Source organism: Saccopteryx bilineata, chromosome 3, assembly GCF_036850765.1.
Source record: "Saccopteryx bilineata isolate mSacBil1 chromosome 3, mSacBil1_pri_phased_curated, whole genome shotgun sequence".
Lineage (NCBI taxonomy): Eukaryota > Metazoa > Chordata > Mammalia > Chiroptera > Emballonuridae > Saccopteryx > Saccopteryx bilineata.
Genome location: NC_089492.1, coordinates 243,576,058 through 243,720,236, shown reverse-complemented (window position 1 = coordinate 243,720,236; position 144,179 = coordinate 243,576,058). Strand labels below are relative to the sequence as shown.

The 144,179-nt window shown below is 40.8% G+C and overlaps 2 protein-coding genes and 1 non-coding gene across 6 annotated transcripts in view; 1 reads left to right on the top strand and 2 right to left on the bottom strand.

The window, feature by feature from the left end:
- Positions 1 to 37,394: 37,394 nt before the first annotated feature.
- OMA1 (OMA1 zinc metallopeptidase) lies at positions 37,395 to 118,884 on the bottom strand. Of its 4 annotated transcripts, none has more exons than XM_066264990.1 (10): positions 118,828 to 118,884; positions 118,415 to 118,538; positions 115,572 to 116,090; positions 112,448 to 112,676; positions 109,738 to 109,911; positions 109,528 to 109,635; positions 105,523 to 105,651; positions 99,349 to 99,423; positions 62,456 to 62,605; positions 37,395 to 37,839 (listed from the first exon to the last, which is right to left on the bottom strand). In XM_066264990.1, exons 3-10 carry the CDS (start codon positions 116,069 to 116,071, stop codon positions 37,627 to 37,629), a joined length of 1,578 nt encoding a protein of 525 aa, XP_066121087.1. In that variant the 5' UTR covers positions 116,072 to 116,090; positions 118,415 to 118,538; positions 118,828 to 118,884; the 3' UTR covers positions 37,395 to 37,626. The 4 variants fall into 4 exon arrangements, with proteins under 4 accessions (XP_066121087.1, XP_066121089.1, XP_066121088.1 ...); XM_066264992.1 differs by having other exon boundaries at positions 118,818 to 118,835; XM_066264991.1 differs by lacking the exon at positions 118,415 to 118,538.
- On the top strand, positions 108,251 to 108,326 carry TRNAG-GCC (transfer RNA glycine (anticodon GCC)). Its single transcript has one exon. It is a non-coding gene; the product is annotated as a tRNA-Gly (tRNA).
- A 23,377-nt stretch (positions 118,885 to 142,261) lies between the features above and the next one.
- Positions 142,262 to 144,179, bottom strand: part of TACSTD2 (tumor associated calcium signal transducer 2) — a 1,951-nt gene continuing 33 nt past the window's right edge. The window contains exon 1 of the mRNA XM_066269075.1: positions 142,262 to 144,179. This exon is cut by the window's right edge and continues 33 nt beyond it. Coding sequence (XP_066125172.1) covers positions 142,939 to 143,916 — 978 coding nt within the window. The 5' untranslated portion in view covers positions 143,917 to 144,179 and the 3' untranslated portion in view covers positions 142,262 to 142,938.

The window sequence follows — 144,179 nt, the reverse complement described above, 5'->3', positions numbered from 1 at the left end:
TGGTAGCTGGCGAATCTGAAAAGGAAATGCGATTTCCAGCAACACCAAACTGGTGGTGAATTTCCTGTGCTTTCCTTTTCCTCCCAGCATTCCTTTCCCTGGAATCAAAGGCAGCCTAGACTCTAGAACCATGCACTGGACGAGCAGTGAAGAAGGCCCTTCTAATTCTGGTTTAGGGAGTGGTTTCCCACTCCAGGGTGTGTAGCTTAATTCCTCTCCCCCAGAGGGTAGGCTGGACCTAGTGACTCATTTCCAAAGAACAGAGTATGTAGGGGAAAAAAAGTAGTAACTTGATCAAGGAGAAATCTGGCAGACAATACTGTAACCAAGTCATCACTAGTGATATCATGTGGAGGTCACACAGTCTGTACAATGAGAAGGACACTTCACCTGTGCCACCCAGTCTATAACAGGAACACATCAGGCAAACCCAAATGCAGAGTTAGTTTACAAAATACGTGTCCAGGACTCATCAAAATTGTCAAGGTCGCAAGACCAGGTGGTGGTGCAGTGGATAGAGCATTGGACTGGGATGTGGAAGGACCCAGGTTCGAGACCCCGAGGTCGCCAGATTGAGCGTGGGCTCATCTGGCTTGAGCAAAAGCTCACCAGCTTGGACCCAGGGTCGCTGGCCCCAGCAAGGGGTTACTCGGTCTGCTGAAGGCCCGTGGTCAAGGCACATATGAGAAAGCAATCAATGGACAACTAAGAAGTCGCAATGCACAACGAAAAACTAATGATTGATGCTTCTCATCTGTCTCCATTTCCTGTTTGTCTGTCCCCGTCTATAACTCTAACTCTCTCTGTCTCTGTAAAAATAAATAAATAAATAAATAAATAAAAAATTTTAAAAAATTCTTTTAAAAATATATATATATATTAAAAAAAATTGTCAAGGTCATGAAGAGCAAGGAAAGCCTAAGAAACTATTACAAATTAAGGGGGACCGAAGAGACATGATGACTAAATATAAGGTGGAATTGGACCCAAAAACAGAAAACAAGGCATTAGTGGAGAAACTGCTGAATCCAAATAAAGTCTGTAATTTACCTACAGTGGTTTAACAATGTTAATCTCCTAGTCTGACAAATATACCGCGGTAATGTAAGATGTTAACATTAGGGAAAACTGAGTGAAGGGGATATATGAGAAACCTCTGAATATCTCAAAGTATTCCAAATAAAAAGTATTTTTTAGAAAGTAAAAAGATGGAAAGAGACATACTATACAAATACTAATCATAAGGAAGCTGAAGGGACTAAAATAATATCAAAGTAGATATAGATGGCTAAGAAAAATCCCCAGAGATAGAGACAGTTAATGAGAAAAGGGGCAGGAAGAAACCAAAGACAAACTAAAGGCTGGAAGAAACTAATTGCAATTCACATCTCCAGAAAAGACTTGTACTTAGAATATATAAAGTAGTTTCAAATCTCAACAGTAAGAAAACAAACTTCCAGTTTTCAAATGAACAAAAGACTGGATCAGAGATGCAGCTTTCAACACCAAGAACAAATCCAAAACACTAGCTTGCTGGGCATCCCGGAGACCTCCCAGAACCTTCGCTGGAGAATGAGGCAGAGGCAGCCTCCGGGGACTGCGAGCTCACCTCCATCTCCTGGGGCCTGCGGGCCTCCCCTCTCTCAGTGGGCCTGCCCCCTTCTGCACAGCTTCCCTGCCTTCCTCAGCTGCACATCGGGGTGTCCGCCACCCCCCAATTCCTCCACTCCCAGTCCACATGACCCTCCTGTTTCAGAGTCTACCACATACTGGCAGTGGTCTCTTTAAGTTTCCAATTCCAAACTTTGGGGAAAGAAACTGATTGGCTCAGCCCAACTTTTTAAGTTGCCATACAACTCTGGCCTCTGGTTAAGTGTACACCCCTGGGCTAGTGAGCAAGGGGCTGTGGCCAGGGCAGGCACTTGAAAGTGCCACTTGAACTGACTCATGGATATGTCGAGCTCTCCTACCCAGTACCCCCTAAAGACCATGCACCCAGCTACAGGGGCAGCTGCAGTGTGAGGGCAGCCAGGGAAGCCTCGGTATTAAGACACCTGTCCAGCCACCTGACTGGTGAGCAGATATTCCATCCAGATAGAAGAGGACTCAGAGAAGGTGAGGCCAGGGGGCCTGCTAGTGCCACAGGAGGCCTGGAGGAGTGGCTGACCCAAACTCAGGTTCTTGAGCAGAAGCGGCTGCAGTCCCCGCAGAGCAGCTTCGCTAACAGATGGAGGGGCTGGCTGGGGGTGGGGGAGAGGCGGGTCTGTGAAGGGCCAGCTGCCAGGCACTCAGGGAGGAGAGGAAAGAAAACCAGCATCTGAGTGACACTTCTTTGCTCTCAAAGGGTCTGCCTCCTCCTCCCCATCACACTGGGACCTGTCCTCCTCGACCGAGTCTTTGTCACCTGTGTTACTGACAGACCTTTCTGAGCCTCCTCAGTTCTGCCTGCTCCCAGACACAGCAACTCGCCTGTCCCAGTCTGTCTGAGACACTAAAGTGCTGTCCTCCTTTTTAAGGACAGGAACTATTCTGTCACACACTCTTCCTGTCTAGAAATACTTAATTATTTTGGAGACTCAAATCCCTGTCCTTCCCTGTCACCTCAAATGCAGAGCAGACCCGCCTGCCTTCGTGCCGCGGGGCACACTCAGCCGTGACTGTGCCACCCCAGCTGCGTTGTGTGCTCCCTTCTCCCTTACTAATCTCAGCTCCTCAGAGAAAGACATCTTCTCCATGTTTCCCCACCCACCCACCCCCAGCCCCCCAGCACGATTCTGAGCAGGGTCTGCATTGGGGTTCCTGCAGAAGCAACTCTGAGATACAAATTTGAGGGCAAGTAGTTTATTTGAAGGGGATGCCCGAAAACACATGTAGGGAACTGTGAGAGAGGAAAGGGAGGACAGCCAATAAAAGGGTACATTAAAACCCAGCTACCACTGATGACGACCACCTCAATTCTCTTGGGAGTATAGACTACACATCTCAGTTACCCCTCCAGAGGGGTAAGGGACCTGGGATCATTATACACCTGTCAGTCATGGGTCCAGGGCTTCAGGGGGCTTGATTCCCTGTGTTGGTCAAATAAGTTTGTAAATATGATATATAGCTTTGCTCATTTATAGTTTGCATTGGGTGTGAGGGACAGGCTGTAAGCAGGCAGGGTCATTATAGCCTAAGGCTTAGTTTTAAGACTAAACCTTTCCCACCCTTTTAATACTAAGATATTTTCAATAGTAAGCTTGTCCCCACACCCTTATAGGGAGTGGTGCACTCTCATGAGGAATCCCATTATGCCTCAGATAAGTGACTTTGTGGTCTTTTTTGTTGATTTTTTGTATCATAGACTTCCTTGTTTGTATATTGAATTAAAGGTTTTAATTTCTACACTATAAAATGGGGCAGACTGGGGCTTGCTCTCTCTTTGGTTCTTGAAATTAGCATTTCAGGGAGAGCAGAGAAAGGCCACGTGGAGGAGAGAAGCAGCCAAGATGGCAGAGTGCTGAAGGAGAAGCCAGTTTGTGCAGAGAGAGGGAGATGGGGAACAGAGGTGAATAAGGCTGGTGAGGTAGAAACCTTTGATTCTAGGAAACTCAGATAAGTCAGTGGCTTTGGGAGCCCTGAATGGAAAGAGAAGTGTTTTCCCACTGTGTGTATTTCTTGCCCGCCAGGTGAAAGCTAGGATTAGAGCTAATAGCCCACCAATTCTTGGCTCCGTTGTTTCATTACCGTCTGTCCAAATCAAATGTGAACCTGCATTGGCGAGGTGGCTGTGATGGTGGCTGTGGCTACTGGCTTTACACCCTGAATTACAGCCCAGGTAGAGCAGGCTGTGCATCAGAGAAAGCCCCAAGCAGAGGCATGCAGGCACTGGCTGGGGGGACTTGGTACAAGAGAAAATGAAGTAGAGAGGAAATGGGGGTGTTGGGTAAACAAGTGTGTTTAGGTTTGTTCGCTTGTATTTTGCATTGGCCCAGGGCAGCCTGGGGGGGGGGGGAGGTAAGTGAAAGGCTGCAGGCGCTCACCCTCAGGGTAGCAAACTGCAAATTGCCGATTGCCTTCCTGCTTGGGAGGAGCAACTGTTTGCTGGAGAAAGGCTTTTCCCCCCTGGCCTGTTTGGGTGGGAGTGCTGAGGCTGGTGGGGGTTTATGGGTCTTGAAATGAGAAAAAGGGAAGTGGTCTGTTGGGCAGATAAAATGTATTATGCTCACTTTGTTAAAGAGGCCGTTGCCCAGGTGATATTAATGTGTGTTGAGAATTGTAGCCTGGGGCTTGGTTTTGGGATTAAACCTTTCCCACCCTTTTTTGATGTAGGGTGGTACAATCCAATCATGCCTCAGAGGTGACTTTGTATTAGAGACTTCCCTACTTTGTATATTGGATTAGAGGTTGTGAAGCTACAGTATAAAGTGGGGGCAAAACCGGAGTTTGCGCTCTTGGTTCCTGAGGTTAGCATGAGAGAGCAGAAAGAATAGAGCCAGCAGCGGGAGGAGGCCACGTGGAAAAGGCCAGGAAAAGCAGCCAAGATGGCGGAGTGCTGAGTGAGATGCCAGTTTGTACAGAGTTTGTATCTGGGATAAGGAAGGAGATGGGGAACTGAGGAGAATAAGGTGGTGAGCTAGAAACCTTTGATTCTAGGAAACTCGGATAAATCGGTAGCTTTGTGAGCACTGAATGTGACTGGGTTTTGGAGCCCAGTGTGTATTTTTACTTGCCCGCCAGGTGCAAGCTAGATTAAAGACTATGGCCCACCAGTTTTTGGCTCCACTGTTTCTTTACCGACTGTCCTAATCCAATGCGAACCTGCATGGGCCAGGAGGCTGCTGTGATAGTGGCCCTGGCCGTGGCTTCTGGCTTTACATGGTCTTTCCTGCCTGTTTGCTCATCTGCCTTTACAAGACTTTAATAAATGGAATGGCCCACCATTCTCCAGCTCCACAGTTTCTTACCATCTGCCTGAGTCCAGTGTGAATCTGCATGGCCATGGTGATGGCCCCTGGCCCTACAGGGGGTATGGGTGAGGCAGCACAGCTTAGTATCTGCTGATTTATCTCACTCAAGTTCACTCCAAGCTCTTTGGGGAATGGCTGTTTATCTCTTGCATTACTATAAAAGAAGGAACAAATGCTATTATATTTAATTCTTCATAGTTTGCTGGGAAATCTCTGGCTGCTAACTCAAGTGTTCTATTCCCTCTGTCATTCCTGAAAGAAAGAAAGAAAGAAAGAAAGAAAGAAAGAAAGAAAGAAAGAAAGAAAGAAAGAAAGAAAGAGTATAGCCAGTGGCCAAGGCCACTATCACAGCCGCCTGGCCCATGCAGGTTCGCATTGGATTCGGACAGTTGGTAAAGAAACAACGGAGCCAAAAACTGATGGGCCATCATCTTTAATCCTAGCTTGCACCCGGTGGGCAAGTAAAAACACACACTGGGCTCCAAAACCCACTCACATTCAGTGCTCACAAAGCTACTGATTTATCCGAGTTTCCTAGAATCAAAGGTTTCTAGCTCACCAGACTTACTCACCTCTGTTCCCCATCTCCTTTCTTCTCCCTGCACAAACTCTGCACAAACTGGCTTCTCCCTCAACACTCCGCCATCTTGGCTGCTTCTCCTGGCCTCCTCCAAGTGGCCTTTCTGCTCTCCTCTCTACTCTCTCCTCTAATGTTAATCTCAAGAACTGAGAGCAAGCTCCCATTCTGCCCCCATTTTATACTGTAGAAATCAAAACCTTTAATCCAGTATACAAAATAGGGAAGTCTCTAATACAAAGTCACTTAACTGGGATATGATGGGATTGTACCACCCCACATCAAAAAGGGTGGGAAAGGCTTAGTTCTAAAACCAAGCCCCAGGCTACAAGGATCCTGTCTTCCCACAGCCCACCCCCAACATACATTAATATCACCTGGGCGACAGGGTTTTATGTGGGCAGCGCCATCTTTAACAAAGTGAGCATAATATATTTTATCTGCCCAACAGAAAAAAAGAAAGAAAGAAAGAAAGAAAGAAAGAAAGAAAGAAAGAAAGAAAGCCACAAATCTACCCCCTAATTTGATATCTGTCACCCAATGGACAATTGATTCAGAAGCTGTGATTGAGCAAGTAGGCGGGTGCCTCCTTCCTCCCTGCCCTTTATGCCACCACCATCCCTCCCAGAGCCGTGAGGGCAATCAAAGCAGAGAAATGTCCCCAAAGTGATGGCTCTTTTTCCATCAGAGGCACACTGCATGGATCTGGAGTCAAACAGGCTTGGACAGGACCCTGGCCTGCCTCCACTTGCTTGCATGACTTTGGGCAGGTTACATAACTTTTCTGTGTCTCACTTTTGTCATCTACAAAATGGGCATATCTACCTCACTTTCATGGGGATGAAATGATATAAGTTATGTGTAAGTCCAAGGGCCGTCGCCATCATGGCCATTCACATGCGGGTTCACATTGGATTCAGGCAGACAGTAAAGAAACAGTGGAGCTAAAAAATGGTGGGCCATTCCTTTATTAAAGTCTCGCACCAGCCGATGAGCAAACACTCAGGGCTCCCAAAGCCACTGATGTATTCTCTGGTTCCACAATCAGGAGAATCTTCTCCAGTTCCTCCTAGAATCAAAGGCCTCACCAGTCCCAGCAGAGCTCACTAAAGCCTCTCACCTCTGGTTCCCCATCTGCATACCTTCTCTCTCTTTAACTGCCAACTTGGCTTCTCTCTCTCCTCTCCTTCTCCTTCTATTTTTAAAACTTTCTGGTGCAAGGGGTTCAAAGATGGCCATGGAGTAGGCAGACACACCAACTCCCACTTCCCAGAACCAAGGTGGATTACAACTTAAATCTGAGAACACTCATCGTAAAAAACAAATTTTGGACTGAACTAGGAGGATTCTACAACCAAGGACCACCGAAGAACCCACACAGAGTCTGGTAGGAGGGGAGGAAATGTGGAGAAGGCTACCCCACTCCCGGTACTGGGGAGCAAGGAGTGGCGCTGGGGAGGAATTTTCACGAAGCGGAGGGCCGTCCAGTGAGTTGCAGGTCCTTATCCGGAATCCCAGCCTAGAGCCCTAAAGCCGGGAAGGGGCTGACTGACTATATTTGGCTGAGAAAAAAGCCCGGACATGGTTTGAGAGAAGGAGGCAGGACTCTCAGACCCAGGCTCTGTATTAAAGGAACTGCACGAAGAACCTTGCTCACAGCCACTTTCCCGGGGCTCCAGGAGGACACCCTAAGCCCTGGGCTGAGTCACTCCCCAGATTTAAAGTGAAACAGCATCACCAGCAAAGGAAAGAAAGTGCCCCATCCACCGCAGGCTCCCCTACCCTAGCTAAAACAAAGGCGCTTAGTGCCAGGCGTCATGTTAGGGACACAAATAGGGTGTGCAGAGGTCTAAACTACACCACCCTCTGCACTGCTGGGTGCTTGTCTGGGGCAGACAGGCCGGAGGCAGCAAGGCACAGCTGAGGAGGTTCGAGTGAGCTGGCCCACGGATCCCAGGACCACCATTGCAGCTGGGGAAGCCTGGACTAACATATAGCCCTGCTCCCTGAGTGGCCCACCCTAGGCGAATGTGGAGGCCCTAGAGTCAACAGAGGGGTAACACGCCGGCAGGCACGAGCCCACCAGCGAAGGTAGAAGTCGCCTGGCATCTGCAGGGAGCTGAGCACTGTGCAAGCCAGCCAGGGCTGGGTGCACCCTTGGCAGTGATCCAAGTGGAGGCGGAACCCCATTAGGGAAGCACAGGTGCGGGAGCGAGTCCGCCATTGATGGCGGAAGTCGCGCCGGCTACTACAGGAACCCGGGTGGCGCTCAAAGCTGCTCAAGGTGCGGACACGCCCTCAGCAGTAATGTGAGCACAGGGTGAGCTCGGCAGAGATCCGAGAGGGTGCCCATGACCCCGGAGGCAGCTGCTGAGATCTGAGTCGACCGAGGCAGTCCTGGAAGCAGTCCAAATGGGTGCAGGGACATGTGCAAGCCCAACCAGGGCAGCTGCGGTCATGGAGGTGAGCTGGAGCAAGCAGCGCCTGAACCCAAAAGCCCCGGGCAGCAACAGTGGCAGTGGCCTGGTAGAGAGACCACAAAACGGGAGCTAAAATGTCTAGATAGAAAAAACACCTGAAGCAAAGGAGGAGGCCACATCTAATACCGTATCTAATCACTGAATTACAGTACTGAGCCCAACAAGTAGCCAGCAATAAAAGACAACAGAAAGTAAATTTTAGGGGAGCTGGAACTTTTAAAGTAATTTCTCCCAGGCCAAAAGTAGATAAAAGCAAGCTAGGAGTGCAGCTGATATTTACAATGGCACCTGGACCCAGCAGAGGCAGCCACAAGATCTGGATAACCTGTAGCTCCCAAAAAGTGGATAAGAACCAGTCACAGGCAGTGACTCCCACTGACCTGCCCCAGGCCCCAACCAGGGAAGTCCAGGGCAACACAAATAAAACGGGAAGACAGAGAAGTGCAATCCAAACGACTCAACAAGAGGAACCCTCAGAAAAAGAGCTGAGTGAGACGGACATAAGCAAACTACCGGAGGCAGAGTTTAGAATAATGGTTATTAGAATGCTGAAAGATATTAGAACAACAATGGAAGGTCACAGTGAGCACATAAATAAAGACATAACAAGTATTAAAAAGGACATTGAAATAATAAAGAAGAACCAGTCATAAATGACAAATACAATATCTGAAATGAAGACTACACTAGAAGCAATTAATAGCAGGCTGGATGAAGCAGAGGATTGAATCAGTGATTCAGAAGACAAAACACAGAAGCAGAGCAGCAAAAACAAAAGAAAATGAAAAAATCTGAGGAAACTTTCAAAAAGCTCTGTGACAATCTAAAGAGAAACAACATCCGCATCATAGGAGTTCCTGAAGAAGAAGAAGAGAAAGAACAGGGTTAGAAACCTTGTTCAATCAAATCATAGCCGAAAACTTAACTAAATTGATGCAGGACAAAGTCACACAAGTTCAAGAAGCACAGAAAACTCCATTAAAGAGAAACACAAAGAAATCCACACCAAGACACATCATAATTAAAATACCAAAGCTAAGAGATAAAGAGAAAATATTAAAAATTACTAGAAAAAAAAGGCTATCACCTACAAAGAAGCCCCCATAAGGATGACATCTGACTTCTCAACAGAAACACTTGAGGCTAGAAGGGAATGGCAAGAAATATTCAAAGTAATGCAAAACAAGAACCTACCACCAAGACTACTTTATCCAGCAAGGTTATCACTTAAAATCAAAGAAGAAATAAAAAGTTTCCCAAACAAAAAAAAACTCAAGAAATTCATTACAACCAAACCAAGGCTGCAAGAAATGCTAAGGGGCCTGTTGTAAACAGAACAAAAGAGGAAAAGAATACAGCAAAAGAGAAATATAGCTTTAAAGAACAAAATGGCAATAAATTCATCCAGCCTGCTATTAATTGCTACATATCAATAATAAACTTAAATGTAAATGGATTAAATGATCCAATCAAAAGACATAGAGTAGCTGCATGGATAAGAAAACAGGACCCATACATATGTAGTCTACAAGAGACACACCTCAAAACAAAAGATACACATAGACTAAAGGTAAAAGGATGGAAAAACATATTTCATGCAAATGGAAATGAAAAAAAAGCTGGGGTAGCAATACTTATATCAGACAAAATGGACTTTAAAACAAAGACTATAGTAAGAGATAAAGAAGGTCACTACATAATGATAAAGGGAGCAATCCTACAGGAAGATATAAGCATCATAAATATCTATACACTTAATGTAGGAGCACCTAAATATATAAAGCAGACTTTGATGGACATAAAGGGTGAGATCAACAGCAATACTATAATAGTAGGAGATTTCAATACCCCACTAATATTACTAGATAGATCCTCAAGAAATAAAATTAACAAAGAAACAGCAGTCTTAAAGGACACACTAGATCAACTCGATTTAATAGATATCTTTAGAACCTTTCATTCTAAAGCAGCAGAATATACATTCTTTTCAAGTGCTTATGCTACATTCTCTAGGATGGTCACATGTTAGGACACAAAACAAGTCTCAATAAATTAAAGAAGATTGAAATCATATCAAGCATCTTCTCTGATCACAATGGCATGAAACTAGAAATCAACCACAACAGAAAAACTGAAAAATACTCAAACACATGGAAACTAAATAGCATGTTAGTAATAACAAATGGGTTAACAATGAAATCAAAGAAGAAATAAAAAAATTCCTAGAAATGAATGATAATGAACACACAACAACTCAAAATTTATGGGACACAGCAAAAGCAATCCTGAGAGGGAAGTTCATAACACTACAGGCATTCCTTAAAAAGTTTGTAAAAGCTCAAGTAAACAACCTAACCCTTCATCTAAAAGAACTAGAAAAAGAACAGCAAGAAAAGTCCAGAGGTAGTAGAAGGAAGAAAATAATAAAGATCAGAGTGGAAATAAATGACATAGAGGCTAAAGAAACAGTACAAAGGATCAATGAAACAAGGAACTGGTTCTTTGAAAAGGTAAACAAGATGGATGAACCTTTAACCAGATTCACCAAGAAAAAAAGAGAGAGGACTCAAATAAATAAAATTAGAAGTGAGAGTAAAGAAATAACAACCAACACAACAGAAATACAAAATACTGTAAGAAAATACTATGAAGAACTGTATGCCAAAAAATTAAACAACCTAGGTGAAATGGACAAATTCCTTGAAACTTATAATCTTCCAAAAGTCAATCTGGAAGAATCAGAAAACCTAAACAGACCAATTATAACAAATGAGATCAAAACAGTTATCAAAAAGCTCCCAAAAAACAAAAGCCCTGGGCCTGATGGCTTCACTGGTGAATTCTACCAAATATTCAAAGAAGAACTAACTCCTATCCTTCTCAAGCTATTTCAAAAAATTCAAGAGGAAGGAATACTTTCAAGTTTCTTTTATGAGGTGAGCATAATTCTGATTCCAAAGCCAGGCAAAGACAACACAAAGAAAGAAAATTATAGGCCAATATCCCTGATGAATTTAGAAGCTAAAATCCTCAACAAAATATTAGCAAACCAGATCCAGCAATACATGAAAAAAATGATACATCATGATCAAGTGGGATTTATTCTGGGGAGGCAAGGATGGTACAACATTTGAAAATCAATCAATGTGATTCACCACATAAACAAAAGGAAGGAGAAAAACCACATGATAATTTTAATAGATGCAGAAAAAACATTTGATAAAATTCAGCACCCACTTATGATCAAAACTCTTAGCAAAGTGGGAATACAGGGAACATACCTCAACATGATAAAGGCCATCTATGACAAACCCACAGCCAACATCATAATTAATGGACAAAAACTAAAAGCAATCCCCCTAAAATCAGGAATAAGGCAGGGGTACCCCCTTTCACCACTCTTATCCAGTACTCTTAACATAGTACTGGAGGTCCTAGCTACAGCAATCAGACAAGAAGAAGAAATAAAAGGCATCCACATTGGAAAAGAAGAAGTAAAACTATCATTATTTGCAGATGATATGATATTGTACATAAAAAACCCTAAAGTCTCAGTCAAAAAACTACTAGATCTGATAAATGAATTTAGCAAGGTGGCAAGATATAAAATTAATACACAGAAATCAGAGACATTTTTATACACAAACAATGAAATTTCAGAAAGACTAATTAAAAAAACAATCCCCTTCACTATTGCAACAAAAATAATAAAGTACCTAGGAGTAAATTTAACCAAGAAGGTTAAAGACTTGTACTCAGAAAATTATAAAACATTGATAAAAGAAATCAAGGAAGACACAAACAAGTGGAAGCATATACCATGTTCATGGTTAGGAAGAATAAACATCATTAAAATGTCTATGTTACCCAAAGCAATTTATAAATTCAATGCAATATCAATTAAAATACCAATGACATACTTCAAAATATAGAACACATATTCCAAAAATTTATAGGAAACCAAAAAAGAACACGAATAGCCTCAGCAATCTTGAAAAAGAAGAATAAAGTGGGAGGTATCACACTCCTTGATATCAAATTATACTACAAAGCCACTGTACTTAAAACAAGTACTGGCATAAGAACAGGCATATAGATCAATGGAACAGAACAGAGAACTCAGAAATAAACCCATAACTTTATGGACAACTGATATTTGACAAAGGAAGTAAGAGCATACAATGGAGTGAAGATAGTCTTTTTAACAAATGGTGTTGGGAAAATTGGACAGCTACCTGCAAAAAAATGAAACTTGACCATCAACTTATACCATGCACAAAAATAAACTCAAAATGGATAAAAGACTGAAATGTAAGTCGTGAAACCATAAGCATCTTAGAAGAAAACTTAGGCAGTAAGCTCTCCGACATCTCTCGCAGTGATATATTTGCTGATTTATCTCGACAGGCAAGTGAAATAAAAGACAGGATAAACAAATGGGACTATATCAAACTAAAAAGCTTTTGCACAGCTAAAGATAATATGAACAGAATAAAAAGACAAACCACACAATGGGAGTACGTATTCGACAATACATCTGATAAGGGGTTAATAACCAAAATTTATAAAGAACTTGTAAACTCAACACCAGGAAGACAAATAATCCAATCAAAAAATGGGCACAAGAAATGAATAGACACTTCTCCAGAGAGGACATACAGATGGCCAGTAGACAAATGAAAAGATATTCAACATCACTAATCATTAGAGAAATGCAAATTAAAACCACAATGAGATACCACTTCACACCAGTCAGAATGGCGCTCATTAACAAAACAACACACGATAGGTGCTGGCGAGGATGTGGAGAAAGGGGAACCCTCCTGCACTGCTGGTGGCAATGCAGACTGGTGCAGCCACTGTGGAAAACAGTATGAAGAGTCCTCAAAAACTTAAAAATGGAACTGCCCTTTGACCCAGCCATCCCACTTATAGGAATATATCCCAAAGACACCATATCACCAACTGAAAAAAAAGAAATGCACCCCCATGTTTATGGCAGCATTGTTTACAATAGCAAAGACCTGGGAACAGCCCAAGTGTCCATCAGAGGACAAATGGATTAAAAGGCTGTAGTACATATATACAGTGGAATACTATGGGGCCATGGAAAAGAAGGAAATATTACATTTTGCAACAATATGGATGGACCTGGAAACTATTATGCTGAGTGAAACAAGCTAGGCAGAGAAAGAAAAATATCATATGGCCTGACTCATTTGAGGAATCCCAGGAACAATATGAACTGAGGAATGGAATTAAACCTGAAGGGAAGGGGGGAGGAAGCTGTTGGAAAGGGGGTAAGGGAGATGTTTTTTGTTGTTGTTGTTGTACTTTTCTGAAGTTGGAAATGAGGAGGCAGTCAGACAGACTCCCGCATGCGCCTGACCGGGATCCACCTGGCATGCCCACCAGGGGGCGATGCTCTGCCCATCTGGGGCGTCACTCTGTTGCAACCAGAGTCATTCTAGCACCTGAGGTAGAGGCCACAGAGCCACCCTCAGCGCCCGGAGGGGAAGAGAGAGACAGAGAGCAGGAGAGGGGGAGGGGTGGGGAAGCAGATGGGCGCTTCTCCTGTGTGCCCTGGCTGGGAATCGAACCCATGACTCCTGCGTGCCAGGCCGACACTCTACCATTGAGCCAACCGGCCAGGGCCGGGAGATGTTGAGGGGAATACCAGGGAGGGGGGATGCTTTTGGGGAGACACTAGAATCCATGTAAACACAATAAAAAAAAACTTTCTGGCGCAAAAACCTCTCCTCCAGCAAACATTAGCAAGACAATGGCCCTTCACAAGCAAGAAGGTAATTTGCCTTTTCACAGATCACAAATCTGGTGCTGCCCAGTGCCATTTTTTAACACTAAAAGTGAGCAAATTCAAAAACACAAATTCTACAAACTCATTTGTCCAACATATGGAACGCATTCAGCATTGTTCTTAATACTTTTATATTTCAATTTTCTTTTCTTCCCCCAATTCAGGGTAACACTGTAAGAGGGTCAAATAGGAGAGAACTGTTTTCAAACAAAAATTGGCATTTTTGTGTCCCAGTAAGCAGATGAGGGCACTGAGCACAGAGAGGTGAAGAAAATCACCCAAACTATACAGCTGGTAAATGGCTTAGCTGGAATTAGAACCCAGACACTGTGGCACCAGAGAGTATGCATATAATCATGATGTTTTACTGACTCACCTGAGAAGGAATACTGGAAGTGGGAAGGTAATCTAACAGGCGCCCTGGAGTGCAACGAGAAAGGTCCAGAGCCGAGCAGGCATAGGAGAATCACAGCAATGGAGGAGTCAGCACTGAGAAGGGCGAGGGGTGATGGAAGAGGGAGAAGGGAGAGATCAGTGGGGATTAGGATTTTAAAGGCTTGGGGCTGTTATTTGGTTTATGTAACTAGGGCCCCCATCCCCAGCCAAGTTTGGGGAAAGATAGTGACACAAATGATCTGAAAGATATCCATTGAATCAATAAATACTTAAGAAGTTCCTGCTATATATAAACCCTCACCCGCACCCACCCCCCAATTAGGCCTTAAGTATGATTCAGAAGCACTTAAGAAGCTTGTTTTTTTGTTTTTTTTAAATCACAGCACTTATACCTCAGCACAATTAAGTAAACATCTCTGGGAGTGAGGTGAAGGGCATGGTCATTTTTTAAAAGCACCCCTGGTGATTCTAATCTGCAGCCAGGGTTGAGGCCACCTGACTGCATTATCTCATTTAACCCTCACCTCCCCCTGTGAGGTTCTATTATTATTGTCTCAAAGAGGCTAAGTAACAGCTAAGAGGGAGCAGCGCCAGGATGCAGCCTGTGCAAAGTCCTCCTCTTAGCCACGATGCAAGCTTATCGCGGGTAAAGAGGTCTTAAGAAGTGCCAGGTCCAGACCCTCCCGTTCTGCAGAGTAGAAGTTGAGGTCAGGGATGAAAAGTGAATGGCCGGAGACTTCCCGCACCAGCGGTGTCAGAGCCTGCACTCCCACCTGCGCCTCCGGACACCCAGGCCGGACCTCACTGCTCCTGGCCAAGCCTCACTCTGTGTGTAGACAAGAATGTCGACCTAAGGAAGCGGCAGTGAGGAAAGCCACAGATGCCACATTGCAGGGAGGCAGCCAGGGAGGAAGCCCCGCCAGGCCACCCTCGCCCACCACCTCCTCCTGTCTGCACAACAGCTCCTGCTCGGTGACAGCCAGACCCCTTATTAAAGCGGCCTGTGCCATCTCGTCTCCTGCCCTCGCTGAACTTACACCACTCATGTTGTAGGGATTAGGGGGAAAAATCCCTCCGCCCTGAGGCAGAACAATAATAACATGGAAACTGCCTGGGAAGGCAGTTCGTCGTATTGGCTTGAAAAATAATGAAGGTGACATTTAGGGGGCTGCTCTGGCCTCCCTGTCACTGAGCCTCATCATTAATTTAACCATCTCTGTTACAGACAAACTTTCTAGTCAACCTGGGAAGGATGAAGAGGGGGCTTGCTGTCCTCTGTGGCCCATTAGAGATGTAAGGGGCTTCTCTCTGTGTGTCCCCTCAGTCACCTGAAATCTAGTCTCTGTCCAATTCTTGGCTCAAATGACATTTCTGCAGGAAAGCATAATTGGCTGCTGTTGACAAGGGGGAGAAGGCAAGAACCACATAGGCAGGAAGGATCTGCTAAACATCAATGCTCTGCCCCGCTGACAGGTCCTACTTATTGAATACCCACAATAAATCACTCATTCATTCATACATCATTCATTCTACAATTAATACAGGTGACTCTTGTGTCAGGCACTGTGTTAACTGCTGACTATTCCATGGGAAGCCAAACAGGCATGACTGCTACCGCCTTTCTGGACTTCACAGTCTGGTGCCATGCTGTCCAATATGGTGGCCACTGACATTTAAATTGATCTAAATTAAATACAGTAACAAATTCAGATCCTTATTTGTACTAGACACATTTCAAGTGCTCAGAAACCACATGTGGCTACCGTATTGGATAGACAGAAACACGTCCACCAGCACTGGTCTAGTGGGGCAGGCAAATACTTCGTACTTATTCTTGCATCTAATCCTCATTTAACCTTTTGAGTTGGGTGCTGTTTTCCTTATTTTAGACATGAGAGAACAGTGATCACTTGGCCAGTTGTGAAGCCAGGATTTTAACCCAGGTTTGCCTTACTTCAAAACCTATAAGTAACTGACAGGAACCAGAATCAAAACTACAGGTAGAATGGCAAAGTAGTTTAGGGCATGTGGCTTGCATATGACCTATCAGAGTATAAGCATGAATGTGGCCCACTTTTTTTTTAAACTTTGTGTTTACCATGTGGTGATAATCACATGGTCACTTCATATTCTTATAGAGATGCATGGCAAGATAATGTGTGTGTGCTCATCCCTGGATTGGGGTAAATGTTCAACATATGGTGCTGTATTGAACAAAGAAGCTGAGCTCTAAATAAAAGAAGTAACAATAGTGATTTGCCAGAAATAGGAAATAAATTCAGAAATTATTTGTTTTGGAAAGCTGAAAAAGAAAAAATTAGAATCAGTGAGGCAAATGGAGAGTAGGCCCACGATTTTGAAAATTATATAATTTATCTATTGCTATGTAACAAATTACTTAAGTGGAAAAGTTAGTGCCTTAAGAAAACAAACATTTCTTCCTGCATAGTTTCTGAGGATCGTGAATCTGGTAGAGGTTAGCTGGTGGCTCTGGCTCAGGGTTCTTACGAGGCTGCAGTCAAGCTGCTGGCTGGGGCTGCATGAGCTGAAGGCTCGACTGGAGCAGGAGAATCAATTTGCAGGAGGACTTAGACATCAGGTTGTTGGCAGAAGGCCTTGGTTTTTCTCTGGGTATTGGCTGGTCAGCTTGGATCCTTACCGCATGGGTCTCTGCACAAGGGTCCCTGAATGTCCATCTGACATGGAAGCTGGTTTTCCCAGGACAACTGGCCCAAGGGGGGGGAGGGAGCAAGTAAGAGAGAAAATCCAGTTTTCATATCATCTAAGCTTACAAATGACATACCATTACTTTTGCCATATTCTATGTGTTAAAAGTAAGTCACTAAATCCAGCCCACACTGGACTGAGAGAGAAATCGAGCTCCACATCTTGGAAGAAGGAGCACAAGAATCTGTGGACATACATTTAAACTACCACAGCCTGACCTGGGCGAAGTGCCCAGAGCTCCCTTAGAGCAAAGTGTATGGATGAATCAACCAGCATTAAAGACACAAAGTCTAGGCATGTAAATGCTACTTCACCATCCAGAAATTTGAGTCAGGTCATCTAAGAGGGTAGCAGAAGGCCTGACCTTCTCAGATGAAGAAATTGGCACTGGTGGGACATATCAGGAGTATATATTGCATATTTGTGGACAGTGAAGGAAGGGCACATCATCAAGTACTATAATAGGATGTGAGCTTACCGTGCATAAACATTTTCTTCTAATTGGGGCATGGTGTTTTGGGAGGAAGGCACGAGAAACACCTACTCAGAAACACTTCCAAATGTGCATTGTTTTATTTCTGGCCAGAATGTCTCCTCTAAATCCATCTCCTTTCCTTCATTTGGCTTCAGGTTGAACATCAGAGAAGGGGAATAAAGATGTATTTCTCATAATTATGCTATCAGATGGGTGTCAAAGGCAGATTATTAAAATATGGTGCCCTCCCACGTGTATAACTGTCCCTAGTCCTGAATCTAACTGTTCTCTAGCTGAGAGGGCTCCAAAAGGAGGTAGACTTACCCAGACAGCACACATCATGATTCATGCAAGCTGAGGGGGTAGAGGGGATATGGCAACCCTCTACTGATCTCCTTAAATTTTAAATAAGTAAAATATTAAGGTTGGGTAAGATGTAATATGCAGATGGACATTCGTGGTCCTGCTAGACCTATTTGTCATTTATCCCTGTGAGAAATCCTGAGGAAACTCTAAGTGTCCAACAATGCAGAAAGGCTAACCGTGGAGCCCTCATTCAGCTTTTGGGTTTCAACATTCACGGTTTATGGTAGTTGACATGTGCACAGTTAAGTGGATCACAGAGTATGTTATCTGAAATACTAGAATTGAGTGGAGGTGACGAAAACCTTCTGTACCAAATAGAGGTTCACTGGTTATCCCACAGCTGATACTTAAAAACAGTTGTCTAAAACAAGAATGGGATATGCAATTGTTTTTCAGAAAGACAAGGGTTTGCCATTTGCTGACATTTTCTCTGATAAAAGCAGCTGCTGGTAGTCCCTTACAGCGAAGACATGATTAAATTCCACTTCTAATATAAATTGAACTTCAGACTAGACCTTGAAATAACTATTTCAGAAAACATTAAACCAAGGTTTTTTTGTTTTTGTTTTTGTTTTTATTTCTGAAGCCGGAAACGGGGAGAGACAGTCAGACAGACTCCTGCATGCGCCCGACCGGGATCCACCCGGCACGCCCACCAGGGGCGATGCTCTGCCCACCAAGGGGCGATGCTCTGCCCCTCCGGGGCATCGCTCTGCCACGACCAGAGCCACTCTAGTGCCTGGGGCAGAGGCCAAGGAGCCATCCCCAGCGCCCGGGCCATCTTTGCTCCAATGGAGCCTTGGCTGCGGGAGGGGAAGAGAGAGACAGAGAGGAAGGGGGGGGGGTGGAGAAGCAAATGGGTGCTTCTCCTATGTGCCCTGGCCAGGAATCGAACCCAGGTCCCCCGCACGCCAGGCCGACGCTCTACCGCTGAGCCAACCGGCCAGGGCCTAAACCAAGGTTTTTTAAAAAAATCATACTTTAGTGTGAGCAAGAATTTTTGTCTCATTAATAAATTATTTTTAATTATTGTATATTTTTATCTCATGCTTTTTAAAACACATTAATAAGGAAGTAACTATATACTTTGCAAACAAAGAAATGGGCATAATTGGTACTAGATGTTCAAAATTCCCAATGCTAATAATCTTATGATTAAAAAGCATTGATTTAGAGACCAGTTGTTTCTCCTAACATGGCTGAGATCTGTGCTCTTTCTCTTGAAACAATTCCAAGCATGAAAAAGGCCAAATGGGTAAGAAAGGAGAGAGCAAAGGTGGAGACAGAAGAGATGGAGGCTTTGGAGAGCCAGAGCTACTCAGGGATCACCCAGGAGAAAGCAGGATTTGTTCTGAAGTCCTTTTTACGTAAGCACAGTAACCAAAGACAAAATCACAACCAACCCCCAGCTAAACCTCTACAGAAGAGTCAGAAGGTAGATGTCAAGGGCGACAGAGACAGGCAAACACTGAGATAAACTATGGTGATCCAGTGGGTATCCCACCAGAGCAGCGACAAAGAGAATGAGCTCTCTCTGCGAATGAGTTATTCCAAGGTGCTCCTGGTTTCTCTCTGTTTTTATTGTCTATCTTGATGAGAAATGTGCTGATTTCCCCTCTGTCTCAGGACAAATAGAACTTTGACATATATAGTTCACGATTTACGTAACCGATTTCATGTACTCCTCCTGCCAGCGGTGTCATGTTTCTGACAATTACAAATAAGCCTCTCTTCACCCAGAGGTGTTGTGGGATGTCCGTTATCACCCTGCTGCACCCTTGATGCTCCAGTTACGGGTGCAGGTGTCTCCATCTGACACTGAGGCTCAAACAGGTATGTTTCTTGCCCAAGGACACAGAAGAGCCTGGATTTAGACCAGGTCTAAATCTGAGGATGTACCTCAACCAAATTCTCTTCCATATATTCAGTGTTTCCTGCCTGATCCCTATGTGCCCTGGCCAGGAATCGAACCCAGGTCCCCCGCACTGAGATCCCAAGGCATCTCAGTCGGTAGCAACATTTTGGAGGCTCAGGTTATCCCTAAGCCAGTCTCAAAACTTCAAAAAGCTTTATAAAAATGTATTAGACAGGCTATTTCTTACAATGTTTGTATTGAATAAAATCTTTCAAGGGTAAAGTCTCTGATGTAAAAAAATCACATAAGTGGTCTTTGGTGATCAGAATATAGGGAGTCGTTGCTTTATATTTTTACCCCAAAGATGAATACCCTATATCAAGTCCCTTTGACTTTATATGGCATCCAATGAAGTAAGACAACTTACTAAGTATGTAAGCTCAGGCTGTTAGTATGATCTTATTGTGCTTCAGTTTCCTCACCTGTAAAATAGGATGAAGACAGACAATTGTAAGGATTTTTTTTAATTGAAACATACAAAGTACTTAGAACAGCGTCTGACATTTAATAGGAAGTCAGTGACAGCTACTATTGTTGATGCTTTAGCCTCAGTTACCTTATCTGTAAAATGGGCTAATTCATATACTACCTAACCCATCGACTTACTGTGAGACTAAAATAAAATGGCACCAAGTGCTTCATAAGCTATAGCATGCTCTGAAGATGAGAGAGTATGTTGTGCTCTTGTAACTCACACATGAAACACATCTGGATTCCCTTTCCAGCAGGGAAGTTAAAAGCTTCGTTCTTTTGAAGTCAGAGTGTGTCTCTTGTGCAGATCAGTGTTGCTGAAGTGAAAAGAGAGATTTAATTACCTTGAGCCTTAGCTCCTTCCCTGCTGAGAGCAGAGAGCTCCTGGTGAGAGGAAGGGCTGAGAGCGAAGGTGACAGGTCCTGGTGTGAGCACCTGGGGATTCCCAGACCACAAGCTCCAGCTCCGTTCCTGGGCTTGGACAACTTGACAAAGGCAGAGTGGGCCCCAAGGAGAAGGTGTGAACCTGTGTCTTTAAAAAGGCCATGAGCTGTAGTGGAACCCTCCCTGGGGAGGAAGAGGTCAAGGCTGCTGCCTTTCTTATCTTTGCATGCATGTGGGTGTCTCCACATGAGGGCATATGACGTGTTTGCATGCACTGATATCCACATACCAAGGGGTATGTGCCCTATGAACTCAGTCTGAAATGTGTAAGGTCACATGCACACTTAAGAATCTGTGTCCACGTACCTATGCACCTGACACACTTGGCATGAGCGGGTTCACACGTGGACACTGTGTCTGCCCCCATGGGCACAAATGCACGTCTGTGTCTCGGCTATTGGTCTAGTGAACATACATGGAGGTAGACCCTCTTATGTAAATCCACAAACATATATGAGTCTGTCCACACACACACACACACACACACTTGCCATGCCTTTTAGTAGTGGCCAGGGATCTGAGACAGGCAGACCAGGGGTCTGCCCACAGGACATCAGTGCAGTCTGGTCTGGGAGGTTCTGGGGAAGTGTCCCAAAGCTAGAAAGGGACAGGAAGGTTTCTTTGGGAGAAGCTGAGTTCACAGCCAGAGAGATCAAGGCAGAGTCAATACTAAAGGAGCGGGGGTACAGAGCCTGGGCTGTGGGCAGGAGAGAACAGGGAGGAACACAGTGGAAGCAGAGCAGCTAGATAACAAATCCACAGCTGCCAGGCAGGCATCGGCAAGAGAGGGTTTTTTTTAACCAGAGATGTCTCCTTCAAGGTGTCACACCAGCTGCATCGTGTGCATGCACAGAAGGTATCCGTTTTTGTGCTGTCGTGCATGCATGAGGCCTGTATTGCATTAGGTTTTTCTGGGGTTTGACATATGATATGATTGTGTCTCGAGCATGTTGGTTTTTACTCAGACAGCATTTAGACAGCACCTACTATACACATAAGGGACTAGAATGAAGTGGAATTATATCTCCTGGGCCTGAGGTTCTTAATTCTAAATGGAGCAATGAAACATGCATGCAGAGAAAAATGACAAGCAATGTAAAGAAAATAGGTAAGAGTTCTGCTTCCTAGATTTATGTTCACATCTGAACTCTGCCTTTTACTAGCTGTGTGGTCTTGGCCAAGTTATTTAACTTCTCTGAATTTCATTTTCCTCATCTATAAGATGAAATAATAATATCAATATCGCTAGATTGTTGTGAGAATTAAAGAGAATAATATATATGAAGGCGGAAGAGGAAGGAACTGACCAGGGTGATGGGCAGGGCTCACCCTAGCCCAGGAGACAGTGTGGGTGGTCCTGAACTCCACGTGGGGTCACTCTGGCCCTCACACCTTAGCACGATCCATCTCCCTTAAATCTTTAGGTTTCAGGGCAGCAGTGGACCTGAGAGGATCGTGAACCCAACCTCTCATGGTAAAGAAGCAGAAACAGATTTAGGAGGGTTCATCCAAGACTTTCCTTTCCAGAAGTTTCTGGAAGAATGAGCTAACACAATGTGAAGTGCTCTACTAGGCTTCTGCACACATTCTAAGCCCTGTTCATTGGCAGGGCTGCTATTAGCTGACCAGCACCTTTTTCAAATAAGAAAAGGGCCCTCCTCTGGGTAGCTGCAGCCAAATGGGGACCAGCTTGGTGAGCTGTCAAAGTGGCTGGCACAGTAGTAGGAACTCAAATACGTCAGACCCTCTGACCTGGCCCCCACCAGCACCCCACTGTGGCCCCATCACCCCTGTGCCCAGCTGCTCAGACAGGCAGCAGCTCTGCCTTCCTGGTTATGTTAAAAAGAGGGTTACTTATGCTCTGCAGTCTGCTCCGGCCACCTTCTCTCTTGCCAGCCCCCAGCTTTCTCATTGACTGATTATTAAGAACTTAAACATACATTGCTCTGCTATGGTCATAGCCACTGGGAGTGCGGGAACAAGGAGTCGAGAATTTTTTCTCTTAGAGCTTCTGGTCGAGTGAGGGTCAGTCAGAGAGAAAAAGTAGAAACAAGCATCAAAATCAGAAATTGCTCCTCAGCGCTGAAAAAGCCACAACAGACTAAGACTCTGCTATATGCATGTGACAAGACTGGTCCAAGATTTTCCACAACAAAGCTGCTTTCAAATCATTTTAATACTCTTTCAAAACCTGCAATTTGTTGGGCATGTAATGTTTTATTATTAAATAACTCAGGCATAAAAAAAATAGGTACAATAGATAAGCCGGTACCAAAACTTGACTGCATCCTCCTCCCTTCTCTCTAGTCCTAAACTTCAGTCCTGAACTTGGTTCTTATAACTCCCTAGTCTGTTTTCATACTGTTATTACATATGTACATACCTGCCAATGATGTGTTGCTTTGTTTTACATCTTCAAATTTTGTATTAATGTTATATCCTATATGTATCACTCCTCAACCTTTTTTGCTTTGTTTAATATTATATTTTTGAGATATCTCCATGTTGATGCCTAAATTTCTAGTTCACTCATTTTTGCTGCTCTCTAGTTATTATTCTGTTGCATGACAATATCACAGAACTGATCTGTTTTCTTGGTGGTAGACACTTGGGTTGAGGAAATTCTCCAGGGGTTGTTAGAATCCTCCAGGAAACAGGCACCAAATTGGAATTAGATGTGCCAAAAAGTCGTGTGAGTGATGGGAGAGGCACAGTGGAGGAATTCAAATAATTTAACAAGTTCTTTGCCCTAATGACCATTTTAAGTATTAAAAAAACAATATACCGAAAGGTAGTTTATTATTTCATGCATTTAATACTTAAGAACAATAAAAGAGGTATACAAGACTAGATTGTTATAAGAAGAGTTTTAAAATATTAGTGAAAAAATATTAAATAATACCTGACATTTATGACAGAGACAGAGAGAGACGGAGAGAGGGACAGACAGGGACAGACAGACAGGAAGGGAGAGAGATGAGAAGCATCAGTTTTTCGTTGTGGCGCCTTAGTTGTTCATTGATTGCTTTCTCCTATGCGCCTTGACTGGGGGGCTACAGCAGAGCGAGTGACCCCTTGCTCAATCCAGCATAATTGACTCCAAATGATGTGGAGATGTTTTCTCTAAATCAGGGGTCCCCAAACTTTTTACACAGGGGGCCAGTTCACTGTCCCTCAGACTGTTGGAGGGCCAGACTATAAAAAAAATATGAACAAATCCCTGTGCACATTGCACATATCTTATTTTAAAGTAAAAAAACAAAACGGGAACAAATACAATATTTAAAATAAAGAACGAGTAAATTTAAATCAACAAACTGACCAGTATTTTAATGGGAACTATGCTCCTCTCACTGACCACTAGTGAAAGAGGTGCCCCTTCTGGAAGTGCGGTGGGGGCCGGATAAATGGCCTCAGGGGGCTGCATGCGGCCCACGGGCCGTAGTTTGGGGACCCCTGCTCTAAATCTATGTACTCTGGTTGACCAATGTCACCTTGTTAAATTTAATTGTCTAAATAAAATAATAATAATACAAAAAATAAAAAACAATACAAATAATACAATAAAAATAATGACAAAAAACAATAAAACTGTTATTTAAAGTATTTCCATATTGCTTCTTGATTGGCATCCTCACTTGCAATTTTTTTCATCTATGGATGGAATGAACATTACTACGGGCACTTAGAATACGCTGTTGCACAGATGAATGTTAAAAAAGAGTAAGGAATGTAAATCTGTGATTTCCACATTGGGCGGCTGCCCAGGCGCCCACCTTAGAGAGAACCCTGATTATAAGTGCCATTTTAACAACCGGTTCACCAAACTCAAAATTAGGTATCGGTTCTACTGAACCAGTACGAACTGGCTAAATATCACCACTGGGGAGGCAGGGCAAGAGTAGGCAGGGAGAGCCTTCAAACCATAATTCAGGTCTGACATGTAGAAAAGGAGAGTGGGAAGGAAGCGAGACTAAGCTGACAGAGCTTCTGACTATAGTGCAATTCTAAGAAAGTCTCAGCTAGGCCAATAGAAGTCTCCAAGCAGAGGTTGTCCATAAGAGAGAGGTACCTCATGAGAGACAGGAAGGGCCCAGCGCAGCCCAGCTCAGACACCCTTTCTGTGCTCAGTCACTGGTTGGGAGCAGGGATCTGCAGGGATCACAGTGGATCTGCAGGGGTGGCAGGCGGAGAATTAGTGAACCATGCTCCCCACAGTGGGCTCTCTGGGGGAGGAGGCTCCTCCATGAATGGGTCCACACTTTCCATGGCTGTCACACTGTGCATGAGCAGAGTGTAGGCAGATTCTTACTCTGCCTGCGGGACTTTCATTTGCTCATTTAGCCTCTACTTCATTAAAAAAAAAAGGTGAGAGATTTGAGAAGATAATTGTAGAACATTGTCATTAAAGCTGGGTCCAAAAGGACTGTTTCAGACCTCATTGTAGTTTCAGTGAGCCCTACCATTTGCCCCTTGGTGACCACCTTGAGCTCTGCAGCCAGGGGTCTATGGTCCAGTTCCCAAGGGGCTCCTTGGCAAGGCTCTGGAGTCATGCAGACCTGCCTTTCATTCTCACCTCTACCACTTGGTCATCTTTCCAAGTCATTTTGCTGCTGAAGGTCTCGCTTTCCTCATTGTAAATGAGGACAATCAGACCTATCCCATGGAGCTGTGGTGGGGATTAAAAGCAATGACATGAGCACAGTGTCTAGCACACAGAGTTGTTGCTTTAAAAAACATTAGTCCCTTCCCCTATCCCTTGAGGCCACTGTCAGGGGCATAGAACCCATTCTTGGATGCAGTCATTTTTCTCAAACTGAGAAATGTTTAAAAACTTAGAGCCCCGGTTCTGCAAACTCCAGCTACCTACAGCAATCAGGATGACTCGAAATGATCTCCACTGAATCTTCTTATTCACGACCATCACTCTTTCTAAAGCAGCATTTGTGATTAATCTCACTCTAGGGCTAAATCGGTCCCAAGCGCTTCCACGGTACTTGATAAAGAAGCTCTCTGATTTATAGCAAACACCATTATTGAGCGGTGGCAGAAAGGGACCACTGGGGGATTTGTCTTGCTGGAAACTCTGTCCACTGGAGTCATTTCTTCTATTTTCCTGGATAAGGGCTCAATTTATTTCAAAATAGATGAATGAGGTCCTTTTCTCTTATTCCCTTGGTGGAGTAGAAAGGGAAAAGCAGTTGGACAATTTTTAAAAATAAAGAATAATACTTAACATTTTAAATTACGGAAGCTCTTTACAACTTACAGACATCAGGATTCGGCAGAAGGCTAGGCCTAGAGCAGGTCTTCAATAAATGTTTGTGGACATATATAATCATTTACTCTTCACAGTGGCCCTGTAAAGTACAACGAGTCCACTCTTGCCATTTGCGCTAGGGGAACACTGAGGGTGAGAAACAGCAGAGCCAGACGCTAACGCAGACTCGACCTGACCTTTCCCGGTCACGCCCCACCGCCCCCGGTGCTCCAGGAGACCCAGTGCTTGAGCACGACACAGACTCAGGGTGAAAACCTGGCTAGCCAAGGTTGTCAGCTTTTCCACTGAGCCTTTGAGTCTATTTGGGTCCAGCCCAGAACACATTTAAGAAACATCTACCTCTCCCTCGTAGCCCACCTTCCTCACTTCTGCCTACTCTGAGCCTGACTCTTTCTCCTTATAACAAACCCTACGGACGGGGCTTTGTCTGCTTGAACATTTTCAGTGACCCAGAGCCCCATACCCAGTGGAGATGTCCACTGTTGAGAGCTCTTCCTACCTGACTGTCAGCATACTGTCCCGTAATGCACTTCCCTGGACCTCAGACTTGGCCCCAGGCAGAGTAAGTAGCAGGCAGCCCTCGTTTGAAGCATGGCCCTTCTACTTACTAGCTGTGAGACCCTGGGGAAGTTATTTCATTCATTTGTAAAATGGAACCAACCACATTTTAACAGTAAAAGTTATTTGGGGTGCAAGTATGAAAACTTTCAGCTAATACAGCATAAACAATAAAGATATTTAATTATCTCATGTCACAAAAAAGTTTCACGGAAGGCCGTGCCAGTGTCGGCTCAGCAACAGGTGTTGGGAGGGCTGGCTCTGGGTTGGCATCCCCATCGTTCTTCTGGCTTTACCTCAAGTTCAGTAGAAGGCCACAGCAGCAACAAGCGTCATATTTTAACATAACACTTGCAAAGCAGGAAGAGAAGAGTTATAAAGAAAACTTTTAATCCTTTTCTGTGAGCTCTTATCAGGGAGGAAAATATTTGTCATCTTTGGAAAATATTAGATTTCCTTTTATTTTTTATTGTCCAGATCTGCTCACATGCCTACTCCTAGACCAATCACTGGTTTAAGGGGATAACGTTGCCATGAATGATGGAGATGATCATGATTTACCCCGTTGGGCAGGGCACACTTGCTGCATAGCTCTGTGGGGTGTTACTCACATGTATTCCGGGTGGGTGGTGCCCCCAGAGGTGTGCAGCATACCACTTTTGTGATCATTAGCCTCGGTCTTTCTGCGTTATCCATCTTCACCATACCATCTTCTCCCAAGAAGCAGTTCCCTCATGTCCTTGGCTATACTTGGCCCTCACATAACTTTATTTTTTCTTTCTTTGTTTTTATTTTATTTTTGTCATTATTACTTTTCTTAAGTATCACTTAGATACTTAGCCTGAATCAACATCTTATCAGCATCTATCTTGGGTCAGAAGGGGAAGAGGCAGTTCCCTCCACGGCGGATACAGTGACCAGTGGATCTCTGTCCGCCCTCCACGTGTCAGAGGGGCTGGGGGTGAACCAGTTCAGCGAGAGACTTCACCAGCAGAGGGCAGAGAAACCGGGGCAGGTAATGCCTGGTTATTTCTAAATGCCATTTTGAATAGAAAACAAAAGACGTTGTTGAAAAATCCACCTTATACTTGTCTGTTGGCATTTTCTGCTGTACAAAATAATCCCCTAAATAATTTGAGACCTGGCAAGAAGTGTATCTCCCTTCAGATTTAGGCCCACTTTGCGTTTGTAAATCATCTTTGGAAGTAAGTGGGGTATGAGCCACACGGCTGAGAGGGAAAGAGAAATAGCACATAGTGCTCAGTTGCCGGGTGCCAGGTACCACACATAAGCCCACCACCTTCACAGAGGTGTTCCGTGGGGCCAATATTACCGAATATTTGGTAGGAGTGAAATTAATCCTGGGAAAGCAGGGTTATTTATCTAAGGGCTATCGGACTTGAATGACATGTCTCCATGTCACGCTGTATTTTCGTGCATCATACACCAACCAGCCAACCAAAGAGCCAACCTACAAAGACCCACCAACCCCAGAGGGCTAATCAATCTGGGGTCTACAGGCTGAAAAGGGTGAAGTAGTCCAGACTGGGAGGTGTGGGTCAGTCACTCAGGCTCTCTGGGCTCCAATTTCTTCATTCATATCTAAAGTGGGACACTGTATCCGCTCACGGAGCTGTGGTGGGTGTCACATCAGCTCACGCACGGTCAGAGCTTTCAGGGCCTGGCTTGTGAGGTCTCAGGCACCAACAGCAGCCCGTATCACTGCTCTGGCTACTACCCATCTTGTCGTTAGTGATTGCATCCCGGAACGAGGTGACCTGAGGACCTCAGCAGGGTCCATCTGAATGCAGCTAACTAGGCACCCCCGCGCCTGGTTTGTCTTCCCAAGCCTGTGTTTCCTTCATGTTTTGACTCCTGACAGATTCCTGTGTCCGACAAGGCCATTAAGCATTCCTGGGTAATCTGCCTGTCTGTTAAATTCAGCCTTCCTGGATGAGCTGTCATGTGTGTGTAAATACGGCTTTATGCTTCAACTATGATTTCCATGTCAAATCTCCCACTGCACGCGTGGCTGTGAGGGTCACTCCGGACCCAGAGCCCATGAATCACAGATAATAGGTTCAAACTGTGAGGCTGCTCTAGGGACTGATTCTGTGGCCTGAGAAAGAATAATTAGCTATTGTACTTGGGCATGTTTATTGCTGCTCTGGGTATCAGAGGATCACTTTCCGGGTCACCATCATTAAAAGAGGTGGAATTACAAAGGCACAATAAGTAACACATGCCCAGTACTACCGTTTACAAAGCTCGTTTGTAGTTGAGAGTTGACTTATTACTTCCTCGAAATGACCCAGAAGGTTAAGGGTTATTAGAACTCTGCTGAAGAGCCACGAGACAGTTACTTCACCACTCTGAACTTCAGGCTCTTCATCTGTTAAGTGGGGCTGTTAGGGGATTCAATAATAACATTTGACAGCTAACTTCACAGTCTGGTTTCCCCAGAGCAGGCCCTGAGACAGGCACCAGGAAAGGCAGGTAGGCACACGGTGGCTGATTTGGCTGTGCTCTCAGAGGACACACAGGAAGAAGTGGACAGAGAGAGGACAGAAAAGCCAACACAGTAAGCCTCAGTACACTAAAACTGTGGGCAGTGGAGTGGACCCACAGGGACCTTCTGACAAACTGTGGGACACACCCTAGAATCATCTCAAGAGGATGAGACATTTCCCTACTGACCTACTCACTGGTCGGGGAACACATTGGTGGAGTTGACCCTCCTGCACTTCTGGGGTGCCCCTTCTGTGGCTGAGGGGAGCTCCTGTGGTGCCAGAGATCCCTCGGAAGAGCAGAAAGCAGCAAAGTGAGGAACACTGCCCCTCGCTCCGCTGCCTCCGGTGAGCTGCGGTGGGCAGGGGGCGTGGGGGTGCCCCTCCAGTAATCCTGACCTTCACTCTTTTCTTTTTTTTTTTTTTACTGGTTGTTTTCAGATGCCTTTATTTTTATTTTTTATTTGAATTTATTGGAACAACAGGAGTTAACATAATTATACAGGTTTCAGGTGCCCAATTCTACAACAGATCTCTGTACACTGTGTTCACCCCCAAGTCAAGTCTCTGCCCATCACCATCTATCCCCCCACACCCTCCACTACCCCGACGCCCAGCAGTGGCCACAGTGTCTGACATCCACTCAGATGTGGACATCCTGTACGTTAGGAAGTGGCTGAGCACTGGGCGCACATTTGGTCGTCACACATGTGAATCAACTGTTATTAACTCCATTTTTAGGAAGAAAACAGACTCACAGAGTAAACTAACTTACCCAGAAAGAGCCAGCCTCAAACCCAGGTCTGACTGCAGAGGCTGAGCTCTTAAGGGTGAATGTAGAAAGAAAATTAGCCTGTTTGATAGAACCATGGAGACTGATACTGCGAGGAATTTGCCTGCCAAATTAAAAAGTAAGGTTAGTGATGGTTCTTTATGTTGATTTAAGAAACATGTATGGAGCAGTGCTTTAGGTCAAGAATAAAAAAATGATGACTGACAGAACTCCCTCAAAAAGCTGTGAGGCCAATGGCGGGCCTCAAGTGCGAGGTGGAAGGAGCTTCCATCTCCACAACCTGCAGGTGAGGATGAGCTGAGGTTCGGAGAGGCAGTGACAGGAGCTATCTCACAGCTGCTGAAGAAGGCAGGGTCTGAACCTTTAGGCCTCAACTCTTCTATTGTTTCCTAAGCTAGTTCCCACAAAAGGAGGAGTTAGGTCATTGTGATGAGCTCAGATCGAAGATGGTGACCCGAATGACTTTGAATAGCCACAGCGTCAAATAATCTTGATTTCAGATGAAGATAAGTACTCTGGATAAAATAAAGCAAAGAGGGTTAGTGAGTGATTGGAAGATGCAGAATTGGTGGGATTTTTCTATACCCTGCCATAGAGTAGTTGTGGGTAGAGCTGGGTAGTAGGAGAAAGTGATACAGAAATACCCCTGGTTGTACAGGTAAGACTTTCCCTTTATTATATATTATAAAGTTCACCCAAAGACTGTCTCAGGCATTCATATAACTCCTATTGCTTGCTTGTTTGTACTCATACATATATACACATTCATGCACTCATTGAACTTGAATTCACTGAGCACTTACTACGTGCCAATTTGTGTTCCTGAAGGTTCTGGGCCTTCATCATAAACACCTTTCAGTTAACTGGTGGGCTCATTGCAAGAGATGAGTGTCAACAAAGTGGCATTTGGAGACATGATCATAGAAAGTTTCAGTGACTACGGAGCAGAAGAAAAGCCTTGGGCACTAGAACAGAGGAAGGACCCCAAATAAATGTTTCCCATGCTGCCCTGACAACTGCTCTCATTTCCTGCGTGTGAGAGAAAGTTGAGTCTCAGTTCAGTAAAAGCTTTTGAGTCTCACAAACCAAGTTGAGTTTCTGGGCTACCCATATGACCTCAGCCAAGTTACACAGTCCTGTGAGCTTCCACTTCCTTACCTATAAATGGGTAAGGAAGTTTTTTACATCCTTACCCATTTAGAAAAAACTATGCCTTGAGGAGCTGCTGTGAGGACTAAAAGGAGAAAAAGGTGGTGGTATCTCATCCTTAGTAGGGCTCAACAAGCATTAGTTCCAATTTCCCAAGTCCATCATCTGGAGAATGGGCTGGCCATTCCAGGGGAAGTTGACCTTATCTCTCTAGATTTAAGTATCAAAATGTAGAAGTAGATGAAAATCGGGGACACTAGGTTAAACACACACACACTGATAAATCAGATGAAAATAAAACAAGCTACCAATAAGTGTCCCTTGTTCTCGCACTTGAGTAAGAACAGATCATCACAGTTCCGGGTTGTATCAGATCAGGCAAGTGGTCATCCATTTGGAAATGACCTCTCCTAACTAATAATCTTACAGGCCAGATGAAGACAGTGTTAGACTGGAAGATAAACAGCAGGGGTACAGCATGTTGGATGTTGTATGAAACATATGCACATTCCTTAAAACCCATAATAATCCTGGGAAGTAGCAGGCAGAAGTCAGTATCCCCTGTTCCCAAAGAAAAGAAGGCGGGTCACGCTGCCCCTGGTTCTCCCACAGCTACCATAATGTCAGAGAGGAAGAGGTATGGGAAAAAATTATATTCAAGCTGTTTTTTTTCTGTGCCCAAATAAGTTACTTTAAAAAAATATATCCTTAAATATAGCGTCGCAGAACCCTTAGGTAGACCATCTATCATTCCCAACCTACAAAAATATGGTTACACTTTGATCTATTGGTCAAAATTAATACATGCACATTTTATTTTCTTTTATATTCCAAAGAGAAGAAAAAGCAGACCTGATTTTGGACCCAGGCCCCTAATGGTCTGTAAAGATGGTTTGGGAACCTGCCAGTTATGCTTAACAGTTCAAAGAGCCTAAAAATTGTTTTCTCTCACATAATGAGGCTACCCAGACTAATTAAAATCACAAATTTTTCTTTTGCCTGGCATTTTGGTAACATCCGAGATCACATGGTGATCAGAGGTCCTGATTGGTCTTTGATGATATCATAGAAATTCTGAGAGCCGCAAACAGGACCACACTGCCTCACACCCCGTGCACAGCCAGCACTGCCAGAGAGCATGGTTCTGAGCACCCAGTCATGTTTACTCAAACCTTCAAGGCAGAGAAAATGTTACGGGGGAGAAGTCCCTGCACAGAGCTGGGTAATGTAAAAAGCGGCCTTGGGGGTTAAAAGGCTAGGAGCCACTGGCCTACCTGTGAGGACTACTGGTTTTCTGATGGGAACTTATGGGTCAAACTGTAAAGGTAGAACACCAACAGGGTTTTCTTTCCAGTCACAAAGAGATATCTCTCACCACAGATTAAGGAACTGTAGGGCCTAATAAAAACACATTAAGAGATGATAAATGGGAATTTTATCCTTCATGTAGATGAACCTATTTAAATGGAAAGTTTTACTGCCTGTCAGAGTATTAAAATGCGTTCTTTTAAATTAGGGAACCCAGGGTAAACTGGCCCTGCTGTTTACAAGTGAGGGCAAAAGCTGCAGTGGCAGTGAGTGGATGATGAGCACAGACGGGGGAGGCAGAAGAGGAGGATCCTGATCGCAAGTCCGCCCTCAGGTACTGTGAGCAGCGCAGGGCGCACAGCTGCTTAGTATCTTTGCATGTCGGTTTCCAGCGAAAAGGTGAGGGCAGTACTTCCCTGTCCAAAGAAGGCGGTATTGCAGAAAGAGCACTGTGTGACGGGTCAATGAATCCTCTCCATCCAGTCCCAGGTCTGCCATTTACTTGAAGTGCACACTGGGATAACTTACCCAATAGCCAAGCTCTAGTTTTCTCCGCTAGGAGTCAAAAACACCGCTTGTCCTTCCAACCTCGTATGTAGATTTCGAAGATACAAGATAATTCAGGTTGGGGTGGGGCGGTGGGGTATCTTCTAAGTCAGGGGTCCCCAAACTTTTTACACAGGGGGCCAGTTCACTGTCCTTCAGACCGTTGGAGGGCCGGACTATAAAAAAAAACTATGAACAAATCCCTATGCACACTGCACATATCTTATTTTAAAATAAAAAAACAAAATGGGAACAAATACAATATTTAAAATAAAGAACAAGTAAATTTAAATCAACAAACTGACCAGTATTTCAATGAGAACTATGCTCCTCTCACTGACCACCAATGAAAGAGGTGCCCCTTCCAGAAGTGCAGTGGGGGCCGGATAAATGGCCTCAGGGGGCCGCATGCGGCCCGCGGGCCCTAGTTTGGGGACCCCTGTTCTAAGTGGTAAAGTACATAGACTAATGCCGATTTACTATCATGGCAATGTAAAACTTTGGCTACACTGTTTTTCCTCAGATGAAACATCATTTCAGATCAACTCTTCAAGGAATTGCTGTGTTTCTTTGCCTGCTCAAAGAGGATAAATGATAATGAGATTTTGTTTCACTTACTTAGCAGACCCTGTGGTTGCATGTTGCCCACCATATCTTGGCTGCTCTACTTGGGAGGTGCTGACTGTACCCACTATAAGGTATTTTCCCGCCAAGGAAGAAAGAAGGGCATAGCCACAAAATGTGGAATAGCAAAAGCTTTATTTAGTAGAGCGCATCCCGGACAAGGTTCTCTGGTTCGCAAAACGGGCCAGAGAAGTCACGCGGATTCTTCCACTGGGAGGGTATTTTATAGGGTCAGTAGGGTGATGGCGAGTTGATGTGACCTGGTGAAACTTCACTGGCTGACAGATGGTCATTCTTTTTCAAAGGGCTCCAGGCCAAAAGAATGCCATCCCCTATCCTGGTGATTGCTTCTGTGCCCTTTAGAGAGTGCAGTTAGTGCTGAAGGCTTTGTTTCAATACTTGTGAGGTGAGTCACTCTTCCCACCTGGATGTGAATGAACCACATAATCCTGGGAACTACCGGCAGCCATCTTGATATCATTAGGAAATAGTGAAAAGCCAGAGCTGAGAAAAGTTGCCAAGAAAAAGAGCCATTGCTCTGACAGTACGATTCCCTAGACCAGGAGTCCCCAAACTTTTTACACAGGGGGCCAGTTCACTGTCCCTCAGACCATTGGAGGGCTGGACTATAAAAAAACTATGAACAAATCCCTATGCACACTACACATATCTTATTTTAAAGTAAAAAAACAAAAACGGGAACAAATACAATATTTAAAATAGAGAACAAGTAAATTTAAATCAACAAACTGACCAGTATTTCAATGGGTACTATGCTCCTCTCACTGACCACCAATGAAAGAGGTGCCCCTTCCGGGTGTGCGGCGGGGGCCGGATAAATGGCCTCAAGAGGCCGCATGCGGCCCGTGGACCGTAGTTTGGGGACCCCTGCCCTAGACTGAACTGTGTCTGAAGTTAGTGTACATCCAGGCTTTTCTGTTAGATGAGGCAATAAATTTTCTTGATTGAGTTTGAGTTGCATTTTTTTCTTTCTGTTCTTGCAAGTAAAATAATCTTAAGAAATAGAACATATAACCTTGAGCAAGTCTCATTAAGCCTCTAAACTTCATTTTCCTGATCTATAATGGGGAACCATATAATAGCTATCATATACAGGGTTGCAGTAAGGTTCAATAGTGCTTGAAAGTGCTTAGCATAGAGCTTGGTACAAAGTAAGCATTTGATAAATTGTTACTATTTTTAGTGTTTGGCCTTCTAGACATTGTGCTAATAAGTACATCATTTCCCTTAATCATAACATATGATCAATCCTATGAGGTAGGATTTATTATCCCCATTTCACAAATGATGAAATGAAGGTTAAAGAGTTTTAATGACTTGCCCAGGGTCCCATAGATACCAAGAGGCAGAAATTTCAGAGTATGAGTGTTTCTCCTCCTTTTTTTGATTCTTTGATGATCGATGTTGAGTGTACAGTATCAATAAAATATTGATTGATGCCTATAATGTGCCCAAAAGTGTTAGGCATTAGGGACATAACCGTAAATATACATGTTCTCTTTGAGCTTGGTTTTAAAGGACACTCTTACAACTAACTATCTGTATTATAAGAGATATTAGATTGAACTTTTGCCTTACTGGCATCATGCTCCTAAAAACTGAGCTAACCAGAAAACACCCACATCCTAGGAACACATGAAAAGCACTAAGTTATGCAACTAAGTGCAGAACATATAGATGTCATTCCCATATATAGCTTAAAATATATGCATGTGTATTACATTCTAATTGCTATTTGATTTCTCCTTAAATCATGTGCTAAAATATTACAATTCTTTTACATTTATTGATTCCTTGAGTTTTTAAAATATCTCTTTCATATGCACTATAAAAGTAATATCTCTTATTTTCTCTTTCTGACATGATGTCAACCTGAATGTCTCCTAGAAGTCTGAACAATACAATTAGATGTGATAAAACGATGGAAGAAAAAGACTCTAGGGGTCTCCACTGAACTGTTTTCTTAGGAAATCTAATGGCGTATTTTCCTCTAGGAAAATAATGCGTTTACCTCTAGGTAACATTCTCCAAATGTCTGTATGTGTCATGGAGTGCCTCTGATAGAAGCCTAATCACTAGCCGTGTAAAGAACAACTATATAGAGACCAGAGAGACCAGTTCATCTGAACCTCTTCCTTATAAGTATTGTCTTATGGGGTCAAGAAATTCCTTATCATCAATCTACAGTAAGTCCTGAAAAACATAAATAGGGTCTGAACTTGTCTTCTTAACAACTAAGTAACTATTTTGTCTAAGAGAATATAACAGTTTGGCCCTGGCCGGTTGGCTCAGCGGTAGAGCGTTGGCCTGGCGTGCGGGGGACCCGGGTTCGATTCCCGACCAGCGCACACAGGAGAAGCGCCCATTTGCTTCTCCACCCCCCCCCCTTCCTCTCTGTCTCTCTCTTCCCCTCCTGCAGCCAAGGCTCCATTGGAGTAAAGATGGCCCGGGCGCTGGGGATGGCTCCTTGGCCTCTGCCCCAGGCGCTGGAGTGGCTCTGGTCGCCGCAGAGCAACGCCCCGGAGGGGCAGAGCATCGCCCCCTGGTAGGCAGAGCATCGCCCCAGGTAGGCGTGCCGGGTGGATCCCGGTCAGGCGCATGCGGGAGTCTGATTGTCTCTCCCCGTTTCCAGCTTCAGGAAAAAAAAAAAAAAAAAAAAAAAAAAAAAAAAAATATATATATATATATATATATATTTTTTTTTTTTAATATATATAAATATGTATATATATAACAGTGTCAGGACGTATCCCAAATGAGCAGTCACAGGCTTTCCAAGGGCAGGGGAGAGCTTCCCCTCTCCTTTCCTGCCTCACCTGGGCTTTTCAAGTAAAGTTTGATCGGAGGGTCTGAGAGGAAGACCCGGGAAATCATCCTACAGAGAGAAAATTAGAAATGTAAGTGATCTCTGGTTTTCTAATTATGAGATTTTTACCTGCATTGAAGCCATACATGAGGAAGCTAACAAACAACTGAGGATAATTTGCTTCATCTTTTGCTAGACTGCTTTTTAGAAATCTGCAAGTTATAGAACTAGAGGCAGTCAGACCTAGCTTTGTTCCTTCTGACTGAGAGACATGGGATGTATTATTTAACCTTGTTTAGCCCATTTCTCATTGTAATATGAGAATAATAAAACATACTTGTGGAATAAATGGGCTCAGTTCATAGCAGATACTCAACAAAACATAGTTTCTTTCTCCTTTCATGAACTATCTAAGAAACGAATATAATGTGTTTCAAAAAACTATTTCTCTTAGAAATATAGCCTCAACATCACTAGACTTCAGTTTGGAAGTACAAAAAATATTATATAAATAATACATTTTTAAAAACTTATTTCCACATTTATATAACAATTTCTAGGCACCACGAGGGATGTATCTTGCACTTCTTCCTCAACTTCTCCGAGCCCCTGGTTGACGTCCCCTGCTCAGGGAGATCAACTTAGGAGCAGAACCGTCCTCTGCCTCTTCTGCTGTAACCCTCAACAGGGTGGTGCTTCTCTTGAGAACCTGAGATTTCCAAATGGTAATTCATCTAGGAGCCAAAGTGGCATGACTTTCTGTTAAGACGTCAGGGCACCAGAAGCATGCTGTGCCCACACGGAAATGACCGTCTCTCCCCATTCTGCTTCTCACGTTGTCATCTGGACCACAAAGAGAATTACTTGTGCTTTCCTGTGAAAAACAGCTTCTTCAGCTTCTGCCTATTGCCGTTTTCCCTCATAGACAATAGTAAGGATCAGGAAATTCTCTCTCCAAGCTCCCTTATTCCAAATCAGCCACCCAATGGCAACCAATTTCTGTAAACAGATGCTTTAGACGGTCATTTTCTCAGTTCACCATAACCACCCAGACTCCGAAACCCAGTGTAGGCTCAGCTGGAACCCCTCTACAATGACGATTACCACACATTCTGATTTCTCATCCGCTAGAAGTCTGCCTTCCAAATCAAAACCGAGGGTTGAAACAGGGTAAAATGTGTAATACAAGTTTATTCTGTGACATTTCTCTCATTGAGGATTTTAAAATGATCAAAATACATCAATATTTCATTAAAAAATACCTAGAAGAATTTAGGTAATATCTGTAATATACATGATTTAACTATGAATATCAACTTGGTTTTTTTCATGTTGAACATTTTTTTAAAAAAGTAACATACAAATGTAAAAGACTGTTGTATCCTTCATGTATCCCGTGTCTCATATATTTCAACTCAACTGTCAGTTCTCTTCTCAACTACGTATGTTAACGGTATTTGCTTCTGTTTTTGAGTGGGAAGAATATCCACTTTCTGTTTCTTAACAGTAACATTTAGGTCCTCCTTCTCTGATTCTTCAAGAAGATGCTTCATGGTGAATTTGAACAGTAATCGAGGGTCTGGTCCAGAAAGTGGTGGGCAATTACAGATCTCTCTGATTTCAAGAGCCTATAAAAGAAAGAATACAACAGAATACAAAAAAAAAGGATATATATAAATTTATTAAGATTATCCCAACAATTCTTAATATGCTTTATGCAAAATAATAAAAGAATTTTGTATTTTTTTAAATAAAAGGTATCTTAATTATAATACATAAAAGAGAACCATAGACAATTTCATAGTTACATTTTCATGATTTGTTCACATAATATATTTGAAAAAAAAACACAATTGTATCTTCAATGACCACCCAATGTCCTACTGGGAATAAACAAGATCTTTTTGGTTTCAAACTTCAGCCAATACTAAGAACAACTGTTCAGATTAGAAAAGATCTAAAGATTCAGAAATTTTTCAAGAAAAATAAATAAAATAGAAAATAGACGCCTGAACATACTGAAAGAATGTTCAATATAACCAGGACCACCTGTAGTGGAACTGAGGCTAATAACTTAGAAAAGCAAAGAATCTAAACAAATCAAAATCATGACAATTTTTAACTCCAAAAAAATAAAAAGCCCCCCAAACAAGTAAAAGTAATCACAGAATACTACGTGGCTCAGCTGTGACTAGTGTTTATAATTTTTAGAACATTAAATTTTGATCTAACCAAAACCACTATTTAACCATAGTGGAAAGAGGGAGAGCTAGACACATGTGTAGACACACAGGATGTGACAGTGACGAGGGAAAGCTTAATTCTCATCCACTTAGGGGAAAAGTAAATATATAATGTCTAAAACTGAAAAGTCAGGAAGTAGCAATATAAGCATGTTATGTAGAATGATAGGAAATATGAAAGGAATAATATAAGAGATGCTATGAAGATTTGGAGTCATCAGCCATAAACTGAGACTGTCCTAGCAAAGTTGGGACACACAGTCTACTCTTGCTTTAACCCCTTCATAACCACATTGACATTTTTTTTTCAAGTGAGAAGCTGCTCTGTCATGGCTGCTATATCACATGCCTAGGCCTTAACTGGTACCAATGAGGGGGACAAGGGTGGGGTCCAGCAGGCGACAGCTGGCACAGCTGAGTTTAGCAATGAGAGATGCAAAGCAGCAAAGGGAAGAACAGAAAGTCATCTCCTATAATCCTTCATATTCAGTAAAAGCTCTTCTCTTTCCCTCAAGTTCTCTTTTCAATCTTTTCACTGTCAACAAATACTAAGAAAATCACAGTGAGTAAAGTGCTAGGGACACATGGTCAAAATAGTCAGTCATGATCCCCGCCCTCATGCAAATTACTTTGCATTTCCCTAGTATTGGGTATTTGAATTGTTTATATCGTTTTTTAAAAATTTAATCTATTGAATTTAGTGACAGGGGAAGAAAGAAACAAAGAGACAGAGATAGGAAGATCGATCTGTCCCTGTATGTGCTCTGACTGGGGATCGAACTGGCAACCTCTGTGCTTTGGGACAATGCTGTGACCTACTGAGCTATCCGGCCAGGGCTTGTTTTAAATAGTTTTGCTTGGCTTTTACAAAATACTCTATGAAAATCTTTATTTAAATAAAAGATGTTGTGCCGTGGCCGGTTGGCTCAGCAGTAGAGCGTCGGCCTGGCGTGCGGGGGACCCAGGTTCGATTCCCGGCCAGGGCACATAGGAGAAGCGCCCATTTGCTTCTCCATCCCCCCCCTCCTTCCTCTCTGTCTCTCTCTCCCCCTCCCGCAGCCAAGGCTCCATTGGAGCAAAGATGGCCCGGGTGCTGGGGATGGCTCCTTGGCCTCTGCCCCAGGCGCTAGAGTGGCTCTGGTTGTGGCAGAGCGATGCCCTGGAGGGGCAGAGCATCGCCCCCTGGTGGGCAGAGCATCGCCCCTGGTGGGCGTGCCGGGTGGATCCCGGTCAGGCGCATGCGGGAGTCTGTCTGACTGTCTCTCCCCGTTTCCAGCTTCAGAAAAATAAAAAATATATATATATATAATAATAAATAAATAAATAAATAAATAAATAAATAAAAGATGTTGTTTTAAGCCCCACTTGGGTTTACTTGAAGTACACCTCCAAAATAGAATGATCTGCTCAAAGAATAAGAACAGATGATAATTTTTGTTATGTAGGACCAAACCGCTTTCTGCCAGAAAGGCTTTACCAACTTACAATGTCTTCAGCGTACAGGGATACCTTAGTTATTCATAATTTGTAAAACACAGCATTTCATGATTCTTATCCATATAACCACATAATTTTAAACCTCACAATCCTAGTACTCACCAGCTAAATTTACAAATGTGATAACTGAGTTCCAGAGAGGTTAAGTGACTGGCAGGGAACAAAAAGCTGCTTAGCGAAGGTTTAGAGCAGTTTTATTCATAATTACCAAACCTTGGAAGCCACCAAGATGTCCTTCAGTAGGTGAATGGATAAGTTGTGTTGCATCCAAACAATGGAATATTATTCAGAACTAAGAAGAAATGAACTATCAAGCCATAAAAAGGCAGGGAGAAACCTTAAATGGGGAAAAAGAAAAGCAAATCTCGAGAGGCTTTATACATATGATTCCAACTACATGACATTCTGGAAAAGGCAAAACTGTGGAAACAGTAAAAAATGATCAGTCATTGCCGGGGCTTATGGGGGACAGAGGCATGAATAGGTAGAGCATAGAGTATTTTTAGGGCAATGAAACTATTCTATATAATACTATAATGGTGAGTACATATTATTATACATTAGTCAAAACTCATAGAATCTGCAACACGAAGAATGAACCCTAATGTACACTGTGGACTCTGAGTGATAACGATGGGCCCATGCAGGTTCTTCACTCTAACAGATGTATCACTACAGTGCTGTGTTTCCACAGTGGGGGAGACTGGGTCTATGTGGAGGCAAGAGGTACAAGGAAAATCTCTAACTTCCACTGAATTTTGCTGTGACACTAACACTGCTCTTAAAAATAAAGTCTACTTAGCCTGACCAGGCGGTGGCGCAGTGGGTAGAGAGTCGGATTGGGATGCAGAGGACCCAGGTTCGAGACCCCGAGGTCGCCAGCTTGAGTGAGGGCTCATCGGGTTTGAGCAAAGCTAACCAGCTTGAGCCCAAGATCACTGGCTCAAGCAAAGGGTTACTCAGTCTGCTGTAGCCCCCTGGTCAAGGCACATATGAGAAAGCAATCAATGAACAACTAAGGAGTCGCAACAAAGAATTGATGTTTCTCATCTCTCTCCCTTCCTGTCTGTCTGTCCCTATCTGTCCCTCTCTCTGTCTCTGCCACAAAAAAAAAAATTTTTTTTTAAAAAATAAAGTCTATTTTAAAAAAGCTGGCATGGAACTAAAAAGGCTCTGTATAAAGGGATTAGAATCTGCTTTTCTTGTTTTTATTTTTAATGCATTTGCATTACATGATTTTGTGTTAATGTGTGTTTGTTTTTGCCCCACATTATACATTTCTTAAGTAACACTCTTATGAAATAAATGTACTTTAGAGATGGCCGAGCTACATTAATTGCTAGAAAAACTATACATTCTTCATAAAGGGTTTTTGTCAATATTTCCTCATGTGTGAACTACTTCTCTCCTCCAAATATCTATCAAACAGAATCCTGTTACAGACCAAATATATTTCTGTGAAATCTTCATCTATTTGCATAGAAAGATTTTACCAAACACATTGGAAAAATATTTTTCCTGCTTTTCTAACATTATTTTCCATATTTATTTTATTACATTTCAGGGTGTCAACATCTTTTATTTTCATAAATTCAAATTCATCTTAATACTTTCATCTCTTTAAAAGTGAGCAACATTTTCCCACTGTACAGCTAGAATATGCCTTTCCATTTCCTTTACTTTGTTTTCTGTGTTTAACTTCATGTACCACACACAACAAGCACTTAAATGTACGATGAATTTTAAACAAGCATTATAGAACACAAGCTACGAATAAATCATTATGACAAATGTCACAGGGAAACACTCAAGAGTTTACGGTCTAAGAGAAAGCAGGAATGTACTCCAATAACAAGAATATACAGTTTTAAGAATACCAAGGAAGATGTGTAATTAAACATGGACTTAGCCAGCCTAGGGATTTCAACCAGAGTGAAAGGAACTAGTATTCACTGTGTATTTCCAATGTGCCTTGCTCTGTGCCAGGTATTTTACAAATGTTATCTAAACTGGTATTATCATGGGAGCCACTTCTGAAAAATGTTGGTCCTGATGTAGAATACTTATCATTAAAGTGTCTTATGGGGAGAGGAGAGAAAGAAAGAAGGAGGTAGGACTTTGCCATCACAAATACACAAATTCATAAATAATACACCCAGGAGACAGTGCTATCTCAATTCGACAGGGAAGCAAAATGAAGCTTAGGTTAGGTAACTTCCTCAAAGTTGGGTGGCTGGGTCAGAATTAAAACCCAAGACTCTCAAGACTACCATTTTTGGAGGGACCCGAAGATGGCAGCGGAGTAAGCAGACGCACAGACTCCCAGCTCACATCACCGAACAGGATTATAAACTAATTTATGAACAATCAGCATGAAAAACCAAATCTGGACTACAAGAACAGCTTTCAAAAATCAAGGAGCGGCCCTGGCCGGTTGGCTCAGCGGTAGAGCGTCGGCCTGGCATGCGGGGGACCCGGGTTGAATTCCCGACCAGGGCACACAGGAGAAGCGCCCATTTGCTTCTCCATCCCCCCCCCTTCCTCTCTGTCTCTCTCTTCCCCTCCCGCAGCCAAGGCTCCATTGGAGCAAAGATGGCCCGGGCGCTGGGGATGGCTCCTTGGCCTCTGCCCTAGGCGCTAGAGTGGCTCTGGTCTCGGCAGAGCGATGCCCCGGAGGGGCAGAGCATCGCCCCCTGGTGGGCAGAGCGTCGCCCCTGGTGGGCGTGCTGGGTGGATCCCGGTCGGGCGCATGCGAGAGTCTGTCTGTCTCTCCCCGTTTCTGGCTTCAGGAAAATACAAAAAAAAAAAAAAAAAATCAAGGAGCAAAGAAGAAGCCACAACAAACCTGGTCACAGAGATACAGACATCTCTCCAGCTCCAATCAGCGCAACAAGACACAGCTGAAAACAAGATTTGGGGAGGAAGGACAGTAACTCAGGTCTCCTTGGAGATCTGAGATACACCTCCCCCTACTGAAGCTGAGAAAGCAACCCGCCCCCAGAGAGATTAACTGGCAGAAGAGGACTTCAGAGCCTCAGGTCACACCCACCGCATTCCTGGATACAGGTTCAAATAAGCCCCTTGCTGAGATCAGCAAACAAGACAATCACCTGTTAAAAAAACAAACAAATCAAGACTTCAAAGCGGCCCAAATCCTAAAGTGGATTACAAATAATAGCTGATGCCAACCCAAGCAGACTTAGAAACAACACAAGTAAAAACTAGAGGCAGACAACACCAAGCCTAGACTCAACGAGCTCTACAAAGAAAACACCCTGGGTAGGCACAATGAGAAGACAAAGAAGTGCAATCCAAACGAAACCACAAGAGAGACCTTCAGGAGATGAACTGAGTGATATGGAAATAATCAAATTTCTGGATGCAGAGTTTAAAATAATGATTGTAAGGATGCTTAGGGATCTTAGAACAAAAATGGATGATCATCATGAACACCTAAATAAAGAAATAGCAAGTATAAAAAAGGATACTGAAATATTAAAAAAGAATCAGTCGGAGATGACAAATACAATATCAGAAATGAAGACCACAATGGAAGGAATTAAAAACAGGATGGATACAGCTGAGGATCGAATCAGGGAGTTGGAGGACAACTGGAATGAAGGCATGAAAGCAGAGAAAAAAGAAAAGAGACTCAAAAAGTCTGAGGAAACTCTTAGAGAGCTCTGTGACAACATAAAAAGAAATAACATCCGCATCATAGGGGTTCCTGAAGAATAAGATAAAGAACAAGGGATAGAGGTTTTGTTCAATCATATCATAGCTGAAAACTTCCCTAAATTAATGCAGGAGAAACTCTCACAAATTCAAGAAGCACAGAGAACTCCACTAAAAAGAAACCCAAAGAAACCTACACCAAGACACATCATAATTAAAATACCAAAGCTAAGTGATAAAATATTAAAAGCTGTGAGAGAAAAAAAGGCTATCACCTACAAAGGAGCCCCCATAAGGATGACATCAGACTTCTCAACAGAAACACTTGAAGCCAGAAGGGAATGGTAAGAAATATTCAAAGTAATGCAGAACAAGAACCTACAACCAAGTCTACTTTATCCAGCAAGGTTATCATTTAAAATTGAAGGAGAAATAAAAAGTTTCCCAGACAAAAAAAAACCTCAAGGAATTCATTACAACCAAACCAATGCTGCAGAAAATGTTAAGGGGCCTGTTGTAAACAGATCAAAGGGGGAAAAGAATATAGCAAAAGAGGAATACAGCTTTAAAGAATAAAATGGCAATAAACAACTACGTGTCAATAATAACCTTAAATGTAAATGGATTAAATGATCCAATCAAAAGACAGAGGGTAGCTGCATGGATAAGAAAACAGAACCCGTACATATGCTGTCTACAAGAGACACACCTTAAAACAAAAGATGCACATAGGTTGAAGGTAAAAGGATGGAAAAAAACATTTCATGCAAATGGAAATGAAAAAAAAGCTGGGGTAGCAATACTTATATCAGACAAAATGGACTTTAAAACAAAGAATATAGTAAGAGATAAAGAAGGCCACTACATAATGATAAAGGGAGCAATCCAACAGGAAGATATAACTATTTTAAATATATACGCACCTAATATAGGAGCACCTAAATATATAAAGCAGACTTTGATGGATATAAAGAGAAAAATCAACAGCAACACTATAATAGTAGGGGATTTTAATACCCCACTAACATCACTAGATAGATCCTCAAGAAAGAAAATTAACAAAGAAACAGCAGACTTAAAGGACACACTAGATCAACTCGATTTAATAGATATCTACAGAACCTTTCACCCTAAAGCAGCAGAATATACATTCTTTTCAAGTGCTCATGGTACATTCTCTAGGATAGACCACATGTTAGGGCTCATAAGTGGTCTCAACAAATTTAAGAAGATTGAAATCATATCAAACACTTTCTCTGATCACAATGGCATGAAACTAGAAATCAACCACAACAGAAAAGCTCAAAAATTTTCAAACACATGGAAACTAAATAGCAGGTTGTTAAATAACGAATGGATTAAGAATGAGATCAAAGAAGAAATAAAAAAATTCCTAGAAACGAATGATAACGAGCATACAACAATTCAAAATTTATGGGACACAGCAAAAGCAGTACGAAGAGGGAAGTTCATAGCACTACAGGCACACTTTAAGAAGCTAGAAAAAGCTCAAATAAACAACTTAACCCTGCATCTAAAAGAACTAGAAAAAGAACAGCAAGTAAAGCCTAAATGTAGTAGAAGGAAGGAAATAATAAAGATCAGAGCAGAAATAAATGACATAGAGACTAAAGAAACAATACATAGGATCAATGAAACTAGGAGCTAGTTTTTTGAAAAGGTAAACAAGATTGATGAACCTTTAACTAGACTCACCAAGAAAAAGAGAGAGAGGACTCAAATAAATAAAATTAGAAATAAGAGGGGGAGAAATAACAACTGACACAACAGAAATACAAAGGATTGTAAGAAAATACTATGAAGAACTGTATGCCAAAAAACTAGACAACCTAGATGAAATGGACAAATTCCTTGAAACATACAATCTTCCAAAAATCAGTCTGGAAGAATCAGAAAACCTAAACAGATCGATTACACCAAATGAGATCAAAACAGTTATAAAAAAACTCCCAACAAAGAAAAGTCCTGGGCCAGATGGCTTCACAAGTGAATTCTACCAACTCTTTAAAGAAGAACTAACTCCTATCCTTCTCAAGCTATTTCAGAAAATTCAAGAGGAAGGAAGACTTCCAAGCTCCTTTTATGAGGCAAGTATAATTCTGATTCCAGAACTAGGCAAAGACAACACAAAGAAAGAAAATTATAGGCCAATATCCCTGATGAATATAGATGCTAAAATCCTCAACAAAATATTAGCAAACCGGATCCAACAATATATAGAAAAAATCATACACCATGACCAAGTGGGATTTATTCTGGGGAGGCAAGGCTGGTACAATATTCACAAATCTATCAATGTTATTCATCACATAAATGAAAGGAAGGAGAAAACCACATGATAATTTCAATAGATACAGAAAAAGCATTTGATAAAATCCAGCACCCATTTATGATCAAAACTCTCAGCAAAGTGGGAATACAGGGAACATACCTTAACATGATAAAAGCCATCTATGACAAACCCACAGCCAACATTATACTCAATGGGCAAAAATTAAAAGCAATCTCCTTAAGATCAGAAACAAGGCAGGGGTGCCCCCTTTCACCACTCTTATTCAATAGTCCTGGAAGTCCTAGCCACAGCAATCAGACAAGAAGAAGAAATACAAGGCATTCAAGTTGGAAAAGAAGAAGTAAAGCTATCATTATTTGCAGATGATATGATATTGTATATAGAAAATCCTAAAGTCTCAGTCAAAAAACTACTGGACCTGATAAATGAATTCAGCAAGGTGGCAGGATATAAAATTAATACTCAGAAATCAGAGGCATTTTTATACACCAACAATGAACAATCAGAAAGAGAAATTAAGGAAACAATCCCCTTCACTATTACAACCAAAAAAATAAAGTACCTAGGAGTATATTTAACCAAGGAGACTAAAGACCTTATACTTGGAAAATTATAAAACATTGATAAAAGAAATCAAGGAAGATACAAACAAGTGGAAGCATATACCATGCTCATGGTTAGGAAGAATAAACATCATTAAAATGTCTATATTACCCAAAGCAATTTATAAATTCAATGCAATACCAATTAAAATACCAGTGACATACTTTAAAGATATAGATCACATATTTCAAAAATTTATATGGAACCAAAAGAGAACACGAATAGCCTCAGCAATCTTAAAAAAGAAGAATAAAGGGGGAGGTATCACACTTCCTGATATCAAACTATACTACAAGGCCATTGTACTCAAAACAGCCTGGTACTGGCATAAGAACAGGCACATAGATCAAAGGAACAGAACAGAGAACCCAGAAATAAACCCACAGCTCTATGGACAACTGATATTTGACAAAGGAGGTAAGGAAATACAACGGAGTAAAGACAGCCTCTTCAACAAATGGTGTTGGGAAAATTGGACAGCAACCTGCAAAAAAATGAAACTAGACCACCAACTTACACCATTCACAAAAATAAACTCAAAATGGATAAAAGACTTAAATGTAAGGCGTAAAACCATAAGCATCTTAGAAGAAAACGTAGGCAGTAAGCTCTCCGACATCTCTCCCAGAGATATATTTGCTGATCTATCTCCACGGGCAAGTGAAATAAAAGACAGGATAAACAAATGGGACTATATCAAACTAAAAAGCTTTTGCATGGCCAAAGACAATAAGAACAGAATAAAAAGACAAACTACACAATGGGAGAACATATTTGACAATATGTCTGATAAGGGGTTAATAACCAAAATTTATAAAGAACTTGTAAATCTCAACACCAGAAAGACAAACAATCCAATCAAAAAATGGGCAAAAGAAATGAATAGACACTTCTCCAAAGAGGATATACAGATGGCCAATAGGCACATGAAAAAATGCTCAACATCATTAATCATTAGAGAAATGCAAATTAAAACCACAATGAGATATCACCTCACACCGGTTAGAATGGCGCTCATCAACAAAACAACACAGAATAAGTGCTGGCGAGGATGTGGAGAAAAGGGAACCCTCCTGCATTGCTGGTGGGAATGCAGACTGGTGCAGCCTCTGTGGAAAACAGTATGGAGATTCCTCAAAAAATTGAAAATCAAACGGCCTTTTGACCCAGCCATCCCACTTTTAGGAATATACCCCAAGGACACCACAGAACGGTTCCAGAAGGAGAAATGCACCCCCATGTTTATAGCAGCATTGTTCACAATAAAAAAGATCTGGAAACAGCCCAAGTGTCCGTCAAAGGACAAGTGGATTAAAAAGCTTTGGTACATATATACTATGGAATACTACTCAGCCATAAGAAATGATGACATCGGATCATTTACAATAACATGGATGGACCTTGATAACATTATACGGAGTGAAATAAGTAAATCAGAAAAAAACTAAGAACTATATGAACCAATGCATAGATGGGACATAAAAATGAGACTCAGAGACATGGACAAGAATGTGATGGTAACAGGGAGTGGGGTGGAGGGGTGGGGAAGGGGCAAGGAAGGAGAGGGAGGGAGTGGGGGGAGGGTAGGGGCACAAAGGAAACCAGATAGAAGGTGACAGAGGACGATTTGACTTTGAGTGAGAATATGCAGCATAATCAAAGTTCAAAATAATCTGGAGATGTTTTCTCGGAACATATGTACCCTGATTTATCAATGTCACTGCATTAAAATTAATAAAAATAAGATAAAAAAAAAGGGGGCCCTGGCTGGTTGGCTCAGCAGTAGAGTGTCGGCCTGGCGTGCAGGGGACCCGGGTTCAATTACCGGCCAGAGCATATAGGAGAAGCGCCCATTTGCTTCTCCACCTCCCCCCTTCTTCCTCTCTGTCTCTCTCTTCTCCTCCTGCAGCCAAGGCTCCATTGGAGCAAAAGATGGCCCGGGCGCTGGGGATGGCTCCTTCGCCTTTGCCCCAGGCGCTAGAGTGGCTCTGGTCGCAGCAGAGCGAGGCCCCGGAGAGGCAGAGCATCGCCCCCTGGTAGGCAGAGCATCGCCCCAGGTAGGCGTGCCGGGTATCCCGGTCAGGCGCATGCGGGAGTCTGTCTGACTGTCTCTCCCCGTTTCCAGCTTCAGAAAAATACAAAAAAAAAATACAAAAAAAATACAAAAAAAAAAAAAGACTACCATTTTTATAGTACTTCTTAAGAGTGTCCTTTCCTGATACCAACTATTAATTTGCTACATGCTAAATTTCCATAAGAAAGCAGAACTGCTATTCAATTGCATTGCCCAATTTTCTCCTTTTAACTCAACATTACATTACATCTTTCCTATTCTTACACATCACACAATTATTTAACAAATATTCTCTAAGCATTCTAGAAACTGTCAGGCATTAAGGATACAGCAGTAAGCAGGGGCGTTACATTGTTGGGAAAGAGACAGACCATAAACAAGTCAACAAAATAATTTAAGTAAAGTAGATGAAGAAATTAAACTGTGAACTATATTAGACAACAACTTCATGGAAGAGAGGCTATTTGAGATTGGGGATCAGAGACAGCCTTCAAAGGCAGATGACCTTTGTGTAATGAGCTGAGGGGGAAATGTTCCAGGCAGTGCCATCAGCAAGTAGGGCTGGTGCAGGGAGAAAACAAACTAGAGGAGAAATATCCGGAACCAAAGACAACCTTGGGGAGAAGGACATGTGAAAAAGTTGGAGAAGTAGGCAGTGGCCAAATTATAGGATTTAAAAAGTTTGGATTTTATTCTAAATTAGATGAGAATCTACTGAAAGGTTTTTAAGCAGGAAAGTGATATTAAAAAGACTGGCCAGTGCAGCGAGTTTCAACTGGTGTGCTGCAAGGATTTTTTAAAATATGAAATGCCTGACTATTGAGTCAGGGGCACTGACCTCTTTTCTCCTAGATTTTCAAATTAAAAAATGACAATAGCCAGCACAACAAAAGCCATTTGGTGTGAATGAGTAAAAATTGTACCTATTCTTTTTGTCAGGTCGGCAAAAAATATATTTTTGGTGTGTTGCAGAATTTTAGTAATAAGTTTATATGTGCCATAAGATGAAAAAAAGTTGAACATCACTGGGCCAGTGTACTGAAAACAGATTGTGGGGTGGGGAGAGCGGGTGAGGAGAGTGGAGGGTAAAGGGGTATAGATGATGGAAGGACCTCGACTTGGGTGGTAAACACATAATACAGTATACAGATGATGCGTTGTAGAATTATGCACCTGAAACCTGTATAATTGTGTTAACCAATGTCACCCCAATAAATTCAATAAAAAGGAAAAAATAAGGATTTGGTACCCTAGCAATATCCAGTGGTGACCAGTGAGTTTGCTTAAATAATTATGAACTCATGAAATTTTTTCTAGTTATTCCTTTTGTTATTCAAATTACCCCTTTTTAAAGAACACTAACTCCTTTAAAAAAAAAAAAAGAAAGAAAATGGATTGCTAGGGTTGAAGTAAAAAACAAAACAAGAAGAGGCCCTAGCTAGTTGGCTCAGCAATAGAGCATCAGCCTGGCATGTGGAAGTCCCAGGTTTGATTCCCAGCCAAGGCACACAGGAGAAGTGACCATCTGTTTCTCTACCCTTCCTTATCTCCCTTCTCTCTGTCTCTCTCTTCCCCTCCCACAGCCAAGGCTCCATTGGAGCAAAGTTGGCCTGGAACCTGAGGATGGCTCCATGGCCTCCGCCTCAGGCACTAGAATGGCTCCAGTTGCAATGGAGCAACGCCCCAGATGGGCAAAGCACTGTCCCCTAGTGGGCATGCCAGGTGGATCCTGGTCAGGCACATGTGGGAGTCTGTCTCTCTGCCTCCTGGCTTCTCACTTCAGGAAAATACAAAAAAACCCAAAAAAACAAAAAACAAAAACAAAAAAACAAACAAACAAACAAAAGAAACCAAGAGGATTAAAACATCAGATGCCTGTAGTGAGTAATCTAAGGGAGAGATGATGGTGACTTTTACTAGAGCAGCAGAGAACAGACTCCCAATGCCTTGTAAAGGCAACTGACAAGATTTTCTAGTAACTAGGAAAAGGAAAGAGAAGAATCAGGATGAGACCTCCACTTTCTCCTTAAAAGAGTGCTTTTTTGCTATGCTATCCACGCATCTGAGAATAATTTACTTGCATATAGTAAACGATTATTGTGAAGTAGTATTGTATTGTTTTGCTGGTTTATGATCCCAGTCCATAAACTCTCTTAAACATGTTGTTCTTACAAAATTGTCAAAATGAAATCAAATGCTCAAAAATGAAGCAGATAATTAACAATGTCCCTTTTGTATATTTTGAAGCAAGAACTAATTATTTACTGAATGACTGTTTCTTGAACTTTTGAAAAAATTCTCCAAAGTAAATCCCCATCAGTGCTAGATGCTCTTTTCTTTTGAAATCTGTTATAACTCTTTGGCTTTCTAATACATGATTTTTGTTTACTTGATTTAATTCACCACATCTCTTTCTTCAAAACTTAATCTGAGGCCCTGGCCGGTTGGCTCAGCGGTAGAGCGTCGGCCTAGCGTGCGGAGGACCCGGGTTCGATTCCCGGCCAGGGCACACAGGAGAAGCGCCCATTTGCTTCTCCACCCCTCCGCCGTGCTTTCCTCTCTGTCTCTCTCTTCCCCTCCCGCAGCCAAGGCTCCATTGGAGCAGAGATAGCCCGGGCGCTGGGGATGGCTCTGTGGCCTCTGCTTCAGGCGCTAGAGTGGCTCTGGTCGCAACATGGCAACGCCCAGGATGGGCAGAGCATCGCCCCCTGGTGGGCAGAGCGTCGCCCCTGGTGGGCGTGCCAGGTGGATCCCGGTCGGGCGCATGCGGGAGTCTGTCTGACTGTCTCTCCCTGTTTCCAGCTTCAGAAAAATGAAAAAAAAAAAAAAAAAAACTTAATCTGAGGAGGTTCATTCTAGTTACAATTCTACTGCTAGCTGCATCCGCTTTGGCAATTCTCACATACATGCACACTCATGAATGCACACATTTCACTTATTTTGACCACAACTATTAATTAACATCATGTAACTAAAAATAACATTCTCTCAAATATTTTGGTTTTCCTGTACGTTAATTATTGTAGCTCTTCTGATCCTATTTACATTTTATTCTCTAACTAGCTGATCCAATGATTTTCACTTTGGCTTAATCTCTCAAAGATTCAACTATTGTAATTTTGCTTACTTTTGTTTAGTTTTATTAATTGTAGTCTCCCTGTCCAGACATATTACAAGTCATACAAGTCATATTACCAGGCATATCACAAGTCTTTATTTCTTTTCCCTTTTTCTTTCTTACTAATAGAGGCATTCAATTTTCTTTATATATAGGTTTCATAGTAACCCATAAACATATAACTATATATCACAAAATTTCTTGACTTTAAGGCATGCTGTTATTGTTTATGTATTTCTCATCTTATACATACACAATTTTAATTTTCATGTGACTACCCATATTTTAATTTGCTATATTAATTTTAATGTACTATATCCTGACAATTTGAACCATAACATTTTATATTAATTATACATGTTTTTGTCCAAATTATATGACCAGTACTTTTGGAAAAGATACAGGGGTATTTGAAAAGAAACTATACATCTATTTCCTAACAGTCTCTTATGTTGGTTAAATATTTTTGTACTAGTCATTCAAGTATTTTTTTAATTCCTTACTTGAACTTTGGTTTCCTAAGAATAGTAGGGTGCAAGCTATAGTCAAAATTCTATATACACAAACCATATATTTTACCGAATTCTCAGAGGGCAGTGGATTACGGAAGAGCACTGCTGCTAAGTACTCCACTGACATTGTTTACGCATTTCACTTACTAAGGATTTGACATCTTAAAAGAAACAAAGCTGGTTGGTTTGGCTAGATAACTATACCAAAGTGTGTTAGCTCCATTGCTTTTTATTTGTTTTGTTGTTTCTTTTCCCCTAAACTCTTACACTTCTCCAAAGTCTGAAAAGTAAGGTCCGAAGTCATTCTTACTCTTACATATCTTTAAATATTATTTTTATACCTTGGCACCTTCTAAGAGCCTGTCTTTGCAATGAATACTAAACACTTAATAAACAGAGATATCTAGACAACAACACTTCAGGGCTTCTCATGCATGATGCTCTGGAATTCTTCTAAAAACCAATCTTAAGAAATATTACTTAAATCAAATATGTGGTATAGAAACCATAGTCAAAGAAATGAAGACATGAATGAACGTACTGGTCTTTACCATTGTTATATGCACCCTGGATTTCCTTGTGTCTTTTCAATGTTCTTCCATTTTTTAGTCATTTTTTTTTTAGCCTTCAGTGTCGTAATCTGGCTGTGCTGTGATCCTCTAATGCTAGCACTAATGTGTCTTTGCCCTGGGCCAACAAGGCTGCTCTATACAGCCTCCACAGAACATTTTACAGCTTCTCTGCTACATTCACAAGATTGGCAAGTTTCTGAAGTGGATATAGCTTATATTTCTAAAGTCATTCTTTCTTCTTCTGTCACTTTCGATGTAATTAAATCACCCTTATCGTGCCAGCCTCAGGTGGCGTTGCTTCTGTAGTTCTTGTGACCTATTCTGTCCTCTCCAATGGAGTAAAATTTTTCAGTTAGACCAGAGATTTGAGATTTGTTTTGTTTTTGTTTCTTAGACTTTTCTACTCTTTGAAGCTTATCTCACTGGGGGAATATGATCATTTTTGTGGCTTTGCTTTTTCGTTGTAATTGTAGTATTTGATTTAGATGAGGGTCCTTATGGTGTTATTAAAGACACTCAGACTCTAAATAAGTTTTTTAAATACAATTACTGATAATCATCTTTCCTTTTCTTACCAGCCTTATGTACTCATTATTCTGATTTTTTAAAAATCTCTCTTACCTACCTCTTAAATCTACTCTTGAATAGGAGAAAAATTGGGCTACAATGTCTTTCATTCCATTAGTGTTAATTTGACTGGTCTGATTTCCTTTTTCATAGTTCTATACAGAAAACACATTAAGGTTAACGCTTTGAGAGAGAGAGAGGAGTTCCCAAGTTGGACTGGATTGAGGTTTCTGAAGAACTGATTTTTGCAGAGTGCTAAATCATCACCTCACTATCACCTCCTGGCCGCCACAGGGAACACCACATTTCCCTAGGAGACATTGGGCCACCACCACCCAAACCCCCCTAACTGCGTGTGGCATCACTCAGTGGGGAGCAGCCAGAGTTAAGAGAATCTGATGTGAAGCAATATGGAGCATAGTTGTACCACTTATAAAATATCCTTGCCACTATATAACTTCTACTTATAGAAAAACAAGTTAAAGGACACCACAAAAACAATCAGATAAATCTAGAATGTGGGACTAGATTTATTCAACAAGTTAATGACATGTTTAAAAACAAGCAAAACAAGGGCGGGGCACACTGTTCTAAGTCAGAGACTGAAGGGGCATAGCAACCAAATGTAACGGATGGGTTCTGACGGATCATGATCTGAACACGCTGACTGTAAAACTATATTTTGAGACAGAAATTTGAATATGGATAGAATCTTTAATTTTATGAATAAATTACTATTAATTTTCTTAGATATAATAATGGAAGAAAACGATACTTTCTAAAATGCATATTGAGCTAATTAGGAGGGAAAGTTCTCATATCTGGGATCTGCACTAAAATACTTCTGGGTTAAAAAACAGAAGAAGTGTACAAATAGGTTTATATAACTGAATGTGATTGAAAAATGGGGGTTCCTTAAATTATTCAAATTATCTCTACCTAAACAGGTGTTTTTAAAAAATTATAATAAAAAGTTAAATTAAAACAATTTATCTCAAAAGAGAAATACCCTTTTCCTTTCTGTCCTCCCTTCTCTATCGTTTTTGCATTTCTGTGATTTCATCCTTGATTTTACATCTATATCTTTGGTTCTAAACAGCTCATGAGAGGTTTAAATGTTTCTAGTGAAAAATGAAACCAGTCCCTTTACACCCCCTCTATTTCCAAATCTTTCCCTTGATTTCTAAGGAATGCATATACTTTTTAAAAAGCCTAATATTTTAGCATCAATACCTCAATCCTAAACTCACTAGAAACAGACTTAATGAAAATTAATGCATATAGTAGGTTACCACTTTAAGAGAAAGAAAGGAACACAACAAGGATAATGCCTATGTGGTTGCTTAAAAATAACAAAACAAAAACTTCTGTTTATATATTAGTCAGACAAGATAGTTTGAAGTGGTATCTACTTGAAAAGCAAATAAATGACAATTGAAAGCAAAAATAGAAAACTGTGAAAGACTTTGATATGGGCAAAAAGATCATTGGGTGTCTTGTCAAGTGCATCCTTGACTGTTATCGCCACTTTTCATGGTTTTAGACCTACTTTACGACTCTGTAAATTATAGAAAAGCCCTGGCCAGGTGGCTCAGTGGTAGAGCCTCGGCCTGCGTGTGGATGTCCCAAGTTCAAATCCTGGTCAGGGCACACAGAAGCAACCATCTGCTTCTCCACCCACCCCCTCTCTCTTCCCCTCCCAGCCATGGCTCAACTGGTTCCAGTGAGTTGGCCTTGGGTGCTAAGGATGGCTCCATAGCCTCAGCCTCAGGCACTTAATTAAAAAAAGAAAAAAAACAACTCGGTTGCTGCAGAGCAACAGCCCCAGATGGGCAGCATATCACCCCCTAGTGGGCTTGCCTGGTGGATCCCCCATGGGGTGCATGCGAGAGTCTATCGCTCTGAGTCCCCTCCTCTCACTAAAAAATAAAAAAATTAAAAATTAAAAAAAATTAAGTTGTAGAAAACTGATAACAATGCAAATGATACTTGTCAATGGAAATAGAAAGTAACTATCTTGTGGAATACAATTGATCATTGCCTTGTGAATGGATCAGTTTTATACCTATTTATAAACTCACAAATTATGAACTCAAAAATTGATGTATCAATTGTCCTCTGAAATGGTAAAATAATAAAACATTTTCAGATAAAATTGTATAATCAACCACTCCTAACATATAAGATTGATGTATTAAGTCCCAGTGGCTATATTTATTCCCAGTAATAACTTAAGTATTTATGAAACAACTACTCATACACATCAGGATTCTTCTAGGCACCATACATCAAGTAAAACTGTAATTACTTATTTATAAAACTAAGTTATAATAATGAAATTTATAAAAAGGAAAAAAACTAATGCCAGAGAAGTTTCAAGATGAGATTAAAGGCTTCCAATGAAAACAGGAACCAAGACATTATAACAACAAAAATATCACTTTCATTTTTTAAATGTTTTCCCAAAAATATGATTTTTTCTCCCTTTCCACCTAAAAGCAATTTTTTTCTAACAGGCCAATCATTTCCGCCTCAACTAGATACATATAATATGTACCATAAGATTTTTTTATGGTTTTAGACAATATTACTGTCAGGCTTCCTGGCTTTATGTGATTCAGAGGCCAATTCAATTACAGTAGCTGCTATGATATTTGCCTTTTTCTCAACACTCTCCATGTCAGGCAAAATGAAATTCTGTAAGGTGAACAGTATATGTTTGTGTACACTGGTCAACAATGACATTTCACTTCGATGTTAACACCCTCATATTTTCTACTTATAGGATGTATATTAATGATTTATGTGTTTACACTGGCCAATTATAAGTGCATAAGAATGATTTACATATCAGTTCAAACCCCTAGCTCCTTGAAAGTTTAAAGAATTCAAAACAAATGAGAATAAAATGAATGTATTTATAGCTTGCCACTGAGTGATTCTGGTATCATAAAACTGAATATAGCAAATTTGAACATCAAGATTTAAAAATCAGTCTACAAATAAAACTTACATTGATAGTTTTAAACATTAGAAAATATTTATACTCAAAATTATGATAATAACCCAAACAACTAAGTCCAAATTCAATGTTTTTCCTCATATTTTCTCTCTTTCCATCCCCCCCCCCCCCCCCCCCCCCCCCGCCCACCACCAAGAAAACGATGGCAGAGAGCTGGTAAGAGAAGTAGAAAATAAAAAATCCAGTCTACATGCCTTTGGTTGTAAAGTAAATCTTTCAATGAAGTACATTTTTACCCTGGGTTATCATACAATTTCCCTTATTCACTTCTATTCATATTTAATAACAATCCTTGCAGAAAGTACGTTTAAAAAGGTATCCTTTCAAGGACAACTTATAGTCAAATTTAAATTCTGAACAGTGTAACTATAATTTTAAAACTGTCATACCATTAAACATCAACAGGTTGATATAACATCTGTTCTTCAATTTTTCACCCAAGTTGTTATGGTAACCAAAATATGTGGGATATGTTTTTCCTAAATTCAAATGATTATTTCAAGTAAATAAAATTATAGGTTATCATCTTATTAACTACAAATAATATCATTACTACAACCCTATATTTATCTATTTTAAATGCTAGTGGATCACAGTATTATATCTAACTAGATATTTACACATGCTTTATCAAAGAATTCACATAAAAAACAGCAAGAATGTATTTTCTACTCTGGGGGCATTTTCTTGATTAAAAAAAACAACAAAAAATGAACTAGTCTATTATCTAACTATATACTAAAATACTCCAAAATTATATGATTGTACTACTTTGTAGAAGCTGTGGATCATATCCTTTGTAAGTCAAATCATGCTACTCTTCTAGGCCACTGCTGAGGACCCTCCACTGGTGTCCTGTCTCTGAACAAAAACTGAAGTCTTTACAGAGGCTACAGGCCTGCACTCCCCTCCCCGCTCACTCCATTCCAGCCAGATTGGCTCCCTTGCTGTTCCTCAACTACACCAGGCTCACACCTGCCTCAGAGCATGTACTTACTATAGTAGTTCCTCTGCGTGGAAGACTCTTACCCCTACTCCCAACCCCAAGGAAAGACTCTTTCACTTATTTCAAGTCTTTATTCAAATACCAACTTCTCAATGAAACTTTCTCTGATTGACCCCTATTCCAGCACTTCTATCACCTCTGTTCACACATTACATATTTGCTATGGACTGTGTTTTCCCCACAGATTCATATGATAAAAACCTCACCCCCAATGTATTTGGAGATGGAGCCTTTGGGGATGATTAGGCTTAGAGGAGGCGATGAGGTTGGGGCCCTCATGATGGGATTACTGCCCTCATAAGAAGAGGAAGAGGCCCTGGCCTATTGCTTTGGCCTGCAGATGTCCCAGGTTCAATTCCCCGTCAGGGCACAACTGAGAATAAACCATCTGCTTCTCTTACCCTCCCTCTCCCCCTTCTTTCTCTCTTGTCCTCTTGCAGACAGAGGCTCAATTAGTTTGAGCATCCGCCCTAGACCTAGATTGCCCAGAGGATCCTAGTCGGGGTGTTTATGGGAGTGTGTCTCACTATCTCCCTTCTTCTCACCAGTGTGCTATTACTCTCTCCACCATGTGAGGACACAGCAAGAAGGTAGCCATCTATCTACTAGCCAGGAAAATAGATTTCACCAGAAAATAAATGGGCCAGAATCTTAACACTGGGTTGCTAGTCTTTAAAACTATGAACAAGTGAATTCCCCATTGCTTACTCCACCAGTCTACAGTATTTTGTGATGGCAGTTCAAGCTAATACGCTGTTCTTCCTCTTTTGTTTTCCTCCCTAATACTTACTGCTGGCTAACATATTATGATATATTGGTGACTTATGCTATATAGTACTAATTTATTCTATTTACTGTCTGTCTTTACTGCAAAAACAGCTTCATAAGTGCAGGGCTTTTGTCTATTTTGTTCACAGCATCTACAATCTGGCACATAATTGGTGACCAAGAAATAGTTATTAAACACATAGTTTTAAAGCATCTTACGTTTTAAATGTTGATATGCTATAGTAAAAAATAAGACATTTCTATGATGATGTTCAAGGAATCTAATAAAAAATAAAAAGGTGTAATCTTCAGTAAGTTATATTTTTAAAAATCAAAATTACCAAAATTTGTGTTCTCATAGAACCAAAGAGTTTTACTTTCCTGGTTTTCTTGATCTTTTCTTCTCCTATGAATCTGATCCACTACAGGCTTTGTCTTCCTTCTACCAATTAAATGTAGGAACCACTTATACCAGGGGTCCCCAAAATTTTTACACAGGGGGCCAGTTCACTGTCCCTCAGACCGTTGGAGGGTCGGACTATTAAAAAAAAAAAACTATGAATAAATCCCTATGCACACTGCACATATCTTATTTTAAAATAAAAAACAACAAAACAAAACGGGAATACAATATTTAAAATAAAGAACAAGTAAATTTAAATCAACAAACTGACCAGTATTTCAATGAGAACTATGCTCCTCTCACTGACCACCAATGAAAGAGGTGCCCCTTCCGGAAGTGCGGCGGGGGCCGGATAGATGGCCTCAGGGGGCCGCATGTGGCCCGCGGGCCGTAGTTTGGGGACCCCTGACTTATACTGTTAACTTTGTCCAGGATCTTTTTCTCTGCTTACTTCCTAAATAAACTGATCCATTCTTCCCACTTCAGATACCCCTTTATTGGGGGGTGACTCTGAAATCCTCATCTCTGGCCTGGAGTTTTGTGCTCTGGTGCTGTATTCTCAACTGCCTTTGAGATGTACATCACTTCGGGCATACTGTCAGAAATTTCAAAGAACAGGAGCATTAGGTAGAATCTATTGTACTAACTTAAGTAGAAAAAATCTTAAATAAAATCAAACAAAAAATGTAGTCTTTAACAATATATAGACTCACATAATTCTATATACTGCCTGAGGATTTGCTTCCTTCCATTATAGAAATTAGAAATGATAGTAGGGAATTCCAATCTCTGAATTATGACCATGTATTCTAATTAACAATATACTCTTACACTAACTATAAGTTTCACTTCAACCACTGAATTATTCCCAATATTATAGTAGAGTTTTATTACTTTCAAATTGAATTTAGTCTCTTGGGGGAGAAATATAAAAATTATATAAGGTTTCCAATAAGTTCTTGAACTAAGATAGTTTATTTTTAGAAAAAAAAATCTCCCAATGTTTTTCTTCATTATTGGTGCTCAAATAACAAATGTATTTCTCCAATCATTGTTCTTCATACTCACCAATCAATTCACTATTTTAAAGACTTCTCTAAAACACATTTTCATCTTGAAGATCCTTAGTTATCTTTGATGATGAAATGACAACTCAGATGAAAGTTGGCTAAAATTCATTATCAATTTAAATAAACCACATATTTTTAGAATTTCACTGAGCAAAAATAAAAAAAAAGGAATTTCAAGAGGAAACTACATGGTAACTACAGTGTTACAGATAGGCTAAGCCTCTTGAGGTGATGGAAGTTCCCAGGGTTATGGGTTGCCTTAAGACAGCTCTTAGATTCAGGGATCTTCAGCACAATCAGTTACTGATGAAACAATATATTGACCCAGTCCAATGCTGTGCTTTTAAGATGAATGACTAGCCCTGGCCGGTTGGCTCAGCGGTAGAGTATCAGCCTGGCATGTGGAAGTCCTGAGTTCAATTCCCGGTCAGGGCACACAGGAGAGGCGCCCATATGCTTCTCCACCCTTCCCCCTCTCCTTTCTCTCTGTCTCTCTCTTCCCCTCCCACAGCCAAGGCTCCACTGGAGCAAAGTTGGCCTGGGCACTGAGGACGGCTCCATGGCCTCTGCCTCAGGCACTAGAGTGGCTCCCACTGCAATAGAGCAATGCCCCAGATGGGCCAAGCATCACCCCCTGGTGGGCATGCCGGATGGATCCTGGTAGGGCCCATGCGGGAGTCTGTCTGACTGCCTCCCCGCTTCTAACTTTGGAAAAATACCAAAAAAATAAAAATAAAAATAATAAGATGAATGACTACTACAGAGTGTGTCAAGAAAACATCACTGCTATTTTGTTCTCAAATGCTTTTTCTTCAAATTAAGAGTATAAATAAAATATATCTAGGATAGTTCTTAAGAATCCGTATCTGGCTGGCCCCAATGCTCACAAAAGGCACAAAGTATGCCCAGACTATCAACAAGTCTTGTCATCATTCCTTTTAAAATATATCCAAAATATGACCACTTCTTCTTCCCTTCTCTTCTGCCTCTATAATCTTTTAACAGGATTACAGCGAGAGCCTCCTAAACAGCCTCCCTGACACGATCCATGCCCCCTACAGTCCACTCTCTACACAGGAGCCCCCTACCCCCATAAGCACTATAAAACACATGAGTCATCACAAGAGTCAGAGCAAGTAATCAAGTCACTCCTCAGTTCAAAACCCTCTGCTAGCCTCTCGTAGCACTTGGAATAAAAGTCAAATCCTTACAATGGTTTAGAAGACTATTTCTACGGTCTGCTGAAGGCCTGCGGTCAAGGCACATATGAGAAAGCAATCAATGACCAACTAAGATGTCGCAATGTGCAACAAAAAACTAATGATTGATGCTTCTCATCTCTCCGTTCTTGTCTCTGTCCCTATCTCTGTCTCTGTAAAAAAAAAAAAAAAAGACTTCTTTCCAGATTCTGTTCACAGAGGCCTTCTTTGACAAATGAACATAGGCCAATATGCCTTCTCTACTTCCAAGTTTTAGTTTTAACCTGCTTTAGCTTTCCCCATGTGTTTATCACTGCTTAACATACTGTATGTATGTTTATACTTGCATTAACAAGAATGTTAACTCCAAAAAAGCAGAGACTTTTGATCCCAGCAACAGAATACAGAATGGTAGACTACCAGTGGATTTCAGTATCAATCACATAAATGAATGAATGAATGAATGAATGAATGAATCTTGTAGTAGTTTCTTATCCCAAACTAGATGCAGTCTATTCCTTCAAATTGCATACCACTATATTTCTATTTTTCTTATAAGTCATACTCCTTGTTGTAATAATAATCACTTTGTACTTAGGTTAGCACCCTGAAAATATCAAAACCCATGTCTTAATTCTCTCTTTATCCCTAGTATCTACCAGTATATATTTCTTATAATAGATACTCAGGATTCATTAAGTTAATTTAAAGTCTTACTGACTACACAAGTGGGACAGAAAAGAGCATGTAGCCTGGTGTGGAGATGTCTGACAACCACCTTGTACTGATGTGGATACCACAGAAAACATTTTAAATGATGTTAACAAATAAAAAAATTTGGGAAAAAGCTGCTTTAGCTTTATTCACTAATGAATTCTACAAATAAGAACCACACGTGCTTTTTTCTATAAAGAAGTAAACAACTAGAAAGCAAACTAATATCAAGGGATTTTTTTCCTAAGAAAATTCCAGCATCATTATTAGAAGTAATACCCATTTCACCCGAAAACTTTGCAGAAGTCATTAACTGGAGTTCTGTGCGGTTTTTTTTTTTAACAATAAACTTAAATCACCTAGAAAAGATTAAATTATGACCAATACTTCGAAAAAATAAGCCTTGTGTTTTAGACTTTCACGAAATCAGATAAAATTAAAAGGTATGATACTAAAAAGCTTAAACCTTCACCATCAAAAAGAGTCAACTCTACACAGCAATTTATTCCCCAAGACTTCCAGACAAGCAGGACATTACTTTTCAGTCAAATTCTTTGAAAACTGATAATCCATAATCATAGTGATCAAACAGTGACAAGCTAGAACTCTCTCTCAGCACAGGAAGTAACAGCATCAAAAATAAATGATACAGTGCCTGAGCTGTGGTGGCGCAGTGGATCAAGTGTCCGCCTGATACACTGTGGTCACTGTTTCAAAACCCTGGTCAAGGCACATACAAGAAGCAACTACTACAAGCTGATACTTCCTGTTCCTCCTTCTGACCTTTCTCTCTCTCTATCGTCTCTCTAAAATCAATAAATGAAATCTTAAAAGTAAATAAATAATACAGTAAAGATAATGTTTTGCCTTACACAGTGTTAGCTCACCTCAGGTATGAGTCTATCCAAGTGCTCAACTCGGTTTCCATGAGAAGGGTGTGTGGATAACCACTCTGGCACCTTGGGATGACCAGAAAGGATATCTGCAAGTTCCATCTGCTGCCAAAACACTGAACTGGCTCTGACGTCCACACACGCCTAAAACCAAAATTAATAAAAGCACAAAATGAGTTTAATTATGAGGACATTTTTTACTTTACCTTTATGTCATTACATGTTTTAAAACTATTTTCTATCTTTTAATAAACGAAGAATATATACATTGTTTAAAAGAAAATTCAAATATGGTATTATAGAACTCAAAAAAAATAAATAAAGAATGCCTACCCTCCCCACTGGCCCCAACTCTTACTTAATATTTACAATAACACCACTCCCAAAGATAACCCATTCTTTTCACTATGATAGATATTAAGAACATAGTATATCAGGGCAAAAAAATCTTCCAAGTTAAATATTTTTGTTTTTATAATACTATATTATTTTAAGTGAGAGGGCAGGAGATAGTAAAACAGACTCCCACATGTACCCCAGCCAGGATCCACCCAGAAACTCCATCTGGGGCCAATGCTCGAATGAACTAAGCTATGTTTATGTACCTGAGGCTGACTCGCTCAGACCAACTGAGCTATCCTGGTGGCCAGAGCTGACACATGAACCAATTGAGCCACTGGCTGCAGAAGATAAAGAAGAAAAGACAGGGGAGAAGAAGGGGGAGAGGGGAGAAGCAGATGGTTGCTTCTCTTGTGTGCTCCGTCTGGGAATCAAACCCTGGACATCCATACAATGGGCCAATGCTCTAGCCACTGAGCCAATCGGCCAGGGCCACATAAAAATATTTCAAAATTTAACCTGTTAATAAACTAAAAATTTTATTCTTAATCTCTACCACTAGGGTAATCAGATATTCATACGTGGTTTTCTTTTCTTGCAGTGTCCTTGTCTGGCATTGGTATTAGGTTATGCTGGCCTCATAGAATGAGTTAGGAGGTATCCTCTCCTTTTCAGTCTTTAAGAAAAGTTTGAGAACTGGTACTACTCTTTCTTTAAATGTTTGGTAGAATTCAAAAGTGATACTGTCAGATCCAGAACTCTTCTTTGCTGAAAGATTTTTTTAATTAATAATTCAATCTTCACACTAGTTATAGATCATTCAGTTATATTTCTTTGTGATTTAGTTTTGGTAGGCTTTTAAAAAAAATTTACTGAATTTATTGGGGTGACACTGGTTAATAAAATTATGTAAGTTCCAAGTGTACAATTCTACATCACTTGTATATTGTATTGTGTGTTCACCACCTCAAGTCCAGTCTCCTTCCGTCACCATTTAGCCACCCTTCCCCATTTTATCTGCCCGCACTTGCACCCCTTCCCTCTGGTAATCATGAGTTTCCCTGGTGTCTATGAGTTTGTCTGGCATTTTTGCTTAATCCCTTCACCTATTTTACCCAGCCCCCCAACTCCCGTCCTCTCTGACATCTATCAGTTCTCTGTATCTGAGTCTTTTCTAAGTTGTTTGTCTGTTTTGTTCTTTAGATTCTACATATAAGTGACTGGCTTGTTTTACTTAGCATAAAACTCTCCAGGTCCATCCATGCTGTTGCAAAAGATAAGATTTCCTTCTTTTTTATGGCTGAGTAGTATTCCATTGTGTAAATGAACCACAGCTTTTTAATCCACTCATTTATCGATGGGTACTTGTGCTGCTTCTATATCTTACCTATTGCAAATAATGCTGCAATGAACACAGGAATGCACATATTCTCTTGAATCAGTGTTTTTGGTTTCTTCAGATATATTCCCAGACATGGAATCACTGGGTCATAAGGTAGTTCCATTTCTAATTTTTTGAGGAAACTACACACCTTTCCACAGTGGCTGCACCGTTAGCTTTTATTTCTAGAAATCTGTCCATTTCATCTAGGTTGTCCAATTTTGGGGGTGTACAATTGTTCATAATACTATGTTATATTCCTCTTTATTGCTACAGAATCAGTAGTAATATTCACCTTCATTTCTGATTTTAATAATCAGTAATGTCTGACTTCCAAAAGGAAAAATGAAAAGTAAAAAAATAAAGGGGAAGGCTCTGGACCTATAAGTACCCTAGAAGTCACTACAGCCAGAGGGAGAGAGACTTGAAATAATGGAGGAAGGTGAAAGAACAATGGCTCCCCAATACTTTGACTGTACCTCTATGATCAAAAGCAATATTCAGTGACCAAAACACAGATCCCTGATATTTAGAGGACAGTGTTCTTTTTGTTCACCCTGGCTACCAAAGATGTGTGCAAGCTCTTCCAGGAACACATACAGAACTGTCTGCATGTTACTAGGAGTGGGGAATAGGTAGCTGCCACTGTGTTGAGGGTTTAAATTGACTGAAACTAAGCAAAATTCATCATCCTAGACTTCCCCTGGAACTTGCAAGCCTTTAACAGACTCCAGAGTTTCAAAACAGTTACATCAGACATATTCTGCCGGTCTGACTGCTGTCTCGGTGGGAAGACAGATTTCTGGTGCTTCCTACTCCACAATATTTTTAGCATCACAATACAATTCTTTAAGACCTTTGAGAACTCTAAGTTAAAAAGAATCCAAAGCCCTGGCTGGTTGGCTCAGTGGTAGAGCGTCAGCCTGGTGTGTGGAAGGCCTGGGTTTGATTTCTGGCCAGGGCACACAGGAGAAGTACCCCTCTGTTTCTCCACCCCTCCCCTTCCCCTTCCCCTTTCTACCTCTCTCTTTCCCTTCTGCAGCCAAGGCTCCCTTGGAGCAAAGTTGGCCCCGGGCACTGAGGATGGCTCCATGGCCTCCGCCTTAGGTGCTAGAATAGCCCTGGTTGCTATGGCCCAGATGGGCAGAGCATCGCCCCCTGGTAGGTATGCCAGGTGGATCAAGGTTGGGTGCATGTGGGAGTCTGTCTCTCTGCCTCCCCACTTCTCACTTCGGAAAAGAAGAAAAAAGAATCCAAGGTACTTTGCTCTATTGCACAAACATGGATTTACATGTATGTATGTGTATAAATAGGAATATACAAATATTCATAATAAATGATTCATGTTTATATAAATATGTATCTATATATGTGAATATGTGTAATACATGTTTATGTATAAAATGTTATACATATGTATTTATGTGTATATATACATATATAATACAGAAATAATTATTTGATGCTAAATTCTAAACACTCACAGAGATGTCTTTCAATAGCAAGTCAACATATTTATAATATAAATATAGACTGAAACAAGTAAGCAAGATATTCTTCTAAAATAATGATAAAATATAAAATAATTTGAAGTTCAACTAAAATCACAAGCTACCATTTTAAAAAGCACAACCCACCTAACAGTTAAAACAATCTGGCCCTGGCCAGTTGGCTCAGTGGTAGAACATTGGCCCAGCATGTGGATGTCCTGGGTTTGATTCCCAGTCAGGGCACACAGGAGAGGCACCCATCTGCGTCTCTACCCCTCCTCCTCTCTCTCTCTCTCTCTCTCTCTCTCTCTCTCTCTCTACCCCTCCTGCAGCCATGGCTCAACTGGTGTGAGTTAGCCCCGGGCACTGAGGATTGTTCCATGGTCTTCACCTCAGGCCCTAGGAAGAGCTTGGTTGCTGTGCAATGTTCCCCAGATGGGCAGAACATCGCCCTCTAGTAGGCTTGCCAGGTGGCCCCCTGTCAGGGTGCACCCAGTAGTCTATCTCTCTGCCTTCCCTCCTCTCACGAATAAAAAATATATATATATATGAAAACTGGAATATAAACATTTCAATTGACTTAACAAATCTAGGAATTATCTACTATGAGGTTTATTTGCTACACAGACCACAGCATTTTTTCCGATATTTTTCAGACTAAGTATTAATCACAAGAGAAATAAAATATTTCCCAATCTCTAAGAATCATGGTTGAAGGTAATCTTTAAAGCAATATTTGAGATACAGAAATAGAAGAAATTAATTATCCCAAACAGACTGCAAAATATTCCAAACTTAAATTATTCCAAAGGATTGGAGATATGTGCCTTAATAGTAAAATAAAGGTGTTGCAGACTGTACTTTCAAAATCCGATTCAAAGATCCATCAATATCAGGCAATTTTGTTTTCAAAAGAAGTATTTTTCCCAATTTATAAAAAATAGCCTGACCAGGTGGTGGCGCAGTGGATAGAGCATGGGACTGGGATGCGGAAGGACCCAGGTTCGAGACCCCGAGGTCGCCAGCTTGAGCGCGGGCTCATCTGGCTTGAGCAAAGAGCTCACCAGCTTGGACCCAAGGTCGCTGGCTCCTGCAAGGGGTTACTCGGTCTGCTGAAGGCCCACGGTCAAGGCACATGTGAGAAAGCAATCAATGAAAACAACTAAGAAGTCGCAACGCGCAACAAGAAACTGATGATTGATGCTTCTCATCTCTCTCCGTTCCTGTCTGTCTGTCCCTGTCTATCTCTACCTCTGTAAAAAAAAAAAAAAAAAAAAAACAAAAAAAAACAAACAAACAAACAAAAATAAGAGACATGGGTCTGACCAGGTGGTGGCGCAGGGGGTAGAACATCGGACTGCGATGTGGAAGACCCAGGTTCAAGACCCAGAGGTTGCCAGCTTGAACGCGGGTGGGCTCATTTGGTTTGAGCAAGGCTCACCAGCTTGAGCCCAGGGTTGCTGGCTTGAGCAAGGAGTCATTCACTCTGCTAAAGCCCTCCAGTCAAGGCACATATGAGAAAGCAATCAGTGAACAACTAAGAGGCTGCAATGAAGAATTGATGCTTCTCATCTCTCTCCCTTCCTGTCTGTCCCTATCTGTCCCTCTCTCTGTATCTGTTACCAAAACACAAACAAATAAATAAAATCTTTTAAAAAAATAAATGACATGGTAACATCAGCAAAATGATAAACACAGCTATTTAAAAATGATACACAGACAAATTTCATATATAATTAATTAGGAAACTTAGTTCAGACACTTCCGGATCCTGGGCAAATGTAAAACCAGACACAACAAAGCCAGGAGAAAAATTCAAGACAATCTTTTGCCATAATCCCTACCCTTTCAACAGAGTCATACAATTTGTAGGAAACCCCAGTTTCCAACTTCTCCACGGGTAGCAAATGAGTTGGACCACACGTCCAGCATTCCAACTTTTCCAGGTCTGCCTAAGGAACTGGCTTCTGTCTTACCTTCCCCAGTCTACTAATAAGATGCAGCACACATTACACACCTGGGAACCAGTGAAACAAAGATGGCAGTCTGAACTAGCACCCGGCAGTCACAGTAGTCCCTTCCCCCAGCTTAACACAGAGCAAGTGGGGAAAAAAATCCCGGATCCTAGCTTCTCCTCCTTGGGGAGGGAAGCAGGTGAACCACATGTCTCACATTGCAAGCTTTCTGGAAACTGAGGGACTGGCTGCCATCTCGCCTACCTCAGAGTACTGACAGGACACAGCATACTTTAGATGCCTGAGGACCACTACGAACAAAGACAGGAGTTTGGACCTCATGAAGGATTGAGAGGCCCTCCAAAAACTCTGATGGGTCTGTTATAAAAAATGTCCCCTAGTACTCAAAGCTATCTACAGATTCAATATGAACCCTCTTAAAACCCAATGACAATTTTTTTAAGAAATAGAAAAAAATCCTATAATCATATAGGACCACAACAAGCCTTGAGCAGTCAAAACAACCTTAAGAAAAAAGAACAAAGGAGGAGGCATCACACTTTTTTATTTTAATATATATTACAAAGCTATAATAATTAAAACAGAACAGTACTGATATAAAGACAAATACATTGACTAACCGAATAAAAAACCCAGAAATGGACTCATGCATATCCAGTCAATCTTCAACAAGGGTGTCAAGAATATACAATGGGGAAAGGACAGTCTCTTCAACAAATGGTGGCAAGAAAACTGGATATACACATTTAAAAGGATGAAATTGGACCTTTATCTTACACCAAAAAAATAAGCAACTCAGAATGGAGTAAAAACTTAAATGTAAGAGTTGAAACTGTAGTAACACTTTTAGAAAATATAGGGAGAAAGTTTCATGACACTGGTCTTGGCAAGGATTTCTTAGATGGCAACAAAAGCAAAAACAGACGTGGAACTACATCAAATTAGAAAGCTTCTGCATAGTAAAAAAACAACAACAGTAAAAAAGCAACCTACAGGAGAGAGACAAGATGGCGCTGGAGTAGGCGAACGTACCAGCATCTACCTCCCAGAACCAATGTGGATTACAAACTAATTTTATGAACTATCAACTGGAAAAACCAACTTTGGACTAAACTAAAAGGACTCTTCAACCCAGGAACGCTGAAGAAGCCACCCAGAGACTGGTAGGAAAAGCGGAAACGCGGAGAGGGCTGCCCAGCTTCTCGGAGCGAACGGCAGCAGGGAGAGACTCGCGTGGCGGGAAGTGAGTTTAGCAGAGGGGAAAGGACCCTGAGCCCCAGGAACAAAGCCCCAGCCTGCAGCCCCAGAGCCCAGAAGAAGCATAAGGACAGTATTTAGCTGGAAACAAGTCAGGATACTGTTTGTGAGAGAGTCTGATTTCTCAGACCCAGGATCCCTCTTAAAGGGACCACGCAGAACATCTCTCTCACAAACACTCACCCGGGGCTCCTGGAGACGGAGGGAGAGGGGAGAGAACCACAGTAACAGGAAGAGAGTGCAATCTAGGAGGCATAGGGAGAAACATTTTTGGGAGATAGCCACTCTAACCCCTGGGACGAGTCACTCCCCAAAGCTGAAGTGAATATTTCCCCCGGAAACAGCAATACCAGCAAAGGGAAGCAGGAGAGCAGCCAAACAAGCTCCCCCGTGGCATTCAGAGCAGAGTCGCATAGAAGGAGGGAGCTTTCAGGTCTACGGTAGTGAGTCTTAGGGTCCGAGCTGCAACGCCCCCACCCACACGGCTGAGGGCCCACCGGGGAGCGGGCGGCAGCGGGAGACAAAAGCGCGGTTCTGCTGGCAGGGTTGGAAGCCAGCTGGCCACCAGTGGGCTCAGGTGTGAGCTCAATCTTGCCCGGCTAGGGAGAAGGGGGCGTGCGAAAGCGGCTAAGCTCAGCTGCCGGCAGCCTGTAATCCAGCCTCCGGGAGAAGGGCGGGAAACCCAGAAAGGGTAGAAACCAGCCCCAGAGCAAGGGCAGAGGAGCACATCCCTGCCCCGCCTGTGCAACCCAGGCTTGCGGTCTGACTTGGTAGCAGGCTCCTCCCGCGGGGGTGGAGCCAAAAGCCCAGAAGAGGCGGAGTTCCGCTACGAAGCTGAGCTTGGGCACGCAGCCTTTCCTGGTGGTAGAGCCAAGGCTAGCAGCTGTTCCTTGAGTGGGATCACCCTGCAAAGGCAGGGCGAAAGCTCGGAAACAGGCGGAGACCCGCAGCTGAGCAAAGGTGCTCGCCAGTGCCCTCAGGACCGAGCATAACATCACACACGGGGGCGGGGCAAAGGCCAAGGCCACCAACCCTTGTGCACCCGAGCACATGATCACAGCCACTCTCGTGAAGAGAAAATGTGGAGGCAGAGAAATACAACACAAATAAACCAAGAGAAATCCCCAGAAAAGGTCCTAAGTGAATCAGATATAACCAAATTACCAGATGCAGAGTTTAAAATAACGATTGTTAGGATGCTCAAAGATATTAGAACCACCATAGATGGCCATTACGAAAACCTAAATAAAGAGATAACAAATATAAAAAAGGACATTGAAATAATAAAAAAGAATCAGACAGAAATGACAAATACAATATCTGAAATAAAGAATACAATGGAAGGAATTAAAAGCAGGATGGATGAAGCAGAGAATCGAATCAGTGAGTTAGAGGACACAATAAATAAAGGCATGGAAGCAGAGCAGAAAAAAGAAAAGAGACTCAAAAAGTCTGAGGAAACTCTAAGAGAGCTCTGTGACAACATGAAGAGAAATAACATCCGCATCATAGGGGTTCCTGAAGAAGAAGAGAAAGAACAAGGGATAGAGACTTTGTTCAAACATATTATAGTGGAAAACTTCCCCCAATTAAGGCAGGAAAATATTTCACATGTTCAGGAAGCACAGAGAACTCCATTAAGTAGAAATCCAAAGAAACCAACACCAAGACACATCATAATTAAATTACCAAAGCTAAAAGATAAAGAGAAAATATTAAAAGCTGCTAGAGAAAAAAAGACAATCACCTACAAAGGAGCCCCCATAAGGATGACTTCTGACTTCTCAACAGAAACACCTGAGGCCAGAAGGGAATGGCAAGAAATATTCAAAGTAATGCAGAACAAGAACCTACAACCAAGACTACTTTATCCAGCAAGGCTATCATTTAAAATTGAAGGAGAAATAAAAAGCTTTACAGACAAAAAAAAACTAAAGGATTTCACTACAACCAAACCAAGGCTGCAAGAAATGCTAAGGGACCTGTTGTAAACAGATCAAAGGAAAAAAAGAATATAGCAAAAGAGAAAAACAGTTTTAAAGAAAAAAAATGGCAATAAACAATTACATATCAGTAATAACCTTAAATGTTAATGGATTAAATGATCCGATCAAGAGACATAGGGTAGCTGCGTGGATAAGAAAACAGGACCCATACATATGCTGTCTACAAGAGACACACCTTAAATCAAAAGATGCACACAGACTGAAGATAAAAGGATGGAAAAAAATATTTCACGCAAATGGAAATGAAAAAAAAGCTGGGGTAGCAATACTTATATCAGACAAAATGGACTTTAGAACAAAGACCATAGTTAGAGATAAAGAAGGTCACTACATAAAGATAAAGGGAGCAATACAAAAGGAAGATATAACCATTATAAATATCTACGCACCTAATATAGGAGCACCTAAATATATAAAGCAGACTTTGATAGACTTAAAGGGCGAGATCAACAGCAATACTATAATAGTAGGAGATTTCAATACCCCATTAACATCATTAGATAGGTCCGCAAGAAAGAAAATTAACAAAGAAACAGCAGACTTAAAGGACATATTAGATGAACTCGATTTAATAGATATCTTCAGAACCTTTCACCCTAAAAGAGCAGAATATACATTCTTTTCAAGCGCTCATGGGACATTCTCTAGAATAGACCACATGTTAGGGCACAAAAGCGGGCTCAACAAATTTAAGAAGATTGAAATCATATCGAACACTTTCTCTGATCACAATGGCATTAAACTAGAAATCAACCACAATAGAAAAATTGAAAAACATTCAAACACTTGGAAACTAAATAGCACGTTATTAAACAATGAATGGGTTAACATTGAGATCAAAGAAGAAATTAAAAAATTCCTAGAAACAAATGATAATGAGCATACATCAACTCAAAATTTATGGGACACAGCAAAAGCAGTCCTGAGAGGGAAGTTTATAGCATTACAGGCATACCTCAAGAAGCTAGAAAAAGCTCAAATTAACAACTTAACCCTGCATCTAAAAGAACTAGAAAAAGAACAGCAAGTAAAGCCCAGAGCTAGTAGAAGGAAGGAAATAATAAAGATCAGAGCAGAAATAAGTGACATAGAGGCTAAAGAAACAATACAGAGGATCAATGAAACCAGGAGCTGGTTCTTTGAAAAGGTAAACAAGATCAATGAACCTTTAACAAGACTCACCAAGAAAAAAAGAGAGAGGACTCAAATAAATAAAATTAGAAACGAGAGTGGAGAAATAACAACTGACACAACAGAAATACAAAATATTGTAAGAAAATACTATGAAGAACTGTACGCCAAAAAACTAGACAACCTAGATGAAATGGACAAATTCCTTGAATCATATAATCTTCCAAAAATCAATCTGGAAGAATCAGAAAACCTAAACAGACCAATTACAACAAATGAGATTGAAACAGCTATCAAAAAACTCCCAAAAAAGAAAAGTCCTGGGCCTGATGGCTTCACAAGTGAATTCTACCAAATATTCAAAGAAGAACTAACTCCTATCCTTCTCAAGCTATTTCAAAAAATTCAAGAGGAAGGAAGACTTCCAAACTCCTTTTATGAGGCGAGCATAATTCTGATTCCAAAACCAGGCAAAGACAACACAAAAAAAGAAAATTATAGGCCAATATCCCTGATGAACTTACATGCAAAAATCCTCAATAAAATATTAGCAAACCGGATCCAGCAATATATGGAAAAAATCATACACCATGATCAAGTAGGATTTATTCTGGGGAGGCAAGGCTGGTACAATATTTGCAAATCAATCAATGTGATTCATCACATAAACAAAAGAAAGGAGAAAAACCACATGATAATTTCAATAGATGCAGAAAAAGCATTTGATAAAATCCAGCACCCATTCATGATCAAAACTCTCAGCAAAGTGGGAATACAGGGAACATACCTCAACATGATAAAGGCCATCTATGACAAACCCACAGCCAACATAATACTCAATGGGCAAAAATTAAAAGCTATCCTCTTAAGATCAGGAACAAGGCAGGGTTGCCCCCTTTCACCACTCTTATTCAACATAGTTCTGGAAGTCCTCGCCACAGCAATCAGACAAGAAAAAGAAATAAAAGGCATCCAAATTGGAAAAGAAGAAGTAAAACTATCATTATTTGCAGATGACATGATATTGTATATAGAAAACCCTAAAGTTTCAGTCAAAAAACCACTAGACCTGATAAAAGAATTTGGCAAGGTGGCAGGATATAAAATCAATACTCAGAAATCAGAGGCATTTTTATACACTAATAATGAACTGTCAGAAAGAGAAATCAGGGAATCAATCCCCTTTACCATTGCAACCAAAAAAATAAAGTACCTAGGAATAAATCTAACCAAGGAGATTAAAGACTTGTACTCAGAAAATTATAAAACATTGATAAAAGAAATCAGGGAAGATACGAATAAGTGGAGGCATATACCGTGCTCATGGTTAGGAAGAATAAACATCATTAAAATGTCTATAGTACCCAAAGCAATTTATAAATTCAATGCAATACCAATGAAAATACCAATGACTTACTTCAAAGACATAGAACACATATTCCAAAAATTTATATGGAACCAAAAAAGAACACGAATAGCCTCAGCAATCCTGAAAAGGAAGAAAAAAGCGGGAGGTATCACACTTCCAGATATCAAGTTATATTATAAGGCCATTGTACTCAAAACAGCATGGTACTGGCATAAGAACAGGCACATAGATCAATGGAACAGAACAGAGAACTCAGAAATAAACCCACAGCTCTATGGACAACTGATATTTGACAAAGGAGGTAAGACAATACAATGGAGTAAAGACAGCCTCTTCAACAAATGGTGTTGGGAAAACTGGACAGCTACCTGCAAAAAAATGAAACTAGACCACCAACTTACACCACTCACAAAAATAAACTCAAAATGGATAAAAGACTTGAATGTAAGCCATGAAACCATACGCATTTTAGAAGAAAACATAGGCAGTAAGCTCTCTGACATCTCTCGCAGCAATATATTTGCTGATTTGTCTCCACAGGCAAGTGAAATAAAAGACAGGATAAACAAATGGGACTTTATCAAACTAAAAAGCTTCTGCACAGCTAAAGACAATAAGAACAGAATAAAAAGACAAACTACACAATGGGAGAATATATTTGACATAGCGTCTGATAAGGGGTTAATAACCAAAATTTATAAAGAACTTGTAAAACTTAATACCAGGAAGACAAACAATCCAATCCAAAAATGGGCAAAAGAAATGAATAGACATTTCTCCAAAGAGGACACACAGATGGCCAATAGGCATATGAAAAAATATTCAACATCATTAATGATTAGAGAAATGCAAATTAAAACCACAATGAGATATCACCTCACACCAGTCAGAATGGCGCTCATCAATAAAACAACACAGAATAAGTGCTGGCGAGGATGTGGAGAAAAGGGAACCCTCCTGCACTGCTGGTGGGAATGCAGACTGGTGCAGCCACTGTGGAAAACAGTATGGAGATACCTCAAGAAATTAAAAATCGAACTGCCTTTTGACCCAGCTATACCACTGTTAGGAATATACCCCAAGAACACCATAGCACTGTTTGAAAAGAAGAAATGCACCCCCATGTTTATGGCAGCATTGTTCACAATAGCAAAGATTTGGAAACAGCCCAAGTGTCCATCAGAGGATGAGTGGATTAAAAAGCTTTGGTATATATATACTATGGAATACTACTCAGCCATAAGAAATGATGACATAGGATCTTTTACAACAACATGGATGGGCCTTGATAACATTATACTGAGTGAAAGAAGTAAATCAGAAAAAACTAAGAACTATATGTTTCCACACATAGGTGGAACATAAAGATGAGACTCAGAGACATGAACAACAGTGTTGGGGTTACAGGGTGGGGGGAGGAGAGGGAGGGGGTTGGGGGAGGGGAGGGGCACAAAGATCATGGCTTTTCAGCATTGACCATATTCCCCCCTTAATCTATAGACAGACAGCAAATATTTACGTATGGTGTTCCCACTATAAAGACTGCTGTCTTAGGGACAAATGCTGACAAACTATTTCAGCAGTTCCTCCTTCTTCAAAGACTTATATGTAAACATAGAGCTCCATGTTTCATAGGACATACTCAAGCTCACTCCAGGCTTCCTGGTGCTTTAGCACAAGGGAATGCCCCCCCCCTTTTTTTTTTTTTTTGTATTTTTTCTTTTATTTATTTATTTTTTGTATATTTCTGAGGATGGGGATGGGGAGGCAAGCAGACAGACTCCTGCATGCGCCTGACTGGGATCCACCTGGCATGCCTACCGGGGGGAATGCTCTGCCCATCTGGGATGTTGCTCTGTTGCAACCGGAGTCATTCTAGCAACTGGGGCGGAGGCCATGGGGCCATCCTTAGTGCCCAGGGTGGATTTGCTCCGGTGGAGCCTTGGCTGTGGGCGGGAGGAGAGGGACCGGGAGGGGGGAGAGGGGGAGGGGTGGAGAGGTAGATGGGCGCTTCTCCTGTGTGCTCTGGCCGGGAATCGAACCCGGGAATCCTGCACACCAGGCCAATGACTCCGACGGGTCTACCATATCATGCTTTTTACTTAAAAAAAAAAAAATTTACATTTCTTTTGAAAGCTGATGAACAGGAGACACCAAATCTACCTTCTTTATTAGATCTAGCTAATAACACTGTTCTGTCTTTTTTCCAAATAGCTCCAGATATATGGAAAAGATTTATATAGGCGGATGGGGATCCTCAAACCCCTCAGCGAGATCTTCTGAGAATGGCTTTTAAGATACCTAGAGGCAGAAAAAGCCCAATAGAGATCAGGGGGAACTACCAGCTTTTAGGATACACCCTTAAAGGCTCCAGAACCCCAAAGGGGTCTCATAGGATGCCATCTGGGTCCTGCTTCAATAGTGGAAAGGAAGGTCATTGAGCTAAAGCCTGCCAGGCTTACACACCTCTGCTGTGAGGAAACAGGGACACTGGAAGGTGGGCTTCCCCCTCGCTCCTCTAAGGGAGGGTTCAGTCTCTTCCAGGCCTGCTCCAGCCACCTATGACCTAACCTTGCCCAGAATGCTGGGGTTTGCCACTGAAGGCTGAAGGTGCCCAGGGCCGTCGACCCCATCTACGACTCTGTGGACGAGCCTAGGGTATTTCTTCCAAGAAGCAGGTAAACTGATCTCATTTGCACAAGGGCCACTTAACTATGTTTTGCCTGAATAGTCAGGTTCTTTATTCTTCCCTCAAAGATCTCTGTTGTGGGTGTTGATAGTCCTATTTTCTGCTGCTTTGCTTAATATATAGTGTTTCCTTTATTCCTCCTACCTCAATGCCCCACTCATATTTCAGGCTGGGACCTGCTCTTAATTTAGAGCTCTCTTTCCTCCTTTTGCCAACTTGTATTATGAATTTACCTTTGCCACCCAGCTTAGTGTATCCCAAGGTTCTCTTTACCAGGCCACAGTCACAGAGCTCCAGGGAAAAGCAACCTGGTCTCAACTCTCCAGGCAGAGGAGAACAGAAGCTCCATATCCACGCATGCTGCAAATGGCTTTTTCCAGTCTACCTGAATCATTACCAGCTAGAAGCAGCGGTCATTGGGACTTGGACATGAGCTGCAAAGTATAGAATGGTGACAACAATTCCAGTGCCATACTGACTTTTCCTGTGGGGAACTTTCCTGGACTCCTGCTCCCTGTGACAGCTCCTAACAGACTGAACTGTGGTTGGGTTGCATTTTTCAGGGATTTGGCATGGTGAGGGGGCCAACTTGGACTTGGGGAACATGTTAAGGACACTACTCATTTATGGATTCTTGCTGTATTGGCCAAGAGTTTGCTTAAAGGCTTTTAATCAGTGTAAAAAAAATAGAGGACTAGATGAAGAAGATGGGGCACATATACACCATGGTATATTATTCAGCTAGGAGAAATGGTGACATTGGATCACTTATAGCAGAATGGTGGAGTCTTGGTAGCATTGTGCGGAGTGAAATAAGCGAATCAGAAAAAAACAGGAACTGCAGGATTCCATACATTAGTGGGACATAAAAGCGAGACTGAGAGGCATGAACAGGAGTGTGGTGGCTATGGGGGGTGGGGGGAGGGATGGAGGGAGAGGGGGAGGGGAGGGGGAGGGGTACAGAGAGAACTGGATGGAGGGTGGCAGAGGACGATCTCTCTTTGGGTGATGGGTATGCAACATAACTAAATGACAAGATAACCTGGAAATGTTTTCTTTGAATGTATGTACTCTGATTTATTGATGTCACCCCATTAAAATAAAAATTTATTTATATATAAAAAAAAGCAACCTACAAAATGGGAGAAAATATAGTATTTGTAATCCTATATATCAGATAAGATTTTAGCATTAAAAAAAATATAAGAAACTCCTACAACTCAAGAGCAAAAAAACAAGTAACTTGATTAAAAATAGGCAAAGAACTTGAATAGACATTTTTCCAAATAAGACATACAAATGGTCAACAGGTATATAAAAAACTCTGAACATCATTAATCATCAGGTAATGCAAATCAAAGTCACCTGACATCTGTTATTATGGCTATTACGAAAAAACAAAGCATGACTGTCGGTGATGATGTGAAGAAATTAGAACCCTGTACACTGTCAGTGGGGATGCAAAATGGTGCAGCTCTTATAGAAAACAGTAAGGAGGGTCCTAAAAATATTAAAATTAAACTTTTATATGATCCAGCAAGCCCACTTAGGGGTTTTTATCCAAAATAATTAAAAGCAGTATCTCAAAGAGATATTAGCACTATTATTATTACAGTATTATTCACCACAACCAGATGTGGAAACTTAAATGTCCATCAATGGAAAAATGGAAAAAGAAACGTTATACTGTATACACACAAGAGAGTAATATTCAGCCTTTAAAAAGAAGGAAATCCTGCCATAAGCAACAATATAAACAAACTTTGAGAACATTATGCTAAGTGAAATAAGCCAGTCACAAAAGGACAAATAAAGCCTAAGTGCACCTAGATGAAGTATGTAAAGCAGTCAAACTCAGAGAAGCAGAGTGGAGAATGGTGGCTGCAGGGCCTCGGGGTAGGGGAAACTGGGGACTTGCTATTCAAAAGGTATAAAGTTTCACTTATGTGAGATGGATAAATTATAGAGATCTGATATACAACCTGTATTACACAGGTTAAATGTTCTTACTACAATTTAAAAAAAGAAAGTGAAAATTACAGATCAAAATGGTAATATATTTTAAGTAAATATTCAGCCCATAGGCCTAACTCACTTGCCTCCATAAAAAAAATTTGAAAATTAAGGAACTTGTGTGTAACTAGTATCTGGAGGTATATAAAGAAAGTAAGGACAGGCCACTTTCTAGACAATATTCCTTCTTAAAACAGAATGGCCACAGCCAGCCAAAGAAACATAGGAAAATGTGCAATACAATGGCCCTGGAATACTCTCTGAGGCAGTACACTGTGACAATGGGAAGAGCACAGGTTTTAGAACCAGAAATACCTGGGTTCAAAATACCAGTTATCTATTTTGTTTAATTCATAATAACATATATGTGTCAGGTATTGTCCTGCGTATTATAAATATTAACTCATTATATTCATTCATTTAATCATTGTAACAACTTATGATGAAGTATATAAGTACCATTATTATGCTCATTTTACAGATCAGATGAAGAAACCAAGGATCACAGAGGTCAAATAATTTGACAAAGGTTCAGAGCCACAATTTGAACCCACAAAGAATTTGTAACCTTGGGCCAATAATTCAAAAATCTCAAGTTCATCTATAAAAATGAAATTAAAGCAGATCATTAGGATTAAATGTGGTAACCCTTATGAAGTAGCCAGCTCAGAATCCAGAATATAGTGGGTACTATTTCTACTCTTCCTGTCCCTGGTGAGAAACAAGAGTCCTAGGTTATTGCAGGATGCAGGATGCTATGTTTGATGATAAGTGATGATGTCATAAATTTACCACTGAAGAAGGGTCTAGTTTAAGTCAGCCTATAATACCAATATGCATGCATATGAATAAGAGGCATCTTAAATGACAAAGAATTTGCTACTACTCAATTAGAAACCCAGTAGGTTATGATATTCATAAGAGTATGGTAGTATAAGAGCTGTTATTATAGTGTGAACTATAAGAATATTATGTCAAAACAATGCTAGAGAAAAATATATACATAGAGCAAGACCTAATATACCCTACCCGCAGCCAAAATTTTCATTAGAGTTTCAAAGATGAAAAGTGTCTCTGAATTTAGCTTTCTATTTGCAGACTCTTCAACAAAACTCCTGCCACCTATCACCTTCTCTAAAAGGTAAATTCTGACTTAGCAGTTCTCAATTTTTTTTGGAATGCCACTGATCTCCTATACTTGTCCCAGTCATTCTGGAATCTTCTCCTATATTCCACACACACATATGGAAGGTAAGAATCACCTAAGATAATACTAGAAAGAACTGTGGCAGAAGGGTAGTTGGACTACCAGAGGTAAAAGAATGCACTGAGGCTATTTTAAGATAAGATTTAAAAGATATCAAAACAGACATAAAAACAGTCTTCTTAGGAACAATACTACAGAAGACCAAAACTGTTTGTTCCTAGTGGGTTCAAATATATTAGCAAGTTCCATATCAGAAATGAATGAACCTTTATCCTGGGAAGAAAAAAACTTAGTATCTTTGAGACCTTTGACAAGTTAGTTAATCTAGCCCTCAGTTTCATCTGCAAAATGAGGATAATAATAGTACCTACACATCACAGGATTGTTATGAAGACAAAAAGTTAAGGCATGTAAATGAACCACTAAACAAAGAACCTAATCTATTAACCCAAACAGAACCCAATGACAGTGTTATGACAAAGGCTCAGCTTCACAGCCTGACAAACTACAAGACCTGGACTCTAGCCCAGTCTCCCACTACTGACTAGGTATATGCTATTGGACAAATCACTTCACCTCTTTGCAGCCCAATTTCTTTATCTGTAAAAGGAGAAGGTGAGTTATATCATCTCCAATTTTCCTTTCTAATTCAAAAGTCTATGGTTCTAAAATCTATTATTTTACAGAAAGTTTAGAATTTTGAGTTTTCTCTGATTTCTATGAAAGTTTGTTTTGCTCATTACCTGTTTGCCTCACTAGATGGTGCTAGCTGCATAGTTATTCAGTTTACCAGAATAAAACAACTGACAGCCTCTCCACAGAACCACTCACAAACTTTAGGGCTGGACAATTCCTCCTCTGAGGGCTTTCCAGGTCACTAGAGGGTATTTAACAGGCCTCCCCTATCCTCCATGTCTGCCATCTCCCCAGTCACTGACAATCAAAAACAATTATATATACAATTATATAAGAGGCCACTTCCCCCCCCCCTTTAGAGCCACTAAAAAAAAAATGTTTTCTTTTCATAGTTAAGAAAATAATACTAGAAAATAAAAATGAATGATTTAGTTGTTTATAAGTTCAAATAAAAGTCATTTCTGTAAATGACTGTAAAGTGCCAAAGTCTCTGTATAGCAACAAATGAATATATAAATACAACAAAATCAAATATTTCACAGGACATCTTTTCGTCTGCTGCTTACTGGACAGCTGGTAATTATTCTATGCTTAAGTCATATCTCAGTCCTACCAGCTTTAATTAACTCTACATTAGTCATTTTAAATTTATATAATGATAAATAGCTTATAAATAAAAAATTCAAACAACTATAAAACTGTAAATATACAAAGTAAATTCACAGCCAATAGTCAAACAAAAGCAGAGAGCACTCTGGGGAAGGCAAGCTGCCTGCCTCAAGAGCAACCTGAGTTTAATGAATTTTCCATATTCTGTTTAGCCCTTGGCCGTAAAAGCTCATAAATCTAACGGGACAGCACATGGCCAATAGATCCATCTCCCCAGAACAGTTCCCATTAACCAAGCTCACAAGACTGACATAAAATCAGAATGCCAACTTATTAACTTATGGCAATAATGGTAACTGCGAAAATGATCAAGGGCACAGGGCGCGTGCATCCTCAAGTCAGCATGTTCTCTCCTTCTCAGGCATGGTCCAAAGGAGGCCAGTCTAATGAGGACAGGAAGGAATAAGAGAATTGTGTTATGTGATCTGAACACTAAATGGCAAGAATTCAAGGGAGTCTGACACATTAATGTCCAAAAAAGGATAAAAGCCACAAATAAGGATCAAGTCCAGAATACTCAAAATAATCCATTAAGGTTAGTACTATCATTATTCCCATTTTTTCAGAGTAAAAAATAGACTTAAGAGATTGATTTTTCTACAGTCAAGAAGAAGAGACAAGTTCAGATATAGGTCTGACTCTGGGGTCCAAGGTCCTAACCACTATGCAAGATACAGTATAAAATGCTTTAAAAACTGCTAACAAAGACTTCTCTGCCTACTTTCACTTTTGTTTCCTACACTGGTGCTCTTGACTCTACCTACATTGCAGTCATACAGAATTTTCAACCCCTGGACTATGCCATCATTTCTCTTGCCTTGAAACATGCTATCTACCCTGCATCATTCACCAGAATAATTATTACTTAGCTTTCATATTTTCATTTCAAAAAATTTCTTCCTCAATCTAATCCCTAGACTAAGTTTTTGTGATCTCATATATATGATATATATATCATAATACTTAAAACTGTAAAAATTATTTATTAAATGTCTCTATTTCTTACTCAGATTCTGACCTCCATAAAGGTGCTATGCATCCCTATATCCTGTAACATGATAAGCACATATTCAGTATATGGTGAATTAGGCCCTGGCCATTTGCTCAGTGGATAGAGCATCTGCCCGCAGTGCAGATGTCCTGGGTTCGGTTCCCAGTCAGGGCATGCATGAGAAGCAACCATCTGCTTCTCTTCCTTTTTCTCCCCCTTCTCTCTCTCTTCCCCTCCCACAGCCAGTGGCTTGATTGGTTCAAGCACTGGCCCTGGGTGCTGAGGATAGCTCTGTTGATTCAAGCACTGGCCTCAGATGGGGCTTGCTAGGTGGATCCGGTCAGGGCACATGTGGGAGTCTGTTTCTCTATATCCCCTACTCTCAAAAAAATAAATGAACAAATAAATAAATAGTGAGTTAATAAATAAAAACCAACATAACAGGTCAGAGCAGAGCTATGTACATCAATTTAAAGAGAGTGGCACCTGGGCAAAAAAATCTGACTTCTGATCATATTCACAAATACATTTTTAAAAGTTATCAGTCAAGGCCCTAGCCAGTTGGCTCAGTGGTAGAGCGTCGGCCTGGCGTGCAGGAATCCCGGGTTCGATTCCCGGCCAGGGCACACAGGAGAAGCACCCAGCTGCTTCTCCACCCCTCCCCCCCTCCTTCCTCTCTGTCTCTCTCTTCCCCTCCCGCAGCCAAGGCTCCACTGGAGCAAAGTTGGCCCAGGCGCTAGAGTGGCTCTGGTTACAACAGAGCAATGTCCCAGATGGGCAGAGCATCGCCCCCTGGTGGGCATGCCGGGTAGATCCCAGACGGGCGCATGCAGAGTCTGACTGCCTCCCCATTTCCAACTTCAGAAAAATACAAAGATAAATTAATTAATTAATTTAAAAAAAAGTTATCAGTCAAAATTAGGGGATAAGTCAGTCCAGAAACTGAAAAATCTGATGGTACATGCTAGCCAATATTAGCTTAAATCTTGCCTTGAGAAAGGGGCAATACTGGTTTAGTAGACCCACTTATTTGTGGCATGGTGCAGTATAAATATAATCAGTGAAAGCTATAATGAGGCTAATGCAGAAGTCTAGGTAAAAGATGCTAATAGTAGAAATGGACATAGTTTATAGACAGAACTAGCAATCATATGTAAATAATTTAAAAAAGTGAAGTATTAAGGAACTCTAGGTTTTTTCCCAAAACAACTGAATATAAGGTGCTATATTTATTGGATAAAGGAAAACTAGAAAAGAAATAGATGTAAGGGGAAATCAAAGGTTTAACATTAAATTTATTAGGTTTGAGATACTTGTACAATATAAAGAGGAAATAACAGGCTGACATTTGAACATACATGATTAGGAGATTAGTGCTCTTAATTGTATCAACTCTATGATATAGGTCCTGTTATTGTTCCTATCCAACAGATGGAAAAAAATCAAGGTACAAAAAGGATAAATCACTTGCCCAAAATCACCCAGCTAGTATGGCAAAGCAGATTCTCAAACTGAGGCAGTCCAGTTCCAGAGCTCACTCATTATCACGATATTATAATATTGCTTCTTTGGTAGCCAACTGATACCCTGCACTATGGGAACTTTAGGGTGTTTCAGTAGTTGGTACCCAGAAAAGTAGGGATGAGGTTTAAGGTTCAAGCAGCAAATTAAGCAAAGACTCCACAATGAATGGGGAAAATCCCATCTCCCTCCCCCCAAACAGGGACAGCCAGTTTGACAGAATTCTTCTGCAAAGAAACGTGAACAGCCACAGAGAAAAGGCCTATGTGTATTCCATGTGGAGGTTTCCCAAAAAAAGAGCTACCTCACTGCCCTATAATCTTACAGTGAAGTATACTACCCCAGCCTACAGATAGAGAACTTCTAAAAAGTTTAGTGCCTTCTTATAAAATATGGACAATCATGAATCACAAATTTGGGGATTTATAGTTCCATCCACGAAAGAATAACTATTATGGGATTTGTCCTCCCACCAAAAATATCTATAAAACTGGAGACACATGAAATAAACATTTTCAGATAGTAGACAACAGGTAGGACAAGAATGTAATCAGTAAGAGAAAGAGAGACACCTAAGGTGATACCCAGATTTGCAACTGCTCTCTGCCCAGGAGTTTCCTGACCACAGCAGTGGGAGGTGGAACCTTTAATGAGCAGAGCAAGGTGAAACTAGCTGAGCTAAAGAGTTAAGAGACAGGAGTTTAGGACTGTAGGAGTGGCTGGAATTTGTGAGATAAAATGCCAGAAACAAGCTTGCCCCAGAAATTGGTGTAGAGGTTCCCTAGATTTCATCAAAACTAAAGCCGTGTGCTCTGCAAAAAATAAAAACCCTGTTAGGACAAGAAAAGATGAGACACAGATGAAGAAAAACTACTTTCAAATCACATATCCAACAAATGATGGTATCCAGAATATCTAAATAACACTCTAAAGTCAATAGTAAAACAACAAATAATGCAACTAGAATACGTTAAAATATTTGAACAGATACTTAACCAAGGAGGAATACAGGTGGCAAACAAGCACATAAAATCAGTCCGGTGATAAAAGACTAAATCTTCCATAACAAGAAACCAATAATGTCAAAACCTAATGAGTCAAAAAATTACAAAATAAACATATTACATGGAATTACAGAGGTAAATAGCTAAAAGAATTTAAGGCGATTTGCACTGCTGGGCCCAAGGAAGGGGGCAGGAAAGGCTGTTATTTCCCATTGTAATACTAAATGATTTTCTATACTACAATGAAATGTGTAGCTACACAAACAAATACACATTTTTTAAAAGGAAGTATAGTTAATAGTCTGAAATGCTACTAATAGAAAGAACAAGATAAAAGTAGAAAAGCAAATGTGCCACATCATCTTTATTCAATCCCCTACCCAAGGACACTTCGGTTGTTTCCACGTCTTGGCCACTGAGAATAATTCTGCAATGAACGTAGGGGTACATATATCTTGGCAAAAAAAATGTTTTCAAATTTTCCTGATAGACACCAAGAAGAGGGATTGTTGGGTCATATGGTAACTCTATTCTTAATTTTTTTGAGGAACTGCCATATTATTATATTTTCCATAGTGACTGCACCAGTTTAAATTCCCACCAGCAGTGAATGAGGATTCCTTTTTCTCCACAGCCTCTCCAATACACGTATTGTTGACAATAGCCATTCTAACAGATGTGCAGTGGTATCTCATTGTAGTTTTGATTTGCATTTCCCTAATAACTAGTGAAGTTGAGCATCTTCTCATACATCTGTTGGCCATCTGTATAGGAAAAATGTCTGTCCAGGTCCTCTGCCCATTTTTAATGATAAAGAAGACATGGTACATATATAATACTACGCAGCCATAAGAAAAGATGAAATACTGCCATTTGAGACAACATTGATGAATCCTGAGAGTATCATGGTAAGAGAAAGAAGTCAGACAGAAGAGAATCAAGAATCATATGATTTCAATCATATGTGGGATATAAAACTGAAAGCAACAAGTGAACAAACAAGAAGAAAAAAATAAAAACAGGTAACAGTATGGTGGTTACCAGAGGTAGTGGTTGAGGGGTAATAACGGGTAAGGGAGTCAACTATACAGCAAGTAAGAAGATTTGACTTTGGGTGGTGGGCACAAAATGCAATACACCAAAGATGTATCACAGAATTGTTCACTTGAAACCTATATAATTTTATTAACCAATGTCACCCCAATAAATTTAACTTGAAAAAAGAATTAAAATATGGGGGAAAAAGGAAATGTGGAATATGACAACAGAGTTAGACAAAGCTGATACTGAGAAATGTAATTATGGTAGAGGACTAGGGGCTGAAACAAACTGTAGCGTGAACCTTGACATCATACCCATTAGGGTGTGAATCATGGCTTTACCATTTTTCTTTACCTATCAACAAGAAAGTACTTAACCTATCTGGGCTCCAGTTCCTTTGTCTGTAAAACAAAGATAATGCTCATAATAATAACTACTTCATGGAGTTTATTAAAGATTAGGTTAGGCAATGTAGATAAAATAATAAGTGCATTACTGGCATATAATAAATATTAATAGGCAGAAAATGATGTTATTACCTAAAAAGGTGATATCACAGAACAAATGGAAGTATAACTATTTAAGACTTTTATACTGTTTCTCCCTTTTGACAGGATATAAATACTTGTATTCATAGATGGTATTTTTATATCCTAAGTACTCTGTAACAAAGGTATCACCTGTATCATATGTATTCATGACTTAACATCTGTAGAAATATTTTCTCCTTTGAACTAAAGAAACAATAATATCACAACTAGCAAAAAGGTCACCTAGTCCACAACACAATATTTAGTTGGCTTAAGAAATGAAATCATGCCTGACCGGGTGGTGGTGCAGTGGATAGAGCGTCAGACTGGGATGCAGAGGACCCAGGTTCGAGACCCCGAGGTCGCCAGCTTGAGCGCGGGCTCATCTGGTTTGAGCAAAGCTCACCAGCTTGGACCCAAGGTCGCTGGCTTAAGCAAGGGGTTACTTGGTCTGCTGAAGGCCCGCGGTCAAGGCACATATGAGAAAGCAATCAATGAGCAACTAAAGTGTCACAACGAAAAACTAAAGATTGATGCTTCTCATCTCTCTCCGTTCCTGTCTGTTTGTCCCTATCTATCCCTCTCTCTGACTCTCTCTCTGTCACTGTAAAAAAAAAAAAAATGAAATCATAATTTTATCTATTCAGATATACTCTTTTTTTTAAAATGCCTTGCCTATTATAAATAGCCAAAGTAATACTAGTATTTCTTTACTAACTTCTCTAGCTTCATTCTTACTTTTTAAATAAAAAAGAAAATTTAACTTACCAAGTCACCCAAAAAAACAGAAAACTGGCAATGGATTACTCATGCAGTAAATATTCAAAGTAGTAATTCCCAAATCTGCCTGGATACCAGCCTCACTGGCAGTTCCTAAACATATTCCGATTCAGGGCTTCACCATCTAACTACTGATTCAGAATTTCAAGTGTGGAGCCTAGAATATGCATTTTAAAAAATCTATCCAGCAAAAACATAATAAAAGGCAATCTGCAAAAGAAGAAATAAAATAGCCAATAAAAATGAAACAATATGCTCAACTTGCCTACTAGGCAATGAAATGCAAAGTTTGAAAGTAATGAGATCCCATTTTTTGTCCACAGTAACAAAAATTTAAGAAAATAAAAACAGTGCCAATATAGGCATAAAAAAGAAGGGCATTCTAATTATAATATGTCATTGGAAAGACATGCTATCAACATTTTGAAATAACTAAGTTACTTTTAAAAATAAAAATGAAAATGCCAGCAATCCTACCCTATAGCTATGAAAGCCCAAAGAACACAAGAATATGTGTATAAGGATGCCTATTTCAGAATTTCTATAATAAAAAAACTTAAAATAACTTAAATGTTAATAGGTACATAATTAAATGAATTATCCATATTAGAGAAGATTAGGTAGCAATTAAAAAGACTTAGAAACTTCCTCTTCTAGCAGTGATGGAGTCGCTTGTAACATAAAAATATTCCTATAAAAACAATTAGAAAATCTAGATAAAATATAAATAACAGATGTTCAAAGGTAATAAAGAATCATCATCGTAGCCCAGATCAGAGAAGCCAAAATTCCATAAAGAAGGAAAGCTGCCCAAGGTGGTCGGATCTGTGTGTCACCCTGCCCTTCAGTAAATCTATTAATTTTTTTTTTATTACGTAGTGGTTTCAGGTAAAAGTTTAGTGGTTAGACAATCATATACTTTAAATATTGTTTCCCTCGATATTTCTAGTACCCCAAGGGGCAGCACACATAATTATCATAATATTACTGTCTTTCCTGCGACTATTTGGTAGCTACTAATGTGTGCTTCTTAGTCTCTTCACCTCTTTCACCCAGTCTCCCAGCCTCCCTTGCCTCTAGTAGCTACCAGTTCTCTCTCAGTTATCTAAGGCTCTACTTCAATTTTTTTTTATTTTGTTCTTCAGATTACACATATAAGTGAAATCATATGGTATTTGTCTTTCTCTGACTGACTTATTTCAATTAGAATTAATACCTTCTAGGTCTATCCATGCTGTTGCAAATGATAAATTTCATTCTTTTTATGGCTGAGTCATATTCCATTGTATATTTGTTCCACAGCTCTTTATCCACTTATCTATTGACGGGCACCGGAGCTGCTTCCATTGCTTAGCTATTGTAAATAATGCTGCAGTGAACATAGGAGTGCACTTATACTTTCAAATTAGTATTCTGGGTTTCTCTGGACAAATTCTCAAAAGTAGAATCACTGGATCTATTAAATGTTAAGCAGTGAACAGCAAGAGGCTGGGAATATGAGTAGAAATTAAAAGAAATCTGAGCAGAAAGAAGTGACCAGAGAGAAGCTTCTAGATGTCTTACAGAGTTAGAGAGCCAAAACTTAGAAGTTAGGCTTGACAACGCAGGCAAATTTGACGTCAAGATTTGAAAGACAAAAGAGAAAACTCTTGATGTTCATTTATTATGCATCTATGGATTCTTGAGCTGCACAGGGCACTTTCTTAACAAAAAGTGGCCAAAAAATTGAGCCAAGACTTCAACAGTGTCATGGTGCTATCATATATTCTATTGCAGGGTTCTTCTATTTTACCAGGTATTAGTCAATATTAATCTTAAGCATATTTGGGTGATTAAAGGTTCATATTGTAATGCCAAAAGGAACCATTAAAAATAATGCCCAAAGTTATATCTAGAAAGTCAATGAGGGAGATAAAATGAAATACCAAAAAATATCTGATTAACTCAAAAGAAAGCAGAAAAAAAAATAGAGAAACAAAAAATAGGAATACATATAAAAAGCAACTAGTGGCCCTGGCTGGTTGGCTCAGTGGTAGAGCGTTGGCCTGGCATGCAGGAGTCCCGAGTTCGATTCCCAGCCAGCCAGGGCACACAGGAGAAGTGCTCATCTGCTTCTCCACCCCTCCCCCCCTCCTTCCTCTCCTACAGCCGAGGCTCCATTGGAGCAAAGTTGGCCCGGGCACTGAGGATGGCTCCATGGCTTCTGCCTCAGGCACTAGAATGGCTCTGGTCGCGACAGAGTAATGCCCCAAATGGGCAGAGCATCACCCCCTGGTGGGCATGCCGGGTGGATCCTGGTCAGGCGCATGCAGGAGTCTGTCTGACTGCCTCCCCGTTTCCAACTTCAGAAAAATACAAAAAAAAAAAGCAACTAGCAATATGCATCCATATCAATAATTACATTAAATATAAATGGACTATATACACCAAGCTAAAGGCAGAGATTGTCAAACTGAATAAAAAAGCAAGATGCCATTTATACCATCTGTAAGAGATACATTTCAATACAGAAACTCAAATAGTTTGAAAGGAAACAGGTAGAAAGATATACCAAGTGAACCATACACATAAAAAAGCTGAAGTGACTATATTAATGTAAAAAAATGTCAAACAGAAAACACTTCAAAGAGTCTTTACTAGAGATAAAAGGATAGTTCACAATAATCAATCAATTCAATAATAGAAAAAATCCCACATGTGTATGTACCTAATAATACAGCTTCAAAATTAATGAAACATAAACAACCAATTAAAAGGAAAAATAGGCACATCTACAATTATACTTAAAAATTTCAATACTCCTCTCTAAATAACCAGTAGACAAAAGAAAATCAGAATACAGAATTGAGTGACACTATAAACTACCTTAACCTAATTGATATTTATAAAATATACATTCAACAAATACAGAATACACATTTTTTTTTTAAATGATGAAAAGTCACCAAGGTAGACCAGATGATGCACCATAAAACAAGTCCCAATAGATCTGAAAAGATTAAAACATTACAAGTATATTCTCTAACCACAAAGGAAATAGAAATAAACAATAAAACACTGGGAAAAACCCCAAAGCTGTATACTAAATCACTCACTTCTGAATAAAGCATAGATAAAACAAGAAACAAAGAATATTAGAAAATATTCTGACAACTGATAATGAAAATACAACATATTGAAATCTGTGTACAGCTAAAATGATGCAGAGTGGGAAATTTATGGCCAATGATCTAAGCTTCCACCTTAGAAAGCTAGAAAAAAAAAAGGTAAATTAAACCCAAAGTACAAAATTTCATTTCATAAAAAATTTAAAATTTTATTCTTCAAAACACACCATTAAAAACATAATAAAGCAAGCCACAGAATGAAAGAACATATTTACAAAACATATTTGACAAAGGACCTGTATCTAGCATATGTATTAAAAAAAACCTCACACAATGTAATAAGACAACCAGTTTCAAAATGTATCTGAATACATGAATAGCCAGTACACCACATGAAAATATGTTCTAAATCAGGGGTCCCCAAACTACGGCCCATGGGCCGCATGCGGCCCCCTGAGGGCATTTATCCAGCCCCTGCCGCACTTCCGGAAAAGGCATCTCTTTCATTGGTGGTCAGTGAGAGGAGCATAGTTCCCATTGAAATACTGGTCAGTTTGTTGATTTAAATTTACTTGTTCTTTATTTTAAATATTGTATTTGTTCCCGTTTTTTCACTTTAAAATAAGATATGTGCAGTGTGCATAGGGATTTGTTCACAGTTTTTTTATAGTCTGGCCCTCCAATGGTCTGAAGGACAGTGAACTGGCCCTCTGTGTAAAAAGTTTGGGGACCCCTGTTCTAAATCATCAGTCATCAAGAAATGCAAATTAAAAATGTAAATGAACTAAACAGATCCAAAAAGGGGCAAAGATAAAAAATAAAACCAGCTATGTACTACTTCTAAGAGACATACACATTAAGAAAAGAGAAAGCTTAAAAATAAAATTGAAAAGATGTACCATGTAAGCACTAAACAAAAGAAAGCTATCATAACAATATAAATAAAGGAAAAAGTGGACTTTAGGCAAGAAGCATTAGTAGAAATAAAGATTTTAGCTTGATAAAAGGATCAATCTACTAGTAAGATCTAAAAATCCTAGATGTATATGCTAAAAATAGCACTGACATATACAAAGCAAAAATTAATAGAACTAGGCCCTGGCCAGGTGGCTGAGTAGATGAAGTGCTGTCCTGATCCACCAAGGTTGGGGGTTTGATTCCCAGTCAGGGCACAAACAAGAAGCAACCAATGAGTACACTAAGTGGAACAACTAAGTGGAACGAGTTGATGCTTCTCTCTCTCTTCCTCTCTCTCTCTCTCTCTCTCTCTCTCTCTCTCTCTCCCCCCTTCCTCTCCCTCCCTCTCTCTCTCTCTAAGTCAATGAAAAAAGTTTTTAATTTTTAAAAATAAAAATTTTTAATTTTTTTTTTGTGACAGAGACAGTCAGAGAGAGGGACAGAGAGGGACAGATAGGGACAGACAGACAGGAACGGAGAAAGATGAGAAGCATCAATTCTTCATTGCAGCACCTTAGTTGTTCATTGATTGCTTTCTCATATGTGCCTTGACCATGGGGCTACAGCAGACTGAGTGACCCCTTGCTCGAGCCAGCGACCTTGGGCTTAAGCTGGTGAGTTTTGCTGAAACCAGATGAGCCCGCGCTCAAGCTGGCTACCTCGGGGTCTTGAGCCTGGGTCCTTCGCATCACAGTCTGATGCTCTATCCACTGTTCCACCACCTGGTCAGGCTATAAATGTTTTAAATCAATAGAACTAAAAAGAGAAAGAAAAATTGACAACCATAATGAGAGACTAGCAAACCTCTCTTGATAACCAGAAAACCAAAGATGCCCACAATCAACACTGTACTGAAGTTTCTGGCCACTGCAATAAAGTAAAAAATAATATAGATTGTAAGTAAGAAATAAAGCTGTCATTTACAGACAAGGTAACTGTGTATATGTAAAATCTTAAAGAACTACACACTATTATAATTAAGTGAAGTTAGCAAGATTTCTGGATATAAGGTCAATTATAAAAACAAACTATTTCTATATATAAGCAAATTTATTTTTAAATGACATTGCTTAAAACATCACAAAATGTCAAAAAAACTTAGCAATAAATCTAACAAAAGATGTGTAAGTCTTATACACACAAAAAAAATCTCAAAACATCACTGAAATTATAAAACATCTAAATAAATGGATAAATATATCATTCAAGAATTGGAATACTCTTGCCTGACTTGTGGTGGCGCAGTGGATAAAGCATCGGCCTGGAAATGCTGAGGTCGCCGGTTCAAAACCCTGGGCTTGCCTAGTCAAGGCACATTATGGGAGTTGATGCTTCCTGCTCCTACCTCCCTTCTCTCTCTGTCTCTCTCCTCTCTCTCTCTCCCTCTCTCCTTTCTAAAATGAATAAATAAAATTAAAAAAAAAATTGGAATACTCAATATTGGTAACATTAGTCAACTGTAGGTAATATTTAATGCACAGAACTCCAATTAAATCCTAGGCATATTTTTGTAAAGCTATGTAATTTGATAAACTGATTATGAAATTTATATGGAAGAACGAAAGACTAAAAATAGCAAGTCAATCTTGCAGAACACCACGGGAGGGCAGAAACTCTCAGAGATCAAGACTTACTACAAAGTTACCGTGATATCATATTGGCTCAAAAATAAATAGGAGGCCAATGGACTAGGAGAGAGTTCAGAAACAAACTTCCATATAGCCTCCCAAGTTTATGACAATAAAACTGACATTTAGTGGAGAAAAATATCACTTCAATAAACAGTGCTAGGGAGAAAGAAGATGGCAGCGGAGTAGGCGGATGCACAGACACCCAGCTCTCAACACCAAACTGGAATACAAATCAATTTAGAAAAAATCAGCATGAAAAACCAACACTGAACTGCAAGAACAGCTCTCAAAAACCAAGGAGCAAAGAGGAAGCCACAATAATCCTGGTAAGGAGTGCCTGAATCTCCTCTGCTTACAGGAAGGGAAGGAGGGGGGTGAGGCTGAGAGCCCAGAGAGGATTTCACAGAGGAAAAAGAGCAGAAACTACTGCTCACAGCCACTTACCTGGCGACCAGGGAGCAAGGTGGGTTGAAAAGACCAGCTTATCTCCCAAGTGGAAAAGACAGGGAGAGGGACAGACTGTGAGGGGCTAAGGTATGCAAGAAACAAAATAAAAAAGCTGACTCATTCGTGCTGGAGGCGGCCATAGCTGGGGGAGGGACTGAACCTTTCACAAAACAGAGCTGAAGTGCTTCCGGATCAGAGATCTCCGGACATCTATCCAGCTCCAATCAGCACAACAAGACACAGCTGAAAACAAGAAGTGGGGAGGAGGGGCAGTAACTCAGGTCTCCATGGAGATCTGAGATACACCTCCCCCTACTGAAGCTGAGAGAAAAAACCCTGCCCCCAGTGAGATTAGTTGGAGGAAGAGACCTTCAGCGTCTCAGGTTACACCCACAGCATTCCTGGATACAGTTTCAAGGAAGCCCCCTGCTGAGATCAGTTAACAAGACTATCACCTGTTAAGAAAACAAACAAATCACGACTTCAAAGCTGCCCAAATCCGAAAGTGCATTACAAATAATAGCTGATACCAACCCACGAAGACCTAAAAATAACACAACTGAAAACTGGAGGCAGACAACACCAAGCCTAGACTCAATCAACTCTACAAATAAAAAAAAAAAGAAGAAGAAGATGAGAAAACAAAGGAGTGCAATCCAAATGAAACCACAAGAGACACTTTCGAGAGATGAACTGAGTGATATGGAAATAATCAAACTTCCAGATGCGGAGTTCAAAATAATGATTGTAAGGATGCTTAGGGATCTTAGAACAACAATGGAGGGGGAGTTTGAAAACCTAAATAAAGAAATAGCAAGTATAAAAAAGAATCAGTTGGAGACGACAAATACAATATCAGAAATAAAGACCACAATGGAAGGAATTAAAAACAGGATAGATAGAGCAGAGGATCGAATCAGCGAGTTAGAAGACAACTGGAATGAAGGCATGAAAGCAGAGAAGAAAAGAGAAAAAAGACTCAAAAAGTCAGAGGAAACTCTTAGACAGCTCTGTGACAACATGAAGAGAAATAACATCCGCATCATAGGGGTTCCTGAAGAAGAAGAAAAAGAACAAGGGATAGAGACTTTGTTCAATCATATCATAGCTGAAAACTTCCCTAAATTAATGCAAGAGAAACTCTCACAAATCCAAGAAGCACAGAGGACTCCATTAAAGAGAAACCCAAAGAAACCTACACCAAGACACATCATAATTAAAATACCAAAGCTAAGCGATAAAGAGAAAATATTAAAAGCTGCAAGAGAAAAAAAAAGTTATCACCTACAAAGGAGCCCCCATACGGATGACATCTGACTTCTCAACAGAAACACTTGAGGCCAGAAGGGAATGGCAAGAAATATTCAAAGTAATGCAGAACAAGAACCTACAACCAAGACTACTTTATCCAGCAAGGCTATCGTTTAAAATTGAAGGAGAAATAAAAAGCTTCCCAGACAAAAAACAACTCAAGGAATTCATTACAACCAAACCAATGCTGCAGGAAATATTAAGGGGCCTGGTGTAAACAGATAAAGTGGGAAAAGAATACAGAAAAAAAAAAAAGAAAAAGGAATACACCTTTAAAGAAGAAAATGGCAATAAACAACTACATATCAATAATAACCTTAAATGTAAATGGATTAAATGATCCAATCAAAAGACATAGGGTAGCTGCGTGGATAAGAAAACAGGACCCATACATATGTTGTCTACAAGAGACACACCTTAGAACAAAAGACACACACAGATTGAAGGTAAAAGGATGGAAAAAAATGTTTCATGCAAACGGAAATGAAAAAAAAGCTGGGGTAGCAATACTTATATCAGACAAATTGGACTTTAAAACAAAGGATATAGTAAGAGATAAAGAAGGCCACTACATAATGATAAAGGGAGTAATCCAACAGGAAGATATAAATATTATAAATATCTATGCACCTAATATAGGAGCACCCAAATATATAAAACAGACTTTGATGGATTTAAAGGGCGAGATCAACAGCAATACTATAATAGTAGGGGATTTCAATACCCCACTAACATCACTAGATAGATCCTCAAGAAAGAAAATTAACAAAGAAACAGCAGACTTATTGGAAACACTAGACAAACTCGATTTCGATTTAATAGATATCTTCAGAACCTTTCACCCTAAAGCAGCAGAATATACATTCTTTTCAAGTGCTCATGGTACATTCTCTAGGATAGACCACATGTTAGGGCACAAAAGTGCTCTCAACAAATTTAAGAAGACTGAAATCATATCAAGCACTTTCTCCGATCACAATGGCATGAAACTAGAAATGAATCACAGCAGAAAAGCTCAAAAATTCTCAAACACATGGAAACTAAATAGCAGGGTGTTAAATAATGAATGGATTAAGAATGAGATCAAAGAAGAAATAAAGAAATTCCTAGAAACGAATGACAATGAGCATACAACAACTCAAAATTTATGGGACACAGCGAAAGCAGTGCTGAGAGGGAAGTTCATAGCACTACAGGCACACTTTCAGAAGCTAGAAAAAGCTCAAATAAACAACTTAACCCTGCATCTAAAAGAATTAGAAAAAGAACAGCAAGTAAAGCCCAAATGTAGTAGAAGGAAGGAAATAATAAAGATCAGAGCAGAAATAAATGACATAGAGGCTAAAGAAACAATACAGAGGATCAATGAAACTAGGAGCTGGTTCTTTGAAAAGGTAAACAAGATTGATGCACCTTTAAGTAGACTCACCAAGAAAAAGAGAGAGAGGACTCAAATAAATAAAATTAGAAATGAGAGAGGAGAAATAACAACTGACACAACAGAAATACAAAATATTTTAAGAAAATACTATGAAGAACTGTATGCCAAAAAACTAGACAACCTAGATGAAATGGACAAATTCCTTGAAACGTACAATCTTCCAAAAATCAATCTGGAAGAATCAGAAAACTTAAACAGACCAATTACACCAAAGGAGATCGAAACAGTTATCAAAAAACTCCCAACAAAGAAAAGTCCGGGGCCCGATGGCTTCACAACGGAATTCTACCAAATATTCAAAGAAGAACTAACTCCTATCCTTTTCAAACTATTTCAAAAAATTCAAGAGGAAGGAAGACTTCCAAACTCCTTTTATGAGGCGAGCATAATTCTGATTCCAAAACCAGGCAAAGACCACACAAAGAAAGAAAATTATAGGCCAATATCTCTGATGAATATAGATGCTAAAATCCTCAACAAAATATTAGCAAACCGGATCCAACAATATATGGAAAAAATCATACACCATGATCAAGTGGGATTTATTCTGGGGAGGCAAGGCTGGTACAATATTCGTAAATCAATCAATGTGATTCATCACATAAACAAAAAGGAGAAAAACCATATGATAATTTCAATAGATGCAGAAAAAGCATTTGATAAAATCCAGCACCCATTCATGATCAAAACTCTCAGCAAAGTGGGAATACAGGGAACATACCTCAACATGATAAAAGCCATCTATGAGAAACCCACAGCCAACATCATACTCAATGGGCAAAAATTAAAAGCAATACCCTTAAGATCAGGAACAAGGCAGGGGTGCCCCCTTTCACCACTCTTATTTAACATAGTCCTGGAAGTCCTAGCCACAGCAATCAGACAAGAAGAAGAAATAAAAGGCATTCAAGTTGGAAAAGAAGAAGTAAAACTATCATTATTTGCAGATGATATGATATTGTATATAGAAAACCCTAAAGTCTCAGTCAAAAAACTACTGGACCTGATAAATAAATTCAGCAAAGTGGCAGGATATAAAATCAATACTCAAAAATCAGAAGCATTTTTATACACCAACAATGAACAGTCAGAAAGAAAAATTAAGGAAACAATCCCCTTCACAATTACAACCAAAAAAATAAAGTACCTAGGAGTAAACTTAACCAAGGAGACTAAAGACTTGTACTGGGAAAATTACAAAACATTGATAAAAGAAATCAAGGAAGATACTAACAAGTGGAAGCATATACCGTGCTCATGGTTAGGAAGAATAAACATCATTAAAATGTCTATATTACCCAAAGCAATTTATAAATTCAATGCAATGCCAATTAAAATACCAATGACATACTTCAAAGATATAGAACACATATTCCAAAAATTTATATGGAACCAAAAAAGGACACGAATAGCCTCAGCAATCTTAAAAAAGAAGAATAAAGTGGGAGGTATCACACTTCCTGATGTCAAGTTATACTACAAGGCCATTGTACTCAAAACAGCCTGGTACTGGCATAAGAACAGGCATATAGATCAATGGAATAGAACAGAGAACCCAGAAATAAACCCACAGTTCTATGGACAACTGATATTTGACAAAGGAGGTAAGGAAATACAATGGAGTAAAGACAGCCTCTTTAACAAATGGTGTTGGGAAAATTGGACAGCTACCTGCAAAAAAATGAAACTAGATCACCAGCTTACACCACTCACAAAAATAAACTCAAAATGGATAAAAGACTTGAATGTAGGCCGTGAAACCATAAGCATCTTAGAAGAAAACATAGGCAGTAAGCTCTCCGACATCTCTCGGAGCAATATATTTGCTGATTTATCTCCACGGGGAAGTGAAATAAAAGACAGGATAAACAAATGGGACTATATCAAACTAAAAAGCTTTGGCACAGCTAAAGACAACAAGAACAGAATAAAAAGACAAACTACACAATGGGAGAACATATTTGACAATACGTCTGATAAGGGGTTAATAACCAAAATTTATAAAGAACTTGTAAAACTCAACACCAGGAAGACAAACAACCCAATCCAAAAATGGGCAGGAGAGATGAATAGACACTTCTCCAAAGAGGACATACAGATGGCCAATAGGCATATGAAAAAATGCTCAACATCACTAATCATTAGAGAAATGCAAATTAAAACCACAATGAGATATCACCTTACACCAGTCAGAATGGCGCTTATCAACAAAACAACACAGAATAAGTGCTGGCGAGGATGTGGAGAAAAGGGGACCCTCCTGCACTGCTGGTGGGAATGCAGACTGGTGCAGCCACTGTGGAAAACAGTATGGAGATTCCTCAAAAAACTGAAAATCGAACCGCCTTTTGACCCAGCTATCCCACTTTTAGGAATATACCTCAAGGACACCATAGAACGTCTCGAAAAGGAGAAATGCACCTGCATGTTTGTGGCAGCATTGTTCACAATAGCGAAGATCTGGAAACAGCCCAAGTGTCCGTCAGAGGACGAGTGGATTAAAAAACTTTGGTACATATATACTATGGAATACTACTCAGCCATAAGAAATGATGACATCGGATCATTTACAATAACATGGATGGACCTTGATAACATTATACGGAGTGAAATAAGTAAATCAGAAAAAAAACTGAGATGAATCCATACATAGAAGGGACATAAAAATGAGACTCAGAGACATGAACAAGAATGTGATGGCAACAGGGACGGGGGGGGGGGGGGGGGGGGTTGGGGGTGAAGAAGGAGAGAGGGGTTAGGGGAGGGGAGGGGCACAAAGAAAACCAGATAGAAGGTGACAGAAGACAATTTAACTTTGCGGGAGGGGTATACAGCATAATCAAATGTCAAAATAATCTAGAGATATTTTCTCTCAACATATGTACCCTGATTTATCAATGTCACTGCATTAAATTTAATAAAAAAATATTAATATTAAAAAATAAATAAATAAATAAACAGTGCTAGGTTCATTAGATATCCATATGGAAAAGCAATTATCTTGACCTCTTCCTCATATTATATATAAAAAAGATAATAAAACAATAAAGCTTCTTGGAAATAAAACAGGAACAATTTACTGAGATGGGCAAAGATTTCTCAACCAGAACACACTGACTTAAAAGGAAAATTTCATAAACTCTAATACATTAGTATTAGAAAAGTCACGCTAGAGCCAATCTGTGGGCCATTATTTGGGAACCTCTTCATCTATGCAGTCTGCTAATTGTCTTGATTCTACTTATGTAACATTCAAAAAACCACTTTTGCCTCTGTGAATGATTAATGTCTTGATTTAAAAAATTAAATAAAACTCGTAATGAGTTCAAATAATAGTCATTTATAATAGTTAGGACTCTTAATAACTACTGAAAACTCAACAAAGAATCAAATACAATTCTAATTTAATATGTGAAGTGCCACTGTTTTCATTCATTTTTAAACTCCAGTTATACTTCTAATGTTAAATACTAATAATATTCAGTTATCATAGATAATTAAAAATAGCAGCCAGGAATAAAGTGCCCTGTTAAGCACACATGACCAAAGCAATCAGGGCAAACACCTAGAGCAACTTTCTGTAGCTAGCAAAAATAAGCCATCTGCTATAACAAAATAATCTAAAAGAGATGGTGTAATAAGCCTGCTCTTCTATCCTCCGCTTTAATGGTAAGAATTCAGTTTGCTCATCCAGGATCATAGCTGCAATAAGATAAACCTCTGTTCTATCTGGAAAAACAGCGACTCATCATCTTACACAAAAAAACCTCCTTAGATCTGTGACACAAAGAAGAGGAGTCAAAGAGAGCATTAGTCCAGAGGGCACAGATTTAAAATGGTATTAATGAAAAATTGTGTGCAATCCAGTTCTCATTCTCTGTTCATGCCAAACTTCATCAAGACAATGCACATTTATCCTTTACTGTGTGGAAGACACTGATTCTAAACTTCCGAACACCTTACCTTTGCAGCAAGCTGCAGTCCAACCTTGTCAGCTTCGGCCTCTAACGTTCTACTGTATGGTCTACTAAACAAATACTAAAAAGAAATAGGAAAGAAAAGCTCCATTAAGGTTATTTCATTACAAAAAGAGATTTTTTTTTACTTAATTTCATGGGGTATCTAGAATCAAGTTTTTATACTCTCCATTAACATTTAAAGAACACCATGGTATAAAACATACAGTGCAGCCTTTATTTCCTCCACCAGAGATTAATAATTTTTAAACATCTTAAGAATTTAAAAAATATTATGCCTAAAAACTTCTGGAAAGTCTACTGTATCATATAGAGTCCTTTTATTTTTCCATTTATACTCTCTACCTACTATGTAGAAGAATCCCTTAGAAAGTTTATTGATGCAGTCTTTAATTATTGCCAAGGAACATTCTGATCATGCTGTTTTAAAAGAAAATTGAAAAAATATAGCTATATAATAGCCAGTGATACTACTAGAGGATTTATATATTTCAGTTGGAAATTAACCAGATAGCAGAATGTTCATTCTTTGATAAACTATTTTAATTTCTTTTTTTTCTAAGTATTGATTAGTTAGGAAAATGAAATTTACTTCCAACCTCAATTTAAAAATGCAAATAGATATTGTAAGTTTAATTTTTCTAATTACTTATATTTATGTGAAAGCTTTCCAGTTAAATTCTAATTTTCAGTAAGTACTAAAACTTTGTAGACGATGAATCAATAGGCAGGACTTTTGAGAAAAAGAGCTATTAACGGGGAAGCAATTTTTCAGAGGTACATGTCAGTGATAGCTAGAAATAATATAATCAATCTGATCCACAGTACATGACCATTAAATATAACTTCCTTCTTTTTCAATAATGTCTTAGTGTTAGTCTTCACTCTCCTTAACTCCTCTACAGGTGTCCCTTCAGGTCTACTGATAATATAACTAATCAAAAACATTGGCTTCAAAGTAGCCAAATTTATGTTCAAGTTCAAATGCTGACACTTTTTAATTGTTCACTGTGACACATCTTAGCCTAGTAGCACCACATGTTACAGAGAGGATAAAACAAGCAAACAATAATAGCAGCTACTATTTCTTGAGTCCTTACTTTGTCCCAGGTACTGTGCTAAATGCTTTAAATCAGTGGTTCTCAAAGAGATGTGACTATGTCACCTGGAGACATTTGGAAATATCTGAAGACAGTTTTGATGATCAGGGTGAGCAGGGTTGGGGTGGTGAGAAGAGAGTGTACTACTGGCATCTAGTGGGTAGAGGCCAGAGGCTTAAATGCAGCTAGGTTAGCGGCCACTAAACATTCTGCAATGCACAGGGCAACTCTCCATAAAGAATTATCCAGCCTGGCCTGACCAGGCAGTGGGGCAGTGGATAAAGCTTCGGACTGGGATGCAGAGGACCCAGGTTCAAAACCCAGAGGTCGCTGGCTTGAGTGCAGGCTCACCAGCTTGAGTGCGGGGTTGCTGGTTTGAGCATGGGATCATAGTCATGACCCCGTGGTTGCTAGCTTGAGCCGAAAGGTTGCTGGCTTGAAGCCCAAGGTTGCTGGCTTGAGCCCAAGGTCACTGGCTTGAACAAGGGGTCACTTGCTCTGTTGTAGCCCCCCAGGGCCAAGGCACATATGAGAAAGCAGTCAATAAACAAGGAACTGCAACGAAGAACTGATACTTCTCACTCTCTCCCTTTCTGTCTGTCCCTATCTGTCTCTCTCTCTGACTCTCTCTCTCTGTCTCCATCAAAAAAAAAGAATTATCTAGCCTGACCTGTGGTGGCGCAGTGGATAAAGCGTTGACTTGGAACACTGAGGTTTCCAGTTTGAAACCCCAGGCTTGCTCAGTCAAGGCACATATGAGAAACAACTATAAGTTGATGCTTCCTGCTCCAATAACCACACCTTCCTCAGCCTTTCCCTCTCTTCTCTCTAAAATCAGTATATAAAATCATTAAGAAAAAAAAATCACCCAAATAGTGCTTACATTGAGAAATCCTGCTTGAAATGTATCATTTCACAACAATGCTTTGAGTTAGCCAGTATTATTATCCCAATTCACAAATCAAGAAACTGAGATCTATATAGGTGAAGTAATCGGCCCAGGTTCTATTGAGTTTAGGTCCAGATAAGCCTAAATTCAAACACAGGTCCCTCTGTATTCTTATCCCCTGTACATAATCTATAGTATTTATACTAGTGCCTAACATATGGTAAGCACTCCATAAACGTTAAGTACTATAATCATTACTAACAGTTCTCAAAACCTTGCCTGGTAGCGCTTTATAATGGCTGCTACATTATATACAAATCTTTAAGACTACAAATATAGGTGTAAGGCCAGTGGCCGCTGCCATGGCCATGCAGGTTCTCATTGAGTTCTAGCAGATGGTAAGGGAACAGTGGAGCCGGAAGATGGTGGGCCATTCCATTTATTAACGTCTCGTAACGGCGGATGAGCAAACAGGCAGGGAAGACCGCTTCCCTTTCTCTTAGGGCTCCCAAGCCCCTCAGCACTCCAGACTCAGCCAAATGCACAGGCCCCCACCAGCCTCAGCAGGGCTCCCAAGCCCCTCAGCTCTCTCTCTCTCTCTCTCTCTCTCTCTCTCTCTCTCTGAACTCTCCAGCCCAAAACAGGCTGGGGCCAAAAAACCCTTCTAACAGCAAACAAAAGCAAACAATGGCCCCTTCCAAAGCAGGATGGCAGTCTGCAATTTGCAATCTGTCACCCTGAGCACAAGCACCGCAGCCTTCCATAGACTATACAATACAAGCCAGCAAACCTAAGAAACACTTGTTACAAACTTGTTTCCCTATCATTCCACCCCTTTAGGATTGCTTGCTTCACAATCTACACCACAAGTATCCCTGTGTGAGGAATGAGGTACATTTATAAAAAGACTACAGCAACAGCACAAGTTATACAATTAGAATAATTACAGTGGTGCCCTTCACAATGTCTCCCTGAGCACTCTGCCCAAGGTGCAAACTGGAGGCCCATCTCTAGCCCCCTACTCCACAGTAGGAGGGAGGGCCTGTATATTCCTGGGCTGTGTCCATGAAAACCTTAAAGTGTCCTTGGTGTGTCTCTCCAACTGGACAAGAGCAGCTTTCCAGTGCACGAGGGCCTCCACCAGAGCTGGGCCCTCCCCCTCAGAGTCTCTCATACTGTCCAAAAGTGGCATGTCCATCCAACAAGGGAGCCGGTGCCCCCTCTGGTTGCAGTCCAAGAGTCAGTCCATGATAGCCCAGCTATCTGTGCAAATCACCAAGGTAAAGGTCCATTACAGGGAACTAGGTTCACATAGGATCTCAGGCCTCCCCTCAACCCTGCCGTCACAGCAGCTCTGAAGACATTGCCCCAAGGAGGAGCACGTGGTAAAAGCGGCCAACCTCTCCATCTCCACTCTGGAAAGCATGACACCATCCACCCCTATGTCCCACAATCGCAGCAAGCCTACCACGGTCTCAGGATATACTCTTTGCTGCTGGGTTTTTGCCTTCTGGACGACCACTGGCCAAGCTCTGAGTGTGCGGATGGCAGCTTCAGCCTGAGCCTCCTCATCCTCAGAAGAGGAGCTGGAAATGCCTGCTCCTGCTGATTCAGAGCCACTCTGCTGGCACAGCTCCGTCTTCAGCCCCTGTGGCTGCCAGCTCTCGGCCTGAAGCTGAACCTGCAGTTGCTCCTCCAACAACTGCTGCTGCCAATGTTCAATTTCCAAGGCAAAACACAACTCGTGAACCCATTCAGCCTCCTTCTCCAGAGACCTTTCCAGTCCAAGCACCATACCTGCAGTTTTCGGATCTGCAGCTCTTTGTGGAGGTTTTGACCTCAGGTAACCTCTTGCACAGAGCTCTTGGTTTCCTCTCATAGGGCTGTAAAAAAACAGCCAGCCAACGGTCCCCCAAAGAACAGCCATGGGGAACCATACACTGAGGAGCAACGACCAGTCCTCTACCCCATTCCTCAGGGGTGTCGGCAGCTCCATAGCAATCTGATCTGAATCCTACCAACTACACCAGGTGGAAGACCAGAGGGCACCCCCATGGCCATGCAGGTTCCCATTGGATTCCTGCATACAGGAAAAGAATAGTGGATCCAGAGAATGGTGGGACATTCCACTTATTAAAGTCTCACACCCGTGGCGGATGAGCAAACAGGGCTCCCAAGCCCTTCAGCATTCTGACTCACCCAGACTCACAGGCCCCCACCAGCCTTAGCAGGGCTCCGCCAAACAGACCCAGCCGAAATCTCTGGGCACCCAAGCCCCTCAGCTCTCTCTGCACCCTCCAGCAAAACAGGCTGGGGGGGGGGGGGACCCTTCTCCAGCAAACATTAGCAAACAAAGGCTGCTCCCAAGCAGGAAGGTGGTCTGCTATTTACAATCTGCTGCCCTGAGGACAAGCACCCACAGCCTTTCAAGTCTATACACACATGGTGAGCAAACCTAAAGAAACACTTATTACAAACTTGTTTGCCCATCAGTAAGGCTCCGAAAGGGTTAAGTGAGTGCCTGCATTTCTTTGTTGTTCTTTTCCTTCCTCTGGCAGATAAATGGCAGCAATTCCCCTTCCTTAATGACTTCACTATACACATTCCCCTCTGCTCTCCAATCATAACAAATAAGGCTTTTTAGAAAGAAATACTTTCTTGTCATCAAAATTTGGGGGGACCCTAGATCTAGGGAAAAAGAGTTTAAACAGAAGTAATCCCTACTTTATTTTCAGTTTAATTATTAAATAATTATACTGAAGTAGAAGGATTCATCAAATATTTACAAAAAAAAAAAAAAAAACAGCTACAAGTTATCTTTCTTAAGACCAAATCCTCTAATTCCATTATAGAAAAGCTGTCTACTGATAGAGATAAAACTACATTAACTCCTTTGACTTCTAGCATATCGTAACAGAAATAAAATTCAAAATATGAGATCCTATAACCTAAACAATAACCACTCCTTGTTTATCTCTTAAGAACATTTATTCCAATATAAATGAAGCCAAATGATATGGTAACACTGAATAAAAGACTTAGTTATCTAATTTCAAAAGCTATTTGTCTCAAAGAATTTTGCACATTAACACAGCACCCAGATGGCACTCTGATGGGTGCTCCACAAATCATTAAATAAACAAATAACAGATTGTTCCTAAATAACCAAATCTTCCAGGACAAGATGAAATAATTGGGAAAAAAGATGTAAAATAAAATAATTAATCACAGTTAACAGAGTAATTATCAAGACTGCAGACGCCACTTCAGTAGTGCAGTATTTGGAACAAAATGAGACTCAATAAATTTTATGAAATAATTATCATTATACATAAGTACGAAAAACAAAAGTTAACAAACACCTAGTAAGACTGTCCTTTCAGTATTTTCTAAGCAATCTTAGTATAAGAGTTAGGAAGTGGGGGTGGTAAAGTAGCTCAGCCAACCTTGTTCCCATAAAAGTTTACAGATTTTAAGAGTTCCCTATCAAAACACAAAGATTTGGGGAAAGGGAGAGTCATCCAGTGAGTACACCACAAGTAACACAAGAAACGAAAATGGAAAGTTGAAGGTAATGCAACAGAAGAAAAGCAAGGGTTTATGACTGGTTGTCTCTGTAAATCCAGTAATCCTGCCCCCCAAAATAAATATATGTTAGCCAAAAGTTGCTAAGCCCTTCTAACCCATTTAACTCCATCATCTGAGAGGTGTAGCATTTTCTAATTTGAATCAAACACTCATTATTAACCCTTTGAGTAGTACGAACGTTCATGTACGTCCTCGCGCCTACTGACCATCCAGAGTACAATCATACACAAATTTTTATTTTAAAAATGTGTAAGGCAACATTAAAAAAGGCAAATGTATGTTCTTCTAGTTTCCATAAGTTGGTTATCAAACAAACATGATTTTAAGTTAATAAAACTGTAACTGAAACTAATTTCATTTTTTGAAAAATACTCACTCTTGAGGGTCAGCAAGCATGACAAAAATTCACTACTCAAAAGGGTTAAGAATATTCCTGTAAAAATGAGAAAACATAAAACACTAAATTAGTACCCATATTTCATGATAATATGTGAAAACATCTCTGGCATTTGTTGCTGTACAGTAATACTACAATATTCTCACCATCAGCCACTACAAATTCAACTTATTGTATCAGCCTTACCTCCTGCAATTTAGTCTGTAACCACTGGCCCAAAATCGCCAAACTATCTCGAGGACAAATGGCCCAAATCATTGTGAGAAAAATCAGACCTAGGAAATCCACCAGATGAACCACACTGGCCTTTTCTGCCTGAGAATAATCAAAATAATGAAAATTACATTAAATAAATGGAGACAATACATACTTATATTTCCTAGTTCATTGTGTGTAATCATATTAAATAATTACTTATGTTTAACTGACCTTCACAAACTAAGATCATTAAGTTTTTTTCTTCTGCATGTTTTATCCTTTCCCAATCTGCCCCATCCCTTGCTGACTACATATTTATTCATTCAATTAACATTTACTGAGCCACTTACCATCACTCAGATACAATGACAAGTTCATTGATCTCCAGTTTCTTATATTAAACAAGCACAGCAATCTTGTGAAATAGGTACAAGTATCCCTATTTTATAAAGAAACTAAGATGGAGACAGATAGGTTAAAACAGTTGCCTAAATTCACAAAGCTATTAGTAAAAGAACAAAGAATCAAACCTAGGGAAGTTTTAGTTTTTAATGTTTGTTAATTTTTTTTAAATCAAACAAATGTGTTCATTATACTTTTAAACAGAGACTAAACACTACCTAACATATAAAGCATTTAAAACAAGGAACAGTTCAGAAAGTAATCAGAAGTTTATTTTGAATAAAAATCTTTTGGTCGTCATGGCCTAATATATGCAGTATGGTTCATTTTATGAGTTTGCAATTTTATAATTCTAGTATTTCTCATCCGGAAATTGGGTTCTATGAATTTTTGTATTTACTTATAGCAATAATTTAAGTTTTACTTAAAATAATTGTTTTTAATAGTAATATCTAAATGTAAGATTAACCCTGGCCGGGTAGCGCAGTTGATTTAGAGCATTATCCTGACGTGCCAAGATTGCGGGTTCAACCTCCAGTCTAGGCACATACAAGCATCATCACTGAATGCATAGATAAGTGGAAAAACAAATCCTTGTCTCTCTCTCTGTCTCTCCTTTCCTTGCTATCTCTCTCAAATCAATAAATACAAATTTTAAAAAATAAATAAATATACTAATGCACAGGGTTCATTGTTCATTATTAAAGTGGATTATAAATGTCAATGTAATGCTAATACTGATAATATAGAAATCCTTACTTCAGTGTATGAAACATAGATGACAGCTAAAAATAACCATCTAGAATATTGTACTTTTTTTTATAATATAATCTGCCCTCACAAAGCATTCTTTGTTTCATTATAAGAACTATGAAAAACAATTATGAAATTACTTTGGCATGAAAGAGTAAAATTCCAAATGACGGAGTCATTATAGAACAGAAAAATCCTTGTTATTAATTACTGAATAATATAATTGCTATTAGACAGCAAAATCTCTGTGTATTTGTGAAATAAAGAAAACAACATAAAGCCTCCATCAAATCCAAATGGAGACTCCTAAAAGAGAAAACATAGTGTTGATAATGTCTAAGACCTCTGCCAGAATATATTAATAACTATTTTCTATTTTGAAGCCTATTAATTACTTTTTATGTCTCATATAATTACTGTTCTTGCACTGACAGAGATAACAATAAGCTGAATGCGTCATTGAACAAGATGCCAGAAAAACAAATGTACTAAATATTAACACTGATTAAATGCTAAAAATGGCCCAAATTGACTGATTTTGCAATATTGAAGCCTTTTCTTTAAAGATAAAATATAATTCAACTGCTCAGATTTATTCTTGTATATATTTGTTTAAAGAAATTGTTTTTAAATTTTCTTACAACTCAAAAAAAAAGAAAATTTTTACTACTGCTATTTCAGTAAAGCACAACTCTGGTCCACCTCATATTATCAATACTCTAAGGAATAGAGAGAATTTGAGATGACTTTTAAAGGAATTAATAACATTACCATTTCCATTTAAAGTTAATATTACTTGCATTTCTAATATAGCATTTCACAATCCTTTTACCATTTACCTTCATATTTTCAATTAAAGAAAATATACCACTCTCTAATTATGTGGACAAAAGACCCATGCATATTTTAAAATATTTTTATTATTAAAGTATAGTTGGCATACAATATTATGTTAGTTTCAAATGTACAGCAGTGATTCAACATTTATACACTTTATGATATGATCACCATAAGTCTAGTATAACCCGGTCACCAAGCAGTTATTACAATATTATTGACTTTATTCCTCATGCTGTACATCAATAAATGAATAGATTTAAAAAGCCAGGCAATATAGATGATATATTATAGAATTTTACACCTGAAACCTATATAATTTTATTCATCAATGTCACCCCAATAAATTTAATTTAAAAAAAGATCCATGCATATTTTTAATGAATAAAAATAAAATATGAGTAAACAAATACGTTATTTTTATAGGCTCATATCAAGTCAAACAGATGTGTACTCAGAGGAGCATAAATCAATCTAAGATCTATTCTAAAAGGACTTGCTGCCTACAACTAGGTAACTGGTAAAGGGAAGCAATGCTGGACTTGCCGACAGAAGACCTAGGTCAAAGTCCCAATTCTGCCACTTCGTCACATTAGGCATGTAACTGAGAGCCCTTTTAGATACCCGTTTCCTCATATACAATATAGAGATATTAAATACATACCTCATGAGGATGGCATTAAAATTATGAATGAGAAAGTACATATTAAAAAGCTCAATAAAGGCCCTGGCCGGTTGGCTCAGTGGTAGAGCGTCGGCCTGCCGTGCGGGAGTCTCGGGTTCAATTCCCGGCCAGGGCACACAGGAGAAGCGCCCATCTGCTTCTCCACCCCTCCCCCTCTCCTTCCTCTCTGTCTCTCTCTTCCCCTCCCGCAGCCAAGGCTCCATTGGAGCAAAGTTGGCCCAGGCGCTGAGGATGGCTCTGTGGCCTCTGCCTCAGGCGCTAGAATGGCTCTGGTTGCAACAGAGTGACGCCCCAGATGGGCAGAGCATCGCCCCCTGGTGGGCATGCCGGGTGGATCCCGGTCGGGCACATACGGGAGTCTGACTGCCTCCCTGTTTCCAACTTCAGAAAAATACAAAAAAAAAACAAAAACAAAAACAAAAACAAAAAAAACTCAGTAACTGTAAAATGGCAAGGTATTAGCCCTGGCCGGTTAGCTCTATGGTAGAATGTCCACCCAGTATGTGGAAGTCCCAGGTTCAATTCCCAATCAGGGTATACAGGAAAAGTGGCCATCTGCTTCTCCTCTCCCTCTCTCCCTTCTACCTCACTCTCTCTCTCTCTTACCCTCCCACAGCCATGGCTCAATTGATTTGAGCGTGCTGGCCTGGGCGCTTAAGATGGCTCCTTAGAGCCTCCACTTCAGGCGCTAAAAATAGCTTGGTTGCAAGCATTAGCCCCACATGGGTGTCACCGGGTGAATCCCGGTTGGGGCGCATGTGGGAGTCTATCTCTCTATCTTCCCTCCTCTCACTTGAATTAAAAAACAAAAAGGCAAGGTATCATTATTACTCTGATTAATTAACTATATATGGCATATCATTCTACACATTTTCAAAGATGCTCCAAGCTATACTCAGAGAATGAATAAAAAAGCAAGAAAACTGACTTACCCACTTAAACAGTAATATCACTTTCCTACAATTAATTTTCTGACTAGATTACAAGTATGTTAATTATTATAAAAAATTTTAAATATAATTTAAAATAATTAGAGGTTGAGAATAATTACTTTTTAGCAAAAGAGACAGGTGATAAAAATAGTATTGTAGAGAAACACTACTTATTCAGTATCAAACACTAAAGACCATAAAAACTCCCAAAATTAGCCAATCATATTTCTTCAGATTAGAGAATGAAACAATTACTGAAAACCAAAACTCCATCCCAAAAATAAAAAAATAAAGAAAACTGAAAAGATTCAGCTCTTTAGAAGATTTAACTTGCTAACTGCAAGGCAGTATTTCAACAACCGAAAACTCATTTGAAGTACTTACAGCATGCTCAAGTACTGCATGTGCTATTTCATGGCCCAGAAGGAAGGAAAGTTGATGAATATCAGACACACTATTTAAGAGCCCAGTGAAGACAAACACATGTCCATTCTGCACCATAAAGAAAATAATGTAAGCAATTAGAACACCATTAAAAAAAAAAGGAATGTTAAATTTAACAACTGAAAATCAGGTTTGAGAACATTTACTTACTGGAAGCACAAAGGCATTTATATCTGGGGAATCCACCACATGAACAATCCAATTGATCTCAGAGATCCCTGGGATATCTTTATTGCATTCAGTTAAATGATAAAACACTTCTTTAACTGTCAGGTATTGGGCATCTGTCTCAGTTAGCATATCATTTTTAAATTGTTCCATACACTTAAAGATTAAAAAGAAAATTAGTCTTTATTTTATATGAGTTTTAGCTCTACAAAATGTTTTTATTGCTTCGTGATTGAACATTTTACTTTTAATTGTGTAAAAATTTGTATATATTAAACACTTAAATTTGAATTACTCATACAAAGGCAATGTAGTTTCTCACAAACTAAAATAAATTCTAATAAGACTTTTCATATAAATTAGGTCAAATAAAAATTTTATTCATCTTTTTTATTAGCCTATAAATAATAGAATGCTTACATCTTATTTCTACTTCACTAAGTATTTTAGAAAACAAAACATTGCTTAGAGAACATAAAGATTTCCTATAAGAAAGTAAAATACAAAAGAAAATTACTTTCATAATGAACTGAATAGAAAAATACCTTATACTTCATAAGTTAAACTTCTACCAAAAAAATAAATTTCACTAATTTTAAGCATTTATTCACACAGATTAAAAAAATTACTGAAATTTTAGAACCACTAGACTTATCATTTTCTCTATATTATGTTGATTAAGACTAGTCACTATACAGATACTTTTTCTGAAACAATATTCATGAAAGACCCTTTCAAGTATACTGAGAATAAGGATGTTCTGAAAGTATTACTTTAGTTTCCATTAAAAATTTAATTTCTTTAGCATATAAATTGTTTGTTAGTTTCTCTCTTGAGATGCATTAAAAATAGGTGATTTTGTAGAATATGAATTTGTAAGTTTTTATATCAATTAGCATTTTTAAAAAGCGCACGTCACAATGTAAACTGTCGGTAACAAACAACAACAAAAAAACCATATTAACCCTTCTGAAACTGATAAAACAAGCAAGATTATATGTACAGTAGTCCCCCTTATCTGTGGGAGACACATTCCAAGGTCTGTGGATGCCTGAACAGCATAGTACCGAACCCCATATATACTATGTTTATTCCTATAGACACATACCTGTAATAAAGTTGAATTTATAAATTAGACACAGTAAGAGATTAATAACTAATAACAAAGTACAACAAGTATAACAAATACTGTGACAGTAATAAAAGGTATGTGAATGTGGCTCTCTCAAAACATATCCTAATATCTTCTAATATCCTTCTTCCTGTAATGGTGTGAGATGATACACTGGTGTGAGATGATACAATGGTGTGAGATGACACAATGCCTACAAGATGAGATGAATTGAGGAACTCAAAACAGCATGCAACTTAAAACTTATGAATTGTTTAGTTTTGGAATTTTCCATTTAATATTTTAGGACTGCAAGTGACCACAGGTAACAAATCCATGGGTAGTTTGAAACCATAAATGGCAGAAGTACTGTAAATACAATACTTCATAATGGCTTTATAATAACGTGTTTGAATTTTCATATCGATTAGGTGTTATATTTGTAGGTTAAAAATAAGAAAAAAGGAGAGACTACAAGTATGGATATATATATAATTTGTAAAGTTTCTTAATGATGGAATGGTAGAAGTTGGTCGGTCTCAATCTTTCCAGAACACTTTCCTCAAACGTGCTTCTGTCTTATTCTAAGAAACATCTCAAATCTCTGTATAAATTCTATTAGAAAGGTTGTTATAGATATTCTAGTGAAAATCCATTGTTATTTCTCTTTTTAACAGTAACTTTCCATTGACAAACTCAGAAACTCAATTGGATTAAAATATACAAAGATTTAACCTTTACAAACCTATCAAGTGAGACTGAGGCTTCAACAAACATTGACTAAGCACATACTATGTATGTGCTATGTACTGGAGATAGAGAGATGGTGTCTTCAAGGAGCTCACGCGTGGTACAGAGTGTTTACCTCAGTTATACTCTCCAAGGAGTTAAGGCTCCTAAACTTCAACTTTATTTTGCATTCAAAAATATAATAAATTTTATATATAATAAATTAAGCGATTATATAAAAAATTGATGTTACAAAAAAACCCCTCTAACTCTACTTTCAAGGTACAAAAAGTCCGACTGTGGACCAGAAAACACACTAAGCACTACTTTGTGCGCTGTACTACAAATAAAATAAACAAAACAGACAAGGCTTCTGCCCCCACGGAGCTTAGACTAACAAAGGAGACAGATCACCACATAAATAATTATGTTACCCATGTGATAAGCGCTTTAAAGGAAAAGCACAGTATGCAAAGATAAAATATGAAAAAGAATCCCAAGATAAAGCCAAGCACTGGGCACAATTGCAAAAGAGCTGATCCTTCATTCAGTCAATAAAAAGGATATCCCTTGAGCCCAATGTAGCCACCCTGCCTAAACCAGTTTGGATAATCAAGGAAGGCTTTCCTAAAAAGTGGCATTTAGGATGGCATGTAATACAAAGGAGTTAGCTGGGTGAGCATAATCAACAGGAATACTAAGTATGAAAAGTCTGAGCCTTTTGGAGAAAAAAATGTTAATTTCTTATTAAAGACTAAAATTTAAAAGTAGTACATCTTTCACACTGAAGAAATGTCCCTGCTTTAAGTATTACATTAAGCAATCTAATTAAGAACAATTCTTACTACTTACTGCTTCATATTCCAGTTCTGATAAAAGACTGAAGTGTTCATTCCCCAACAGTAGTAACTTGGTCCTTCCTGTGATTGGACTCACTTCTAGGTGAGTAAAATAAAACACTACAAAGAGCAATCCGAAGCTACTCAGACCCAGGAAAAATTTCCATTTATTATTCCTTACACTTTCTTTAAACAGTTCCTTCTTGTTGGGAGGAAGTGCACGCCACCATTTCCTTATGCCCCTAGAGCAAAAAGAACATTTCAAAGTGCTGAAGAAAGTATCAGCACATACAACCAAACCTAAATGCTCATGCATTTAGTTTAATTTATGATATATTTCTCTGTATAGCTGTTTTTTTTTCAAAAATTTATAAAATTCCTAGCTAAATCACGAAAAAGAAAACACAACTCTACAAGCCTATCAAACTCATTTTACTTTTCTTCAGTTAAAAGTAAACATTAAATGAGAAGCTATTTTACTACCACTAATTAACATTTACTGTTTACCACATGCAAAGTACTCTTCTAATCAGTATACATATGTCATCTCCTTTAATCTTCATAATAACCCTGTTACAGAAGAGAAAAGGGAGACATAGGGAAGTTAAAGAATTTGTCCAAGGTCACAGAGGTAGTAAGAGGAAAACCAAGCAATGGGGGCAGTGTGATCCCAGTGTCTGAACACTTAACCACTTAATAGGGAACGAACTGCCCAAATAAACATGTGAGGGTGTACGATACAACAAATCTATACCTTAACCAGCACCTCCCCTGCTCATCAGACACCTGGCACAGTCGGCCAGTGCTTCAGCAAGGTGCAAGGGAAACTACCTCGGCCCTGATTTAAGAAATAAATACTGAAGAACCTCCATCCACTCTAGAACGTGATAAAGGAGACGTAATAACAGGAGCATAAGCAAAGAAAATGAGGAAATGAGAGATTTTACAGATAACACCTGGGGACTTCCAATTTCCACCAGGGAACAATACTCTGCTGCTTAGCAGGGACCAGAGACATTCTGATGACAAGCAATGTTTTCAAGACTGGGACAAGAAATTTACCTTGTGAGTTCATCTGTAAAATCACAACAAACATTTAAAATGTACACATCATTCTCTTGACCAAATTCATTTTATAAAAAAACTTAAGTTATCTTAATTTTGTGGTCACACCTAAAAATGCCTCTAATGCCTGTCAACCCAAAAAGATTAAACCAACTTATGACATATACTTATTTTCTATTTAAAACTTTATATGAGTTGTTATTATTTGTTTAAATTTATAAAAACAAACATACTCTAAGAAAAATTTTTAGGTGAATGACAACAGCAACAATTAAAAAAAAAAATTAAAAATAAATAAATAATTTAAAAGGACGAACAAGAGCTACTGGCCCAAAAACCTGGGCTGATCTGTGACTAAGATTCTTTTCTCCAGCAAACTCTATTCAGGTTCTCTTGAACTCTTTTGCAACTAGCTCTTGACTTTCAGGCTCTCCATTGTCCAGTTTTAGCAAGAATCCCACTAAGTTCATTTGGCCGGAATCCCCCATCCTCCATATCTGAACACCCTTGATATCGAAACTAGTATCCTCATCTTTCCCCAGCCCCCATGGTATACCTGACCACGGTCACCTGCCTTCAGCAGGAATCCTCTTATGTCTGTTCGGGGAGAATCTCCCTTTACTCCCAATATGTCCTCTAATTTTCCATCCACTGCCCCCTACCCTGTTTCTTGGCTATAAATCCCTACTTGTTCATGCTGTATTTGGAACTGATTATGGTTCTATACTGAGGTCTCTTTTTTCTACCATAATATTCCTTAATCAAATCTGTTTTTACTGCTTTATTGCCTCATTCTGGTTTCCATTGACAGTTGTTATTTAAATAAGAGCTAATCTAGCTGTGTATTTCCTGCATGTTAATGCCAAATCATAAAAAAATACATTTAGCCTGACCAGGCAGTGGCGCATTGGATAGAGCATCAACCTGGGACGCTGAGGACCCAGATTTGAAACCCTGAGGTCACTGGCTTGAGTGTGGGCTCATTTGGCTTGAGCCAAGGCTCACAGTTGCTGGCTTGAGCATGAGATCACCGACATGACCCCCATGGTCGCTGGCTTGAACCCAAAGTGGCTGGCTTGAGCAAGGGGTCACAGGTTCAGCTGGGGCCCCCTGGTCAAGGCACATATGAGAAGCAATCAATGCACAACTAAGGTGCCAAAACTACAAGTTGATGCTTCTCATCTCTCTCCCTTCCTGTCTGTCTGTCCCTGTCTGTCTCTCTCTCTCTAAAATAAATAAAATAAAACCACAATACATTAGAGTACAAGTTCTCAATTTTGATAAAAAGAAAACTAGGTTGGTACGGAGGAAGAAAGCTAGAAGTTTATCACTGTTATCAAATAAAAGAAAGCTTTATGAGGTGATAAGCTTAACTTGACCTTTCTTCAATCTTCATGGAGTGAATAAGAGAAAACTGGATTAATTACTGGGGGAGGGAGTTAAATTAAAGTACTATTTAGCTGAAAAAATAATTATTATAAAGGACTACCAAGAGAAAATACTAAACGTTTAAAATAAAATAGAAAAATAAATAAATATAAATGGTTTAAGAGTTAACCTGGTTAGGAGTAAGCCTCTTCTTTTTTTTTTTTAAGATTAATTCCTTCATTTTACTTTTAAAAAGTTTTTGAAAAGAACTTTAAATTTTATTTTTCAATTACAGTTTACATTCAATTTGTATTAGTTTCAAATGTAAAAGCTCATCCTTAATAAGCAAAATTTTTCAGTTTCATGATCCATTGCCTCAAATTCCATACACTGAAAAAGGAATGTTTGTAAAGTACTGTTCTTATACCTGATTTATAAATATTTCTAATTCTTTTTACAATCATATATACTGATATATAAACTCATTCTTTTACAAAGTGTCCATAGTATATAATAATTTTTAAAAGTAATATGCAGTCAAGTATTTCAAGATTATTAAATCATCATACATAACAAAACTGAGTAGAATGTTTAGAAACTTAATTTTGAGCTAAATTTGGGAGGAAAATTTAATAAATTTTCTTTCAAGATGTAGTTTTAAAAATATCCTTTAATACAAGTTTATTTTTCTAAAAGCATTTTACCTGCCAACAATGATCGCAAGTAGTTTCTGCACTGGCTTAAGAATCATAAGCAAGAGAGGAATGGGAGCAGCCTGAAACCGTGGAGAAGTGTGGAAACTCCTGACGTCTGGAACAGGAAAACAGTTGAGCGGATGCAATCCTGAAAGAGCAGGAACCACTGCAACCGCTTCTATCAGTTTCTGTCTCGAGAAAGAGTCACTTGGTACAGTACAGTTTCTGGCAATCATCCAAACGTCCTTACTTTTGATACTCGAGAGGCACCCTGTTCTTCTGTTGCTTATAGTCCTACAGAAATGAAAGTTTCCAGGCAGAGAAGTCAACCTGTCACAGTGATTTACTTCAGGGCCCTGACACTTATTTACTATATGGTTAATTTGTATTTGCTGACAGTTCAGTGAAGTTACAGCTAGCGTGTTACATTTTCTCCAGTTGGTCAGTAAATTAACTTGGAAGAAAACACAGTTTCTGGTAGCAGACTGCAAGCCACAGAGGAAGCTCATCTTTCTTTTGCTTGATTATCTGGAACACACAAAAAAAATAAACTATAAATTTCACTGGAAAATACTTATTTACCAAACTGGAAACACAACACTTAGAAAACAGATGTGTCGGCTGTTCTTCCTTTAAGGCTGTTCTTCCTTTAACACGTCTCATGCTAAACTAGCTGGGTTTCTCACCTCGACAGCAATGCCTTTGAGCAATACAACCCGAAGAGGCTTTACTTTCCTTTTTCTTACTCTTAAACATGTACGTTAAAAACCTGAATTGTCTTCTTCTTTTCATTTTTTTTATTTGGGGAAATCTATATTTTAATGCGAAATTATTTGGAGAGTAAGAAATGTAGTACATAAAAGCAGTAGTAAAATGTTTTCAGCTGGGGGGAGGTGGGAAGAAGTATGTAATGCTTATAACCCTAACTTGTAAGATTCATTTTTAAAATACAAATTTATTCCTTTCACAGATGACCCTGGGCCTTCTGATTGGCGTCAAGATGGAGTAAATGGGACCAAACTTATCTTCCCATGTAAAACAACTAAAGACACAGAATAAATAAAGCAATGGTTTCAATATATAGGGCATTAGGCAATGAAGGTGAATATCAGTAAAGCCATACTGATGTAAATGCAGATTCATGCCCATATAAAGGAATCTAACAAGTATAATAGAATTAGGGCTTTGTGTTGCCAAATGTTTCAGTATTCTCAAGGAAAGACAAAAATTCAGATTTTATGTGAAAGTTATCAATTTAAAAATGTTGGCACCCAACTAAAAAAAAATTTTAAACCACCTTGACCTAACAAACACCCAGAACCCACTCAGTTTTTGATCTCTTATGTTCTTCATTCATTCATTAAATATTTCATTAGTGCATATACATGCCATACCACATACCATTCTAGATGCTAGGGATACCACAGAAAACAGACAAAAACTTCTACCCAATCTGCAAAAATAATAACATTAAAATATGGTAGCATATGCAAATATAAATAAATCTGAAAGAATATACACCAAACTATCCAGTGTTTATTTTGGGTGGCAAATTTCTGTGCTGTTTATATTTTTACAGCATGTATTATAACTTTTGTAGCCTTCAAACCAAAGGAGGCAACTATTTTTGTAATTTCCATTGGTTCCCACTGCTTTCAATAAACTTCAGTCTAGTAGACCAGGCCTCCTACTTATTTCTCCAGGCACCTTCCCCATCTCTCCTTCACCCCTTCCTGAGCTCCAGAGCCATTGATTTACTTACACTTCTCAGGAAAGAAAAGCTCTCCTCTCTGTGACTATGCACATCTATTTACACTGCTTAGCACTGTTCATATGCCAAACTCCTGCTCATCTCTCACGACTTCTGTGAAATTTTAAAAAAGTATTCTACTAACCCAGAAGGTATAATGTTATATGTATAGAATATATATATATATATATATATATAAAATTTACATCACTGACAATCAAGTGTCACTGAGAACAGGAATCGTGCCCCATTGTTCATAATCCTTGGTTTATCCTTAAGACAGTGTAAAGAAAGAATGGGAGAGAACTCTATTTATACATTTTCAGGAAGCCCATCTCTAGACTATACAGAGCAAAAGAAAAAACTCAGGGCTGACACATCCACTTCAAAAAACTGAAGGTCAACAAACATAGCTGGCAGACTTCTAGGATTACCAAATTAATGATGTGGGGAAATTAAACAATTTGGATTGTTAGCCTCTAAGAACATTTCAGATCCTTAATTCTTTAAGTACCATCTTGGAATGAGCAAGTGCAGCACTCACTGGCACTCACAGCTGAAGCCTGGAAGACAGTTTTAACAACTGTGCTGAAAATGACTGTTTCTTCTCTAGTTTCTATGGAAACAGCTGTCAGATTGGCAAAAATAGGGCATGTACTTTAAAATAATCATTCAAGCAAAGTACATATATGATGGAAGGCTTTGAAAAAAGTAATAAATTGGAAGGCTTGGAGCTTCAGCTTCCCAATGTGAGAAGGCACCCTTTCACCAAGGCTGAGCACAGCGGATAGGAACCCAAACCCTTCCAGGGAGGGTTCCGAGAAACTGATACTAAAACTTCACGGAGGACCGCATGGCACAAATGACACTGTTGCTCCATTGTACACGGGCAAGTGACATTTAAATCGAAAAAGTGTGATGATCGTAGACAAACTTATTTAGAACTGTTTAGACAGGCAACTATTTTTCATTGGCAGGTGGAAGCAGGAAAACTTTTCTTTCTCTACTTGAGGAGTGGAGGTAAAAGCAAGCGAGGGCCAGCACGGTTCCCGCAGGCGAAGGTGTCGGCGAGCCCCACGAGGCTGCGTCGATGAAAACCAACCTTTCCAACGAGGAGCCGCTGGTGAGAAGGCAAGGCCGGGGGGAGGGGCGGCCGTCTTCCCCCCTAAACACAGCCACCTGCCAATCTGCAACTCCCGCGGTGCCCGGGCAGCACCCCGGAGCACCTGCACATCACACCGAGAGGAAGGAGGGGGAAGAATGGCCTTTCTCCCCACATATTCCTTTCCCACTCGCCCCTGTCCCCCGACTCCGCACGCCCGGCTCATCCCACGCCCGCGCGGGCGCCCCTCGTCCCCTCCCCCACCCGCCCCCACTCTAGTCCTCACCACCCCAACCCCGCCGGGTCCGCACGGGCCCTCCCCCCCCCCCCCGCCCCAGCGCCCCTCCCATGTCCCACCCGTGGGCCCGGCCAACTCAGAAAGGTAGGGCAAAGGCATCCCCACCAGGACAGACCCCAGCACTGGCGACAGTGAAGACGGATCCTCCGACCTGACCCCTGCGCAAGCGCACACCCCACCCCACAAGCCCCGCCTCCGCACTTCCTGCCCTCTGCTCGGGTCTGGGCGCCTTTTACTCCACCCACTCCACGTAGTCAACGCCCCAGCCCGGAGTCGTCCTCCCAGCGGTACTGGGGCCCGGTGCGGACTGTGGCGTTCTAGCGCCACCAGGTGGCAAGAAGAGGGACGTGACAGTGGGCTGGGCTGTTTGCCTGGTTGGTAACAGACTCAGTAGGTTGTCCTTGGAACCTGTCTTAGCTGAGCTAAGTGGTATAAATATATAAAGAATGATCCAGGCAAGGTTGTGTCCCCTGTAGATTCTAAGGCAGTGCTAGCCAACAGGAGAGAGACTCGGCTTCCAAAAGACTAAGCTTTCTTGGTTCTGAAGTTGCACTGATAGTAGTTCCTGGAATGTGAGAACTCTGCTTTCACTTGACTTCTGAAGAGGTACATGATAAAAAAAGATGAAATATAACCTGAAGCATCTGGAAGTGAGTTGAAAATAGCAGGCTAAAAACAATGTATATAATATGCTTCGTTCATTCCATCAAAAAATATTTACGGAGCACCAAGTGCATTGGAGGGGCCGGAGATACAGTAGAGAACAAGTTAAAGACCCGACTTTCATGGAGTTATATCACAGAGAAGACAGAAAGATGATAAGCAAGTAAACAAGTAAATAAAGAAGACTTAAGATAGTGATATTATTCCATGTTTGTTGTCCTTGTAGTCTATGCACAATGGAAAACATCTTAAAGCAGTGGTTCTCGAACTTTTTGAAGTCGGGTGCATTTAAAATCCTACAAATAATTGTAGGTGCACTATATACAAATTTATGAGAAATATGTTATAGTAATTAAGTCAAATATTAAAGAAAAAAATTAAAAGTCCAAGCGTGCTTTTATGGTAATTAAGCAAAATAAATACGACAAAATTAAACTTATTCTGACATTAAAAACCTTTTTATGTTACATTTTTTGAGTTATGCTTTCTAGAATTCATAAAAAAGGGGGGTTAAAAAATAAAAAAAATGACAAAAAGTTATCTTTTTATATACCTAGATACATTCTTAGCAAGATTTAGTAAATTCGGCAGGTTCCAGCACAGATGTGTTAAGTTTTTTCATTCTTGTGTTTATGAGAAACATGAGCCTAATGTGTCCTAGCAATTTCTTCAATGTTTGGGCATATATTTGAAAGGCAAACTCTCATTTCCTCGTCAATACATTGAAGAATTTCTCTCTTTTTACTCTTGTGTTGAGTGCAGAAAACCCCCACCATACACATCATCTTAACTTTACACCAAACCAGGGATAGAAGAAACTTGCCTCCAGTCTTTCCAGGGAACATGGGGGGTAGTGTAAACAATCCAGCAGCACAGCTTAACAGGCTTTTGCAACCTAATCAGGCAAGTGAGGTGAGGGTTGGGCAGACTATCAGTTTACAGCCAATTCCCCACACCTCTGTCCCCCAAAAATCTAAACTCCAAAAACCCTCTTGATTTTTTGGTTCCCAACAGGCATGTATTTCTCTGAAATACCATAGGGCACACCTGGAAATCTTCTAGGGTGCACACTTTGAGAACCACTGTCTTAAAGGATATGAACAGTATGAACAATTTTAGGTTTCACTTTTAAAGTGTTTATAAGTATTTTTTTTCTTTTATCTTGCTTACCTGGGTCCCTGAGCGCTAGTTCCCTGAAAATTAAAGTGGCAAGTCTCTGAATCTTCATAATTTTATCTCCCACCCTTTGAAGTACATGTGTCTTAGCAAGGTTTCCCATGTGCTATTTGTATGTCATTAACATAATGCATCAATGTAACAGATGGGTGTGATGTTCTGTAGGATGTCCAGGTTGTCCAGATCCATGTGGACTATATTTCGACAGATCACAGAGCTGGCACAAGGGCTGTGATCAAAGGTACTACGTGGTAAGGTCTGGTCTGCAGTAGTCTCTCAGACATTCCCCTGATTTCTGAAGGGGCCAGACTGGCAAATTAGATATAGATGTGACAGGATGACCACTCCTGTGTCTTTTAGGTATTAGTGGTGACATTGATCTTCACCATCATCACCCTCATTCTTTGGATGAAATCTTAGTTTCAATGTATTATCTTGAGCTAATAGGGAAGGGACAGTTTCAGAGGCTTTCACTTGGTCCATCCACCCTGAGAACTGAAGACCAAGGACCTAATATGAAGCTTGCTCCAGCTACCCAATATATATTCCATATATGTATATCCAATATATATTCTTTGGGACTGGGGAAATGACCACTGGGTGAGTTTGTAGACCCATGGGCCCATTGTAAGCTGGTTATTATCCAGCACTCTGCTTATTACCTGACCTCCATAAGCCCCCACCCTTACAGAGGACCCATGACAATATTTTGTGTTTATCTGGGTAACAAGATCCTTTAAGGTCCTGTGCAATGTCTGGGTATTTCTCTTTCCCCAACATACAGTTAGCTGGGGAAATGATCATAGGTCACAAAATAATCATGTCAGTAAATACTTGTTTCAGTGTTTCTGGATCCTTCTTCCTAGGGACCTCAGCGACCTTTTAAGTCGATGGGCTCTCTGTGGTCTGGGTCTGCAAATTGACTCGGATCTGAGAACTGAGCAAGGGGCATGCCTTTTTATTGAGGCAACCATCCTCAGGCTCCTGTTCCTCCATTCTTGCCTTCTTCTGGTTGTAGATGCTAAGCAGCACCCTGTTGGCTACCCATCTATTTTTCCCCTAGGGACACCTTGTACTACTGAATACTTTCACAACCCCCTAAAGATCAAGTCCCCTAGGTTCCCCCTGACCCCATCAGCTGTTATAGCAGGGGTCGGGAACCTTTTTGGCTGAGAGAGCCATGAACACCACATATATATATATTTTTTTTTTTACAGAGACAGAGAGAGGGATAGATAGGGACAGACAGACAGGAACACAGAGAGATGAGAAGCATCAATCATCAGTTTTTTGTTGTGACACCTTAGTTGTTCATTGATTGCTCTCTTATATGTGCCTTGACCGTGGGCCTTCAGCAGACTGAGTAACCCCTTGCTCGAGCCAGTGACCTTGGGTCCAAGCTGGTGAGTTTTTGCTCAAACCAGATGAGCCCGCATTCAAACCGGCAACCTCAGGGTCTAGAACCTGGGTCCTTGGCATCCCAGTCCGACACTCTATCCACTGCACCACCACCTGGTCAGGCAACACCACATATTTTAAAATGTAATTCTGTGAGAGCCGTGTATGTTGGGCATTATCCAATAAAAATTTGGTGTTGTCCCGGAGGACAGCTGTGATTGGCTTCAGCCACCCGCAACCATGAACATGAGTAGTAGGAAATGAATGGATTGTAATACAAGAGAATGTTTTATATTTTTAACGTTATTTTTTTATTATTAAAGATTTGTCTGTGAGCCAGATGCAGCCATCAAAAGAGCCACATCTGGCTCGCGAGCCATAGGTTCCCGAACCCTGTGTTATAGTAATGACTCTAGCCTCCAGCCTCCAGACTTCTGGTAATTATAGCCACCACCTGGCTTCTATTACGTCTATGATTCCCTGGATATTATCAAGCCCAGCCCTGTGACTGCTTCCCTTACCATCATCAGTGGCCTGCAGAGGAGAGCTGACTCTAAACTTCTTAGTGATGCTGGTACTCCTCTCACCATCGTCCCTGTATATGGTCTGTCCTTTGATCCTCCTGTGGATCATAGCCCTCTGTCTGGTCTCCGGGCTCCACATAATAAATCATTTCAGCAAGCCCACTTCCCTCTTCTGCAGCCGGTGGGGCAATTCCACTGCCTTCCTCTCTGGAAATTTCCCTCTGCTAAAAACACCTGCTTCATCCAAAAATATGCCTCCTCTCCAGGGACAGCATGCATCCTATGTTCAGTTAACCTGGGAGGTACAAAGGCCTGGCCCCTGTACTTCAATTGAGGACATCCCAGCTCCAGAGCTGTCTATGGATTGGCTGAGAAGCCTCCTTTGTCTCCATCTTTTCCTCATTCCCTTTCTCCCTTGTAGGTGTTGTCCCTGAGGACCACGCCTCCCACCTCAACAACCCTCCCACAAAGACTTACCTCACAGGCTTTTTCCAGGGAACCCAACCTAAGGCAACTCCAGAAGTGGAAGCTGCTTTGATACAGAACTTTCATGCATACCTCCATGAGGAAGTGCTAGAGGCTGAACACTGAATTAAAGCAGACATAAACTCGAGAACTGAGGCACGACGTGTTTCAGAACCAGATACAGACAGGGGTTCAACAGACCAGAAGCTCCCTGCTGATCTCGATTCAGGCTGAGAGCCAGATGAGATGGCCACAGGATTTGATGAGGGTCACATACTTGCCACGCTGCAATAGGTGGGTGGTACTGTGACTGAGGTGGCCTTTCATTTTTTTCTGAATATATGCAAGGAATGACTGTTTCAAATGTTGGAAATGATTGTTCTGCATCTGAAATCACCCCAACATAGACGATCGCAGCATCTTTATTTGCATATTCTACTCCACCCAAAATTGTCTCAGCATTTGCTTCAACCACATTTGACTTCCTTACCTTTCTCCTTCTGCCATCCCAGCCCTTCTTCCCATACAACACACACAGACATTCCGTTTAATTTTTTTTCCCTTGGAGAGAGTGGACATACCAAGTTCCATCATGTAGTTTTTGTAAATCACCATGTGGATTGTTAATTGCACTAACTTGCTGACTGGTCTCCCTGCCTCCATCTCATTCCTCTTGTCTAAACAGCAGCCACCTAGGCCCAGTTTCTTGGTCAATTGGGGACCACCAAGATGATTCACTATTGCTCATCTAACCTCATGCTGGGCCCCAGGGGAAGGACACAGTTTGGTCACAGTCTTGCTCACCTACCAGAGATGAGCTCTCCAGAGATTCCAGCTGAGCACTTTTCTAAGATTCGCTGCAAACTATTATTTCTTTATTGCACAAGTGAAATATTAATAGCACAGAAAAGTAAACAAAAAAGAGAAAACTACCCAAAGATAACCACTGTTAACATTTTGATATATAATCTTCTTGAAATACAAGATTAAAATTATGGCAAATATTTAAAATTTTGATAGGATGAAATGTTTCTTACTGTCATTCTTACATATTGAATTTCTTCTTTAGCAAATTGCCTGTTCGTGCTGTTAACCCATTTTTCTATAAGATATTTATTTTCATTCTATTGATTTGCAAAAAATGTCATATATTTAATAATTGCCTGTTGCTTATGTAGCTTGATGTTTGTCTTTCAACTTTATTTATATATACATGTATAAATAATTCAAAATTTTTTGATATAGACAAATCTATCCAAATTTTCATTGTGGTTTCTGAAATTGACATATTTACATTCTATCTCAGTCCCAAGATTAAACATTTACCATTTTTTTCTTAGTAGGCAGTCAGTGACTTGATTTTTTCCTTAAATCTTTAATCTACCAGGAATTTATTTCAGTGTAAGGTAGGACAGAAAAATATATCAAAATATTTTCTGAATGATTGGCCAATAGAACTTTTACAAAAGACTCATGCATATGCCCTTCCCAGAGGAAGGGCCGCCAAGCTAACTGCCGTAGCAACAATTTATTGAACAACCCAAACTTTCCTGACTGAAGTGTCTCTGCTGTTATATACTAAATTCTCACAAACACCCACATCTGTTTCTGGACTTTCTCTTTTGTTACTTTGTCCGTCTGGCACTTGTACCTGATTCAAGTTATTCTGACTTGATGATACTGATTTTATTTTCAAACATTTTCTGGCTCTTCTTACACATTTGACCTTCACGAAGGGCTTTAGAACTATTTTCTAAGTTCTCCCCACCAAAAATGCATTCGGATTTTGATTTTTTTTTTTTATTGCTGTTGTTTTAAAACTTAGATTACGTCTGAGGAAATTTATATCTTTGCAATACTGAATCTACCAATCCAGGGAACTGACATGTGTCTCCATTTTATCCAGGTCTTTTTTTATGTCTTTCCATAAAATTTTACAGTTCTCTTATATGGTTCAAAGCAGTATATATTTTTAAATGAACTATAAACTTTACTTTCTTAGTATTACAAAATCTTCAGATTTGGAAGGGATTTAAAAATCATCTTGTCACTGAGACTACCTCTCAAACAACCAAAGATATAGGCATATGGGGGGGTGTTTAACATGATGATGTAATATTATATATATATAGTGACTTCCAGTTTATCACTTGAACAACAGATCTTGGAGAATTTCTGTATCAATGAGTATAAATCAACTTAATCCGTTTTAAGCACTACACGTGTTCTGTGGAAAGGCTATTGCATCAGTTAATTTATTATTATTCCTCTGTTTATGGACATTTTATCCATTTCTATTGTTTTGCTGTTATAAATAACTCAATTTACAACCTTGAACCCTAACTAAAACCAAAGCCCCCCCCCACTCCCGCCATGAACTCGAGTAGAAAACCATTGCCTGCAAAGTCCCCCTCCACAAAATCACCACCAGGTGGCAGAATGCCTGCTCAAATAAAGGCTTTTCTTTGGCTTTTCACAGCGTCCTTCAATTCTGTTCAACAAAATTGTTTGAATATGCCTTATATAGCTAACACTGGACACTTTTAACACACTAATTTCAATACAATAAACAAGTTCATTAATTAAAAAATACTTATGAAGTTTACACACTGTGCCAGGCACTAAGTAGGTCTGAGGGATTCCAGGGAAGATTAACAATCCCCTACTATCTTCTGAATTCCATCAACTCTCGAAAGGGGGAGAGGGTCAATATACATAGTACCTATTTACTTCTAAGCCCCAGGTAATTCTTCATTCATTAGACCAATAGACCAGGCAGCAGCTTCTCAAATAATTTGGACAATCCCTTAAATGTGTTGTGAGATTGTCATGCTCATCGCCCCATGTTCTTGCACATGCTATTCTTTCTCTGTGGAATGCTATCAAACTTGGGGCTCTCTCAGGACAGTAGCCTGAAACAAGGATTCAAATGCAAGTAATTTATTTGGAAGGTGGCCCCAGGAAGCACTGGTTGGGAAGTAGACAAGGGAGCCAGAGAAGGGAAGAAAGCCGATGAATAACACATTAACAAACTAGCTACACATAGGGGCAAATAGAGTGGAGTCCCTTTGATAAATGGTGGGAGGCTGTGGAGCACACACACCTCAGAGTTTTCCCAGCTGAGGAGTGGAGTCGCTGAGCCATTTACCTACCGACTTCAGCTCGTCTTTGGTTGATAGCTGCCGTAAGGGTGATTAATTCTCTGGCACTACCAGCCTCATGCATGTACTCCAGTGGGCCAAGAAAAAACCTCAAGCAAAGGGTTTCAGATGCTGGCAGTTGCAAGTTGGACCAGCATGTGCAAAAATGTGGGCTGGGCACCGGCATTCAAGGAGCTACGAGCACGCGTCTGTGGCATCTGCTACAAATGCCTTTTCTACTGTCACCCAGTGAATTCATTCTTCAAAACAGGGCAAAGACCACCCATACTGGCAAGTCTTGCATGCATCTGAAACAAGCTTGGTGAGCTACCCCACTTCTGGGTACCTGTGGCACTTTTTGCTTATGTCATTTCTACTAAGAGATTGTAAATGGTGATTGTAAGACCCAGGTTAGCCTGGCTCCAAATCCCGGGACCAAACCACTGATGAACCCTTTGCCTTGTACATATGTCACTACCATCTCTGCCTCTGTCTTCATACTACCATCTTCCCTCTGTTTCTGTGTGTCCTCTTCTTATAAAGACACCAGTCATTGGAATTAGTGCACCACCCTAAATCCGGGATGATCGCCTCTCAAATTCCTTCACTTCTTAACATCTGCAAAGAAAGTATTCCCTTAAAGGTCCCATTTTGAAGTTCCATCTGAAGTGATATGCATTTGGGGACACTAGTCAACCATGGACTCAATAGACTAATCCAACCAGTATCAGATGTGAAAATTTGAAGAAGACTAAATTGCTCTGCGTGGCTCTTAAATTAGGAGACTGTGAGACAGGAGCTGCTGGTGGCCAGCTTGCTCACGAGGAGGAGAAAGTTACCCTAGATAATGAAGCCAAGGCAAGAGCAGAATAAAGATATGAAGAGAGAAACAGAAACCTGCCATTATTTGAAGTCCTTGGCTCCAGCCATGCCTGAAGCTAACACTTCCCTTTCATTTCCAGTCACATGAGTTAACCAATTTCTTCTGCTGATACTAGTTGGAGCTAGATTGCAACTGAGACAGTCCTTACTAATACACTCAATAATCACACATCTGCTTTCCTCCTCCATTAATTTCCCCTCCCTCCTTTTCTTCTACTGACAAGTTCCTGTTTATCCTTGGCTCTCAGCTCTACATACCTTTCCCAAGCAGATCTTCCTTAAACTGATCCCCATTTCTACCCCAGATCACATCAGTTCTCTACACTGGATGTCCTCATAGCCCTGTATTCCTTCATCATGACATTTATCCTACAGTATTGTAATTACCTCTACCACCATCACCACTTAGCTAAACACTTAGCTAAAATGTGAGATGTGTGTGTGTGTGTGTGTGTGTGTGTGTGTGTGTGTGTGTGTGACAGAGACGAAGAGAGACAGAGAGAGGGACAGACAGACAGGAAAAAACGAGAAGCATCAATTCTTCATAGCGGCACCTTAGTTGTTCATTGGTTGCTTTTTCATATGTGCCTTGACCATGGGGCTATAGCAGACCAAGTAACCCCTTGCTCAGGCCAGCAACCTTGGGTCCAAGCTGGTGAGCCTTGCTCAAACCAGAAGAGCCTGCGCTCAAGCTGGCGACCTCGGGGTCTTGAACCTGGGTTCTCTGTGTCCCAGTCCGACGCTCTATCCACTGTGCCACCACCTGGTCAGGCTAAAATGTGAGATCTTTGAGGGCAAAAAAAATTTCTTCTTATTGCCATATGTATATATGGCATAAACATATATGTATGTATCTTTTCTAGCATAATGGTGGAACATAGCAGTTAGCTAATGTTCATTTGTTCACAGCTTTGTATCTTTTTTCAAAAGTATAGTGAGAAATAAATTATGATCAAATTTCAGTGTTTTTGTGCAGCCAATAGACAACGGTCATCTGTCATGATTAATTTTCAGCGTAAAAGCTAGTAATTGCTTTAACCTAGGAATTTCTTGATGAAATGATAATAACTTTTTAAACTCCCCAGGCTAATTCAAGGAAATAATTTGAAGTGGATAATTATACTCATGGAGCATTAAGATTATTGCTTTAATAGTATTTAGCAGTATGATTAAACTAAGAAAGAGAGAACCCAACTTGCTAGTTCTTTAAGTATTTTCTGAAGGTCTAAACGTTTAAAGAATACATCACCTTGAACTGTCTTTTTCTTTTTTTAACTAAGTTTTTTTTTTCTTGTTATTGAAGAAAATTATGGTCATTTGGGAAATACTAAAAAGCACAGCTGGAGACGACGGAAAGCCCCAGTGCACCCCCTGGTGGAGCTTTGACTTTTATCTCTGTTTGTAACCTTGTGTCAGCTCAGATCCTGGCTCTTGCCCCCCCCCCCCCGGGACACCCCAACCTTTATTTTCTTTATTTCCTGGCCTTACCTTCTCAGGATCCCTCTGATGGGATTCTTGACTTCACTTCTCACGGGTGATCCCTTTTATATCCCACAGACACGTAAAAATGCCTTTCCCGTGATTTGTACCAAACAATACAACCTACACAACACATTTGCATAGCCTATTTATATTGAAATTTTGAAGGTAAAGGCAAGGAGGACATTTACATCACAGTTCCATATTCATCATTTATTCACTTATTCAGCAGACATAGCCTTTAATATAAATTTGATATTAAAATTCCCTTTTCTTATTGAAGTCACACTAGGGGTTTTTACAGGTTGAATAGATCCCCCCCCCCCAAAACTCATGTCCACTTGGAACCTATAAACATGACCTTATTTGGAAATAGTGACTTTGCAAATATAATAAAGTTAAGCATGGGTCCTAACACAATGACTGGTGTCCTTATAAAAAGAGGGAAATTTGGACACAAACACACACAAACGGAAGAGCCATGTGGGGGAGATGGACTGGAACTGTACTGAACAGGTCAAGAAACGGCAAGGATTGCTAGAAGATGTGAGGAAGGGTTCTTCCCCGGGGCTTTAGAGGGAACATAGCCCTGCAGACACCTTGATTTTGGATGTCTAGTCTCCAGAACACCTAGACATTCTTTTCTGTTATTATAAGCCTCTATATGTGTTGTGCTTTATTATGTCAGCCCCAGAAACTAATACCGTTTCCTGCCTACTCCTCTTCCTTTCCCCAACCTCCCAGCTTCCACCTCACTTCAAAAAGCAATTTAGTCTGACCAAGCGGTGGCGCAGTGGATAGAGCATTGGACTGGGATGTGGAGGACTCAGGTTCGAGACCCCGAGGTCGCCAGCTTGAGCGCGGGCTCATCTGGTTTCAGCAAGGCTCACCAGCTTGAGCCCAAGGTCACTGGCTCAAGCAAAGGGTTACTTGGTCTGCTGAAGGCCCACGGTCAAGGCACGTATGAGAAATCAATCAATGACCAACTAAGGAACCACAACAAAGAATTGATGCTTCTCATCTCTCCTTTCCTGTCTATCTGTCCCTATCTGTCCCTCTATCTCACTCTCCCTGTCTCTGCCACAAAAAAGAAAAAAAAAGCAATTTAGGTTCCTTAGCTCCTCATCCAGGGACCATGCTTTGCATAATCAAGGCTCTTATTTACCCACCAGGAAGTGGGCCTGCAGGGGTTCCCTTTCCTCTGCCCCAGCAGGCTCTGCAAAAAGAACTGAGTGTGTCACCTGACCAGGTGGTGGCGCAGAGGATAGAGCATCGGACTGGGATGTGGAGGACCCAGGTTCGAGACCCCGAGGTCGCCAGCTTGAACAGGGGCTCATCTGGTTTGAGCAAGGCTCACCAGCTTGGACCCAAGGTTGCTGGCTCAAGCAAGGGGTTACTTGGTCTGCTGTAGCCCCACATTCAAGGCACATATGAGAAAGCAATCAATGAACAACTAAGGTGTCGCAATGAAAAACTGATGATTGATGCTTCTCATCTCTCTCCGTTCCTGTCTGTCTGTCTCTATCTATTCCTCTCTCTGACTCTGTCTCTGTTACAAAAAAAAGAACTGAGTGTGGTAATGATTGGTTTCCACACTGATAAATGTTATTCCATCCCACCTGAAGATTAATAAAAAGGAAAGAAGAGAGGAAAATCAAAGCAGTAGTAGGAAAACCAAAGCAGTTATAATTAGTTTGAATTTAAAAACAGCAGAGTTTATACTTAACATAACAAATTTGTTCTCATTTTTCTTTTTTGAAATGGAGTGGGTCATTACATATTTTTGTTAATTCCCCTTACCTAACAGTATATTGTGAGCATTATCTCATATTAAAAAGTCCTCAAGTATCACGCCATCTTTGATAACAGAGCTGCAATCCCTTGTGCACAAATCCAAAATGTTTTGAAAACCAAAAGCTGTTTTGAAAGTCTGGTACTAACTCGATGGCAAAGCTGATGTAATGTGACGTAGGGCTATTTGTGTCTAGTCAACCAATCAGTGTTGAAACCAAAGGGTCTTTATGATTTTGATTAAATTTAGTTTTAATTCTTAGCTCTCAAAATCATCTTTCTATATATATTCCTCAGAGACTTCTCCTTTCCCCAGATAATCAGCAACCCCCAAGGCAGCAGAAAACAGTGGCTGGACCTGACTAATGGTCACACTGTCTGGACCTCTGCCTCTGGTAGGCTAAAATAACATCTTGACCTAAGTTATGTTTCAGTTACTGAGCCCTATGGTGGAACCACCCCCTTGACATGAGACCCAACAGAGGGACAATGGGACAGACTCAGAGCTGTCATCAAAACTTGAAGACCAAGAGACATGGACAAGAGTGTGGTGGTAACGGGGGGGGGGGGGGGGGGGGCACAAAGAAAACTAGATAGAAGGTGACAGAGGACAATCTGACTTTGGGTGCTGGGTATGCAACATAATTGAATGATAAGATAACCTGGACATGTTTTCTTTGAATATATGTACCCTGATTTATTGATGTCACCCCATTAAAATTAATAAAAATTAAAAAAAAAAACTTGAAGAAATGATTGATTACCCTTACTTCACCTCCGACAAATCAGCTCCCAGCATGACCCTGAATCCCTAATCACTGGTGACTTATGATTTTGCCCTATATAATCTGTAACCTACACACCATTGGGGTGTTGCACTTCTGAGCACTAACTTTCTGTTCTCCAGGATGGCGCCTTCATAATAAAATAGCCAGTATCTCTCCACTGCAATTCTCTCTGTGTAGTGTTTGGCTCTGTTAGCTCTTTCTGTTCTGCAACAATGTGACAGTTAATAGGTTTCATGCTTAGAAAACTGGATGTCTTGATGATGCTGCCACAAACCCTATTGAGGGGGCTAAAAAATATATGTACCAAATTTTCCTTCTAAAACCTGAAAGTTCTGAATTCCAAAACACACCATGTCTCAGGTAGTTGTGAGCCTGTATAACCATCCCCCTGTTTTCAGATATTTAGATTACTTCTAGCTTCTGCTATAATAAAAGTGCTGCAGAAAGCGTGTGCTATAGTTGAACCTTTGTTTGCATCACTGTTTATTTCCTTAACATAAATTTCTTGACATGGAATTAGAAAGTCAAAGAAAACAAATACTTCTAAGGTTCTTGGAAGATTTTGTCAACAGGTTTTCCAGAAAGGTTATACCAGTGAACACCTCCCTCACCAGCCCTGAGTAATACATTTTATTCATTTCACAGAGGAAAAGTTTTCACCTGTTTTGCTTTGCACTGACTTGATTAATGGTGATGTTAAATATATATATGTTTTTAAAAGATGTTTACTATCATTTCTAGTTCCTCTTCTGGAATTGCCTACTGTGACTTTTGTCCATTTTCCACAGAAGTCAGGGCTGCCTCATGAGGTTGTTTGGTGTATGTGGTGCTCCAAGGTCCGAGGGTGCAGTGACCAAAAGCAAGCCTGACTTCGGTCATTTACCCGTGCACCCCACCAGAGGAAGGACATGTTTCTTCTTATAAAAGTACCTACCCACCTACCTGTGTACTTGCCAAGTATGTGCTGTAAGACTGGGTCCAACTAATGGAGGGTCTTTTTCTAATTTATCTGCCCAGAGTGGGGAGTCCTTTCTAATTTGCACAAACATACCTAGCTGAGGCTTAGAGTCGATAATTGTTTTTCTAATCAATTTGTCCAGTTCTTTATATAGTAAAGCCATTAACTTTTTGTATATATACTTAAAGATTTTATTTTATTGATTTTAATTGGAGAGAGATGGTGTGGGGGAGTGGGAAGCAGCAACTCATAGTAGTTGCTTCCTGTAGGTGCCTTGACCCCACAAACCTGGGGTTCTGAACCAGCAACCTCAGCGTTCCAAGTAGACGCTTTACCCACTGCACCACCACAGGTCAGGTGCTTTTTGCACATTATATTGCACTGTGTTTTCCTTGCTTATTCTTTTGTGTTAGTTCCACTCATAGAGTATTCAAATGTGTTACATACTGCTTTTCCTTAAGAAACCTCCATGGAGTTTTAAGTAGCTTTCTTTTTCTTCCTTTGTTCCCAAATATTATTTTAAGTGCTGAGATATGGGTAAAAAACATGGCATCGGCCTGACCTGTGGTGGTGCAGTGGAATAAAGCGTCGACCTGGAAGTGCTGAGGTCGCCGGTTCAAAACCCTGGGCTTGCCTGGTCAAGGCACATATGGGAGTTGATGCTTCCTGCTCCTCCCCCCCTTCTCCCTCTCTGTCTCTCTCCTCTCTCTCTCTCTTTCTGTCTCTCCCTCTCCTCTCTAAAATGAATTTAAAAAAACAACAACATGGCATCTACCTTCTTGAACAGTTAATCCCAGATGTGCAAGGGGCATAGTTGGCCCTTTTTAAGTAACCAGGCCAGATCTAGTCCTTCTGGGGGACATCTATACCCAATTCTTCTATCCAACCAGTCAATCAGCATTAATAATTGGGCACCTGCTGTGTTCCATGAATTGTGCTAGACTTTGGGAATGAAAAGGTGAATAACAAGAAACGGCTCCCTCTTCCTTCCCACCCCAGATAGAATCCAACCTAAGTCCTATTGATTGGGATCCTCAGTATCCCCCCAGTACAGCTAATTCTCTCCATCACTGTCGCTATCCTCCACATCCGCCCTCAGTCCAAATCACCTTTATCTCTCACCGGAAATTCTCCTTCTGGTTCTACTGTTCCCTTGCCTCCGCTCTTGCTCCTTTTCAGTCTGTTCTCCACACTCTATTCAGAGTGATCCTTTTGAAACACAATCTGATTATGTCATTTCGTTTAAAAAAACAAAAAAGGAAAAAAATTCTTTTTTCAATGATTTCCCTATACTCTTGACTGGGATGGGGTGAGGCTTAGTCAGCAGGGAGGAAGGGGCCCCCTTCTTCACATACAGGTACCCACCAGCCCATTTGCCAAACCCTACACTGCAGGGTTAAGTTCAACCAGATAGGATGCCTTTTTCTGCTTGTCTGCACCCTTTGCTAATTTGCACAAAGGTCAAAATATTTAATAAGCTTGAAAGGCCTCCCATAGTCCCTGCTCAGCCCATCTCTCATGCCTCATGCAGCACCACCCTTGAACTGGCTATCCACATTACAGCCATGCTGTTCTCCTCTCAAGTCCTCAGATGAGCCACACTCACTCTGCTTCAGGACCTTTGCACATGCTATTCCCTCTTACTGAAGTGCTTCTCTTTGTGCATAAATAACATCTACTCATACCTTGAATCCCAGACCATGCATCAATTCCTTATGGATGTGACTTCCCCTAAGACTAGGTCAGAACTCCCAGATATATTCTTTTTCTTTAGAATACTTACCTCATTTTTAAATTGTGTCCTTACTTATATGATTATGTACTTAATAGCTGTCTCGGCACCTGGCCTTTTAGTTCCTCAAAGGCAGGGACTCTATCAGATGGTTCCTAATTGTAAGCAACAGAAACTGTTTCTGGCTAAACTCAGCATAAATGAAATTTACTGGAGAATTTGGCATAAGCTCACAGAATCAGTGGGAAGGTGAAAGAACCAGATACAGAAAATGATCAGGAATTAAGGTTGGCTGGGCAGTAGGAACATGGACAAGCTCCAACTATGGGACAGACTAATGAAAATGCCCCCTCTGGGGGTGCTGCCGCTGGACACTTAGCCGTTGCACTATTGGCAAAGCTGATGCTGCTGTGGCTAATTTATCAAGTGGCCTGATGTATGGCTTCACGAACTCTAGATCACTGTCCCAGGCAGGGCAGTTCAATTGGCTGAAGCAGGTCACGTGCTCATGTCCCACCATCCAGGAGCAGGACCATGTAGCCTCTCACCACGACTCACATAGTAGAGTATTTCTCTCTTTGAGAAGGTTGTTGAGAAGCCAGGCAAGCAAGAGAAGAAAAATAGATAAGTGAACACCTGAGAAATCATGTCTATTTAATTCATCACAAAAATTAGGGGATATTTAAAAATGAATATGAAGCTATAAATATCCCCTAATTTTTGTGAGCAGTATGTTCCTCAAACTAGCACAACATCTGGCATGTAATAAGATAAAAAATATTTGACAGATTGATTGAATAATCAACCTCAGCATCCTTAAGGACACAGGTTATCCAGCTTGTGACTGGTTCAGGGCAACCACCCACAGTCCTTCAGGACATTTGTACTCCAGCTATACCCAGCACTGGTCAAATTGGCCATTTGGTCAAACTTATGTCAGTCCCATTCAGGTGAGTTTAGAAGACAAAAGGGCTATGAACGAGAGTGAGTAGGTAGTAATAGATCCATTTTATGATGTAAATGTGAGGATCAGGGATGTGAACTGCCATTTCACACAGCTAACAAAAGAGAACCGAGACAGCAAGCTTCATTTGCTGACCTTGAGTTGGTACCTTTTATAGCACATTGTGTTTCAATAGCATATAATAATGTCCTTCTCATCAAAATATGTGGTTGGCCAAAATAAGTCCTCCAACAGTAGCAGCTACCCAGGGAACTGAGTGTAGTAGGGACTACCAATGTGACCGGCTACACCCAGTGTGAGGGCCATGAGGACACAGACTTCTAAAGGGTTAAATGATCTATAAAGTGATTCCTGTCTTTGTTCTTCCTGTCCGTTCTTCCACAGCGGACATGCTGTGTTGGTAAGTTTAGCTGTCTCTTGTTAAACCACTGCCCAACTGTCATTCTGGACTGTTTGTTTCCTTCTTACCCATCTTGATTCGGCCTCCTTGCACAGCAAAAAATTTCCACTGAAATTAAGGATGTATGGCTTCCTGAGGTGTCAGCAGACACAGCCCTACTGTTTTCAGTGTAATTTCCTACCTGCCCCCACCCTCCCAACAATTCCTTCCTAGATTTTCATAAAAAGCAATAATGAAACCTCTGATGGCATTTAGCAGCAGTAAGAGAGAATGGTCCCAGGAGGAAAATTACAACCAGAAGATGCCCACCAGGATTCACTACTGATTGTAAAAGAAATCCATTAGCTTCCCACACGGCCCTTTCAGGGATTCCATCTGGGTTCCTGAGAAGAAGGCTCCCACCTACAGCATCACTATGTGGCGTGGACACTGGCTCTTTGCCCTGCCGAGTCGGGAGTGCAGCTGTCAAACCTCAGACTGAGGAGGGCAGTCCTGGATTTCAATTCTAGCAGTACTCCTGACCAGCTAGCTATGTGATTTCTGGCAAGTCATTTATTTCTGCCCTGGTTTCCTCATCAGTACAAGAATAGCAGAACATGCTGCTTCATGTCCATGGGATTGTGGTGAAATCAATGAGGTAACCAGGATAAAACTTGTAGGACATTGTTTGGCCCAGCTTATATGCTTAATACAGTGATTTTCAACCTTTTCCATCTTATGACACATATAAGCTAATTACTAAAATTCTGCTGTACACCAAGAAAACACATTTTTGGCCAGTATGACAAAAAAATAGGTATAATTTTGATGTAGTCACACTGGATGGCTATAGTTGTGTTAGCGGATGTGATTTTTTTATTTGACAATTTAAGGAGAAAGAGCTCTGTGCCTCTGACTAAATAGTCAGGTATTGCATGTTTAAAAATTCTTGTAGCACACCAATTCAAAATCGCTGGTTTAATAGATGACAGCCATTGGTATTAGTTCAAGTTGATACACTTTCCTGAGAGCTTATTAGTTACCAGATACCCTATTCAATCCTGTATACAATACAGAAATAATTCTTCCAGGAGCCTATCTTCCTGCTTAGGAAGGCTTTATTCAAAAGGGATAGAAAAGAGGGCCATGGGAGAAAGCGTTCTTCTGTAACTACACACAAAAATTAATGCCAGCATACAATTCTACAGAGGCAGGACAGCAAACTGGTTAAGAGCCTGGACTGGACTGGGGGACATTTTCTGCGTGGCAAACAGAATCACGCCCTTCCCCGCCAGATGCCCACATCCTAATCCCCCAAATTTGTGACTATGTTACTTTACAGGGCAGAAGGGGTTTTGCAGATATGATTAAGGTTAAAGGCCTTGAGAGAGGATCGTCTTTTCCTGTATTACGTAGATTAACCCCTCCTAATCACGAGTCCTCATAACTGGGGCCAGAAGGAGAGGGGACAATGGAAGAACAGTCAGAGAGATACAACATGAGGGCCTGATGTTCAAAGGTAAAAGAAAGGGGTGATGCCACAGAGGGACGTCGGCCACCTCCACAAACTGGGGAAAGCCCTGAGTTACAGCCAGTAAGAAACTAGAGATCTCGGACCCACAGCTAAAAAGGAATTGAGTTCTGCTGACAACCTGAATGAACAGGAAATACAATTGTCTGCACTTGCAGAAAGGAATGCAGCCTGCAGACAATGAAACTTGTGCGGGACTTCTGACCCAGGGAACTGTCAGATAATAAATATGTATTATTATAATAAGAAAAAACTAATATACTCTGGCTTACAAATTTATAAATGATAAGAGGCAGTATAGTACATTGGTTAAAAACATGGATTTGAGGGCCAGTTTGCCTGGGTTCTAACCCCAAATGTGTTATTTATTAGATGTGTGGCTATAGGCAAGTAATTTAACTTTCAGTGTCTTAATTTTTTTCATCTGTTATAAGAAGGATACTATAGCCACTCATCCTAGTTAGGGTAAAAGAGGATGCTAAAATAAAAGACCAGTACAGAGATGCAATAATAATGTAATTTGAAAACAAACACATTTATTTTTTTCTCACATTGCAGTTAAAGATGAGTGTCCCAGGTGGGCCGTGGCTCCACCTTCGTAAATAGTGGCTTCCACTGTTGTTCCAGTCCCCATAAAAGAAGTCTAGGTAGAGCAGTGTCTCCTTAAGAAAGTGGAGTAGAAGGCCTGACCTGTGGTGGCGCAGTGGATAAAGCGTCGACCTGGAAATGCTGAGGTCGCCGGTTGGAAACCCTGGGCTTGCCTGGTCAAGGCACATATGGGAGTTGATGCTTCCAGCTCCTCCCTACGTTCTCTCTCTGTCTCTCTCTCCTCTCTGTCTCTCTCCTCTCTAAAAATGAATAAAATTAAAAAAAAAAAAAAAAAAAGAGGCCCTGGCCGGTTGGCTCAGCGGTGGAGCGTCGGCCTGGCATGCGGGGGACCCGGGTTCGATGCCCGGCCAGGGCACATGGGAAAGGCGCCCATTTGCTTCTCCACCCCCCCCCTTCCTCTCTGTCTCTCTCCTCCCCTCCCGCAGCTGAGGCTCCATTGGAGCAAAGATGGCCCAGGCGCTGGGGATGGCTCCTTGGCCTCTGCCCCAGGTGCTGGGGTGGCTCTGGTCTCAGCGGGGCGGTGCCCCGGAGGGGCAGAGCATCGCCCCCTGGTGGGCATGCCCGGTGGATCCCGGTTGGGCGCATGCGGGAGTCGGTCTATCTCTCCCCATTTCCAGCTTCGGAAAAAAAATAAAAATAAATTAAAAAAAAAGAAAGAAAAAGAAAGTGGAGTAGAGCCTGACCAGGCAGTGGCACAGTGGATAGAGCATCGGACTGGGATGCAGAGGACCCAGGTTCGAAACCCCGAGGTCTCCAGCTTGAGCGTGGGCTCATCTGGTTTGAGCAAAAGCTCACCAGCTTGGACCCAAGGTCCCTGGCTCCAGCAGGGGGTTACTCGGTCTGCTGAAGGCCCGCGGTCAAGGCACATTTGAGAAAGCAATCAATGAACAACTAAGGTGTTGCAACGCGCAATGAAAAACTAATGATTGATGCTTCTCATCTCTCTCCGTTCCTGTCTGTCTGTCCCTGTCAACCCCTCTCTCTGACTCACTCTGTGTCTCTGTAAAAAATAAATAAATAAAATTAAAAAAAAAATTTTTTTTTAAAGTGGAGTAGAACTATTCATATTGTAAGGAAGAGTTCAACCATTAGTAGTTATTTTTCCCCCAAGGTTCTTGGGGCTTTCCTGTCATCTTAACACGAGTGATCATTTAAGAAATAATACTCATCTTTTTTATATCTTATATCTAATTTTTAAAAGTCAAAGTCAAGCATATTAGCTAAGCCTCTATCTATTTTACAAATAAGAAAACAGGAGTCTAAAGGTCAGGTAACTCCAAAGCCCATACATTTACATTCAACCAACATATGTCTCCCATTTAAGTGATATTAAAAAGCTAAAGAATGCCTGACCTGTGGTGGCGCAGCGGATAAAGCATCAACCTGGAAACACTGAGGTTGCTGGTTCAAAAACCCTGGCTTGCCTGGTCAAGGCACATATGGGAGTTGATGCTTCTTGCTCCTCCCCCTTCTCTCTCTCTCTCTCTCTCTCTCTCTCTCTCTCTCTCTCTCCTCTCCTCTCTAAAATAAAAAATAAAAATAATAAATAATAAAAAGCTAAAGAACAACCACATTTAAGAACAGAAATGATCCAAAAAAAATTAAACAAATGACTAACTAGGGAGACAAGCATGACAAAGATCAGACAAAATAGAAACCAGGTTATTGGTCAAGTAAGTTTCTAAAATATGATTTTTGTGTTTGCTCACTTATAGTTTGCATTGGGGGCTGGCTGGGCAGTGCCTGATAATTGTGGTCTGTGAAATGCAAATTGCCTTCCTGCGTGGTAAGGGTCATTGTTTTGCTAATGTTTGCTGGAGAGGTTTTGCCAGAAAGTTTGGAAAAGAGAGCAGAGGAGGCAGAAAGAAGCCAGGTTTGCAGAGAGAGTGGGTGGGGATGCAGAGAGCTGAAGGAGAAGCCATGTTGGCAGGGAAAGAGAGGCGTGCAGATGGGGAACCAGAGGTAAGGGGCTTTGTGAGCTCCACTGGAACTGGTGAGGCCTTTGATTCTAGGAGGAACCGGAGAATGTGTCAGTGGCTTTGGGAGCTCTGAGTGAAAGGGAAGTGTTTTCCCTGCCTGTTTGCTCCTCGGCCAGTGCCAGACTTTTAATAAAGGAATGGCCCACCATTTTTTGGCTTCACTGTTTCTTTACCTTCTGTCCAAATTCAAGGAGAATCTGCATGTGAATGGCCACAACTGCGGCTCCTGGCCCTACACAGGGAATTGGAGCTCTAGGGTTGCTCTGCCCCTAGCTGCCTGACTTGGGTAAATCATTCTTTCTACATTCTTCATCTGTAGGGTAGATTCTTGGATTAAAATGATTCTTTTTCCAGATCTGACATTCTGTGATTCTATTTGGAAAATAGTGAAGCCAAAAATACATAAGCAGGAAATAGCTAGAGTGGAGAAAGCCTGGGTGACCAAAACAAGGAAATCTGATGAGCCTCAGGGCTCAAAAGACAAGCTGTAACCAGCTGGCCAGTCACACCTGCTCCTCACATTCCTCCTGAGGGCAGCCTTTACCTGGAGCACAAAGAAGTGAATGAAAGTTCTGATGGGAAAAACCTGGAGGTGGAGGCTAAGCCCATGAAGATAGTTAGTTCTGGGTAGTCCTGTCCCCAGAAGAAGCAAGCTGAGTTTCCAAACAGAAACTTGGAAGAAGGGACTCAGAAAGGTGTCTCAACTTGCTTGGTGCATGGGAAAGCAACCTGGGCTAGGAAACCCAAGATAAAGATTGTTCTAGGCATTCTCATTCATGACCTCATTTGATCTTTGCAATAATGAAAGAGACCTGCAGTTTCAATCAGTGTGGGAGGAAACTGAGGAGAGTTAAGTGACTTACTTGCCCAGTGAAGCAGAATTTGAACCCATATTCATCAACACTTGGGTTATTTCCAGTAAGCCAATGTCTCAAAGACGACAACTGTGAGAGAGCTTTGTGCTATTTTTTCTTCTTTTTTAAAAATTTTATTTTATTTTATTTTTATTTATTCATTTTTAGAGAGGAGAGAGACAGGAGAGAGAAGGGGGAGGAGCTGGAAGCATCAACTCCCATATGTGCCTTGACCAGGCAAGCCCAGGGTTTCGAACCGGCGACCTCAGCATTTCCAGGTCGATGCTTTATCCACTGCGCCACCACAGGTCAGGCAGCTTTGTGCTATTAAACGCAATCAAGTGCAAGGACTTACAATCCCAAATGTATCCAGAAATTTAGAATTTATCCAGAAGCAACATTCTGATGAAGGAATGGGCTTTTTCTTCAGGGTTTTTCCTTTGTTCAACCTCTCACTCAAACCTTAATCTGTTTATTTTCTAGGCAGTCAAGAGATATTTTGAAGTGGCTCTTGAAACAATGGCCACCTGATTCAGTGAAAGGAGTACTGGACTGGGAATTGGGGACTCTCTAGTTCCAGCTGTGCCAGAGAAACAGGAAACTTGAGAAGTCACTCAGCCTTTCCTTTGCAAAATGAGGGGTTAGGTTAGAGGTGATTGCCAAGATCCCTTTAGCTAAAGGCACTTCAGTGACTCAGAGGAGCAGAAAGCACCAACTGAGTGAGAGTGAGTCTTCACTGTCACTGTTACAGTTCCCATTCTAACCTTGGGTCCTTCAGCCATCCTTCCCACCCGGGGGGGGGGGGGGGGGGGAGCCAGTCCACCTCCACCCTCACCCCTTGTTAAGTCCCATTGGAGCCTGAGAGAACGTTTGGAGGCTACACACCTACAAGACTTAGAGATCTCTGGCAATAAAGTATCCACTCCACCAGCCCACACAGCCCCAAGCTGTGAAGGCAGTGGCCAAGAGCCACTCCCTCCCCCCCCCCAAATACTTAACTGGTATTTCAGTCTTGAGAGGTAGACAGAGACCATAGACACAAACAGCGGTGGGAGGAGAAACATAAGACCAATTCCAGGACAAGAAACTCAAGTCCTGGATCTAGCAATTTGCTTTTGGACATATCCACCCCTCCCTCCTTTGTTACAGGCCCATAGTTGCAGTAATTGCCCAGTAATTGTGGGAACTTGTTTACATGTAGGCTAACCCACAGAGACCTAGCAGGCTTAGCTTCACATAAATGAATGCGAAAGAGTGAAAACAAGGAGAAAAGTGAAAGGAGACAAATTGCTAGTTTTTACCGGGATCCACCTGGCACGCCCACCAGGGGCGAGGCTCTGCCCACCAGGGGGCGATGCTCTGCCCCTCCGGGGCCTCGCTCTGCTGAGACCAGAGCCACTCTAGCACCTGGGGCAGAGGCCAAGGAGCCATCCCCAGCGCCCGGGCCATCTTTGCTCCAATGGAGCCTTGGCTGCGGGAGGGGAAGAGAGATACAGAGAGGAAGGAGGGGGGGTGCGGGGGTGGAGAAGCAAATGGGCGCTTCTCCTATATGTCCTGGCCGGGAATCGAACCCGGGTCCCCCTCACGCCAGGTCGACGCTCTACCGCTGAGCCAACCGGCCAAGGCCAGGAAGTAAACATTTTTAAAGCACATAATTGGCAAAATAGGAAAACAGCCACAGTGTACATGCGCGCGCGCGCGCGCACACGCGCACACACACACACACACACACACACACACACACACAGCGCCCCCTGGTATTGGGCTCTCTACAGACTGGCAATAACCATGTAGGAAAGTCATTTAACCTCTCTGAGCCACAAAACTTTGGAATTAGGTAAATTACCAAGGGCTAAATGGGAATAGTACCACCTACTTCCGAATAGGGCAAGAGTTCAAAAGAGATACAGCTCCTGAAACAAAACAGGTTTCCTTCTCCACTTAAGAATTCTTGTTTAGAAATAAATTAAGGCTGGTTTCCTTTCCCAATAACAGCATCTAGTTCCAGCCTCCTCCCTCAGACCCGTCCTCCTGCAGTCTGATGGAAGTTTCCAAATAATCTTATTTAGAAAAACCAGTAATGGCACCAACCTGTTCGCGTATCTCTGCTGTTTACAAGTGGCAATATAAAATACCCACTTGTTTCAGAATTTAAAATAAAAAAACTGAGTCGTGGGAAATTAGACAGAGACCAAATCGATAATGTAAATCTGGGGCAAGTTTCCACCAACTCCATCTTTTGTGCCTTTTCAATATTTTATTAAATTCATATTTTTTAAAAAAAATCACAACAGATTATCAAAGATAATATATGTACACACATTTTACAAAAAGAAACATTACTAATACCAGCTGTAACAAGGGCGAGCTGAAGGCTAGACGCTCAGTTTGGCGGCCGAGTCCGCCCTCACAGATAGACATCTAAAATGTGTTCAGGCAGCTGCAACAGCCGCGCCTCTGCGGCTGGTAATGCAAACGGCGGTAAATGCGGATAGATACCGGCCGCGTTAGTGAGCTCCTCATTAGGAAGGCCGCGAGCCAAGTGGAGCGAACCAAGTAACTGAGACCCAAGCCAGTAAAAGCGCTGTTTCCCATCTAAACGCATTTAAGTCTTCAGTATCAGTGGCGTCACTTGTCAAGATGCTGGGTAGTCATACAGACACAGGACTCTCGTACATAACCCTGTGCCAGACTTTTTGTTAACTCTTCGAGTCAGGTTTCTTGTTGGACCGAACGGGAAGGAATTTTAGAAATGCTTCCTGCAAGGCAGAAAGTCACAAGTTAAAGTGACTGAGATCAAGATCTATTAAACTGGTGGGGTGTGGAGAGACCCAGAATCGAGAGGCATGAGTCACTTTGGTCTGGGAAACTTGCTAGAACCCCGTCCCCCACCCCGTCCCTGCCCCGCCTGTACCTACAAGCTCGGCGCCTTTCTCAACTCCCCCAGTTCCTTGATCTCCACCTTCCTGTACTTCCCGGACCTCCTCCGGTTAGTGATCACCAGGACGGTCACGCCAGCGACCAGGGCCAGCACGACCACCACGATGACGGCGATGAGGCCGCCCGTGAGGCGCTTCATGGAGAACTCGGGCGGCTTCTCGTCCAGGTAGTAGATGAGCGTCCGCTCCACCTGCAGGGGCTCGCCGCGCACGTTCACGTCGAGGCCGCTGCGGCCGAGGAACAGCGACTCGCCCTTGACGTCCCTCTCGAAGTAGTAGGCGGCGTCGGCGATGTCCACGTCGCCGGGGGCCTTCTGCGCCGCGTCCTGCCGCAGCTCGATCTGGATGGTGGGCCGCTCGTAGTGCACCGCCTCCACGAACCGGGGGGGCAGCCGGTAGCGCTCGAGGAAGAGCCGCCGCAGCTCGGCGTCCAGGTCCGAGTGGTTGAAGGCGCGGGCGGCCGGGCGGTGGCGCAGGTCGATGAGGATGTGGTGGGTGCGCACCAGCTCGCCGCAGCGCAGGCTCCGGTCGCCCTTGTCGGTGCGGCGCACGCCCACCGAGTTGACGCACCAGCACTCCGCCGTCTGGTTGCACTGGCGCGCCTTGAAGCGGCCCTCGCGGTCGCAGTCGGGGTCGTAGAGGCCGTCGTTGTCCACGAGCGCGTGCTCGCTGGGGCGCACCAGCTTGCGGCCGCTTTTGGTGGCGGTCATGCGCGCCTTGAGCAGCAGGCACTTGGAGGTCAGCGTGGAACAGTCGACCTCGACGCCGGAGCCGAGGGCGCGGCACTGGCAGCGGCCGCCCGGGCCATCCCGGCTGCACACGGTCATCTTATTGGTGGGGCACGTACAGTTGCCCTGTGAGGCCGCCTGGCGGGTCGCCGCCGCCAGCAGCAGCAGCAGCAGAAGCAGAGGCCTTGGCAGCGACGGCAGCGCGAGGCCCGGGCCCCGAGCCATGGTGGGGCCGAGGTGCGCGGACGGGACGCGGACCGGACGCGGGCGGACGGGGCGCTGGGGCTCTGCGGGACTCCGGCTCCGAGGTCTGGGTCAGTCTCCGAGCGTCTGCTGCCGGCCGCTCCCTCCTGCTCTTATAGTCCGCCGGACCTGCCGGGCTGGTTCCGCCGCCAACTCACCCGCTGGTATTTGGATGACACATCCTGCACCCCCCGGTCCCCGTCCTACAGAAGGCACAGCCCGACCTGCGCCGCCCGCGATAGGAT

Excerpts from the sequence above, each read along its gene's own strand:
- OMA1 (XM_066264990.1), bottom strand. The coding sequence starts at position 116,071 with ATGAGCTTCCTCTGTGGCTTGCAGTCTGCTACCAGAAACTGTGTTTTC. Across the intron at positions 112,677-115,571 it reads CTTGCGATCATTGTTGGCAG|GGGCATAAGGAAATGGTGGC; the intron begins GTAAAATGCTTT and ends TTTTTGCTCTAG. Across the intron at positions 105,652-109,527 it reads ATGCAGTACTTGAGCATGCT|GCAGAAAAGGCCAGTGTGGT; the intron begins GTAAGTACTTCA and ends GATTATTCTCAG.